At 45.3% G+C, this 144179-nt stretch overlaps 3 protein-coding genes across 14 annotated transcripts; 1 reads left to right on the forward strand and 2 right to left on the reverse strand.

The window, feature by feature from the left end:
- Window positions 1–5828: 5828 nt before the first annotated feature.
- pcbp3 (poly(rC) binding protein 3) lies at window positions 5829–56040 on the reverse strand. 10 transcript variants are annotated; one of them, XM_036540373.1, is made up of 17 exons: window positions 55760–56040; window positions 42933–42992; window positions 42547–42651; window positions 42299–42409; window positions 41784–41911; window positions 16122–16288; window positions 15702–15725; window positions 15516–15548; window positions 15309–15425; window positions 15005–15136; window positions 14503–14631; window positions 13675–13749; window positions 12135–12176; window positions 10742–10817; window positions 9491–9543; window positions 8809–8978; window positions 5829–6818 (listed from the first exon to the last, which is right to left on the reverse strand). In XM_036540373.1, the coding sequence occupies exons 6-17, from the start codon at window positions 16194–16196 to the stop codon at window positions 6782–6784; spliced, it is 963 nt and encodes a 320-aa protein (XP_036396266.1). In that variant the 5' UTR covers window positions 16197–16288; window positions 41784–41911; window positions 42299–42409; window positions 42547–42651; window positions 42933–42992; window positions 55760–56040; the 3' UTR covers window positions 5829–6781. The 10 variants fall into 10 exon arrangements, with proteins under 10 accessions (XP_036396266.1, XP_036396265.1, XP_036396261.1 ...); XM_036540372.1 differs by having other exon boundaries at window positions 10742–10820; XM_036540368.1 differs by having other exon boundaries at window positions 13606–13749.
- Window positions 56041–61828: 5788 nt separating this feature from the next.
- slc19a1 (solute carrier family 19 member 1) lies at window positions 61829–74606 on the forward strand. Of its 3 annotated transcripts, none has more exons than XM_036540975.1 (6): window positions 61829–61950; window positions 63788–64451; window positions 66685–67456; window positions 69788–69980; window positions 70913–71054; window positions 71888–74606. In XM_036540975.1, the coding sequence occupies exons 2-6, from the start codon at window positions 64215–64217 to the stop codon at window positions 72083–72085; spliced, it is 1542 nt and encodes a 513-aa protein (XP_036396868.1). In that variant the 5' UTR covers window positions 61829–61950; window positions 63788–64214; the 3' UTR covers window positions 72086–74606. The 3 variants fall into 3 exon arrangements, with proteins under 3 accessions (XP_036396868.1, XP_036396869.1, XP_036396870.1); XM_036540976.1 differs by lacking the exon at window positions 61829–61950 and adding an exon at window positions 61980–62607; XM_036540977.1 differs by lacking the exon at window positions 61829–61950 and adding an exon at window positions 61980–62166.
- Window positions 74607–75652: 1046 nt separating this feature from the next.
- On the reverse strand, window positions 75653–111865 carry LOC118785742 (collagen alpha-1(XVIII) chain-like). The gene is made up of 41 exons (XM_036540650.1): window positions 110647–111865; window positions 99282–99823; window positions 96493–96576; window positions 95063–95113; window positions 92643–92718; window positions 92061–92117; window positions 91568–91695; window positions 91225–91251; window positions 90775–90981; window positions 88794–88820; window positions 88423–88485; window positions 88195–88278; window positions 87921–87971; window positions 86323–86457; window positions 86135–86197; window positions 85698–85742; window positions 84626–84757; window positions 84351–84422; window positions 84232–84258; window positions 84005–84103; window positions 83542–83577; window positions 83311–83400; window positions 83151–83183; window positions 82880–82915; window positions 82705–82764; window positions 82454–82531; window positions 82309–82344; window positions 81754–81879; window positions 81583–81648; window positions 80937–80967; window positions 80524–80577; window positions 80347–80381; window positions 80123–80254; window positions 79831–79999; window positions 79612–79676; window positions 79278–79406; window positions 79130–79162; window positions 78799–78975; window positions 77254–77451; window positions 77022–77137; window positions 75653–76204 (listed from the first exon to the last, which is right to left on the reverse strand). The coding sequence occupies exons 1-41, from the start codon at window positions 111788–111790 to the stop codon at window positions 75991–75993; spliced, it is 5028 nt and encodes a 1675-aa protein (XP_036396543.1). The 5' UTR covers window positions 111791–111865; the 3' UTR covers window positions 75653–75990.
- Between the last annotated feature and the right edge of the window lie 32314 nt (window positions 111866–144179).

Here is a 144179-nt window from a genome sequence, read left to right on the forward strand (position 1 = left end):
AGGGTCGGGCAGCTGGAGGGAGGAGGCCAGCCACAGAAACAGATAACGTCTGCAGCGCTTTCTCAGAGGGGTCCGGCCGAGCGGCGGCCTGGCGGGGCTGATTGAGGGCTGAATCACTTCCTGAGCAGGACTGATCTCTCGGGGCGGACGGGTCTGCGGAGACGTGCTTCTCCCAATGCCACATCGTTTGTCACGGGCGGACGCAGCCTGTGCTCCCACCCCCACGCTGGGAGACCGCGGTGTCAATCCTGCTGCCATTGCAGCAGCCACAGGGGCCCCCTCCTCCCCCACCCTCTCAGCACCCCCCCCCCCCCCCCCCCCCCCAAAACCTCTCCCCAACCCCCCTCTCCCCACCCTCACCCTGCCACTGCATGCTGAAAAATAAGCAACCGCTCCACATACACGGCCCGCAGAAAGGGGAGGGGCCAAAGGGGCTGTGCAGGGGCTTTAAACCATAATAAACAATAAATACGCAATAAGCACTTAACCGTAACCTTTAAAATCCTTTGCAAGATTTGAAAATGCTGACCCTCTTGAGACGGATGTAAAGATGCCCTTGACTTTCATGTCGTTTGGTGTCTGTTTGTGCTTGAACCCGTCTCTGACATCAGATGGATTAGCACTGGCGACTGCCAGTGATAACACCTCTGCCTCGATATTACAGATTGCTGGCTGTTCTTTTTTTTTTTTTGTTCCTTGGAAAGAACACGCTCACAGACTGAGTCTGGCAAAACAGAAACTCAACTAGAGCGTTCTGTCCAAGTCTATAGTACTGCTGTACACTCAGGCAGCTGAGTTTATATTAGTTTAGATATGCGAACGCCTGAAGTCCTGGTTCTCTTTAAGGGTAGAAAGCTGAAATGGTGTATGTTTTGGGACTTTGGGAAGCTAATCAGAAGATACTCTTATATAAGACTACTGTAGTGTTGGTAAGGTCTTAATGAGCTCCTTGATGGTTCTGTTCATTTGGAAGCAGGATGAGCCGACTCTTGTTCCCTCTTGCCTACCCTCCAGTGATACAGGCAGGGGTGACTTGATGAAAAAAAAACTTTGCCCATCCCATTTAATTACGAAACCATTTTTAAACAATGGGACACTATAAATAGACACAAATGGGTTCTAACTTCATTATTGTAGCCAGTGCTTTTCAAAGCTTGTAATCATGATCTCAGATCTCTGCTTGTGTTGGACTGGGTGTTGACTGCAGCCCCTGCCTGCCACCCATGGCCTGACGGTCCCTGGTGGGGTGGGGGCTGTCTGTGGGTATTAATGGCCGAGATGTAACCTTGCCTTTGGCAACAAGTCCGGTCACAACCCATCGCGGTCGCTGCACCCCGGGCTGAGAGTCTGCCTGCTAATGGCTCTCTGTGGGGAACTCTGACGCAACGCAACCTTTGGCAGGCTTGACTCCAGGCAAGCAAATTAAGGTCATCGCTAGGAAACACAGCGGACAACAACATTATTTTATCCACATTTTGTGTTGCCCGGCAGATTTCTTCCTACTGTTGCTTGTGTTGTGTATGCTTTTTCTTCAGAGGCGTGTTTGTGCATTTATGAGTGCTTTGTTGATATATATTAAAACCGTATTAGCACATGCTGTAGTTGATGCTGTCAGGGCACAGGCCAAGTTCCAAGATGCTTCATTGGAAGGGGAGATCGCAGGGCAGGTACGTACGGCAGAACAGGCAGGGTCAAAAACCAGGAAGGCAGTCCGAGGCAGAATAAACAAGAAGCAGGGGTCAAAAATAGGAACAGGCTGGGTCAAACCGGGCAGGCAGGCAGGCAGAACAGGCAACCAAGGCAGGGCAGCAGGTAGGGACAAAGTCGAACATCAGGCGAAAGTCAGCACAGGACCAACACAAGGAGTAATCACGCGGGTACGCAACAGACAAAAACTGAGACGAACTGGCAACAAGACAGAGACGAGCAGGGTATATAAAGGGCTGGGCTAACGAGGAGATGGAATGCAGGTGGGCAGGCAGGCAGGTGGAGACGGTCAGGAAAGGTGGGCGGGGACAGGGCGGAGAGCGGGGCAGGGCTGGAACACATGGGATCTGTAAACAAAAGCACATGGACGACACTGACAGACAGGGAGATACACAAAAACAACAGCTAGGAAGCCAAAGTACTGACAGATGCTTATAAAACACTCGGATCAATGACAGGGTCCTTTGCTAGCTCTGTGAGCCCTCTAGTGGCACAGAGTATGCACGTCAGGACAGGTAATACCTCACACCTATAAACCTGGAGGACAGTCATATATATTTATGAACAGTCATATATATTTAAAACAAATAAAATTATGTTCAGTCGCTACACACCAGATACATGTATGAGAGTACATATTTTCAAACTAATATTAACTTATGTTGCAAAGTTTAGAGAAAATGATTATATTGTATATGTAAGTACAATTATATAGCATGTACAATTGTGAAAAAAATAATGTCAGTGTGGGGGCACTGAACACATAGTCAGAAATTTACTTCCAAAAATGACAAGAGTCTAGTCAAGGGAAAAAAGAAACTTTATTTTTTTTTTCCTTTTTACAAAACATTTCAAAGGTAACCTAATCTCAATAATTTAAATCTAATATACATCTGCAAGCAGCGAATCATCCAACATTAAATAAAACCCAAACTCTTTTGCTACAGTTTCAAACAGCAGAATATACAGAAGCACAGACAGAAAGAGGGGTCCTGTTTCTCTTTTTTTTGCTGCTCTAGTACAGGAGAAATAAAAGACGAGTGATCATGGCGAAGAAAACGAGGAGAACACCTGGAATGATCTTATTCTGCGTCTCATGCATCAAAGACGTTCGGAATGATTCTTGTTTTCAGCGCACAATTGAAGTGCTTTTGTTGGCTTGCCTTCGTCAGTTCGGATGGTTGGAATGAATGTGAGATTATGTGATGTTATGAGTCTGGTCACCAGATGAGAAAAAAAAACAACAGAGAAGCATTAGGTTGTTTTAAGAGGGTTTAGAATAGTTAAAGTAAGTGTATATCTGTGTTTCCCATGTACTGCCTTCTTTAAAACTTAGAGCTACTTAGAAATCTGATGCCAAGCTTCCTCGCAATTGTAATGACTCCAGCCAATCAATGCTTGGTAAAATTACCTTGATATTCTGCCCCATAAATAATTACCTGCTGCAATATCAATAACACAATACTCCCTCTAAGAATAACACACATACAACATACAAATGCACAAAATAGCAGTCAGTAGCAGTAGAAGAAGTAATAATAGTAATAATAATAGTAATAATAATAGTAATAATAATAAATCCCCATGTTAGAGAGTCGTTGCATTATTTGCTTGGGTCTGAAAGAAGTCACTTCAAGACAGAAGTTTGGAGACCAAAATCAACAAGTCAAAAGATTTCACTTTGATTGAGACCAAGTTTTGTGTGTGTGAAGTGAAACTAATATAATAAGTAAGATAACATATTAAATGCTACAATAAAAAGCACATTGTGTGTGCTTTTTTGACAGTGATTTACTGAATGAATATATTGAAAATATTTTGTATCGAAGAAACAACATTCCGTACAAGCTTATTCAATTACAATCTAACTAAATTCTCAAAAACTAAACTAAAAAATAAACCATTTAAATCTGTTTAAACCAAAATTCAAAATTTCAAAGCTGTGCAAAATATCAAACATAAGAACTATTGCAGAAGAAGAACTGTTTCAGTTATATGCATTGTCATAATCATCAGCAGAAAATAAGCCATCTAAAAGCAACAAGATGACATCATTTGGGCCTATGTACATTTCAGTCTTACCATAAACACTGTCATGAAAGGGCTATTATAATGTCATCTTTTAAGTGATGTCATAACATAAAGCAATACATAACAAATTTTATCTTACAGCTGCCAATCATATAATCTACAGTAACATTTAGCAATCTCAGTGTTTGTACCAACTAAATGTACAAGACATACAAATGGTAACGTTCACCTATAAGCAGGTTTAGAATTTTCATTATCCTATAAATTTCCTGTTAATCAATTCAAGAGTTTAGTTATACTTATGATGAAGCTAATTCATTATCCATCGAAGCGTAACGGTAATGGAGAGGAGACAGGTTCATAGTGGCATAGGTCCACACTTATTCCCATCTACATGATTGCTCAGCAGCTGTCCACCTTAAATCAGGCTGCTTTTGGCTTGGTGTATGACAGCTCTGATGCATGACACAAACCTACCCAAATGAAAGGATGGAAAGAATCCTTGAATATTTAAGGTGGACCGGAGTGACAGGGGTTATTAATAAGCACACTTATAAAAGATGCCATTTCTCAAAGTCTGCTTTTAAAAAAAAAAAAAAAGACTGAATCGCTTAATCTGTGGTGTTGAAAGAATTACATTCAACTTCAGTTTCAGTACCAAACCGTGTCTGACTAAAATGCAGTTGAGGCCTAGATACATAACATATTGGATCTCTAAACATTACAATCTCGGGAAGCATTGTAACTGCATGGGAGACCTATGAATGGAACGCCGTTTTCAGGAATGATAAAACCGAGTTCATGGCTCAGCCCAAAGGGCTACTACAACAGCAACAACAGCAACGCTCACAGCAACAAATCTGAACAAGACGAGAAAAAAAAATAACCTAAAAGAGCGGACAGCGGGACTGTGGTGAGAACGAGGTTCGTTTATGTGATTATAAACAATCTCTCCTTCTTGTATTCCCAGCTGTGTATGAGACACAGCTGTGTGTTTGCGGGACACATTCTGAAATGAAGATAGAGATGAGGTGCCATCCTTTCTGCTGTGTGGACAGAATTAGACTGGCTAATGTTGCAGTGAAGTGAACGGGTGTCACTCACACATAGCATAGACAGCACTAGTGAGAGCATTAGAAAGAGTAATAACTCTGGGGTCAAAGCTAAGGAACATCAATCAACTCAATTGATTTAATTATTATCGCAAAGAAGCATATAGCAGCAGTTGGTGTTTTTGTTACAGTTATTGCTTGTTGCAGTTTCAAACTGAAAAGTATTCTTTGTTTGGAAATAAAATATACATACATGAACAATTTAGTGCTTACAGTTAGTGCTAAGTTTTAATATGACAATTACAAACGTTTGGATGGTGGACCACAGGGAATTTCTTTTGGAGTTAATTTGCAAAAACAATCTGTGAAGTTGTATTCTGCATTGATAAAACTGAGTTGGACAAGTCTTGGATGCATTTCCCAACAACAGTTAGTGAGCTAATGTGACTTCACTGAAAGATTACTAATAACAGGAGACAGAAAATCTAACAACAGACACTGATCAGAAATCCATTAGCTGCATAAGTTGTTTATAATCACATAAACTGACCCAAAGGGCAAAAGCTAACCTGTTTTTTTCAATTGCTAAAAATCCCCTAATTTTAGAAGTAGCTAGGGTTTTATTTGTTAAAGCAGACATGGTGACCGTAAGAAAAGAAAACAAAAAAGACAGAAACAATCATGTTTAAGAGGAAGGCAGACTTGGTTCTGGAGTCTGCCTCCGCCCCCTGGGTTCTGGCCTGAACCCTTGAACATTCCATGGCCCTAAAACATTTGGTTCAGTCCAAACACAAATTCTACACTCAGGCTAATTTTCAATCATGCTGATTGCGTCTGAAGTGGTCCGGAGGCTATCGATAGCGTAAAGTAATCTTGTCTATCTCGTGAGCGAAAGCAGGCGAAAGTGCGAACATGTACATCGTTATAACAGGGGCATTTAAAAGTCTTTTTGAGTTTTCACACATGAATGCGTGCAGACAGCAGATTCCAGCCTTCGAGTTTCCGGAGCAGGAAAACGCAGAAGGCGGGAATTCTGTGACTCGTGTCCTGGAGAGCAGTATGACAGACGCAGCCGTATGCACAGCACACTTGCACGCATACAGCCATTAACGGTGAATGGGGTGTAAACAGACGGGCATAGATTTCATTATTGGCAAGCTGGTATTCACTTTCAAGAGAAGCAATTTTTAGATTCAGCATTTTCATAACACTATTCTCGCAGACTTCACCTACAGCACCTATATGCACATGTAAAAAGAATATTGAATAATATGTTTTTTTTTCTCTACATCAGTTGTAGTATTACTGTTTTAATAACTAAAATTGCATTTCATGTAATGCCACTCTTTTCTGTTGAGTGTCCATACAATTTGTTGGGGCGTGTCTTTGAATAGCTTGTAAGCTGAATACCAACGCAGGCCTGATAATGTATCTGCAGAGAGGTCCCTCCTGCTGCCTCTACACCCATGCAGATGCACTGGGAGGGGGGGGGGGGGGGGTGCATCTCTCTGAGAGCCATGTGTGAGAGGCGCGGGCACGAGGAACCCTGCTGCACATGGTTTACAGCATCCATAAACCATCTGAAATATTCATTTTACAAGCGTGCATTTCCATGCCGCTGCAAAGACTGTTTGAGAATAGGCTTTCAGAGGCCCACAGTGCATAACATACAGGAAGAAAAAAAAAATCACAGTGAAGGTTATGCTTATGCAGAGCGCCCGTTTGAAGCATGTACGGTACTAGAGTGTCAAAAAAGCACATTGTCAGTTGAAGCAGTGGGGAACAGGACTGGAGCATCAAGTCAACAACGCGGGTATGGAAGGAGGAACATTAAACTGGAATATTTAAATGAGTATACATTATAGTATATAAATAAGTTATAATCACTTAAAATGCAGGATAGCCAAATACAGAGAGAGAGAAAACAAACTAGGTGCAATGCCATTGGCTCAAGAGGGTCATGTGATGCAGTGAAGGATGATGGGTAGAATTTAGAGTGTGCCCATTCCAGTGACCTCAGACGTCAGCCTAGAACAGTCAGGGAGGGGGAGGGAAAGGAGGGGGTCGGGGAGGGGGGTAGAAAAAATAGAGAAAAATAAAACAACTTTGAAATCATTTGACACTTCCGTACAACACAAAAAGCTCTGCAGTTCTTCACTAGTGAGCTCTCCGTGCGTTTCTCTGTGCTGCATATAGGTAATGCATACAGATTTTTCACTGCATTCGGGCTGAAAACCATAAAAACTCCCAAACGATTTCCAACACATATATATATATTTTTTTCCGAGAGAAGCATTTACTAAAGCGAGTCTCCTGACCCAAACGAAAGTCAAACAAACGAAGGTAATATTTGAATCAACATTTCAAAGTTTAACAACCATAATGAAACAAATAAAAATCCACCTTGGTTTATGTATGTAACTCCTTTCAGGATAGAGACTATTTCCTCCTTGCCTTCCTCTGTTAAATCTATTGCCTCTATCTGTAAAGGAATACTACGACAACATCCCAACATAGGCGCATCACATCACTCCTGTCTCCTAGCCAACAGCATTGCCTAGTAGCAATCAGATGCAATTACATTTTTTGTATGTTTTTTATAAATTTTACATTTTTTGTACATTTTTTTTTGTTTATTTTCCTGACAAGGGATTTGCAAGACTGAATCAACAACCCTACTCAGCAATACAAGCAAACGGGAGAGAGAGAGAATAGCACAGCCGGGTCCTAAGCATTCTGCATGCTGAAATACTTAACTAAAGCACTACAAGAACAAAACCAAACTACATCATTAACGTCTCCTTTTTTAGCAGTAGCATCCTCGTTCAAGGAGGGTGCCTGCTGGAGGCTGATTGTCAGGTAGACAGGTAAGTGGGTGCTAGTCGGGGCTAAAGGGGGGTGTACATCAGGTTTAGAGGGAGATGGCTGCTGTAAGCTTCTGATTATGGGGCTGGTTTAGGGCTTCAGGATGTAGACATGGATGAGGGGTCATTCCACATGGCCGCCACGTCTCTGAACCTGCCAGTGGAACCGTGGGAAAGCAACAGCCATTAGTTTCTCCCGCTACTCTACAGCTCCCGATTTGAACAGAACAAATTCATTACAGTTTTTATTTTTCCTGATAACCACAGACTAAAATCTAAACATGCTGACCCACCTATCTGTAGTACTTCTGAAGTTGCCCCCCCCCCACCTCCCCCCCACGGCCGCTGCGTTAGATGACTCTAACAACAACAGTCTAGCAATAACTCTATCAAGCATAAGAAAAACGCTACCAGTAACAACAGTCAAAGACTTCAGCTGCAGTATAATGGGCAAGGCTGAGAGCCTGGAGGCCTCCCTGCATAGCCTGCAGCACAGCGTACAGGATGTATCTCCACAGCACGTTGTCTGAGGTGGCAAAGAGGGATAAAGGCCAGGTGAGAAAGGCCTGCAAGTGGAGAGATGGGGCAGAGAGCCACCCTTAAGAGGTGTGAATGAGAAACAGTGAGTCTAATGAAACACGTCCACCACTGCAGCCAAAGATACTGCCTCGGGCCGTGGGGGCAACAAACCTCTCACCAGGTGTGTGCATGAAGGTGAGGGTGCTGACTGGGTCTTCCAGGTGTTAATTATCAGTTACAGCAGAACTCGTATATCGTCTCAAAGCAGGCTTTTCTGAGAGATTTTATTAGTAGCAGAGTGTATGGATGCAGGCAGTGTTTTGTGTAAGAAGGGGCTAAGATGGTAATACTCCTTTCAGCATCTGTTCAAACAACATGTGAGACCTGTGGTCATAGATTTTAATCAATATCTTTCAGCATTTATCTGATAACACTGTGGTTTTCACACTGGAGTGCATCTGCCCTGGAAGCACACGGGAACGCATGTGATTGGCAGTCAGCCCCAGAGGCCTTTTTGATTGGTTGTGCTGTGTGTGACTGTCTGAGCCAATGGGGCAGGGCTGTGTGAGGGCAGTTTTGGCTACCTTGCGTTGGTGAGGTACTGGGCAGGGCTGTGTGAGGGTAGTTTTGGCTACCTTGCGTTGATGAGGTACTGAGCGAGGCTGATGTTGGCGGGGGTTCCAGTGATGGTGATCTGGCGCTCTGAAGACCCTTCCATGGCGTTAGCGATTTTGATCTGCGCCCCAGACATCTGTCGAATCTCGTTGATTTTGGTTCCCTGGCGCCCGATTATGCAGCCTATTAGCTGGGAAGAAATTGCAGAGGTTCTTAAAAGGAATATCAGGGCCCAAAATCCCATCTCAGCTTTCATAGCATGTATCTTACTTTGCGATTTCTCTTCATAAATATGTATGGATGTAATGTAAAGATATGCTATGATACAATCTGTTTGACTTGCGGGGAAATCGCTACAACAAGCCTTCCCGAGCAGAGTAGTTTTTTCTTTACTCAAGGGTTCATGAGTCATTCTTATGAAAAAAATAGGTCCTTAACAAGGGTATAGTTAAGTAAGTAAGTAAACTTAAATAAATTTAAGGAAAAGTAAGCTATATACCATTTATCTACCTGATGTGTATACAGTAAGCTCAACTGAACTCTTCCCATCGTTGAATTTTCCAACACTTATTTTTTCCCAAAAGGCTCAAAATGAATTTCAGTTCAGATGTTGACGGATGATTGATGGTTGATGTGGAGAGTGCATGATGGGATTGATATTGTATGCATCAGTGAGGGTCCTTGCTACAGCCCCATACTCACATCATTGGGAATGGTGAGTTCATGAGTACTGGCCGGGGGACTGGCATCCAAACCTGGAGCGGGGGCAGGGGGGGAGAGAGAGGAGGGCATAAATAGCATTTCAAACGCAGGGGTTGTGTCCGTGATGGGAGAGCTCCACGGCAGCCCCTCCGCCCTGAGAGAGCTGGTCTCCTGCGGCCATCCCAGCAGTCTGCTGCCCTGACAAGCTCACACCTGCGCTGGGCCTCGCTGCAGAAAACAGGAAGTTACATGCTGGATCCTCTGAGTTTCCGTGGCAATGGGAGGAAATTCGTTTTTAGAAAACCCTGATTCTGATGGACCTTCGTGTTCTGTCACCGTTTGTAGGTAAAGTTGATTTTGATGAAATGGATTACCTATCAATACTGTAGATTTAAAAATAAGATTGAATTTTTTTAATTTCGTAATAGACTCTGCCTGTACAAAATTGTGTACAGAGCATTTCCTGGAATATTCTGGAGCATACATCAATACACTAATAAATACACATATTAATTTCTGTAATCTGTTTTATATGAATGCGGCAGAATTTGTTTTGAGGTGCACAAAGAACAAATGACATCCACTGTACTGTATGCACAAGTGGTGCACTGTTTCTGGAACGGCCTGTAAACAAGTTATTTTAATCAAGTTATTTTACGTCACATATAAGATAGCGATGCTTGAGTCATCTGTAGATGATACTAATGCAGAACGAATCAAATCTAGCCGTCTTTATTCAAGAGGCCTTGTATTTATCGGCTGAAGGTTGCTTTTTAGAAGTCAGAATTGAATGGAGATGATGGAGTACTGTATAAAGCATATAGGTGTACTGTCTGTGGTCTGTTATTCAGGGTGATTATTACACTGATGTGTCTCTTCACGCTGTTTGGTGCCGTGTAAGATGACACCTCTAAGGCTTAAGTGCAGGAAGCTGGCCTTTTGTTAGGTTGCCTGGGGAGATGTCCACTCCAGCCAGGGAGTGAACCCTCTCCAACCTTCATGTGCGATAAAAACCTCAGGGCCCTACAATGGAGCACAAAGTGAGATGAAATGCACAAAAAAGTGAATAAATAAATAAAACAAAGCCAAAATAAAAAGGAAGATTGCCACGTAAACGTGGAGAGCAACCACCAGGGGGCACTGTGAAGCGCAACACGGAAGAGATAAAGTGAATGAGAAAGAAGAAGGAGACAGAGAGAGCTTCTACAGGTAAAAGAGAAGGACATTTGAATAGGGCTGTTGGGTACGTACCAGGGAAAGCAGGGGTGGTCTGTCCGAGGGGAGTAAAGGGGGTTTGCTGCATAGCCAACTGGTGGAGCTTGGTCAACTGCTGACGGGGTGGGAGGGACAGTAGAACTAAGAGGTTATTTTTATAACACAGGTCACACCAAGAAATCAAGAACTAAACTAGAATAAAGAAACAACAAGGAAAGGCTGTGACACATCACGGTGGAAGAAGAGAAAGAGAGAAGGAGAGAGAAAGAGAGCGAGAGACTCGAGTAGGACTTGGCCTGAATTTGTCACTGAATGCGGTGTGCCGTGATTCTCCTGTTTGATTTTGGAGTGCTGGTGGAGTGACTGAGAGGCCAATAGGATGAACGGAAGCAGCGGCGTTATTTCACTGTATGTACTGTGCTCCTGCATCGTCCAGACATGTGCACGTGTGCAGGTAGCAGGTGAGGTTTTTCACCTTTTCTGAAGACACAGCAGCATCATAGCATTCAGCAAATACTTACGCTCAGTTGCTCTGTCTGCTTATGGAGCAATGCATCACCCTTGTGAACCCCAGATTCCTCACCCACATACATACCTGACCCCTGCCTACACCCAAGGCGTTATTTACAAGTCTGCGGGGGAGTGGGGGGAGGGGTGAAACCTCGTTAAGACTCGCGGACGCATGACCTTCACACGTTTTACCTGCGTTTACACTCTTTCCGTTACATTTCTGAAGGTAACTGCTGTCCCTCATTGCACCCTGTTGATGTGGGGAGCGGATGGAACATATACTGAGAAATGTGTTCACCCTTTAGCAGGAGTTTTAATGAGGTGAGGAGAACGTTGGGCCCAGGCTTGACTGATTGTAACGTCAAGCAATGTCTCCTTGGGCATCAATCACCGTTTCCCCCCAAATTAAAGGAGTTGACACGCGGTATCTTTCTGGATGTTCTTTACCGCAGTGACTGATGATGTCACATTATTAACGGAGACAACATGGCCTTCTGGGACCAGGGAGGTGTGGGCAGCGCGGCCGGCGCCTTTTTATCGCATCATCATCTGTGGCAACTCTACTACAAAGCGGTTTTTGTGATGCAAGCAGTCAGATCCCGTGGGGAGATGGTTATGATAGAATCGATATTCCTGCACCTTTTGAATCTCCCAGAAATGGAAAGCGTAGCGCTTCTCCCGACAAAATGACAAATGCCTCAGCTGTCTCTTTCCCTTCCACAGGCCAAGTCCTAAATAGTTTGGTTCACACTTCGGAAGGCACAGGTTGAGAGCAATTTCAGATTGTAATATGACACAAATTACATATCAGAAATGTCGTATTAATATTATTAGGTAATATTAATATAAGTCGGCTTTAAATAAAGAAGCATGCAGGCTGATGACATAGTATGGAGGGAAGAGGAGATTGGGAACTCACATCTGGGTGTGGAATGGCATACTGTCCCTGAATAGTGTAGGCCTGTATGGGGGGGAGAGACAAAAGGAGAGACATGTTAGAATCTCCATGTTAGTGCCGGGAAACTCAAGCCCTGCTCACTGTACTGTTATAGGTTATATTATCCAACACATTTCGCTGGTAACTTATCAGTTAAAAAGCCTTGACTGAAATTAAACTTTATTTTCCTCTAGAATAGTTTAAATGATCTGAAATATACCCTTTTCTTTCTCTAAAAATGACTACACATATACATTTTCACTACATTTTCTGCAACACAAAAACATGATGTATTCTAAAAAAAAAAAAAGTCTATGAAATGGCAAACTTCTTCTAATAAATACGTTCCAAATTACCCAGCCAGACATCTGACCCCATTTAAATACGAGGCATTTCCATTTAGTGTATTGCCCTTACGGTGTGTTTCCACTTTCTCCCAGATTTAACAATTTAAGTTACTGTGGCCTTGAGTAGCTCCGCGGTTGATAGACTGCTCACAGTCTATGCTCTTCCTGCAGCTGGTATATTAAGCCGCAGGACTGGAGGGAAGAGTCAGAGGTCTGGCTGGGCAGAATGGATGCTACCATTCCTCACTCAGCTGATGTATGAAATATTAACACACTGAATCACTTCAATCACTCATTTTCTCTTTGCTGGAAGAAATGAACTGGAATGACACTGAAAAACTTGTTGATACAATATCCCTTTAATATTGCCAGAATGTCCACGAAACCGGACTTCGTTTTGCAAGCGAAAACTTTACAAATGAGAGAGTGTTTTTAGGAACAATTCAATAACTGTTCAAAAGGGTGGCTGCCAAAACAGTGATGTAAGATGTTCGATTTAAGTAAGGCTGTGGAAGGCAGACTCAATATTAAAAGGATAAAGTTATCTTTTCCAAAGGGGGGGAGACACAGTGCTGGGAGCCTGCACAGGAGCGGAGTTCGGACTGTGTTACAGCACACAGACACATTATTGCTTATTTCAGCAAGTATCTGAGCATCAAGCATTAACTAGTTACCAAAGCTTGAACTCAGAGGCATGGCAACTGCATGGTATTTTGGAAAACCCCATCTTCAGTTAGGACGCCCTGTGACTGCAGAACATTACACAGGGCAATGTCACTTGATTTTGCATTACATTAATTTAGCAGATGCTCTTATCCAGAGCAACTTCCAGCACAAGAGCGACTGTCTGTACACCCCCCCCCCCCTCCCATGACACAAACTCACAAGGACATCCAGCTCCACACACAATGCTGCCATGCCATTTGGGTTAGGTTCTGGTTAAGAGCTGGTCCTCTACCCCGGGGGAACAGTCGCCCTAAAGGCCCCCCCCACACATGCTGTGGCCCTCTGAAGGCTCCCCTCCTCCTCCCCCCCCCAAGCTTTTCCCTGGCTGACTCGGGCGGCGGCATGCGAGTGAGAAGGTGAGAAAACCTGAGCGCACTAACAGGCAGTGGCTGGTGCTGCAGTAAAAGGCTGAGGTTGGCTGCGGACGCCGCCAGCGGCTCGGCTCTTACCTGGCCACCTGAAAAAATGACGGGGGTGGAGGCGGGCTTTGGGCGGTAGGGAATGGTGGCACCTTTCGGTGGGGACTAGGAGAGCGGAAGAGGGAGAGGCAGAGACAGAGTTAGAGCAGGAGAGAAGAGAGCAAAGAGCAGGAGAGGTTGACCCTGGACCCGCACCACGCTCCCGACGCCTCACGTTCCTCACCTTACCTGTGCGCAGGTGCTCTCTCTCAAGCCGAGAGAGCTGAAATTCTCCCGAAAAATAACTACAAACAGCAGTGTGTTGTGCTGGCCTTGCAGGGAGGGCGGCCAAGGCTGCCGCTTCAGGGAGGCGCGGAAGCCGCTTGTTTCAATTATGCATGTCTGTCTTTGAAAGCATCCCTGCACGCATGGCGGGGTGTTATTGATTTATGTGGCAGCGTTACAACCTGCAGTATGTGAGTGTTGTGTGAAATGCTGTACACCGAGCGCATGACACCATGTGCTTCTCGGATTAGATGGTCTGAGGGATTCGCCTAGTGTTGCTTGTCAGCTTAGCTATCAGGCAGAAATAACACGTATGCCAATAAACGTCATCCAGAGACACCCAACATAATACCTATCAATCAAGGTTTCCCGACTAAGGTACCAAAGGTCTGACATCCAGCTGGTTAAGGAGAGAATACATGATCTTTTTTATTGCTAAAAATCGCTGCTCAAACTCCCAAAACATAGGACTGGGGGATTCAGAAGGATTGGGTCAGTGTTAGTGTGGCAACAGCTGGCTGTCCAGGCTGGGTTCTGTCTGAGCTCTGTCGGGGTGCGCGGAGTGACCCCAGCCTGAGTCCTGGCATACTGTACCTCTAGCATGACCACACATATTTGTTTGACACACTGGATGATGGCTTCTGGGGTCCCGGAGATAGTCACGGCACGTTCTGTGGAGTTGGGCAGCATGTCTCCGGCCACCTGCACCTGGGCCCCTGTGGACTGGAGGCACAGTGATGTCACAGCGATGTCACAATGGGCCAAAACACTAAAAGGGGCGGGACATTGCAGCTAACAGTGGACAGTCAGTTACATCACGTTACATTATCATCACTTAGCAGATGCTCTTATCTAGAGTGACTGACATACATTAAAATTTTACATGGTATCCATTTAGACAGCTGGATATTTCCCGAGGCAATTCTGAGTTAAGTACTTTGCCAAAGGGTGCAGCAGCAGTGCCCCAGCAGGGAATCAAACCAGCAACCTCTGGGTTACAAGCCCTGCTCCTTACCACTGTGCCACACCGCTGCCCGGTTGTTTGGCTATGAAAGGGTTCTACCAAAGGGCTGAGTAACACAGCTGAGCTCCTTACCTCTCTCATCTCCTTGATCTTGGAGCCTCCCTTTCCGATGAGGGATCCGCACTGGCTGGCTGGGACCACCAGACGCAGGGTCACTGGAGGTTTGCTGGTGGCTGGACTGTTGCTCATGGAGTTGATTATATCCTGAAAAGCCACCAGACCCCATTAGACATCATCTGCTGTCTGGGCAGCTTCCCTTTCAGACATGCAAAGTCTGCGCTGGGAGGGAAATCTGCTCCTCAGAACCAGAGTCACAAAGACTCGCATCAGAGAGCGAGGGGCTGGGAGAGTTTGCACAGAGGAGCTACAGTGATACCTCTTCGAATTTGTAGGCGATCATGGCGAAGGCCTTGAAAATGGCGTCTGTGGGGCCTGTGATGGTGACGATCCTCTCCGGACAGTTTCCCTCTGAGATGTTGATGCGGGCGCCGCTCTGGGGAGCAGAGAGGTCAAAGGTCAGCACAGCCTGCACCTCGAGTGGAGGGGAACACTCCCGTTACTTGCTGTAAGACTGAGGACCTACCTCCTCCCGCATTTTCTTTACCGTTTCCCCTTTCTGAAAGGAAGAGGTAAAAATCAGGGATGATGTTTATTAAAGGAACAATTTTTTTCAGATTAATTTAACATAAAGAACAATACGCACACTTTACAATACAATGAATACAGAAATAATAACATCACCCATTTTACCATACTGCATAACACATACCTTGCCAATAATACTTCCGACCTCCTGTAAGGGGAGAAAAATCAGTTATATTTAAATATTTTCAACAGTTATGGTTCATATTTTTCCGTCTTCATTACTGAGACGATCAAATTTCTGGGAGATGACAATTCAATCAAGATGAGCTGAAAGTGTAAACAATTCAGATGCTAAGTTCGCTGCAGTTGAGCAGGTAGACATGCGCTGACTGAGAGGTCAGTCTGTGGTGTTTCAGTTTTACAGCTGCAGGGATTGTTAGATGTGCAGTTTGAAGTGGATAGGGGAGACAGGGGAGTGAGGGACTCTTTCACCAATCAGCAACGAGTCAGACAGACACACAGGACTTGAACTCGCTGTAGTGTTTTATTGGCCCTCTTGTCCTCTCCTCACTTCCTGTACCCACAATTCCCCACGTTTGCTTACTTTGCCGTGCATGAGGAGCCGGATGGTGAGGGTGACATTCAGCCCGCCTTCTGACTGGACTTTGGTGGGTTCCATGCTGGGAGTGGAGGTGAAGCAGGAGTGTGGTCACGTGCCAGGAGTCCCCCAGGGGCAGGAAGAGTGTGATGGTACAGCAGCCAACCAATCACCTGCAAGGGGCGGGGACAGAGGCACACCCACTATGGTTAGAAAGAGGACTCGGAACACGGAGACTTAAAAAATCTTTAAAAGATTAATTCTGAGAATGTGTAAAATGACAGCTCGTCTGGTTCCATTAAGGCTTAGATGAAATTATGTTCCTTTCTGAATTAATTGTCATGTATTTATGCTTATGTCTAACACAAGAGGGAGCACTTTTCAAAATATTCGTTCAGGGATTTGGTGGAATAAACAGAATAAATTAATGCCAATATAAATATGTTGATAGATGTGGAATAATATTCAACATTTATTTCCACTGCATTTTTACAGTGTCAACATACATATAGCAGTAGGACCAAAAATATTCAGTTTGCATTTCTTCTTGTATGGACTGCATGTTTCTACATTTTTGCCTTTGCCTCTTTCCTGCTTTTGGGACTCCACCCATATGAATCACTTTGAAGCGTTTTCTAGCAGAAAAGAGAGAAGGCCAGATTTCTGTATACCTACGCAGGAAAGTGATGTAAATCTCCTATAAATAAATGAGGTCAGCAGCTCTAGACGACCATAAAAATATTTCACACACCACTGTACTGCAGCTCAAATTGGATTGTGACAGCAAATACATTCTGACCGTGCGAGACTTTGTAACTCTGGTATCCGACATTGAACCAGCACAGACGCAATAATTCTGGGACGCCAGAGAGAGAGGTACAGTCCGCTCGAGAGCTAAACCCAGCCAAACATTTCTCTCACCCCATAAATTAGCCAGCGTGTTACGGATTTAGACTGTTTCTATCGGGAGTTAAACGTACAGTCACAGTTTGTGTTTTGCAGAAATGTCAGAGCCTGCAATACTCACCACACCTTGTGGTGTTACACCACACATACAGAATATAAGGAGGTGTGTTACAATGAAAAGCAGTATCACAAACTCAAAATCCCAACTTTATAAGCACCTACACACACACACACACACACACAAATGCTGGCACACATACACAAGGTGTTTTTATTCAGATGCATTTCCGTCCTGCTGCAGTATAGGTAGACAGGATTTTTCTTTAATTATTCATGACCATTATGGGATGCATGGAAAGAGGATAAATTCTAGGTGCCCGTGTTTTTAAATAGATTTACCTGGGCTGTGGTCCTGTCTGTAGTGATGGGGAGCACCATGACAGGCTTACTTTACATAAAGTCACATGGGGCTCGGCTCAGAAGCCGAGAATGAGATTGAAACACAGGGCTTAAGCATGCTTTAGCATCGCCGGGCTAAGAGGAGTACAGGACAGGGTGATGGGAAAGGAGAGGATGAGAGAGGGTACAAGAGATGAAGAGATGACAGAGAGAGGAGAGAGAAGAGAGAGGAGGATTAGACGGTGGAGAGAGTGATGAGAGAGAGAGGGAGACAGGAGAAAGGGAGAGAAGGGTTGGACAGAAAAAAAAGAGGAAGAGTATAAAGAGGGAGAAAGATGAAGGTGGTGTGCGTGTGCGTGTGTGAGTGTGTGTGTGTGTGTGTTGGGGGGTGGTCATGAGACAAGCGCACATAAAGAGGAAGGCTGAGGATGGAGAGCCAGCTGTCCTCCAATCTCCCAGCCGAGCTCAGATTACATAAAGGCTATAATCCTGGGCTAACACCGGGGGTGCTGGGCACTGCAGCCAGTGGTCAGAAATAAACCCACTGTGGCCAGCACTGATGAATCTGGCTGCAGCTTGCCCTGTGGGGGGGCCGAGCCGGTGAGATTTTCAGCGTTGTGTGCACCGAATCTCAGCGAAATGAATACAGCACACAGAAGGAGGTAGAGGGCCCTCATCGTGATCAAAATGGTTAACATGGCATCTTTGAATGCCATGTTTGAGTGAAGGGTGATAGTTCTATGCAATAAAATGTCAAAGATGGATGTGAATCTAAGTATTAGGGAGTGGTTTATGTTTTTATTCAATAAACCTCAGCTGTCATATATGATGGCAATTTGGAATCTTCTGTTTGACAAAATGAGTATGCAGTGAGAATTGGTTTGGCCCTCGCAAATGTCACCTCTGGGACAAAGTCTTCAAACGAGTTTTGTAAGAAGAGATCTGAAAACTGTGAACCCATTCGTATCTCTCGTCTACTTCTGAGAACACAGGCATAAACAGCGAAATACAATCAAATGTCAAACATGAATCTCAGCCGCTAGCCTTAAAACAGAACGACATTAAAATTCCAAATCCTGCTTTATCTCTGTGCTAGCTGCTCTGATTGACAGCACTCTTTTGGAAAAACCAAAATCTTCTTGTCATTCATTGATCATTAACGTCAGAATTTAAACGTGAATCTTGATGAAATAATCCTTTCTTTTAATAGCTTTTTAATCACACATCATCAGCAATAGACTAGTAAGATGTGCCCTGCATACATATACGCAGTATGTAGGTGGAATATCCAAGCCATCTGTTCAAACAAAATGGCTGTATGTTTGAACAATTCTGACCTCGATAGCCATGTTAATGTTTGCTTTTATCCATGGGAATCTTCATCAGTGCCATGTTGGCTGGCGACCGGTGTTTGAACAAAATGCAGCGTATAATGAATTTACATGAACAACGGTTATTTTTACGTTGATATGTACATGTAAATTTCATGTTAATTTTTACTGAGAGCCGCCCAGTCGTTATTAAGAGCAGTATTTCTCATGACATCTGATGTAGAAAGTGGGTCAAGCCTTCCGCTAAAGAGCTTCTGGCCCCATCCTCTGTGGTAGCTATTGAATTAATCACGCTTTACGCATGGTTTAGCAGCGTTCCCAAAATGCTCCTTTTTTCCTGCTCTTGCTTTGTGTTTCGTACAGAAATGATTTGAATTACATTCACAGAGATACTGCACTTCTGTGTTGTCTACCTTTCACTGCTCTTTTTTGCCTCTTAATGCATCTTCTCTGAAAGGCTACTGAACTGTAAATAAATAAGAAAAATAATTACATAAATATGAAAAAATATACTGGAAATGATATTACCATACATGGATGGAGGTCTGTTTGAAAATGTTGCCATTTCTTTATGCAACATAAAAACAAGTCTTGTCACAGCCTTCCTCACACTGACCAATCAAAGCCCTCAATGACACTGCTGTATAGCACTGTGGGTATCATCATATATGAGGTGGGCAGAAGAAAGGGCCAGGGAGAAATCTGATGGAGCAGCCCAGTGAGGAACACGCATCTGACTCTGCTTTCATTTTCTATACTAAAAGAAAAATGGGGTGGCAGTATAGCGTAACGCTAAGGAGCGGAAAGGTTGCAGGTTCGATTCTGCTGTATCCTTGGGCAAGGTACTTAACCCAGAATTGCCTCAGTAAATATCCAGCTGTCTAAATGGGTAACATGTAAAAACTGTAACCTGTGTAAGTCGCTCTGGATAGGAGCACTTGCTAAATGACAATAATGTAATGTAATGTAATAGCATTGATATAGTCTGCCTCAGTGTGAAACAAACTAACAGACAGAAAGGGGGCCAGTCACAGCATCATGGCGGAGCGTCTTTTGCATGTAGATGCTGCATCTTCCCTCTCTTCATGTCTGCGTTTGGAGGAAGAGTTTGCAGGATGTGCCGTGAGAGGCTGGTGTGAACCAGCTGAGCGGCCGAGCCTGAGCCAGGACACATGTGCCATTTTCTGAGAGCCGCTCAGATCCCTGCCTCACGTGACTCTGTGGGACCGATCTGCGGAGAAGCAAATGTCTGCCCCTGCTTCGCTCTGCCGTCACACTCTGCCTCAGGACGCCCACACACACCCACACACCCCCCACCCCCACACACACCCACACACCCCCCACCCCCACACACCCCCACACACACCCACACACACCCCCCATCCCCACACACCCCCAAGTGCCTGGACGTCGTCTGCTTCACCATGTGAACCTGGCTCTGGAATATCTGCTTGTGTGGTCCCCCACAACACATCTGATTCCTCTGTAGGGTCACCGTCCTCTCCTCCCCTATCGTTTCGGCAGAGGCAGAGAATGACACAGTCTGAGACGGCTCTGTGAAGCTCGGCAGACTCCAGCTTTTCCCTAGCATGGTAATCCTGCATTACAGAGAAGGAGCCGCAAACCATAGACCATCAATTTCCAGCCCAGACAAAACCCGAGGCCATCATCTCTCATGTCTTACATAAAAACAGCCTCCCCATCACAAGGGGAGAGACCAGCCTGGGATAAGTGCTCTTTGGGATGAAGTTATATCAAAACACATTTGGACTACAGGCACTTTTTATAATTATTTTGAAAGGAGAAAATAAAATGGATTTTCTTTTCATTGAATTCTATTGAAATACTTTTTTACTAGAAAAAACTTTTAGAGCCAGTATAGATGATAGGGCTGTAATTACAAGTTATTACAAAATAATAATAATAATTTATTATTATCATTATTGTTATTATCATTATTAGTACTGATATTATTATGAAAAGAAGAGATTTCATTTCTGCAGCATTGTTCCATATTTATGAGGAACAGACACAGAAATAAGTGTGTATAATAAAACATTAAAATATGCCTCTACAGTGAAGATCAATCACAATATAATATAATAAAAAAACATGGAAAACTAAAACAGTTAAAGCTAAAATGTGAAAATGTTTTTAAATTAAAGTTAAAACACATTTAACCAAATATACAATCAAGGTTTGTATAAAGTTAAAGAAGGGAGAAGTACAAACTGACGTTGTTTCAAAATGTGCAGGGGAAGGCATTCCACAATCATATGGGTTACTGTCTCTGCCCTCATTTTGGCAATCAGGGGTAATGCCATGCCGAGCCTTGTTTATGAGTAAAAGGATTTTACTCTCAGCCTGTAAATAATATTCCTGTATGTCCTGACTGAGCTCTGCAGGGGGGCAGCGCTGCTGTATCTGTTCTGTTTACGCACGTTTACAGAGTTCTAGTCTGCTTTCACGACTTGACAGGAAAGTTAGCACACACTCAGCAGTCGTGAGCGTAGGCAGGAATTCTTCAATGTCTGTGAAGGATGAAAAGGACAAAACTCTCTTCCTCTTTAGATGAAAGAAGACGACTTTAGTCACATCTATGATGTGAGCTTCACAGACCAAGGCTATATCTAAATTCAGCCGTAGATACTTCTCTGCAGGTCATGGACTGAAATTAGCTCCACTTCTGCTCAGGTAAAAATGCCTGGCCTTATCTTTTGTGAAACTGGCGCCAATTAGTAGCTTTATCACAAAAAAGCTTGAGAAAATGTTCATTCAGAGCTTCACAACCATAAAACAGAGAAAAGATACTGAATATATTTCAGTGGTGGCTTAAAAAAAACGATAAAGATAGCAAAAACCCTGGGTAATGAATAATCTCTCCAAGAGGGTGTATGCAAACAGCGAATAAATTAGTTCCAAGGACAGAACCTTGTGGAACCCCCTAGATAAAAGTGTCAGACAATTAAAAATGAGTGCTGATGACATAGTCAGAATGTGACACAAATATGTCCAGACTAAAATGGTTTCAGAAGCTCAATTCACACTAAATAATTGTTTACGTGTTAGACTCGAGTCAGGACAAAAACTACTGATGAGCAATTTTAAGTCACAAAAATTTAGTTTAATAAGCTATATACTAATAATCTTCTCAGGTATTGATCTAGAAAATAATGATAATATTCTGACCACTTGATTGAGACCAGATGTTTAAGCACCTTGGTTAAGAAAGGGGAAATTAAAGATTATTCTAAAGCTATTAGGTGTATCAGGGTACAAACTTGATTTTTTAGAGAAAAGATGTAACAGCTACATCTTCCAGGACTTTGGCCACAGCCTCACATCTCACTGGATTTATTAATAATGCAATAATGGTGGAAAGACACACCGCAATGAACCATGCAAGGATTTCAGCAACATTACAAGAGTCAAAGTGCAAAACTGCATAGACTGTTTAAAAGACTGGATTAGGTGTAGACTGTTCATCAGTCAATTTTGTCCTGAGAGACGGTTGTAAATATCACATAGGCCAGTAAAGATAGTTAATCTGCGACTGCTATATTAAAATATATTAATATCAGAATAAGCCACTTGCTGATTTAATTGCCCGACTATAAGCAGGTTGATGTAACTAAGTCTATGAATGCACAGTAAGTAATGACTTCTTCCATTGGAGAACACCTAGTTTTCAGAGAACGCTGTGTGTTCTGCAGTGTGAAAAGGAGAGGATTTAATGACAGAGATCATGCAGATTAGGACAGGCAAGGTCGCCCAGTACGGACGTCCTGTTACTGTGTAATGAGTAGCTGTTTTCTCTGGTTTATGAGCTGAAGTGGGCCGAAGCACTGAGTGTTTAAGCACCTCAGGTAAGCAATGAAGATTAACAGACTGGATACTGTGGAAGGTAGCAGGATGCCTCCCCACCCAGTACAGAGCTAAAAACAGTCATATCAGGTATAACTGCCCTCTTATGCTGAAAAGTATATAGTTCCCAGTTGACTCCACAACTTGAAGAGGCACACAAGAGTCGATAATTTCTATACACCTGCCGACATTAAAACCTGACATGAGCACCCCAGCATTAAAATCAGCGATGATGTTGGTGCATGCAAAGAAAAATTTGTGATTTAATCAGAGCTCGGATTCCACACGGGCATTGGAATCAGACACCCTCGCATCTCCAAAGCGGAGGCCACACCTCCTGAACGGCCAGGCCCCAGTGAAAAACAGGAGGGCGGGTTTACTTCCCCTTCCCGGTGTCCGATTACACTGAGACAGATTGAATCTCTTAATTAAAGCACTCCTGATTGTGCCGATGGCACTTAATGGAAGTGGACTCCTTCTGCCAATTGGATTAGGGCTCATAACTCATTCTGAACAGGAGAGAAGCACCCCAGCATGCAGGGAGGAAGCAGCCCGATAATTTACTGCAGCTCCTACTGCTGCAACTCCTACCATCCTAAACATGATCCAGCACACGGCCAGGACACAATCAGGATATTAAGTTATTATGTGTTGTTCATTTATTTAAAGCTCAGTGTAAATAAATCATTGCAATTTAGAGAAAATCAAGCATAGTAATGCAAACTGAGACTACATGCATCTTATGACTGTTCTCATTTTTAAATTCATCATTACTGATTCAGGCATTGATATATGATAAAGGAGACAGTATGTTGGCATTGGGAGGATTACGCTTATCGTGTTTAAACTGAGTTTGTGTGTCATGGTGACCACGCAGAAACACCCTAAGTGAAGCCCTTTGCAGGCTGTCAGCACCCTGTTAGCAGCCCTGAAACAAACGCTGCTTCCCTGTGCATCGTCCCCCAAAAAAATCGGACAGCCCCACCCTGGGCTCCAGAGCTGTGGGTGAAAATGGAGGCCATCTGAAAGTAAAACTTGTCTGGGCTTTGAGCTGTAGGAGACTTGGCAGAGGGACCAGGGCGGGAAGAGCACGATGATTTATCGTATTAAATAGATCAGTAGTCCTGTCACTGGATCAAGGGCCCGTGGATAACAGGAAGTGACAGTGTTTATTAGAGACACTGTGGCTCATGCAAGATTTCAGGGCAAATTACGGCCTGCGGGCATGTGCCTTTTTCCCGCTCCTTTCAGAAAGCTCGCACCACAGCCCAGGACCCACTCAGCACAGGGATGCAAAAGGGCCATTAGAGAGGGGCTGAGGGGTAGGGGAGCGTCGCACCAAGCCGGCTGCTTTCGGTTCGGGGAAAGAGGGCGATGGCGGTGTTCTTTCCTTTCTCCGGCTGAATACAAATAAAGGCAAAATCATGTAGCGAATACAAAACTGGCCTCTTTCTCCCGCACCCTTTGACCCTCCAGCGACTGGCTCAGACGTGCAGAATCTCGGACAGGCTCTTCCTGTCTGACTTATGCAAATGGTTCCGCCTGGGAGATGCAGCTCCATCAGCAAACACATTGAATATACATACTTATTCAGACTTATTCAAAAGTATGCATACTTATCTTAAGGTGGCATGTGGCACACTTCAAAAATGAAATACACTACCTAGCATGTTGTGCCACTAAATAATCAGGTTGTGCCAAGGGTTTAGGATTATTGATTAGTTTCTCTGAGCAACACCTCTGTGTCAGAAGATTTTAACACCTGCCAGAGTGATGTGTTAAATTAAGGCTTTCCCTTGGTCCCTGGAGAACTGAAGAAAAAATTGAGAAAATATGATCTCAAATTAAATATAAAAATCATATTTTAGGATGTGACCCATGACCATCCAGCTAAAGGTCTTGTCCCACGTGAAACAGAAGGAGTTTTCAGTAGAAACATCTCAACCCCAGGCACGCCACACTCGGAAAGCGTGGCCGCTTGAGAGAGCACTCTCCACATGGCTGACCTTGCCTCCACTACTCTAAAGTCTGTCACCACAAGGCCAGCGTCGGGTCAGGCGTGCCCAGCCTCCTGAAGCAGAGAGCGTCCTCTCACTTCCGGGTACCCAGTCGTGTGTGTGACACCCCCGTCCTGCGCACACACCTCTCTGACTCACTCCCGCTGCCTGCTCAGTCCTGCTCACCTGTCCTTTCAGATCCCCGAATCCTCCCAGAAAGCGGAACCGTCCGGGTGAAATGCAAGTGCATGAAACTGCAGGCCCCGCTGGGCTCTAAAAGTAAAAATCTTAAGGGTGATAATGAAGACATTCTGGACAGGGTAGAAAAAGTGCCATCATGCAGCACAGTCGGTGGTGACAGACCACTGCTCAATGGACTACTGAAAGACCGGGAAAAGTGAGCCTTAAGGTTTCAGGGTGGTCTCTTTGGATAAATGATCCCTATTTCAGTATTTGCACGGTGAAAGGAACATAACTGAGGCAGCGGTGTGTAATGTCCAGCACTGAACAGCACTTTATATGGAGGGGTGGCACAACAAAGACAAGGATTAGACCCTGTCATCAACCGCCATTAAAAACACAAACATGAAGCCTGATTACTGTACATTTCACCGTCAACTGCTATCTTTTACGGTTAGAAAAACCGAGAGCTGTAAAAATAGGGATGGAGAAAAATGCAATATAATCTGACTGGATCCCCCATCATCTGTTCTGCCCTAATCCTCCCAGGCAGAGACGTGTTATTATTACATTTTAATATTAACCATCCATAAACATCCACAGTAAGCCAAAGGCACAGAGCAGAGAGCACATCTGAAATAACCGGAAGAACGAACTGGGGTACTGAGACAATGGCTTTTTATTACGAACATGTCACACACACACACATACGCACACACACACACACACACACACACACACAAACACACACATACACAGACACACACACACACACACATACACAGACACACACACACACAGACACACACACACATACGCACACACACGCACATGTTTTTTCCTACAGCTTTGTGTGAGTTTTCTTTAGAGGGACAGGTTTACAGAGCTTGGTCTCATTTCTCCTCAAGCACTGCAAGAATACAGGAAGCCATTTGCCACAGACAGACATCATAACCACATTCTCTCTCCAAAGAGTATGTACTGCAATGACAATGAAACAACTGAAACATGATTACATGGGGAATCTGGAGAGCTCCACTGATTTGTTAAATGTGAGTCGTCATAATTACAAAACCCACTTATAATTATTTTAATCACTGATAAAACACAAAAGAATGAGACAATCATACAATGATATCAAAAACGACTGTAGTCAACCAGGATATTATCGTTATTAAAATGGATATTGTCCTAAAAAAAAAGCAAATTATTTCAGTGCCTAAAGACAAGTTTGTCGGTTTGTGCTAGTGACACAAATGTCACTGTCTGATGACATGACATGGAGCAGTGACCCTGTGAGTGAATCAGCACTGCTGTGTGGCCACATACATGCACTGCCAGAGGACTCTGCTAGTGCAAAATTCTTCTTTAAAACTGAAGTTGAACAATTTTAGAATTTCATTTTTTGCCTGGGAGTCAAAAGGTGAAATATTGATGAAGAATTATCACTACTGAAAATCCAAGAATAAGAGCTACGCTTGAGAAGGAAGGATCTGGTGAAGGGTAAGAGAGAGAGAAACAGAGAGGGAGACAGAGAAAGAGAGAGAGGGAGAGGGAGAGAGAGAGAGGGAGAGAGAGAGAGGGAGACAGAGAGAGAGACAGAGAGGGAGACAGAGAGAGAGAGGTAGAGGGAGAAAGAGAGGGAGAGAGAGAGAGAGAGAAAGAGAGAAAAGGGGAGAGGGAGGGAGAGGGACACAGAGAGAGAGAGAAAGAGAGAGAGAGAGGGGGAGAGGGAGAGAGGATGACACACGGAGATGAGCTGCCTTTGACTTCAGGGGAAATTCTGTGGAATTCCACATACAATGCACTGAGCTCCCCATATAGATGGGTCTGCCAGGCAGCAGTTCCAGATGTTACAGCTTAATCAGAACATCCATGGACGAGCATCATAATTAACCAGATTAGGCACACAGGAATCAATGTGATGGAAAATTATCAAGTACATATTTATGTAAATTAATCTGAAGAAATCCAAATATGCATTACCAATACAGGGTTAACTGTTATTCAGGCAGCTAACATGCATAATCATTTTTGATACATTGTAACATAGTTAGGTCACATGGGTTATAAAATGAAAAAATGTCTCTGCTCTGGAAAAATGTCTACTATAAGAAGTTTAAAACTCACAGCTCTCTACATACCACCCAACAGAAGGTGTGGGTTGGTGCAGTGGATGTCTTTTCTCTTTGGTATATATACGGAGTACAATAAATATCTTGGAAGCCACAGTATATCAGAACTAACCTCTGGACTGCCTTTAAGGGCTTTACAATAAATACTGAAATACCCAATATATCTTAAAATGTGACATAATAATGATAAAATATTGAGCATTTTTATGTTGAGCTACATACAGAACCGTTATCACAATGTGAAAGTCCTTGCAACCTCAAAGAGATTTTCCTTGTTGAATTAGACACGGTCATTGGCCTTTTCCATTATAATATGACCGATATGTAACTAACTCCCTCTGAGCACCGCTGTAGGATAGCCAGTGATTGATTAAATGACTGGACCCTGAACCACAGGGTGTAAATATTGAGTTCTGCTGGTATCAGATCTGCAGAACAAGGCACGGTCAGCCCCTCCTAACATCTAATCCTCCATGATTCCCACAATGCACTGCAGTCATCCACCGCTTTACATACTGAGTAACACACTCAGCTAAAGAGGATCATTTTGGCCCAGCATGTTACCCTCCTCCTGTGTGCAGTCTTCCCAGATGGCTCTGTCCGATCCAATGTGTTTAAAAGATGGTTTTTATATGCACTGGTACACTCAGACATGTTGAAAGACAAGGGAAGGCGGCCATGCAGTCAGTATCCAGGGGCAACCTGAGTCAACTGTCTCCGAGCGAGGTGTAGACACATGCGATGTGAAGGAGCACAGTGCTGAAGATGGAGGAGAGATTTCTGACCTGAAGCAGCACCTCACTCGCGTGCAGAGCCCCTGTCTCCACGGTGCGAGGCTGAGATTTAGCGTGATGTCCCTTCCTGCAGTATCACGGCCGGCTCCGGGCACTGACCCGTTTGGCTGAGGGCCTCGGGGCCGTGGGGCTGTGGGGGGGGGCGGGGGGAGGCGCGGGGCGGAGCGTCTGGGGAGGCGCGGACGCGGAGCTGTGAAGCGCTCCCGAGGACCCTTTTGTTGCTGTGCGCGCATCTGTGGAGCGCCCTCCCTACACGGCCTGACAGCAGGTTCTAAAACTGTCAGCCCCGATCAGTCGTCCTCACTGAGATCTCAGCCCAAATTACAGTCAAGCGGCGGCCGCCTCTCCGAGCAGTGCGCACTCGCGGGGCGGGGGGGGGGGGGGGGGATGGCGCCAACGCCAGCCCGGCGAAAACACAGCCCCTCTCTGTCCGCCCCGGCCATGGGCAAGCGGCGTGCCAAAATAAAGGGAGAACGTGGAGAACCGCAGAGAACCACGCAGAACCGCTGATGCCGAGACCGCAGCTGCCCGGCGGCCGAAGGCGCGATGTGGGCAAACGGGAGCGCGAGGGGGGAGGGGCTCGGCTGCAGCGCTGGCGAGAACAATGCGCACGGCGCGGGCGCGGGGTGTGTGCCATGTTACGCCTCCCGCGGAGACACACATCGCATCACGCCCCACTGCAGCCTGCACAACATGGAGCCCCGCTCCCCGGGTCCCCGCATGCGCCGCGTACAGAACTGCGTACAGCACTGCGTAGAGAGCTGCCAATCCAGCGCCGTACATCCAGCCCAAAGCCAGGAGCCCAGCGCATTTCCTGCATATCTACCCCCATCAACCCAGCGCCACTGCCGCCGCATAGACCGATCCGAGCACGGAACGCTGCTGCAGCTGGGTACGCACACCGCACCGGAGATCAGTCACAAAGCCCCGCGTCAGCCACAACAGCCACATCAAACAAGACTCCAGTTCCACCCAATATGTCAATGATATCGTCATAAATATCCCAACAGGCTCGTTTCATTTCTGACTGAGGGAATTAAAATAAACTACATTTCAGAAAATTAAATAAATAAATGTGCCCTCATAAATCATTCCCACATATATAGATTAATGAATATTGCTCATTTCACTTTAAATGCAGGTCTTTCAAATTTCGGCTCTTCGTATAACTTTATGCAAGGCCAGCTAGGTCTTTCAAAAGAAGATTTTGTAGCAGTTTGCTGTGTAGATGTCTGTTCGGTTCATAGTTTGTGCACATTAAGGCTGTTGTTGGCTTCACATCACTCCTTTTCTTTAGACCAAACACTATTCGATCCGTAATGGCAGATAACAAAAGAATGACATTAATTGGAATAACGATGATACCACTCCACTGACGGGCATGGTAGGGATGTAGGTTTTGTGATGTTTCAAAAGCTTATCAAGGTCAGTAATGAGACTGAAGTCGGCACCAGAAACATAAACTGCGCTGTACATTATGAAAATACTAAATATGTAACCGCGTCAGCAACGCAACACGCAGTATGGCTGCAAAACACAATAAAACTACTTCTCTCCATAAATATATTCACATGTAATAAAAATTACAGAGCAGAACTACCGATCCAAACCCGTATTCTCAAGGGAGTACAGACAGACTTACACAGGGCTCATCTGGATGGTATTTCACTGATGAAGGAATTTGAGTATTGGACCGAGATGGAATAATCCATTCAGCAATTAATCAAATTCAGTTGTTTTCAACCAGTTTTAGTTTACCTTCACAATGCTGTTAGCAAAAAATCATAAAAAATTGAATTCTGGGTTCAAATCACACCATTCGCCGTGTATCTCCCATTATGATACACAGATACCCAAAAGGCACTGGTACAGTGTTTTGGGTCCACACCGCATACCCATGAGAAAGCATATATGATAATCGTCCACATCAACTCACTCAACACTGACCAACGTGATGTGACTTTTCATGATCAGACAAGAGCTTCCTCATTGAGCTTCTTATAAAAGTCATAACCTCTTATGACACCTGAATAGAAATTAATAATAGCAGTAATTAAATATTCATCATCTCCCCTCACCGACACCCTAAGGTGTTTGATATTTTACATGATAAAATCTACATCTGACCATCACAACAAGCACAGTATACCAGAAAAGCAGATTTGATTGATTTAAAATAGGCTTTACCTTTGTGCAGCTTCAACCAGATGGCCACCACTTTCGACGTTTGCTAAAGATTAAAAAAACGCAGAAGGAAAATTATTTTTTTCCCTCTCCTTTCACTCAGCCCAGACAGAACGCTGACACCTGATTGGCTCCGAGACCCGGTCATGTGGACAATGCATAAGAACATGTGACCCCCCTCACAGAATGAAGAGGGGGGGAAAAAACAGAAATCCCCTAAATCCGAATTTTGTTTGCGGTGGGCTGCCTTGATGTGGATGTTTTTGTCATCTCTTTAAAAAGTGGGTCGTATTATCATGGGGCGAAGAATGTCCCGGCGCTCAGATCGGCCGGCCCCCGGGGGCAGGAACACTGGCATCCCGGGCTCTTCCGCCGGGCGACACGTCAGCACGGCCGCGGCCCCCCGTCCCCCGCGCCGACCGGATCGCCCCCCATGGGGGTCGCCTCTCTCCCAATCCCACGTTCACCCCCGCCCTCCCCGGTCCCAGGCACATCCCGATGTGACACGTTGACATGATGCACCACAGCCACCCATGCCCGCCTGACCCCCCCCCCCCCCCCCTCTCAGGCTGTAGGACCTACAGCTCAGATGTGACCGCGAGCAGGGGGTTGGGGTGGGGGGGTGTTGGGGTGGCTGCGCTGATTTTGGGGGGCACTTCGCATCAGAGCCACGACGGCTACGCACCAACACACTCCCTGCCAGCCCCTTAATCTCACGGTGTGGGGAATTACCAGGAGCCGCACTGACATCCTACCGGGATTATCAGGCTCCGAGCAAATCCAGCAGAATGTCAGATGGGGGGCTGAAAAGGGAATTAATCGAGAGCCTTTGTGGCTGAACAACTGCAGGACAATGGTGCGTATGCTGGACACGGGGGTGGGGGGGGGTTACCTTATGGTCAATACAGTTGCTCTGACTCATTTTAATAATTAGAAAAAAAGTTAGTGGAGTATTTATTGCAGAAAAATATTTCCTCTCAGAATGGCCCTGCACATCTTAGTTAGTAACTTGTTTAGTAAATTAGTTACTAAATGTCTCTCTTTGAGGTTCCTTTCACATTATATATCTTTACCATGACTAGTTTCTCCCAAAAAACCAGACTGACAAACTCTCATATCCATCAAATTCCCCGTGGCTATATAAGAGAAACGGAGCATTAAATTTCACCACATTAAACAGAAAAGCAGAGCCTCAGGGGGTTCGGCAGACAGAAACACACTGCCCCTTCCTCTCAAACCAGAATTTTTGACCATCTTCAGATGCAAAATGGTAGCTGCCAAAGAGAAATGAACTTGAACTTTGCAAGGCATCTGCAAATGAATATGCAGTTCTCCTTTACCCAAGGCAGTTCTAGGCCTCTCCCTCTCTCTCTCTCTCTCTCTCTCTCTCACACACACACGCAGCCACCCACGCGTTCTGAAATGCGCGTGCATCACTGCAAATAGGAATCACACAATGCGACAAATTCCACTTTTCCAGTGAGAAACAGATTCAAAAACCAAGCAAAGCCCCACAAGAACACGCAAAAGGCCGACGAAAGAGGGCCAGCTCTCTCTCCAAACGCTCACACTGGCCGCGGTTCTCATGAACGCGAAAGCGTCTGTGCAGCTGTTCCCTGCCAGCGTAAAGCAAAATAATGTCCATGCCATCAGCAGGAGACAGTCTTACCCGTCAGAGGGAAAGTTCCTGAGGTTCAGGTAGGAGCAAATAAAGATGGAAGAGTATGGGCACACTGAGGGGCAGAGAGAGCGGCCTGGTCCTATATGTAAACTAGCTCATTGCCCCCAGCAAGGTGACCATGCTCTCCGCTGCGGGAGGGAGGGGCAGAGGGCACCGGAGGTTGGGGGGGGGGGGGGGGGGGGGTGGTGAGGCAAAGCCACATCATCCTCTCATCACCCTCACAACCTAATTGGTCCAGAAGGGCGTGAAGGAGAGAAAGATCAGAGGGTGGTCGAACGTACTGATTTTGGGGGGAACGTGGGAGAGCGTGTGGTGGTGGGCGGGACAGATGGTGTGAAGGCCTAAGCCAGGCCACAGAGGGAGGGGCCTCGGGGGGGCTGGGGGGGGTGATCTGGCATGGGGGGGAGGGGGAGTTATCATTGCTTTAGTGATGTTTACCAAAAATAAAGCACTTCCTGAATCAATGAATTTAACTTTGTCTGTCACCCTCAGCCTCCAATTGAGCAGAAGGGGCCAGTGGGAACATGGGTAATTAAATATCTCTTTATTGATCGCTCGCCTGGGATGTTACATGTGGCCGGATGGAAAAAAACACGGCATTGTTCGCAACACATGTCATAAGATTGAAAACAAAAGAGGCAGTTCAGATTCTTGTTTTTTTTTCCTGTCCATTTATGGCTGCATTTGTGTGTCACATACACAGTGTCTCCACCTGCAAATGGGTGCACAGGCAGACCTCTTTCTCTTCATACCACTTAAACTCCACCAAATGCCCTGAATTGCTCAGGATGGTCTTCTTTGCTCTTTAGAGAGGCTCCCCTTATAGTTTCACAGCGTCGGCTTTTCAGCCACACTGTCATTCCTCACAATGAGGAGTGCTTTGCAACAGCACTCCAAAACGCAGCCTGGCTTTACCCTCAGGTCAGATTGCGCCTCCCGGCGCAGAGAGGGAAGTGGCCATAAAGCGCTCCCTTACGCAGACTGCACATTTTTTTGTGTCGTCCTTTGGTCGTCGCTGCGCAGAGAGAGTGCGTGTGTGAGCCCAAGCAGTGAATTTTGTGGCTTTGAGGCGAAGCACATTGTTTCAGGAAATAAAGGCCTCTGCTTACTGAAAGCCTCCCGACCGCATCGCCGGCCAAACAATCTCTCTAATGGAAAATTTCGCCTGACCCTCTTTTTCGGTCGCAGTCAATGCTTTCAATAATGGACTCCCTCGCAGCTAAAACCAATAAATAATGACATCAGTTTGAAAGTGAACTTTTAATGCATCCCTGTCACCTCCTCCATCCCTGCTCCACAGCTTCTGCCCGTCGTAGAGAAGGATGATGTGGTCATGCGCGGGATTAAATTTGGAGCTGCTCCATAGCGCGCCGATAATACAGAGAAATATACAGGACGAGCTTTTAAGTATCAATTCACTGTCAATGTTTTCCGCCTCTCCTTTATGCTTATAAGCTAGAGGTTGCTAACTAAGGTTTATGAAGGCAACAACATTTCATAGGCGGAACAAGAACACTGCAATTCAAACCATTAAATATGTATTTGTACATTCTGAATACTTGAGTAATCAATAAAGTAAAAAATGTTCAAGTCACACACCCACTATACCTCTGATATACAGTGAGTAGGCTCATAAGAGTATAGCTTTGCATTATGATACAATATAATTTGCAAAATTGCGCAGACGTTGCAGCTACCTCAGTGCTAATGCCTACATTGAACGTTGTCATTTTGCAAACATTCTTATCCAGATCAACTCACAAAAAAAGAGCACAACATGTGTGAAAGGCACTGTGTGACATTCAGGGAGACTGAGACGAATAACAGATCCACACCTCAGATACGCAAGGTTTTCTGTGTGCATACTTTTCTTTTTTTTGATAAAATCTGCCTCCATGCACCGCAGTTGATAAATGCTGCCTGGTTCTCTCCCTCTCAGTCCTGAATCTCCTCTCAGCCACAGCCTCCGCTGTGACCACATTAACACTCCCTCCCAGCCGCACGGGTCTGTTCATTCGGCAATCTACAAGCAGACTGCTAACTCTCGCTCCACAAAGTTCACAAAGTTTGGAAAGTTTTGGTTTGTATATATCAAGATATATAAAAAAAGTGTTTATGTAGGACTGTCATTTTAAAATTGCATCCTTTAATATCCATTACAAATTAGCAGAGCGTAGAGAAAGACATGTATATGCTGATGCTTCTAAAACAGTAAAAATGGTTTATATCCAGTTGCTTTCCTAATACACATCCTGGTTCAGACAGACACTGTAAGAAGTTCATATTTTAGCCCTTTTTCCATATTTCACAAACCAAATATTGTTACAGATACAAATGTTTTGTTTGGAATTAATAACCTCCATTAGGACATTCCTCATTTCAACCCATACTTTCTACTGCTCCAAAAAATTTGATATTATTAAGTTTATCATAATTACAGCTGTAGTTCAGAAGACTCTCTAACCATACCCAGTATGATAGCATATTACATCAATAAATAATAATACAAACATAGATAAGCCAATATGAAAACCAGCAGTGATTCATCTAAAACCAAAACAGTTCTGACATAATTAGAGCTCCATTGCAATATAAAACGTTTCAACTTCATAAAAATATACTAAAAATGTGCACCATCCTTAACTGCATGAACAACCCACGCCTTTTCATCTGGCAGTGCTCTGTAACTGAGATCTTAACCACCAGGAACTGACAAAGGGTGAAAGACCTAATGTCTGAACGATACAAAGCTGATCTCCAGTTTGTTGATTCTGTAATTCAGGTACTTAGGTGCTCTTGTAAGGCTACATGCAGAGGACTGGTGATGGTCACAGCCATACCTCTACCTACCTACCACTGCTACCAAGACTGAAACAGGAATATGTGTACCATTAGACAGAACAGGATGTGAACTGCGGAGCTACTTCACTCCTGTTAGTGTTTAGATATTGCTCTGCTGTAGCCGGTGACATGGCTCTGGTTTTGTTTTTCACCCTCTGTTAGGCTGAGATATTGCTGAAATTCTGTTTCATTTTGTTCCTCACCCTGAAGCACCTATCCTCTCTGTCTCCATCTCAAAGCACAATTTTCCAAGGAACAAGAGTGCTTTTGTTTGTGTGTTATCTGAGATTCAGTTTTGAATATCTGGACAATGCTATGTAATATTTTCTTTGTCAAGTAAATGCACATTTATTCTGTCATGAATATATATACTGAGTATGTACTGTGTTAATTCAACGAAATTATCAATACATGCAAACACGTTTGAAAAAATGTTGCTCCGCTTTCATTTTAATGGTCTTTGAAACCTTTTAATCTTTGAAATATGATGCTGTTATCTGGAAATCGGGTGAGACTGGGTCAGCTGGGTGCTGTGTAGGACGCTGGGAAAATGGCGTGCCTCTTTTCCATGAAATATTAAAAAAAAAAAAAAAAAAAACTGACTGGCCCAGTGGGTACATTTTCAGGCAAAATACTGGAGCTGTGTGTTCTGATCTCTGATCTCTGCTCCCGCTGCATCTCTTTCCACTTTCAAAGAAGTGGGGGAGGGAAGCAAAACTTCCCTAGCAGCACTATTTTGAGAGAATCTGGATGAGATCATGGGCTGAAAAACACCAGAGAGATTAGAGAACAACACCCAACCCTGTGTCTATGACCTGCCTGTACACATCCTTTAAGTGCTGGCTGCCTCTCTGTCCAGCAGTGTGATTAAAATAATCAGGAGATGACTGCTGTGCCCCCCTGGAGACAGTGAAGAGGTGTGAAAAGTGTGTTCTGGAGCAATCAGACTGTCAGTGTCCCCTGAGTCTTACGCACATGTACAACACCGAGGGGAAAGGTCAGATCTGAAGTGTAGGGGCGCGGGCCTGGGGTTTAATGCTCTGATTCTGGGAACACACTGTTCACACAGCCTGTGTACAATCCCTAAATGTATTAAAACATATACTAACAATTAATAAGTCTGAAAGGGTGAATACATAAATAACATTCTTAGAATACATTTAAAATATCAATAGGACTATGATTATGGTTAGGTAAGTAAAATCACTTTTAAATAATTCCAATCATAATATAAAGACTTGGCATCCTCTTAGGGTAGGTTATATGAATATATTAAGAATATTGTCTGAAATATTATAATATTCATAAAATAGAAGTTGTATAAATGGTTAAAGGAATACAGTTGATTTTACTATCTATAGACAACATGTTTCATCCAGGGCTTGTGTAAAGGGTCATTTTAAGTGGTTTAGCATTTATTCACTTCCAGTCCCATTTAAAATTCTCTGTTAAAGAAATATGTTTCCATGTCAAAATGTGTTTCTAATCATACCTTATACCACTGATCACCCTGACACCAAAGTCATTGGCTACATGCACTACACAGCTATCGGATAGCACTACATGGCAGTAGTAGCTACATGTTACACAAACATTAAAGTGTTTGTGTTGTATGACACATGTTAAAGGTGAAAAGGTGGTAAAGGAGTAAAGGTGTAAAATTATTAATTGATTTTATATTGATCTATGCTTTTTATTTAAAAATGATAAAGATTTTATTTTATTTATTTTTTAAAGATTTTAAATTGGTTAGTGGTGGTTAGTGGTGTCCTGTTTGTGCAACTTTTCAGTCTTATTCAGACTGACTTACACAGTGTCAGCTACGTGACAATAATATATACATCACTCACTGACGTGTATCACCGTAGCTGCTCAGAGGAGACATGTGAAGCCAAGCTTCACCAAGCCTTATTAATTCATTTATATTAACTAACAATAATTTTTAACCTTTCACCATTTTTCTTTTACAAAATAAAAATACATAAATATAAAGCAGCATTGCTTGCACATACAGATGTTGTTTTGACCTAAAATATTTAGCAAAGTAATCAATATTTAGTAAAATAACAAACATCTGAAAATCCCCTTTCAAACCAGTTCGTTGTGTCCAGTTTGCTACTTTCTAACATCTAAACGGGCTCATTAGCTAGCTTTTAAGACATCTTTGTTTTTTTCATAAATTAACCTTGCACAGCAGACAAGGTATATTGGTGACAAATAGATATTGTAAATATTGTGACAAACAGAATGCAAACTGACCACTAGGAACAATGGATCATATTATACGATTAATAAATAATAAATTAAATAAATAAATAAAATTTTGCCACAGCACTGCTGAGGATGAATGGACAGAATCAGTAAAGCAAGTATAAGTTTACTAAGATATATTAAATAGAAAAGAAGTAAATTGCATTCTTGCCAGTTTTAATCTGAGTCACGTGGTAATTTGATTTTGAACTGTGCTCTCAGGGCCACAAAACATGCAGCCATATGCCGATTTCATGAAATTTGAAATAACGATCATCAAAAAAATGACCCCTCACACAAAATAAAGACAACAACGCGTACGTAAAACAGGAGAGCGACACACGTGATGCGCTGTGAAGCCGCTCTGTAACGGCGTGTGCGAGGCCGTCCTCCCGGAACGGTCTCTGCGAATCGGCTCGCCCTCGCTGGGGCTGACGGAGACTCCCCCTGGGGGAGGCTGAGGGAAGTGGAGCCGTGATTCAGTCTGAAACTCAGGCCTGCAAGGCTTCCCATCTGCTCCACCCCTCCCTCCATCTTCACCGGCTTGTTCTTTCAAAGCTCCCCTTCCCCTGCCTCACAAGCTTGTTCTATTAAAGTGAAATAATTTTTTTAAAAAAAGCATTCACGCTTGTCTCTTCTCTCTAATTGCACAGCTATTTAGCCGGCTTAACTTTAGCTAGCGGGCGCAAAAGCACAAAGGCAGAGAATGTTACAGACTTTGTACTGGATGTCTTTACTAAAGAAAACCCAGAAGCCCTTAGCAGTTTTCTCTGTGCTGTGGGTGTTGATCTACCCGAGACGAAATTTTAGACTGTTGCACATACTAATACATCAATCACTCCAACAAAGAGTGGCCTCTTGGAGGAACCGCCCCCTGTTAATGGTGGCAAAGAAGAGAAACACAGGCTGGTCACTGGTGGAAGGGCGACTATGAGAAAGGAAGCGAGGAGGGACGGAGACTTTTCGGAGCTACTGGGCCCACCTCCATCAGACAGGCACAGCACAGACACCTCAGAAAGAGCACATTAGCATGGGGGACAGTGGGCAGCGCTGTGTGTCGAGGCTCTGGAGTGGAATGAGAAAGTGAAGTTTGCGTGTGTGTGTGTGTGTGTTTTATAAAGACAGAGGCAATGTTTAATGCCCTTCCTAAGAGAGAGTCAGACTGAATAAGCTTCAAAGTGGATCATTAGCTGTGTACTGTAGGAAGTGGTCCCCAGCAAGGCCAGCCAAAAAAAAAAAAAAAAAAACGCCCCTTATTAAATGTGAGTCTACTCTTTATCAGGCACTCCCATCCCAAACGTGCCGCTGTCCAATCTTATCTTCATTCCAGAGGAGCATCTTCACTTTACTCATACAGAGTGACAAGCTCTACCTGCTATCATTGTGTCAAAAAAACAATTTCCTCATTCAGATTGATGATATTTACAGTCAACTAATGTAGACCAACAGCTTGAAAAATCAAAGGCACAGCATTGCCAGAGGCTTATGTATATTTATGTTCAGGTTTTAAATTAATGAAAAACATATGACTGAATGTAATTGCATTGCAACTATCATGAGAGAAAGAGAGAGTCAGATACAGACAGACAGAGAGAGAGAGAGAGAGAGAGAGAGAGAGAGACAGAGAGGGAAGGAGGGAGAAAGAGAGAGAGAGAGAGAGAGGGGTTGATTTTTTTATGCACATGCCCTAAAATGCTTTGGCAACACTGAATACGTCCTGTCCTTCTAATAAACCCATTCTGAACTGCTGAGGGAGAAAGAGAGACAGGGAGAGGGAGGGAGCGAAAGGGGGAGAGAGGGAGGGAGACTGCAACTCCAAGTGGTCGGGACAGAGCTGCATCTCCTACCCAAATCAAAAAATATACTAAAATTTGTGTTTATCAATTAGTATATATCTACTAAAAGTATTTATCTATTATTATTCTATACATCTATTATTATTTTCATAAAACCTCCAATCGTCCTGAGAGAGGAGAGAAAGCTGGCCCTGTGCTGTGTCCCACAGTCTGAGGGATAGTTAGTGACACTGCAGGAAACGCCTTAGTTTCTTTTCTTTCATTTGTAAAAACAGTGTGTATGTAGGCATGGCGTGTTGCTTTTCCTGTGCTTTGCTGCCGATATATTATCGCTTGTGTTGAATATGCTTCGGCAGTGCAGGTGCAAGCAGTCAGCATGCCCTCGGCCCCCCGCCCCCCGACTCCTGGCAGCTCTGGTGTTCAGTTCGGCCTTCATTGGTGCAGGTTTTCCCGGGCTTCGCGTACCTGTGGTCACAGGTGCACAGACACATGAGCGTCACCACGGTTACGTCTACGTTTGCCAAACCATTCCACCGTGTGCACAGTGTGCCCCAAATACACAAGCGGCCCAGATTTCCAGATTCGGTTACGGTAACTGACGGTTGGAAAGGGAAAACATTTTTCATCTATAAACTGCGAGTATATATGGCTGGGAAAATACCAGAGCCAAAGTCATTTGCTGATTTTTAAATTTTTCAGTATGAAATGACTATGGTGTGCTGAACATGGCAGAAGGGGCCCCGGTGTAGTCTGGTAAGGATTTGGCACAATCTGCAGCTGTGTGAGCAACACAGCAGAAACCTCTGAGAGAAAACTCCTACCAGGTGATCAGCTTCCCAGTACATGCTCACTGAGTATATGATTCTGTTCTCTCTGACACTCAGTGCTGTTATGGCAAGATAATTATGAATACCAGACTGCTGCAAACAATGTCCCCTTTTCTGGAAAATAATGCAATACTTCATGCTATTTTATAATACTTTCTGACTGTTCATAACACAGTTTCTTTATTTATCCTCATGGCATGAAATAGTAGAATTCTAATTGTTGGATGTTTTGTAATTAAACAATTTGAACGATTTGAGTACGGCCTTTTTGCAGCCTTAATGTAAACTGTGGTAAATGTAATAGTCTGGCTAAGGCCACACTAATGAAATGCAAGTAAATATTAACAATGAGATTACAAAAGAAATTATTTTCAAATAGTAGCTTCGTCCTCTCTTACATTTTATCCAGCTTAAATAAAACTGGTCTATATTATTATATATTATATTATTACTGATCTATTACATGGGTCAGTATGGAGTGAGTTCCCTTCAACTCTGCGTATTCAGTCTTTGTTCAGTTTTACCAAGCCTTTTACAAGCTCGCTGTAATTCATCTGAGTTTGCTGGAAATGATAAAACCCTTCATAAAACCATCTACAAACAAGTATTGATGAATAATTTCCCTAAAGAAGATTCGACTTTGGACACAGTGCACGTGTGCACTTTGGCGTGTGTATGTGCATGTGTGTGTGTGTGTGTGTGTGTGTGTGTGTGTGTGTTTTGACTGTGTGTTCATTTGTTTGTGCACTCTGAGAAATCATGTCCTTGCTGAATGGTTAAGAAACATTTGAGAGGGCTGATCTGAAAGGTGACTTTAGGCCCAGAATAGGTGATGATGGCCACGCCGGGACATTAATGAGAGTGATATCCACACACAGTCCTCACTCATCTCCTCCCCGCAGATGGGCCGGCCGTCAGTGTTCGGTCCTCTGACAAAAGCATCACTCAAGCCAGAGTGCCAAAGCAGCGGAAATCACGGTCTCTCCGCAGCCGTGACAGAGCATTCCCTCCCGCATGCTAACTATCCGCAGTCATCATAAATTTCCCGACACGTGCAGTGTTTTTATATTACCTCCCCTGCCAGCCTTTTCAGGCTTACAACACGGCACTAATGAAAGCGGGGTAACACTGATAGGAAACCGATCAGCATTCATTCAGTGCCGATAACACGGTGTGCATTACATTCACAGGAGAGTTTCATGACATCGTAATTAAATTAATGTCTTAATGTCTGGACCTGAGAGGAAAGAGAAAAAAAAACAAGACAAATGTACACAGATGCCCGATAAGCCTGAGCAGGTCAGAGTGTGGGTGTAAAGCTCTTCTCCAGCCAGGAGACAGATAAGATGGCTCAGTCATGTCGACTGTGCTTGGCTCCGGTTTCTTGTTAACGCAGTTGTAGCTTCCCCCTGCCTGTGTTGTAAGAGCGGCTCTGCTGTAGGAGCAGACAGCGCCCTGCTCCCGCCCAGGCCTCCCTCTCTCTGGTGACATACTCCATTCTTTACAGCCTCAAGTCTGGCTCAAGCACTTTGGTCTCAAAGAGTTATTTTTAATCCTGACTGTGCAGCTCCTGTACTGATTGCCTTTGAGCAAAAGCTGCCAGTGTGGCAAAACTAGTTCTGATGACAAAGGACAAAAGTTCCCTTGGGAATCGACCTCATACAGTCCGAAAGCCCAGGCCTTTGGAGGGAAAACAGTCTGATCCAACTGGGAAGAGTGGAGCACTGGTTAGAAGCATGCAGCACAGGGAAGCGCATTTGAGCCGCCTTACTAAGGGATCCCTTCTCCAAAAATATATATTAAGGAGTTCCATTGTCATGACTGTGGTCCAGTGTCAAGGTTTTACTTCAAACCTGTTAAGCCCAAGTTCACAAATGCAATGGTAGTGACATCACAAAGGGACAGGTGTACCAAAGCAACACTATTGTCTGTGGTAACAAACACAGTGCCCTGCGTGATTGGGAAGACAGGCACATAAAAATGACTGAGCTATCAAGTTACAATTTATTATGGAAGCATATGTATGACAGGAAGAAATTACAGGTGAAAGAAGAGGCGGATGATTATATGCAGCAAGCAGAATCGGCACCGTAGTTTCCTTTGTCTGTTTTTGAACGAACAGACATATCAGATGGTGCAGTGTGCTCTGAATCAAAATATAAGCATTCTGAATGAATCCTTTTCAAATTTTAATCAAAGAAAGGGCCAAGCTCTACAGATTGTGTCTTGACTCTCATTCACAAAACAAAACAAACACACTCCAATCAAACCTTTCACCTGAGATTTCTTGTGTTCTGTTTTTTTTGGTATGTATTTTTTTTCTTTCTAAAATAAGCACCCTATCATGGATCTACCACCATTGGGGTAAAGCCCCAAGAACATCTATGTCCAAATCACCGGACTGCTTCTGGACAACCAAGTTCGACCGAGGTGCGCAGAAGAGGGAAGAGAGGAGAGGGCAGAGAAGAGGAGAGGGAACTTACCAGAGTTGCACTGAGTTGCAGAGCTCAGGACATAAATGGAGGGAGTGAGGGAAGGAACGTGGCTGTGGCACACTGCGGATCAGTTCATCAGCCTTTACACTTCTTTCCAGGTTGATTACCGGCCCATTCTGGAGAGAGAGGAGAGTGAGGAGAGCAGCACACACCCCAACGCCGCGCCGACGCGCCGAGTCCCCAGCCAAACGCACTCACTGCGCGCTACACCTCGTTCACGCCGGGGCCTCATCGAAGCCAAACGGGACTCACCCCCACAGCAGGGACACAAACACACGCACCATATGTGGACTAATTCCCTTACCACACGCCTTACTGACTTCCCTCAGCAAGGAAAAAATCCTGTTTTGGAAAGGGGGCGAGGGGGGTGGGGTGGGGGTGGGGGGTGTTATTTGTAAACTACTATAATTCTGTGTTATTCCCCTGGATCAGGATGCTGCGTCTCAAGTTTCCTGTTCTTGGGGTTAACATCCAGTGACATTCAGCGGCACGTTGAGTCTAACCAAAGAGGGATCCCAGAAGTCTCTCGGGTTTTCTCTTCCAGGTCATGTGACCTTGTGCTGTCACACCTCCAGAAGACTGTGTGGAAATCTGTCTATCCAGCGCGTTTCCACCTGGAACGAGAGCAGGAGGTTCGGCAGCCATGTTCAGATCAGTTGTGAAGAGACTGATCGCCATGTTGTGCGTAATCAGGATGATACTGAAAGCTCTGACACATCGCTGTGAGAACTGATATTGAAGTCATAATTACCTGAACAATTTTACGTCACTTATCGCATCCAAAGGGGTGTAAATATGCTTCAGCTTCTCTTATTCACTCCCTTATGTTCGTCCTTTCTTCCTTGAAACAGCCAATCTGTTAAAAAAGGGAATGGATTTACTGTTTTGCACCATTTGCACTTAAACAGTCAACTAACAGTAGACAGAAATTAAACTGAGTTAAATACGAGTGTGAGCTAGAATTGCTTTACCTTTGATTTTTACGGCACAGAATATATCAACTATTACCATAATGATCATATACAATAACCACTGTGTAGAGAACAGACTGTACACACGTTCAAGCAGTGGCAAATTCAAAAGCAGCTGTTTCTGTCAGGTAAGGCGAAGCACTGATCAGCCGCAGTGATTGCTTACATTGAGTTAAGATGTTGGCCGCTGTTTCATGTACAAGGTCCGAGTCCAAACAGACGTATCCTTAAACAAAGAGAGAAAATGTGGATTGATAATTTCAGTACTGGTCTTCTACATGAAAAACATAACTACCATGCTAACTATTAAGCATTGTTTATGGCCACTTGGAAAATTGCATCATTTTTATGGCTTTTATCAGTGTGATTATAGCGCCCTCTGTTGGTACAATGAGCAGGGAAGGCCTTCCACATAGAAACCTCTTTTTAAGAAAATATTCAGACTATACCTTAGGAAAATCCCAGTGCTAAACCGTAACTGTCCACTGAAAAGAAGGTGTGGCGGTGGGGAGTAGATGGGGTTGCACCAGGTGTAAAGTTTGCTGTTACATTTTTTTTTCTTATACTTTAGAATTTTCCTTGTGTAAGCATCCTAAAACTAAACTGTCCACATTAGTCAATAATTTTTTTTTTTTTTTTAATCACTGCAGTTATACACTGCATCATTATTATGCATAAATTACAGTCATCAGTCACCTGTGAGATGTGACTGTGAGCTTTGCACACAGTGAACTGAGCACTGAAGTTAATCATATCTTGCGTGTTTCTAAAGGAAATGACGATCTGATCTTGCAGTCGAGCAAATCCCAATCGAAAGCCTCCCAGAGGTGACATTCTATTACAACGCAGCGTTAAATTCAGCAAAGACTGAGCAGATGAATCAGACTGTATTAATGTTTAATGCTTTCTAAAAGCTAATATGCTCCCCCCTCCCTCTCCTTCTGTCAGCACCTCCCCACACACCCTCACCTTCACAGATTACTGCCTGACCCCCGCTGAAGGACTAACCTGCAGAAACCCGGGAAACGCGTCTGTCAGATTAAGCAGAGCTGTCGAGCTGGAGGAGGCGGGGCTTCACTGGGATTTAAGACTCCCCAATAGAAGTGCAGGGCCTTTCGCCCCATCAGGACTGGGGAGCAGAAGCTCCCTCCTCTTTGTCCTGATGTAGTTAATATGAAATAAGATGAAACTGCACATCAGGTCTTTTTGGGGAGAAGGCAACAGTCGTATAGGAGGGTAAATGGCTGATGGGCTGGGTCTGAACTGAATTTATTCACATTTTTTTGCAGATATGTGATAGGTCTAGTTTGTCCTGAAATTACTGAGGTGTAGTGTACTGTACCAATCACTGCATTGCAAACTTTAACTGTAAACTGATACAAAGCAAAGCAACACAGCCAGCACTGTTCACAAACGAAATGGGGAAAAATTCTGCTCCACCAGGGAAAGAGAAGTGCAGAAATCCTGATATATTTTCCACAGCAATAATGTGATTTGTCTTTTTTTTTCACATAATACTCAGTGTTTACCATTTCTCAGATCGCTGTCACTCAAATGATTTGCCATACGTATCATGAAATATTTATAAGAACTTAGCTATTTATATTGTGAGTATCAATAATGGATTACAGGCCTTTTAACTGCTTGCTTCAAAACACAAGTCAAAGCTGAGAGAGAAAGTAGATGCCCCTCAGTTTCCATTTTGCCAAAGGGGGGAAATGAAATGGCTTCATGCTTCAGTAAATGAGGAAAACAGTTGTTTATTAATCAAGCAACAATTTCAGAGGATGTATAGGGTAACAAAAAGGAGCAAAACAGATCAAAAAAGGAGATTGTTTACAGAAATGCCCCGAGTAAATTGTTAATGTCCCTTACAAGTGAAACAATTTAGCGGTGTTTTGCATGGTTGGAGTGAAGAACACTCAGACACCGCCTCTCTCTACTTAATTTAAACGACTTCACTTAAACCCACAGGTTTCTAAAAAAGATCTATTAATGGATAAATGGATTTTGACCTGAAGAAGGCTATTAGACAGTCACATGCAACACTTATGGAAAATGTGAATTCTTTCCTCACAGCATGCATTTTCATTACAGTGATTACTGAGGAGTGATCAGCTCAGGAATACTTCTCTCCCAGAAACACAAAAGCAAGCTTGAGGACAGAAGCCAGGAGGTAGCAGGGACAGCTGATCAGTGCTTCACCTTATGTGACAGAGAGGGAAGAGCTACTGCTTTTGATATTTGCCCCTACTTGAACAGCCAGGGGTGGTGTGATACCTGAAGCACACCATCTCTGCAAGGCTGTCCAACATTGCAGCTGACCTCGAACCCGGACACAACGGAGGATGAAAACATCCCCCTGCTGCTAAACTGTAAATCGTGGCTGAATCATACAGAACCCCAAACCGTTCTTCTGCAATGATGTGTGAGCCTTCAGTTTACTTAACCATTCGGAAGTTTGCACCGCCAGCATAACGGCTACAAAGCCTGGGACCTCAATTTTCAGTATTTCGTTGAGGCTACTGCCATTATGAATCAGCAAAAATGCCCTCAAGGTGCAGCCATCAGCACAGGTATGGGTGCTGAAACAGGTGAAGCAGACCTGATTACATCTTGAACAGTGCACACTGCTACTTCACACTCAATCACTTTCATCCAGCTAAATCAAAAAAAAAAAAAGGTGAAAAAAGCTTACATGAACTGAATGCTTTTCTCTCCCTTCCCACTACATAGCTGTAGGGTTTCTGTAAATCACTGTAAACCACCCCAAGATAACAGTGAAAGAACTTGCTTTACTTACAGGACAGAATAGGTTTGTACTGGCCCAGTCTGTCTGTCACATCTAAAAATCTGCAGACTTTAAAATATGAACTGCCCTCTATGGGAGATTTCCCTGTAATGAGAGGAGGTTGTGGTTTTTAAGGTCAGCTGTGACACTTTGAAACACTCCATTTACACTTAACTTTCAAGTTCAAATTAAACATGTTAAATGACACTAGTCAGGTCATCAAAATACCAATAATGATCTCAAGAACAATCACATATTTACTTAAAATCCATGAGTAGACAGTGAAAATATTCCTGACGTGAGAGTGGCAGGGAAACAGTGAGCAAGACTGCAGAAAATATGGAGACGTGTCACTGAAGTTGTTGTTCAACCAACAGAAAAATGATGAAAATGATGATTGAAAATAAAAATAATGATAGTGAAAGAAATAAAAGCAGTTTTAGACTAATTTTATTCTGTGAATAATTTGCAAGGCCGTTCGGGAGAGATTAATCTTTGACCAGAGTAACTGCTATGAGCAGATATATAAACACAGAAGATTGATTCAAGTATTGATCATCTTGTTGGCTAATGTATTTAGCAATCTCAGACAGAAAAAACTTGGCATTTTTTGCCAGGAGCAATTAAAGGCAAAGTCATATCATTAGTAGGCTGAACACAATAATCAATATAATTTTGATTTGAAGCTGACTGTGTTTTGTTTTTAATCTTTTCAAGCAAACCCTGGTATTTATTTGGCCTGAAGGAACCACTGTACTGTAATCACTGAAATTAGTATGGAAAAGAATGACAACAGATCACTTATGCATCACCTGTATGTCTGAACTACCTGATATCATCCCACTTATAATCAAAGGTATGTGATGCAGTTTTTGAAATATGAGAGCTAATCCTTGAAGAGCCATAAAATTAAAACTGTAATATCTGGTTAATGACCTCAGCTTACTGTCCTTAATAAACACACACATCATCAGGTCCTATGGCACCTTTTCCACCTCCATGTTTTCCAGCACTAATGAGCCACTGGTTCCCTTTCATCAGCCTGCTCTTGCCCGGCACTGACAGAACATACGCAGAACACTGATAGGTCAGTGTGTGTCACATGACTCTTATCTTAATTGGGGGGTATCTGTTATTTGTAAACACCCGTCCTTTAACCCCGGCAGAGTGTCTCAGTGCCATGCTGTGAGTGCAGGGATGTATCCACGCCTGGCTATCTCCTCCCCCACCATGTGACGGCAAACGGATGCTTATTTATTGCCTGAGGAACCCGGCTTTTTCGCCAGCTCATCAATGCCCCTGCTCTCTGCGTACATCTGCAATGTGAGAGGAGCCAGCCTGCTAACTCTCAGTCAGAGTTTAGAAAGAAGGAAGCCCTACACAGGAGAGGGGAGGAGAAGCGTGTGTGTGTGTGTGTGTGTGTGTGTGAGTGCGTGTGTGTGTGTGTGTGTGAGTGTGTGTGAGTGTGTGTGAGTGTGAGTGTGCGTGTGTGTGTGTGTGTGCATGTGTTTGCATCTGTATGTGTGTGTGTGCTCCTGGGCCCAGTGTATAGCTGCACCACTACAAAAGGTCATACATTAATCTGCAATGTACACAGTAGGCTAATCAAGTCAGCAGTGGAAAAACAAAAAACTCAGTTGTGACAGTTGATCAAAAACAGGGGGTTATAATCTCATATCAGACATTCATGATAGCAGATTAAAAATAGAGTGAAGCAGTGAAGAACAGTAAGTCTGAGTTTGAAATACCACATTCATTGCAAAATATGATACAATAGACAAGCAAAGCTGAGGATCAACAGAATGGTTTTATATTTCTACATACATCTATATATAATATACGCATATATATACATACAACTCTATGAAAAGACTTTGATTTGTGGCACCAAGAACCTGGAGTTCCTGATTGTAATGATTTCTTAATTTTTTTTCATGGAAATATGTTGTCTGAGTACATTTCTATCATAATCGCAAATCATTTTAGCATGTGGTCTCCCACACACCCCTTTTTCCTAAATAAACACCAGTTTTAATGTGATTACTTGCATGCTCCTTCGATAGATTATGTACCTGGCAACGTTGCTTATTCCCTTATGACTCCATGTACTTTTTTCGTCCAAAGCGAAAAAGAATAATCCAATTAAACTTAAAAGTGAGATAACTGATTGCAGTGGACATGGGGCACCAGCACCAGTAGGCATCTACCAGCAGGGCCTCAGGCCACCCTGCCAGGTGCTGAATAAGGAATTCACAGCAACTGCAAACTGTAGCTACACTGCATTCATATAATACACCCTTCCAGTTACTACGCAGCAATCCAGCCACTGTCATTGATTTAAGACTGTAAATATTGTAAACTTTAATTTGCCAAACACCAAAAATAGTTACAGATTTTCCTGTTAGTTTTGTTTGTCATGAGTACCTTACCACCTTTTCTTGGATATTTCCTAATTTTCTGATGCAAAAAGGTTTTTTATTTTTTTTTATTCAGAATTGTAACAGCAATGTATTGGGATTGGAGAAATGAGACTGAATTTGCACAGAATTTGTTTGCAAAACCACCTCCTCTCGTAAATGAAATGTTTCACATTTCACATTAGTCTTGGTATCTGCATTCTGAGTGCAAACCAATGAATATTCAAATGCTATTTTTTCATTTATCCTCGTTATGACTTTTTAGTTACCAACAATGGAAATATATTCAACAGCAGGTCACAAATGAGAGACAAATGGTGTTCAAAAATGTGAATAAACTTTTCAAGGCTTGAAATGAAATGATTTTGCATGCTAATAAATGATTTAATTCATGGGTAAATACAACAGCTACACTTTGGTGCAAACAGGCTAGTGCAAGTCACCTCGAAACCAAAACAGACAAAAGAGTTTGCATTTTGAGAGCATGGCAAAAACAACTATCTGGCAGATAACTAAGAGGAGCCAAACAAACAAATCACAGCAGCTATTTAAAGTACCAGTTACATGCAGTTACTTTATTTAATCGTTCCCTCAGTCTGTTGGTCCCTGTCCAGCATTCTCACTCACTGTCAACAATTCAGCGTAATAACAGAAAAAAACTCAGCATCCACAAAGTGGGAATGCATTTGTTGTAGAGTAATCCATTACATTATATAATATTATTATAACCACAGTGATTGACATAGCTTACAATTTTTATATGTTACCCTTTCATACCCTTTGCTGAGGCAATTCCAGGTAAAGTACCTTGCCCAAGGATACAGCAGCAGTGTCTCAACAAGGAATCAAACCAGCAACCTTCTGGTTATGAGCCCTGCTTCTTACCACCGTGCTAGACTGCCGCCCCAACAGATAATAGGGGTGTAAAAGTATATGGGTGTATTTTTAAAAATCACTTTTAAAAAAATCACTCTAATATTACTACTACTGCTACCAACCTGTGATACTCTATGATCCCTTTTGTGAGAATCCGTAAGCAAAGCAACTGTCTTTCAGTTCACTAACACTCACTAATTTACACACATTCAGCTGCCTCAGGGCAGTCCGACATTTTGAGTTTTACCTGGCTGTGCATGGTATATTCCCTACAACATACAGACAGAATGATGAAATGGTAACTTTAATACTGCAGTCACTTAGTCATTCTCAGTTGTGTTAAGTTGTACTGGCCATAAATTGAGTTAAAGAAAAAGACTATTATAAGACTCATAATGTGATTGAAGATAGTTAAACAATCACATACACATTCACAAGCAATATCAAAAGCAAGTGCAGACACAAAATCAGAGCCTACTTCTGCTCCTAAAATCTGGGCTTTAAAAGGGGGAACTGAAACATGATTAGCCAAATAGCTCCTTTTAAAAGTAACAGCATCTGCTACTCTCTCTCTCTCTCACACACACACACAGAGGTAGACAGTAATAATTCATAGGATGTGTAGAACTAAAATGTTGCTTTAAGAACCATTTACATCTTGTGTCAGAGCCCTGTGGTGCTTTGAAGAACTATAGGGTGCTGACATGCTACTTTAAATGTTTAAACCCCACAAGTAATACTAAAGTTGTCAGAGGAAGCGCTGATGGACCAGTTTCTTAGCGTCTGAGCGTGTAAAGCTAAAATGGAGCTGAAATCTTGGCAGAGTGGAAATAAAGCAGAGCTTTACCCGCTGCAGCTGACTCTCTCCTTATTGGTGTATTTTCTATAGAATAAACTGTTCCCAGGCAAGGCCAATGACCCAGCAAATTTCTATGGTTTGGCGGAAGCCTTTGAACCTGTATATTTTTAAACAGAATGGATCTCCCCAAATATCCCCTCCATGCTGCGGTTTAGCACCGTTGTTACTTCTGCTGGAAACGCAGTATTAGGAAATTAACTGGTGGCTCACCCGCATGCAGTGCAGAGGGAGGGGGGCAGTGTAGCACAGTGGTTAAGGAGCAGGACTCGTAACCAAAAGGTCGCTGGTTCTATTCCCTGCTAGGGCACTGCTGTTGTACCCTTGGACAAGGTACTTAACCCTGAATTGCCTCAATAAACATCCAACTGTATAAATGGGTAACCTGTAAAAACTGTACACTACGTAGCTTGCTTTAGATAAGAGCATCTACTAAATGTCAATAATGTAATACAATGTGCATGCGCTCACACCCACCCCGCACGCTCTCTGTGTTATTACTGATGTAGGAAAAGGCTTGAGAGGCACTGTAATATAATAAATGCAATGTGCAATAATATTTTCTGTAATATTTTCATATTAATATCATATGTTCAGTGTTGCATCACAGACAAGCTATAGCATATGACTTGAACTAAATAAGACTTCCTGATCCTTTGTGACTTTAGTGTACAATATCTGAACACTGAAAACACACTAACAATAGCTGAAAAACACTGCATCCACACCATGTCTGCCTGTGCGTTCTCAGGGAGGGTGTCTACGCTTCGCTCCTGTTTGAATTCATTTTAATGTGTAGGTTAACACTCCAGAAGGTTATTTAAATTTGCCTTTTAAATGAATACGGAGAATGAGATACGCGCGCCTCCTTTAGCTCCACCGCTGACACCCCAATAACTCGCACAGCACTTCCTCTCCTCGTGAAGCAGTGACATTAAAACACTTTGAAGATTTGAAGTCCTTAAAGTCTTAATGTGGGATTAGGCCTTTCGGAATTTGAATACTACCCCCATTTCAGAGGAAGAAGAATGGATATCTCCTCCGCTGCATTACCTTTCCACCGCGGCTTCAGAACAATGTAGGAGGTGTCACGGCTTCATCGGCTGCCAGTCTCACTGAGAAACCGAGAGCTGGAGTGAGCCAACAGATCAAGCTCAACCTCGCGGGAGAAAACCTAGCATGCTAGACAATGTGACTTAGATTTGCTATAGGGGAGCAGCCCATGCCCATGCTGCTTAAATGTCAATACGACGTCACATACAGACCACAGATAGAATGAAAGCCATAGCTGTGCTTTCAAGCGCTCAAATGGGTCCATTCTTCAACTGAATGCATAGTGTTACACAAATGCTAGTGCATGTATAATGTGTTATTATCGGCATGTGCTAGTACCACTACATAATAGTTTTTGTAAACAATGAACAGAATCTTATATTCTTTCAAAATATATCTAAGGCCTCTCTCTTCAAAGGCCTTTCATTCATGTATTAATTTAACTGGACTTTAACGCACAGTATGCATTGGTATTAATCTCCAGTACAATATGCAAAGGTAAAGAACTACGCTTGGTGTAAATACATTCACCCATTTCTGAATATGGAGCAGGGAGAGAATAAATATCACGGATATCACCTATATATCGACTCTGGATTGCTAGGTTATTATTATTATTATTTTTTTTTTTTGGGAACGTGAATAATAAAAAGAACTGGGTGTTTAGGTGTCATGCTTTGGGTCTCCTCGGCGATATCACTCCGCAAAGCCACAGGCACAAATAAAGAGCTGAAAGGGAGAGTTTGGAGTGTTTTCCCCCACCCTGCTCTGCATGTGCCTCTGAACACCACGGTTCCTGCTGACTGGGCTGAACAGACGCTTTGGAAAACAGAATACGAATAGCTGCAGAAAGTGTGTCAGGCAAGCATATTTGCCAAAGAAAGGGCACATCTAGGAGTCTTTTGAAATGGGAGAGAGGCGGCTAAGGCAAAACCAGTCATAAATACCTGAAAAGCGACTGTATTCAAAGTTCAGACTCCAGTTCATAGAGACAAACGGTATAACCTTCTTTTGGCTGACAAGGAAGCATGTGAGCATTTAGCAACAGATCATAATATTTATTTTTTTTCTCAGACAGGGGAGGAAATTCTATCCTATCTCCTGCTGAAGATATTCTTTTTGATAACTGAGGCAGAAAGCAACACCGTTTAATATCCTCTAAGGAGTGAGAGAGAATGTAGAGAAAGGCAGCAGGCAAAACAAAATATGTAAAATCCCTGCAAATAAACAAAACAAACACAAACAAACAAAAAAAAAGAACAAAATGCTGTGTTAGTTTCTGAAGCAAAAAAAGAGTGGCGTCACTGTGACACTGCATCCCGGCTTTGTTTGGTGATCGAAACAGAGCAGTTCAGTGAGAGCAGGAAAACAGCACCAGGGACAATCTGTGTTCTCCCACGCTCCTGGGCCGCCTCTCGGTTGGTGCGTTTCCACTTGTTATGCCATGTGACCTGATGACACACTCCCTCGACACAGAAGGCAGAAGCTGGCACAATAGGGTAGCCTGACCAAGGCGTACGCGGCTATGACACTCAGTGGATTATATCTAAATAAAGCCTCCACACCACATGAATCACACTGCTACTGATCTGGGAACTGGGGAGCCAACAGGTTTCAGTATCTCTGCTGCCTCTGCCTGCCTGTCTCATTTCTTACTGAATGAAGAGAGAGAGAGAGAAGGAGAGAGAGAGAGAGAGAGAGAGAGAGAGAGAGAAAGAGAGAGGAGTCGTCGTCGTTCATCATTCAAATGCTCCAGCTTACCCTAAGAGGCTTGAATAATCAGTAGTTAAGCTGTCAGGCCTGCTACAGCACCTACCGCGCAAAACAAACCCTTGTACGCTTTTAATCAACTAAAAACGCTGAGATCCAAAGACTGCCAAGTGCTGCCTGAGAGAGGGAGAGGTTTAGAGCTCTCCTCAGCTCAACCCTGGTGACAACAGCATGCACAAGCACAAGGCCAACCTCTGAGGTCTTACTGTGGTCCGTACTCCACTCAAACTCAAAGACCGATTAAGCAAGACTAGCAGCATCTTAACACCTAGGTGACTCTCCTAATTAAATGACCAATAAGGTTAATAAGTCATTTGTCTGCCGTTGTAATTGCGTACCTTTGCTATCCTTCTGTGTGGATGAGAACTGCTGGAGTGTAAGCTGACACAAGGTTTTTTTGATGTTTTTATAACACTGTTCTAACATGATCACGTGGATTGAATGTCAGAGGAAAGTCCTGAGAACATTACACGTTAACCCGCATAAAATAACTGGCTCTGATGCACGGCCTTGGGGGGCATGACGTCGGCCTCTAATTTATGACAGTGACAAAGTGCCGCTGACACCCTCACAAAACCGGGAGAAGCGAGCTCCCAACCCACCCATCCCTCCGGTCCCCCATATATGGACTGATATCGCGGCCCATCGGCGGGTTGAGTTACAGCACGGTCGTGTGGGTTTGTAGGGAGACAAAAGGGACCCAGAATTCACAGGGACATAATTCCCTGCGACCTCAACTCTGAAAAAGCAAAGCGTTGGGTTTCAGCCCCTAAGACCGCTTTGCGTTCGCGTATGAATTACGACGTGGGCGGAGGGCTTTTAGGTTACGAGGCAGCGTGGAGGGAGACATGCTGTCCAATCAGGACAGAGCGAGGGCGAGAATCAATAATCAGCGCTACAGTATCTGCAGTATGAAGAGAGACGTTCACCAGGAGAACGCCCTGTCACGCAGGGGGGAGACGATGGAAAGGGAGCTGGGCGCGGGCCCTCTGACAGACAGAACAGGCCAGCGTCGCTCCGGACGTCACCAGCGTCCTTTCACATCAAAACAAAAGTGATGAGGAAATCTGAGAGCCAGGACAGCGTGAGATCCCGGAAACGCAAAACGCAAAAGCACAAAACGAGCAGCTGCTCGGAGCGCAAGGTCGTCAGCAGAAAAGAACGCAGTAAATGGCTTGTTAGAGGCAACATAATTGAACTCATGTGGCAAGTAATAGCTTTTCCTCAACATTTTATGCACCCGTTTGGAGCCGATGAAAATATACAGCAGCGGGGAAATGCCACCACATTAATCTGGAGTGGTTCTGCAGATTTAAGTCTCCGTCATAGACATTTCTAATTTAGCAACTCTATTTTTGCACAGGCAAACACAAGATCCTGCCTATAATGTCAAACATGCCCAATTGCTATGATAATCCATATTAGTTTTATTTTTTACATTTGATGCACATAGTATTGCTGTGGATGGTAATGGAAAAGACCTAATATAATTTTAATTTATCGCAAATATTGACAAATACATTCTTTATTATGTGGTTTGCATATGTATGGTTTGGTTAAGCGTTTTGGTCATTCGGGGCATTTTACATTAACTGTGTGTGCACTGTATCCACATGTATGTTTTATCCATTTTTTCGTTCCTTGGGACAACTCCAAATGGCTGTCTGCTGTTCTTGCCCTCTGAGAACCTTAAGCTGCTTACATTATTAATTAACACATGTGATGGAAAAAAGTTCAGTGCAGATTTTTTTTTAATCATACTTGTCTCATTTAAGATGGGGAGCATATACATGAGTTTGAGTGAAATCCCCAAGGGGGCTGAGATGTATGTTAAATATATCCACGCTGAAAGGTAATGAGTGTGTCTGTGCAATGCCAGAGAACAGCTGCAAGAATATATACCAATTAGCACCTTCTGGAGAGGAAACACAGAGGCTGTGTACCTGCCAGTGCTGGGGATTACTGCTGCTCATGCCCATGCCTCTAACTTATGTCTGATGGAACACAAAATGAAATTGTCTTTTTCATGTGATCACATGTTCATAACACAAACAAAATGGCTGAACAAGGAAGTCACTTATTTACTTTGATCAAAACAGTGATCTCTGTGATCAGTAACTGTAAAATCTTCCAGTAGTACAGAATACAGAAAATATCCTACTGTTGTTAGCCAGGGCCTCACAACCACATCATCACAACAGTGGTCAACGGCAAAAACAACAAGAGCAACACAGCAAAACATATTCTTCCATGCTAACCCAAGGTCCCAAAAGCCAAAACACAGATGTGTTATGATACAGTAAGATATAAATCATGACTGAAAGTAGAGTACAACAACACTACATTAAACTCCAGAATTGCGTTTACCAATAATACAGCCCCTAAAATGTCTACATTGCTCGCACTGGAAGTTGATGTTTGCACAGACCTCAGAAAAGTATTGATATCTAAATGACTCCAAGCCTATGTAGTCTCCATTGCTGGCTGAGTCCGCTACAGGATGTCCGGATGGAGAGATAAGCAGATTTCCTTCATTTTTTTCACTGCTGCCCGGAAAGGTTTATGGGCCACGTTAATGTTTGAATTATGCAGCAGAAAACCCAGCTTGAATCTGTCAGGCGAGTAGCTACAATGTAAAGTAATTACCCTTTGTGCAATGTCATGCCATTTGTTTTCTGGTGATCTTGCACTGGAACTAGTGCATGCTGACGAGACAGATCTATAAATAGTTTTGCAACAACAGAAAACAAACTGAATCAATCAAAAAGGCACCAGCAATTACAAAAAAAAAAAAGCACAGCTCGCAGTCGTGGACGCAAAATCTACCACCAGTACAATTCTGAAATGTAGACTTAATCCGCCTCATTACATCTCACATTGTTTACAGCATAAAGTGAGATTGTAAGTGAGGGGAAGACAAATACAGTTAGACTTTGCAGAGAAACTTAGAGAGGAAGATAGACTGTGAACACTGTGTGTGAACTGAGTTTGTGAGAGAAAACCATGACCCCCCTGATTCTAATCCCCCACTTCCCCAACAAACCCTCCCTCCGAGAGGAGCTGCTGGAGGGAAGACTTGAAAGGAAGGGAGCCGAGCGCTTTCACACAGGAAAGAGAAGACCGAGCGAGAGGGAGAGAGAGAGGGAGGGAGGTAGAGAGAGAGGCAGAGCGCTTCCAAACACTTTTGCTTTCTCTCAGTGATGCAGCCTGTTTTGCAGGAAAAGTCTTACCTGCTCAGTGGACGAGATGGGACGGAGAGGTGAGGAGAGTCAAAAGGGCTGTGGGTGGAGGGTCCAGGGTTGGTCCATTTGGAGACGGGTGGTCTGGGAGGGGAAGAGGAAGGAGTAGCAGGGAGCAGGGAGATGGGGAAGCCAGAGGGGGGAGATGAGACGCCTCTCGCCTCTCTCTTTCTCTCTCTCTCTCTCTCACACACACACGCGCGCTCACATGCAGACACCAATACCTGCAGTCACTCAAATAATAGCAGAGAAAGAGCACTCACATCCACACACGCTCCAATACAGGGAGGATAGGAAGAACTCCCCTCCCCCTGCCTCCCAGGAGCCAATAGTAGGCAGCCAAACTGTATCACTGGCAACGAATCAGGGGCTAGGCAGCCGGTGCCATGCCTCAGCCAATAAGTGCAATTGCTCATATCCAATCGGAATAATTACCCAGGGAGCAGCATGGAGCTTCCTTTTGAAGGACAGACAAACCGGTGCACTTAGCCAATAAATGTGATTTAAGACCGCAACAGACATTAGAGTAATTAGATTTCGAAGCACTTAACCCAGCACAATAACACTGCATGCTCCACTGCAGAACTGGCATAGCCTAGCTGCAGAGGGTTTCAGTAAAGAGTTTAGCAGTCACTTGCACACATTGCACATATAAATATCACACAAATGAAAAACACAGCTAAATGTGTCAATTTATTTTACGAAGATATACATTTACAACTATACTGCCTCTATATTAGAATGCTTTATTTTCATAATGGAATGATCTGTAGATTATGAAGCTCACTGGCATCCCTTTTCTGTTTCCCAGCTCAATACCTCTGCTGGGGTCTCAGTTTGATAAAAGATCAATAGTAAACTGTCAAAATGAGAAATGAAATGTTCATCATGTAAGCCTTTTTCTCTGCCTGAATGAGCGCTCAGTAACCGAAGCAATAAAAACATAAAAGGCATGCATAAACGGCTAATCACACAATGTTATTAATTGATGTTTTCAGTGTGCGCTGAAAGTAAACTTTCTGTCTGAAATCTTCTCAGGAGAATGAAGCTGTTTGTTCTTCAGAGAAAGGGGGAAATGACCTCTGGGCTGTTTTCTGTTTCCCAACAGAGGAACGATCTCCAGCTACTCTGCTTCTACTAAACACCGATTTTAGAGTCCCATACCAGGTGCTCATTACTGCATGGCATTACTTCAGAAACTAGGCAACCGTAATGGCCAAACAAAACTCAGCCAACCGGTTCTGGAGCATGTGACATCCATTACAAAAAAAAAAAAATTAACACAAGCAGTGTGGACTGATGTTAACTGTCCTGAGAAACAATCTGTTGGTCTTTAGAAGCTAGAGACCACAGGTTCTAACAGCACTTAGCGTCCACATCCCTGTGTAAAATACTGCCGCCATGCTGTAGATTGCTTTCTTCGCGTGAGCTGGATGAGAGAGGCCCATGAAAAATATATGGGACATGGGAAGATATGTCAGACTGAATATGTTCTGAGCAGGGGAGCAATCCAGGCGTGGTTATAAGCTACAGTTTTCCAAGGAAATGTCAACCTGAACCTGAACCAGAACATGGAGAAACACCGTCACTGACATGAAGAAGCCCGACTGCTGCACTTCTCAGGTAGAGTTCCCTGTTACCTGTGTGGTGTTACGCAACAGGCGACAGAGATTCAGGGAACACAACCAGACCACACCAAAGGTAACGACATTAGTTATTACATGCAACATGTGTAATACTGAATATACCACATCTGCTCAATTTTACAGGCAACAATTACAATTGCAGAAGTGTAATTCTACAGTATGATGCTACTGCAGACACATGGCTTGGCACAGGTTCATTGCTGGGAATAATGACATATTCTGGTGAAAACACAGATGATTGCTAATGAATCATTATTCTTAATGTTACACTTACTCATTTTGCAGCTCATGATAGCATTTTTAAAGCGGGTAGGATTCGGAATTTGATTCTGTATTTGGCCCAATTTTCATTGCCCGATTCTCTATTCAGTCACATCCTGAAAATATGGATCCCATGCATCTCTAATGATGATCAAATGTAATCATATGGGCCTGTCTACTTTCTACTGTAAACATCAAGGGCATCAGGCATCACAGGACCTCTAAATCACATAGAACAAAACACTGTAACATTGATAAGGGAAAAACAGCACACACTCCAGAACTGGGGTGATGTTTTGTATAATGTGTGAGAAGCTTCAATCTGTGGCTCTAATTAGGATCAATGCTGCAGTAAGGATTATGTGATAATAACCACCTTTGCTGTATTATAGATACCTGATTCAATCAAGAACAGCAAATAAATGAACCTCCAACCCCTGCATCAGCGCAAAAACCCTGGTGAAACAGGCGGCTTCTGATATTATGTGGAGGCAGAGGGCTGGCTGTGATACACCAGTGAGAGCTACTGAAGATCATCTCCTCCTCATCAAATATTTAACCACAAGAGGTAGGACTTAAATGTCAAAAGGCTTGCAGTGGGGCCAGGAGATGGGACAGAAAGGAAAAATTTTACAGTATGAATTAGAAATAGAACTAGAAGTACACTGTTATTTCAGATTAATGTCAGGGGAAATTTGGGTAAGTTGAACAGTATTACAGCAATCCCATAGATTTGTAAAGGAATTTAGTGAAAACAGATGACAGACAGGCCAATCACATCACCTGGTTAATGACTGTTAAATGTAAATGACTAATTGTTAAGCACTATTTAATAGTTCATGTTAATGTTAACATAACTGACAAAACAATTGTCAGGAACAGGATCAGTATGAAATTAATCATGTTTTTCTGCATTTTTTTCTGTCTTACGTTGGGAAGCATAAACTATGCAAATAGAGGCTATGTGATCAAATTAGGAAACTATCAGCAGCTCTTCCAAGAGTGCACTGTCTACCGCTATTTCAGACACCACACACTCCCAGTAACAGCACTTTACTGTACCCTGCCCTACCCTGTCACCTTATTTTAAATCATCTACCTTTAATGTATTTCTGTGAGGCACCATGTGGTGCATAATTCAAACTTTACCTTGAGCACACACATATAAAACCCTCACACATTCATATGAAAAGTTCATGCACACATATGAAACTCTTGCACATATATCCATTACATGCTTATCCATAATATTGATTTGTGTGTGTGTGTGTGTGTGTGTATCTGTATATATGGATATACACAGATATATACATATGTGAAACTTAACTTGCACAGCGGGAGTCTTTCAGAACTGCTCCATCTATACGAGGAGAACCTTAGAAGTGAGAGCACAACACATGTGTGTTTGATTCACAAAAAGCATACAGAAATTTAACTGAGACCTAAAGTGAGACCACAGTCATCATACATGTTGATTTTTCAGAATCTTGGATGTGCAAATATGCCATTTTGCCCAGAATTTGCCACAGCTGAATCTTCATACTGGAATGTATTACACCAAGGATGAAAAGGCAGCATTTTGGAGTTTCAGAGTCTAAAAGACAAGATGCTGCAGCAATCTGGACACACATGGAGCCAGTCCTAAAAGATATTCGACAAAATTTCCATCGGTTACCACTGTGCGCTTTTGGTCAGATGGTCCCAGTAAGCAGTACAAGAACAGGAAGAACTTCTTCCTCCTTTCTGAGGTACCACCCACACTGGGCTTCAACAGAACCACATGGAATTATTTCCCAACATCCCTCGGCAAGGGTGCCCCAGATGGCATTGGGGGAACAGAACCGCATACAAACTGGTTCTGCGAGGAAATGATGTGACCGATGGAAAAGAGTTCTTCAAAGATCTCACACGGTCTGAATGGTGTTCTGCTGCATTGAGGAAGAAGACATGGACATGACACACTTCTCATACAACAACTCAAACAGGTTCCATCGACAAGAAAAATACACCAGGTCATCCACATCAAAACAGTGTCCGCCACAGACAGCTATCGTACTTTTGCAGTGAGCTATTGAATTGCCAAGTAGAAGGCTAGCTAGTTGATCCTAGAGTTGTTGCATCTTTATGGCGGTCAGTTGTCCGATAATAACATAACTAAGTAGGTCATCAAATTAACCATAAAGCAAGTTATTAAAATGAACGTCTGTAAGTTTAAAGATTATGCAACGTATCGGTGTAAATTCGCGAGCTAGCCGTTAGCTAGCTAATGCCACCGGGGTGTCTGTCTGGAGCTACGTTCAGGGCGGTCAGGGAAAAGACTGGGTAACGTTAGTTAATTGCTAACGGGAACCAACGACGAATTCGAGCTGAGACTGATGCTTTAACCACTTTCTGTTTTTCGATAATGTTAGGGAGATAAGTTTTTGTTTAAATGCCCAATAACGTAGAATACTAGCAATATAATTGTAAAGTACCTTTCAATTTAGACAATTTTGTAAGTAGGCGCTGCCTAGCTAAATTGGCTAACTAACTTCAACTGAAGCTAGCTACTTATACAAAACGACAGTCGCTGCCATCCAAACCGTTGAGTGAGCGTTACTTACTGAAATTGAGCTTGACAGGTCTCATTTCCAGGGAGGACTGAGAATTTGTGCGCATTTCTTCACCGCAAGTTTACCCTCCTTCATTTGATAAGAGCCACCAGGAGGAGTCGTGAAGTAGTGACTCCGGTGAGTCGAATTGGCGGGAGAATCCGTTGAGAGCGCCCGCATGTTTTAATAACAATATCGATATTGGCGCCAGTGTATTGTAGTACTGAAGTAATGCGATATATTCCCGTATCGACATTTTTCCCCACCCCTATTAAGCTAAGTGATTGTTAAAGTAGCCTATCTACCTTGGTAGTACTGCTTGTCTGTGAAAGAGCTTTAAGATCGTGGATATATCGCCGTGGAAAATGAACCTGGCTAGATTTAAGCTTGGTTTTGTGAAACTAAAATTCCAGTTTCTGCAGATATTTACATGGATTTAATGGATAACATGTAAAATTGTAACCTATGTAAGTCGATCTGGATAAGAGTGTCTCCTAAATAAAAATAATGTCATGTACCATCATAGAGACAGATAAGTCAGGACACTAGTCTCTAATTACTTGGTCCTACAACCTGAACACATATTTCTTTTCTGAGGCAGAAATCATATTCAGTGGTGAATAAATGGTTCTGATATTGTTTGAACTGAACTGCAGGTATTTTCATTCCAGGAGTGTTGTTGGTTAATGTTTTGCTAGATAACGTCATTTTTCATGATGTAATGCAGCTATAAAAATTAAGATGGAAAAGAAGAAGAAAAAGAAGATAAGGAAGAAAGTGAAAGTGGTCAAAGATAAGGCATTTAGTATGTTCCTATAGTTCTCCTATATCTACATTATATATGTCTGAAATGAATTACATCTCAGGGTGTGTAACTTGGTGGATGGTATACCTGACAAAAATGAATCACCCCAAATTTTAAAAATATTGCACTCTTTTACAGCAAATCACTTTACATAAAGCTAGCAAGAACCCATTTCTGAGAGAAATGTATTTGTAACACAAGTGTCTTCCTATGAAACATCACAGCTGGGTTTGTACACTTAAACATATTACACCTCCATTTCACATGTGCTTCTTCTTTTTAAATTGTGTATTGTTTAATGTTTTCTGAGTGTTGTGCAAATGATATTCCACTTTTGCTGATGGTATGCCAACACCCTGATACTGATGTCACTTTTGCAGGCGGGCATCGCTCAGGTCTGTTGTAATATAGGCTCCTCCAGGAAGACAGAGTATTAGCATATTTACAGGTATCAGTTTCGAGGAGGTTCAGCACGTTGTAATCGGTGCTACACACGTTCAACACAGATTCACAGCTCTAGTACAGCAACATAAAACTTGAAAATCACCTTCATTACTAAATAGCAAATGAGGAGCTATCCACCATATAGATGTGGGTATATCTTTCTATCTTTATCCAGATCGATTGGTTTGTGCAGAAAAAGAAATTCAGCGCACCTAGAGGAGTTGAGTTCTCGGTTGGAAGAATTATAGTATTCGGAATGCATTGGGCTTAATTCTAGAACACATGGTTTCATATCGGACACTGATTGGTCGCCTCGCCCATTCGAAAGCTGTCAATCATCGCTCAGCTATTGACTGCACGCGTCTGGATCCCGGGCGCTTTTATACGAGCACGAGCAGCAGCAGAGCCGCGTGGGGACACATGCATGCAACCCAGGTAACGCCAGTACCTTAGATATAGCGAGGCACGTGTTCTGAGTGTGTAATGGTTAACCCGGTCTTAGTGGGAATGTCCTGAACCGGTTTTTAAACAAATAAATACATAAATCAAATTAAAATATCATAGGGGATACTGTCTCTATTATCTAGTGTGTATATAGGTAGCCAACTGGCTGTGTGAACTTCGTCCAGGTGAAAATCCCAAAACAGTCAGGTAGGCAGACCGATGCCTAGACAGCCCGCTGCACCGTGGCGAGCAAAGCCGCCGATTACACTTTTTTGTCCGTGATCTTTAGCCTTGTTAGCCACGCGGCTAACGGGGCCCTACAGCTTGGGATGGACGCATCGCTCTCCTTCCTGCGTAGTTAGCTGGCTAAAATCTGCGCTCTTATGCGAATGTGAGTTTGCAGGGAGTTTGAGCACATGCGTTCACTGGTAGCCTGCTAGCCAGCTATCTTAGCTGTATGAAGGAATGTCACCGCTAGCTGGCTAGGCTAACTAACAACTGGGGCGATCTTTCCGGTTTTGCTGTTTCCTCTTAAACTTACACCAAACCCATGAAAGAGGGGATCGGCCTCTTTGCAGTATAGCAAAGTAACTCACACACCTAACACATGAACGCCAAGCTGTACGCTGCAGATCTGACAACGTTTTGGTGAGTTTGCTAATGCTGGCTAGCGCGCTAATTACATTTTTGCGCTACAAACATAAATTGAGTATTTCATCCTCCTCTAAATGTTATGTTCCTCCGCGTGGCCAGCCATCTGGTGTTGCCAAACGACGCAGTGGTTACCTATGCAATGTCTCGGCGCGCTTAGTTAGCGTCTTTGTTTTTGACATTCATGTAGTTAGGTGGTTGTTTAGCTAACAGGCTAGCTACATGGACGTTGTATGTCCAGAATTAAAAGTTGGCAGTGTCATAGCTAGCTTTGTGAATAGCCGGATTTTGATACTTAGCTAAGTTGCAGTGTCGGACGCTGATGGATTTCTGAAAAATAAACGTTAGCGTTAGAAAGCTATGAAATATTACCTACCCAATTTTAATATTTGCTTTTCAGCGAAGTAGCTGCAGAGCACAGCATAATTGTCGGTTTTGAAAATTTGCGTAACTCGCTGTTACATGAGTGAGTGTTATGTATCCCTTTTCGATCGTAATTCAAGGTTGTTGGAAACCTCCTGTGTTGGACTGCACGGTGATGCATGTAAACTGCCCTCCCCTGTTACACAAATAAAACATCAAACAAGCTTTTGCCATCTGTAACTTAAGTAAACGCGCTGGACGCATTAGCTTGAAAAAAGTGGGCAGCTTTATAGATTGACAACAGCGGTAGGTCAAAAAGACTTTGATGCAACCAAGAGCCGTAATAATTGGCCGAAAACGCAAACAAAACTCAACCCTTAGACACTTAGGTCCTGCAGCGTACTGGCACCAGCGACTTTTATGCAGCCTACATTTATATTTATGACTAGTTTTCACCAAAAATAGGATTCCGACCGGAGGATTTGGGTTGCCACATTTTAGCAGCCGGTTGAACATCGCATGCCTTTTGTCCTTTTCCCATATTTAGAAAACACTCATAGACTTTCCTCTGGCTGAAGTCTTGAGGAATTAGGAACAGCATGTAGTGTTTATTTTTTTAAGTGGAACAAAGTAAAAAAAGTCTGCAGTTAGTTAACTGGACTGGCTGTGAGCTTGCACATCTGTTGGATGGTTAGAAACAGTGAAAACAAAACTATGGGATGGAGCAGGGATCAGTGTGGAGCGACTTCAGCATGTTAATGTAGTCGCAGTTTTATGAGGGTAACCTGACTGCTTTTTGACGTTTTTCCCTCAGGTGCAAAAATGACGAATGACAATGCTGTCAACTGGGACCAGTGTTCAATCATTTCCAAGTACTGAGAATGAACAAAGGTTAACATTTTCTCTCAGATGTCCACCCACAATGACAGCTTGTAGCATTTTAACTAACTTTTCAGTTCTGCGTGATGCCTCTTTTACAGTGCCTTTTGTTCATTCTTAACGCTGTGACTGTTGGGCGTAAAACCTGAACACCGAAGAAGGAATGTTCTGTCCAGCAGCAGAGTGACTTCAGTCTTCAGTTTGCGTGGTCTTTATAAGGTTGTCGTATTTCTGATGACTTTGTAAAGTTGTGTTGTTGGTGAAATACGTCGCCGCTGCAGTAACTGCCGTGTGCTTCACGCTTTGTGAAAGTGAGTAAACCGCACCGGGCAGATTAACGCTTCAGAGGACACTGCAGAGACATGGTGGACACGATGGCAGCAGGAGATGATGTCAAACAGGACAAGGAGGCGCTGAAGGAGGCCGGGAAGCCCGAGGACACGGAGAAGGCCGCTGCGGCCGCCGGGGGCAAGGAGCCCGGCGCCTGGCAGTGGTCCATCATCCTGCTCTGTTTCTACGGCTTCGTGGTGCAGCTGAAACCAGGGGAGCCCTTCATCACCCCGTTTCTGCTGAGCTCGAAGAACTTCACCAGGACCCAGGTCGGTCCCCCGCTCGCTCCGCCTACACGGCCTGGCAGGTGCTACGGCTTTCTGTGCAGTTGTATTTGTACATGCTCACACTTTTTCATTCATTCACAACCTGTGATTGTTTTAATAATCACCATGCATTCCGTAATTTAGTGTGAAAATGTGTTTGCTATCACTTGCAGGCTTTTTCTATATCAAACTAAAAGGACCTTTTGAGTACATAAATAGTTTTCCCCTATAACCACTATTACATTATAACTTTAGCAGTCACTGGTATCCAGGGCAACATGTATATTGTATCTTAAATTCCTTTTCTCCAGTACATACAGCTGGGCATGTAGTGGTGGAGTTCGTAGTAAGTACTTAAGGGTACCGCAGCATTTCCCCACTCGGTGAAAGGAGCTTTAGACCTTCTGGTTAAGGGCCCACTACATCACACTACAACCAAACATCTGTCACACATTGCACCGGACAGCACCTGTCTAAGGGACCTGCATGTCTGGAAGTAACAAGATTTCAGCTTTCAGCACCTGTCACCACAGAGATTTGTGTTCATTTGGCCTTTGCAAGGCCACACATCTGTATCCCTCTGAGAGGGCGATAAAGCCCTCGCTGGAGCAAGTGGCAGAACGGAGGCATAGCAATCTGCTCAGCCTGTGCTCAGGCATGATGCAAGAACCAACATGACCTCTCGCCTGATTTTTTTTTTTTTTTTACCTTGTGCATTAGATAACCTGCTGACTTCAGATCATGAGGCTGAAGTCAGCTTTCTCTGAGAACTCAAACCGGAGTACTAAACCTGTTCACTATTTAACTAAATGACTGAAACAGAATAGGAGTTGGACTGTAAGCACATTCAGTTGTAGACTATTACAGGTTGCAATAAAGTATGTTAGGGATAAAGATTCATCTTATCCATGTAGCAGAAGGGAACATATGCACATATAAAGGTATGAAGGGAGTTTTGCCATGTTCTGATGTCAGCTCAGGTGTATGGGATAGCACCACAGTATTCAGATGTTAGTCCCCAGCATAAGTGCACACAGTTTCCCATGCTTTGCAGGTATGTTACGGAAACTATTCTGAATGAGGTATTTAATAAACAAAATATGTAAAGCTCTGAACAGCCTTACAAGCCCAGTTTGGGATATTGAGGCCTGGCCAGTGTGTAGCTGATTAGTAAGTAACTGCTGTGAAAGCAGGGGTGCAGTGGCCTCTTTAACAATGCCGCGGCAGCGGGAGGGACTGCAGCCTGTTGAACGGGGTCAGAGTACACATTCTTCCTAAGTGGGTCAGCGCTTGGATAATCACGGCAGGCACCGCAGACGTGTCTGCCCAGGAAGGGGACGAACCTCAGCAGGACAGCCCTCTCTGTGTGCTTCATATTTGGAGGCATGGAAATGAGAGAACTTGAGCTGGAAACCATGAATGAAAACATGCGTAATTTTACACAACACTAGTTTTGCTCATTTCATGTTGTAAACCCCCTTTTGCATGTGTACATTTTTTAGAAAGTGCTTTTACTTTGAAAGAAAGATGCCTGAAAAAGCATAAAGCTGATGAGACTGACTTGCTTTTCCTGCTATCCTGTATTCCCATAAACACAACAGAGCAGCTTGATGATGATCTCAAGTCAAACAGCACAGCTTAGTGACTTTTCTCTTACATGCTGTCCTTTATTGCATGATCAGACTTGAGAAGGAAATATAAGACGATAGTATTGAAAAAGAGCGTACTCTTGTTTGTAGAGTTTTCAGTGGCTGTAAGAAAGGCATGCGTGGTAAATGCTCCCTGTGGGCTTGACCTTGATGGTGTAGTAGTGGCCGTGTGTCTGCCAATGGATTAAATAAAGCCTGCTGCTCCTGCCAGGACTTGCTGAACTCTTTATCCACTTTCCACTGTGTATTATTCACCTTTGCACACAAGCCACTTCCATCACAACCTTGCACAACTTACAGGAAACTGCTGAAACTCTTTCTGCTTGACAGTTATCTTTCATGGTTTGCTAGCAGTCTTTCACCGCAGTGAAGGCACGATTTCAGTGTTCGTAGTGAATTTTAACATGAGCCGTGGCAGACTCAGTACAGAGTTGTAATTGCAGTCAAAAGCACCAAATCGGGGTTGTGGGTGTTAGGTTTTAGTCATGCTGTTGTTCTGTGATTAGTATTAGATTAAGATTTAAGCATGTTTGTGGGATATGATGTAAGAACTTTGTGTCTCACGGCTTCTCACCTGTGCTCCGCAGGTGACCAACGAGGTCACGCCTGTGCTGTCGTACTCGCACATGGCGGTGCTGGTGCCGGTCTTCCTGCTGACGGACTTCCTGCGCTACAAGCCCATGCTGGTGCTGCAGAGCCTGAGCAACATGTCCATCTGGCTGCTGCTGCTGCTGGGCTCCACCCTGCTGGAGATGCAGTTTATGGAGTTCTTCTACGGCATCAGCATGGCCACACGGGTGGCCTACTCCTCCTACATCTTCTCGCTGGTGAAGCCGGAGCTGTACCAGCGCGTGGCCAGTTACTCACGCTCCGCCGTGCTGCTGGGAGTCTTCACCAGCTCCGTGCTGGGCCAGCTGCTCTTCTCGAAGGGCGGGCTGTCCTACGCCACGCTCAGCGCCATATCGCTGGGCCTGGTCAGCTTCGGCCTCCTGCTCTCCCTCTGCCTGCCCTGGCCCAAGCGCAGCATGTTCTTCAACCAGGAGGCGCGGGACAAGGCGCGGGAGGAGGCCGCCACTGACGCCGAGCTGAGCAAGATGAAGGCGGACGGCACGCCGGCGCCCCCGGCGCCCCCGAAGCCTCGGTCCTCCTGGAGGAACTCTGTGTTTTTCCACATGCTGAAGGAGCTGAGGACCGTGCCACAGGTGCCCAGTCTGCGGCTCTGGAGCATGTGGTGGGTGTTCAACTCCACCTGCTACTACCTGGTGGTGTTCTACGTGCACATCCTGTGGGACAAGGTGTTCCCCGCGGTGGAGAACAAAGTCTACAATGGGGCCGTGGAAGCGGCGTCTACTCTGCTGGGTTGGTACATGGGTGTTTCCGTTTAAGAATGGGTCTGTTTGGGTTGACACTTAAGGGTTTTCATATGATGGTTTAAGAACAGGTCTGAGCTGAGAAAGATGAAGGTGGACGGCCCATGAGTGTTTTTATATAGTTGTGTAAGAACGGGTCTGTTTGGGTTTGCACATTAATGTTTTTTTGTAGCCATTTTAGGAACGTTCATTTGGGCATATTGTAGAATCCGGATACTCATTTGGGGGGTTTTTCCTTCTCCCTTCACACTGCCACTCATGGTCTAAAACGGCAGCTGTAACACATCCGTGACAACAGAACCGGCCTGGTGTGTGTTACAGTAAAGCCACTGCTCTTGGCTGCTTTGGTCTGCCTACATGCAAGAGAAAGTTTAAACAAAGAGAAGTATTAACAAACCGCACAGACTGAGAGGCTCTCCTGCCTTATCTCTTTCTGTACAGAGGCTCAGTGTGTGTGCTGGCACTGACAGGAGAGGTATTCATTATGAGCCAAGTCCCATTGTGCGCTGCCCCCAAGCTATGCCAATATAAAAACTTAAATTAGAAAAACACAAGGTCTAAATCATCATATTTCCCTGGACAATCCGGAGTGCTTTTCTCCCGTGTGTGTGTATGGTTAGCTAGGCCTGTACCACTGTAAGTAATAGTGAGTCACCCGGTGATCTGCTAGTTGAACCTGATTACATTACATACTTAGAAAAAGGTGCATATGGTTTTGGGTCACTGATTGCACTGCAGCAGATCAGATACAGATAATTTGGATGATTATTTTCTCCAGCTGATGTAACAGCAAAAAAACAGTAGAACACAGCACTTCATTTAGGACAGATATGTAAGAAAATAACTGTATTCAGACATTCGCTTACAATCCCAGAGTGTCATAAACCAAAATGCTGTTTGAATAAAGCTGGCACAAATACATAGTGAATAATAAGGTAACTCGGCAATAAGAGCACAGTTAAATAACATGTTGTGGGTAAGATTACAGATTTCAGACCAGACGGTCTGTGACCTCTGTGGTCAAAGAGATTGAGTAACTTTAAAACTCTCCATATTATGATGGATAGCGATTCTAGTGTCTTTGATATGTGTAGTGATACTCCTCTTCATACTTAAAATTCCTTTTAACTGTGGTATATGCATGCTTATAAAACTTAAAAACTGATTAGCAAGCAGGTCCTGAATTATCATTTTGTAAATGAGTTTATTGCGACTAATTATTAGTATCCACTTTTCCTTAAACCTTATTAAGCGCCCTACGAAAAAAGAAATTCCCTTTGTCCTACTACGGACAATTGGTGCACTTTATTTCATGCCATGAGAATGTGTTCTGTATCGTCATAACAACATAGAGGATGACAGGAATCCTCTCACTGTGGCCTGACAGCTGGATTCTCTGAATCCTGTGAAGTGATGTATAGCACTGTGCAGCAAAGGCGTGAAGTAATGACACTCAGAACTACCACACTGTTAAGAAACCAGGGCTGTCATGATTTAGGTAAACAAAAACAATGTGAATCAAAGATAAGAAACTGGCCCGAAATGAAGCCATAAAATTTATCTGAAGTTTGTGTGCTTAGCTCCATAATGAGCCTACGCACTATATCAAATTGGCACGCTAGCCAGCAACACACCGTAAGGCCTGGGCACAGGGGCTGAGAGAATATCAGCACATTAAATCCGAAAGCAATAAATTCACATTTTTGTATGTGCTTAAGTGGAATAATTGAGTTCATAAATAAAATCTGAGAAGAACATTTACAAAATCAGCTGTCCACAGGTGCTGGAAGTTATAATTTTAATTGTCTACAATCCAAATTACACACATGTATTAATATGAAACTAAAGGTTATGCCAGCAGACTGCATATTAAATGAAAACACTAGTTTGTAACATTTTGCAGTCTTGAAACTGCAATAACACAATACTCCACATGGTGTCAGCAAAAGTTGAATTTTTAGACCATGGACAGTTTCTACAATATTCACTATAAAATCTATTCCCCTGTTTCCAGAGTATAAGTGATGTAATTATCGAATGATGTATTGTGTTGGATTGACTGTGTGTCAGTGTAAATATATGTATGTGTAATCAGCTTTGTTTTACACTTACTAACATGATAGTAGTTTAAATGTGGGATGCATGGCAGATGTCTAAGAATTGTGGGATATTTACCCTTGTCAGGTACCAGTACATCTAATTAAACCATTTAATTCAATTATCTGGCAATCAGAGGCACAGGTGGGGATGAAAAGCAGGTGCTTCCAGTCCTCTGCAGGTGAACAGGTGTGTGACGGAATGGTGTTGTGGTTGTGCCCAGGTGCCTTCACGTCCTTCATTGCGGGGTTTGTGAAGATCCGGTGGAGCTTGTGGTCGGAGCTGGTGATCGGCGTGAACACAGCTCTGCAGGCCGGCCTGCTGTTGCTCATGGGAACCACTAGCAGCATCTGGGTCTGCTACGTGGCCTACTCCTTCTTCAGGGGCTTCTACCAGTTCCTGGTGCCCATCGCCACGTGAGTGCTAACGCCCAGCACAACTCAGAGCCCTTACGTTGGATTACATTACATTTAGCAGACCCTATTATCCAGAGCAACTAACATACAGTAGTTACAGTTTTCTCCATTTATACAGCTGGATATTTACTGAGGCAGTTCTGGGTTAAGTACCATGCCCAAGGGTACAGCAGCAGTGCCCCAGTGGGGAATCAAACCAGCAACCTTTTGGTTGGTCTGCTCTTTACCACTACACCACACTGCTGTCACCTTGCCCTGCAGGAATCCATAAATCATTTCCAGATGAGCTAATGCTGAGAGCGTTCAGATGGCTTTCTTTCCGCCAGTTAAGAGTCACGAGGGGGAAAGCTGGCAGGCAGTGAATGGTGCCTTAAAGACATAACAGTGCTCCTGTAATGACTCAACCAATAGGGAGGAGGCTTGGTGCCTGGCCGCCTCGTGAGGTGGTTCTCATGATTCTAGTGCAGTGTTGAGCCCCAGGTGATTTTGCCAGCTAAGGCCATATTGTGTTTCCTGTAGTACACTCGCACTGGAATATAAAGAAAACCTTTGCATTTCACTGCTGTGCAGTACTGAAATCCTCAGCCAGGCTTTTCTGCGAGGACCCAGTGACAAAAATTCCCTTTAAACATTGAATTGGTGTGAAATGAGTGCTGTTTTGGAGGGTGTTTATGACGGGCAAGTTATAAACGCAGCGTGTAACAGATGTTGTATGTGTAGATGCTGTGTGTCCCCTAATTGGCAAGAATGTGCCTCAGCAGAGACTGAAAGGAGATCATTGAACAGGGTTCATTTTAAAGATCGTTACGTTTATTATGTTAGCAGTGGATCAGTGTTCGGGTTGTCAGGTTTGACAGCACATAGAGGACTCCAGATACTACACCATGAGCTGGTGTCTGAAGGCTAACTGTATGTTCCCTACTGTTTTTCAGTTTCCAGATTGCCTCCTCTCTCTCTAAAGAAATGTGTGCCTTGGTGTTTGGGGTGAACACCTTCCTGGGAACCATCCTGAAGACCATCATCACTATCATTGTGGCAGACAAGAGGGGGCTGGCATTGTCTGTGCACGCTCAGGTAGGACTTACTCCTCACCAGGTCCAGCTGAGAAATGGAGTCATCGTTGTCGTCGTGTGGTTTTCACACCTCCAATTCGAGATCCTCAGTCCATCTCTTGAAAGGTTCACCACATTCATGTATGGTGTTATATCCGCCCGTCACATTGGTGACTGGGCACTCCGTTACTGGGTGGTAAGTGTTTTTTGCACGTCTGCTCCACAAGCTGAGCAGGGTGGTGACTAATGCAGCCCCCATCGGCACAGACTTAGGCCTGTCCTAGCCTGTTTGCACCTGAGTCTGTTTGCCATTACCCGTTGTCTGCGAGTTGCGTTACTGAAGCCCTGTAGTGGCTGAACGGAGCATACGCTCCCTCCTAGGCACACACCTCCAACACATGAGCCTTTGCCAGAAATTGAGTGCAAAGTAGCCTTGCTTCAATTGTAACCTGTCCATTTTACACTGCTGTTGTTAAAATAACTCTGGTGTATTTTTGAAAGCCCTGAAAACAGCTGCAGCCCAAACAGGCGGGGGTCGACCCAACATGACACCCTGAGGCTGTGAGAAACTGCAGGGAAGAGTTTGTGCTGTCTTGTGCCATATCCAGCCCACGTGTCTTTGATTACAGCGTGTTCAGTAATCTGGTTTGTGCTTGCAAACAAGCACAATAAACAGTGAGGTTTTAATCAGTCACCCTGCCTCTGCCACCACTGTGTCCTGTGAAGATGAATAAAATCAGTTTCTGCTGCTAAACGTTATGGAAATAAAACACCATATTCACAGAAACTGATCTTGTAAATGTAATTTTTGCACATGGTTGGCTCTGCTCTAATTGTGTTTTTGTCTGTTTGCAGTTTATGGTTTACTTTTTCCTCTTCACGCTGCTGACGGTTACTTACCTGGGCTGTGCGGCGTGGGTCATTGTCAGACACTACCGCAGCCGGGAAGGGGGCAGGGCTACAGAGGAAGCCACTCCCACTGAACTCAGCCCAATGGACAGAGACCCCTGCGAGACAGACAGTCTGGCCAATGGGATCAGTGTCAAAGCCTGAGTGGCACAAAGGTGGGTCAGGCTTTCTGAAAGAAGTATTATGTTTTTCGTGGTCTGTTGAGAAAAGCACAGTTTCCATTAGTAGAATTAAAATGGCAGGTTTAAAGAGATCAGGTGGAGGCCGCAGATGCTGATCTAGATTCAACGCTAGATTCTCCCTTTGACATGTTGCCTGATTAAAGGCATTTTGTGAAAGGATGAGAAGATGGAGGCAGGTCTGGCAACAGGCAAGATACAGAAAAGCTGAGAAGCCAGTCCTCTACTCGAGGCAGGGTATTAAACTGCAGTGCTGCTTTAGACATAAATGTTAAGTCTACCTACCACTCACCATTTAGCTGTAATGTTTTACACAAATTTTATTAATGAATCTTTTATACACGTTGAATCAAAAGAAATGAACAATGGTGGATGATGTTGTCTAGAGTATAGCAGATGTATCTTCACTTTATTCAAATTCGCTGAAATAGGTGTAATATGTTGCTGTTTACCTACAGTTTAGTTGGTATATGTACTCACATGCAAGGAACTTGTTTAAAATTGGAGAAATCTCTGATTGCACATTTATACCATTTTTAACATTTTCTAAAATTTTTGGCTGAGTTTGTTTCTGATGGGTATAAAAATGGGTACAAATTTAATAGCACATCACACAATAAGTTTTACCATGCATCCAGTATAAAATGGTTCACAGTGTGGAAGAAATGCAAAAAACATTTTTCCTCCTGTTATGGTGAAATTAGTGTGAAATGTGTTTAACACAGATAGGACATGCCAGCTTTGGATAAAGTGTCTTTAGTGAAACTAATGTCATAGAAAGTCTACTGTTACAGGTTTTATCTGAACAGTAAGTTGTTTTCATTTTGCCATGTAACCAACTATTAGTCATCCAGAACTTGAGGGGATTGATGTTCTTTTCAGCCAATCAATGTGACATCTGTACGGTCACATCGTATTGCTGTAGAATTAGGATATACAGTGGAAGTTCACCTGTAATCATAAATATAAGTGTTGGAACTTTCATTGAAACACTTGGAATTAGTTTCTGAAATTAGGAACAACCCCAGTGGAACTCTGTGAAACCATAGAAACCTTAATTTCCATAGAAGAAAAACGTTTAAAAAGTTGTTTTTGGACCATGTGCGTGAATGTCTAACCTGTAAATGCTGGATAATCAATCCAGGTGAGAATGTTTGGGTGAATGTGTATTGTTTTGCAATACTGCTTATGGGGTTTTTTTAATACATACGTTTTTTTAGAAGAGATTTTATTTTTAAGAATTTAAGAAGTCAACTGATTTTTTTTTCCAAGATTGTTCCGTAGAACATTGAGAACCAAACTTTATATTGGTTATACAGTATTTAGTTTTTTTTTTTTTCAATGAGGTGTGACAAATCTAATGATTAAGAAAGCTGACAAATGACAGCATAGGAGTTTCTTCAGCCTAACAGTGATGTGTCATAGCAGTCATAACAGTACTGCAAATGGTATAATTAGGAGAGAAATATATCTCATTTGTACTGCAATACAGTGTATTCTTCCGAAATATAATTGTTGATGTTGCTGTGACCTAATTTGAAATTTGACATTGGGTGGTTGTGGGAACATGGCAGGCTGATGGGTTCTTGCAGTATTCTCCCTGATTACTTACTGTTCCAGTGTCTGATGTATAAGCTACACTACACATGTGTCTGTCTAACATTTCAGAAGTGATGGAGTCCTACATCAAAAGGCAACTCTTCTGCTGCCTTCTCATTCACTTTTTCAGAGGTTTCTTCAAACACTGCAACCTATTCATGACTTTTAATTGAACTCTAGGGTGTGTGAATTTTTAATAATCTTATCTGAATATTACATGGCTCTTATGGTTATTCTAATAACCCCCCCCCCCAAGCACTGTATGAAACTCCAGTTTAAATTCCGGCTCACAGCATGAATGCTGATGGGGAAAAAAAAAAAAATTGTATTCCCTTATTTTTCTTCAACACATATTTCAGTACTGATAAAATAACTGATCACTAAGCCCATGATCACTGAGCTGATTGGATAATCAAATACTTGGTCTCAAACCTGGACTGAATCTGAGCCTTGCTTTGCTTCTCAGTACAGTGGGACTGTATGGCTTCTGAAATGTCAGTGTACAATGGCAAAATAGCTGGAAAACACCACTGGCACTTAAATAGTGAATATCATTGACTGCTGTATGAAAATTAGTTGTAAAAATGTGAAGTGTGTGATAATGGAAGAGGATATTTTTATTTATGCAATATTTTGTATTTCTCTGAGCATGATCCAAACCCCAGCTTACTGTAGCTAAGGGGCAGCGGGTGAGGTACGTGTATGAGTGTTTAATCAGTGGCTTCACTGGCCTCAGTCGGTGCAGAAAGTAAATTTTGTACTTGTTACTGCTGTAAAGAAATAACTGATTTACATTTGTACTGATTTACAAATAAAAATTTCATAAATGATTTTCTTTTCCCCAACCGGACAGTAAAAGAAATTAGACACTTGTCTGAAGATTGATACTGTCACCACACAGGCACACTGCTGGTAATCAATGCTGGAAAAATGCTGTCACAACTGAACTTAAAAAGAAATGGATGACGTGCCTTATTGTATTCCACAAAACCCATTTCAGAAAGTGTCATTAAAGACGGTTCATTTATTCAGTGCTTCACAGAAATTGTACAGCACATACTGGTTACAAAAAGAGTGGAGTTCCACAGGTTGATTCTGGTTCTGCCTGAATACATCAGTAGCACTACATAAGTTGGTCATAGTCAACAGAATGCAATCGGGGTCTAATGCGAAGTCTTCATTACGCAAATGTCTGGCTTCACCAACCTGTCTTCACAGCAGTGGATCTGACAGAAAGTAGCACTGGTTCAAATACGTTTCAGATGCTTCTAAAAGTGGCAGACTCAAACTTGTCAGACAAACCTTTGAATAGTAGCTAGAGTGACCCTTCCATCAAACGCTATTATGCGTATGTGTGTGTCCTTAGATGCGCCAAGACTTGCTAAAGGTGGAGTTTGGATTAGAAAAACAGCAAATATACTTCCTTATGAATTTTTAAACAAAAATCATTTATAATCACACATTTAAATGTCTGTGATCCCATACATACAATTGTAGCAATATTTTGCTGTCAAATTTTTTTGGGACAAAAATTGGCCTTTTTTTGAGATGGAAATACTTAAAGCTCAATTTCTCATCTGAATCTCTTCCCCCCCTGGTTTCACGTTCCTGATCATTCTCGTTATTTTCACTCTCAGCTCAGGTAATTGGCTGAAGCACATTGAGATTCTGAGAAAGTGTTTCTCTAAAATTTTTTTCAAATTGTACTTCCTGTTGTCTCGCATGATTTAAAAAATAAATATCTATTCCTTTTTAGTTAAAATATTCTTTGAAGGTTGCGCTGCCCCTCAGCATCCCACAGTCCTTGGATGAAAAAAATAAAACATAAAACCAAGCAAAAACAAAACAAAAAAAGGGAAATGTTATACAAAAAAATTATAGCTACAACTGGTTAAATATACCAATTAAAAGACATCTTAAAAAGTAACATCAATAACAAAAATAAAACAAACAACCATTTCATATACAAAATTTTTAACCGGATACAATTTAAAAACACCGCCAGGTTAGCTTTTCTTCTCTGGTTCAACCCCTTGAGAAATATGTGCCAACGCCCCAAGACAGAGCAAACGCCTTTTTGTTAGATCCATCTCTTTGGCATTACGGAGGGGGGAGAAGAGAAAAAAAAAAGGCAACTTCTCTGCGGGGCAGGAGCTGCAGAGCCAGGCCGAAAGGAGTGAGTGTGAGAGTGAGACGGTGGGCGGGGTTATGGAAGAGGAGCCCTGCTTGCACAGCTGTGATAGGCTCACAAAGAGGAGCGAGGGGTGTGGCTTATTTTTTGGACTGTGCGATGTAGCTGTTCTCAATGCACAGCACTATGTAGGAGCTGGAGCAGCTTCTGGGGGTCTGCTGGAGGAGCTGGCCGTCCTGCAGAGAGGACGCCATGCCGGTCAGCACCCGGTCGTCCATACGCCAGGTCTCGCAGTAGTTATCCGTCTGTCGGTGGCCCTTGGTGCTCGAGCCGTGCCACACCATCTTCTGCGGCCTTTCAAGACACAACAGGCAACACCAGCCACATGGTCACCAATGTCTTTCCACAGCCAGATATTTTTCTATCTTCTTATGTAAAACAACTCCACTTCACTGAATTCTATGAACAAGGTTCCTCTTCTGAATCAAAACAAGCCTCAGTTACACAGTTTCAGTATCACTGTAACATACAGCAAGCAGTACTGTGTAATGTCATTACGGAGGTTACATCAGGTAGAGGTCATTACAGTGGTTCTCAATTTAATGTCTTAGCATCTAAACTGAATATGCAAATAGATCACTCCACTTTTTTGGAGTCGCACCAGAGTTCTAGCTACATAGCATCTGCAAAATGCATGTGATGTACTTATTCAGAGCTACTTCCAGCACAAGAGAACTGAAGTATATCCACATGTGTTACATAAGCAACAGAGCCAGAGTTGGTCAACAACACTCCCAGACCAGCAAGTGCATGCACAGCACCATTCAAGCATCAACACAAGGTAACAGGACATGTCAAAATTCATCACATTCTGAATGTTGCATCCATGTTAGCCAATGGGAATTTTTTTGTAAAATCAGATCTCAAAAATATTGTTGGTGTTGACACAAAAAGCACAAGCAACACAATCCCATACTAGCTGAAGGTACTGGCTATGTTTTGTAAGTGTAGCTGAAGAGTCGTAGCACAGAAAGTACAGAAAATCAGATGGAGCAAGAAGAAATATTAAGAAGAACAATATTCAAGCTATTTATGACTCAAACGCTTCCAACATAAATAACGGGGGTCAGGCCAGCACAATAGCTGAGTTACATCTGTGCCAGTGTCTCACCATGTGCTGTCTCTGAGGACATCCCTGCCATCGAAAGAGTAGATGGGCGCGTTGTCCTTCATCTTGCCCTCAGAGTCGCTGAAGAGGGACTCCCAGCTGCTGAACAGCACTTGGTCCTGGGGAACAGAGAACACCAGGCTGTATGTCCATTTCACACTATCACCAGCTAATGCAATAAAACACGCGGCAGGCCCTTGAGAGAGCACCTGCGCTTGGCGTGAGTGCTACTCACTTTGAGGTTGACGATGGGCAGGCTGTCTCTGTCGGACCTGCGCACGATGCTGTACAGGTCCTGCAGCTTGGAGGACAGGAAGGCGCGGAAGGTGCCCTTGAGGCCCACAGCGCGGGCCTGCTGGAAGCACAGGTAATCCGCCCCCCTGATGCCGCGCATGTTGCCCACCTGCGGCGCGTTCAGGGCGATCAGGTGCAGCTAGGGAAAGAGCACAGAGCCCCACGTTACAGCCAGGTCACACCGCACAGTTTCAGAACACAGAGCCCCACGTTACAGCGAGGTCACACCGCGCAGTTTCAGAGCACAGAGCCCCACGTTACAGCCAGGTCACACCGCGCAGTTTCAGAGCACAGAGCCCCACGTTACAGCCAGGTCACACCGCACAGTTTCAGAACACAGAGCCCCACGTTACAGCGAGGTCACACCGCGCAGTTTCAGAGCACAGAGCCCCACGTTACAGCCAGGTCACACCGCGCAGTTTCAGAGCACAGAGCCCCACGTTACAGCCAGGTCACACCGCGCAGTTTCAGAGCACAGAGCCCCACGTTACAGGCAGGTCACACCGCACAGTTTCAGAGCACAGAGCCCCACGTTACAGCCAGGTCACACCGCACAGTTTCAGAGCACAGAGCCCCACATTACAGCGAGGTCACACCGCACAGTTTCAGAGCACAGAGCCCCACGTTACAGGCAGGTCACACCGCACAGTTTCAGAGCACAGAGCCCCACGTTACAGGCAGGTCACACCGCACTGAGGACATACATAAAACTGATGTGTTTGGTTTTGCAGCCAGGCTGCTTATAAGCCAAGGCTAAGCGCCTTTTCACTATTGATTTTGTTGTAAGGTATGTATAATATACATCCTTTTGTTTTATTGTAACTACCTCCCCCCTACCCCCCCAATAAATGACCAGGAGGGAAACTGATGAAAAAAAGGGTACATTTATGAACAAGGCGTTTATACTTGAAGCTATTACCGCACTATAAATTACATATATAGAACTGGAGTTCATGCATTAAAAGGCATTTTGAAATAAAATAAAACATAAATATCAGATGGCATCACCAGGAAGTAAACAGTATAAGATGAAGATGACAGATTCTGCCCACTAATTGTTAACAGGTGCCCTAGGTTTGCAGGGTTTTGATGCAGGCAGTTAGCCATTTGAGAAAGGCCACCAAAGGGCATTTGGGGTGCATGGTGTGTAAGAGGGGGTACTCACTCCTGGGGCTGACGTGTGTTCATGGCCCGAAGGCTGGGGTTCCGGTACATGCGGCCTGCGCTGGGGAGTTTGTGGGTTTCGGGTGTCTGGATTGACAGGGTAACGAGGGTCAGGCTGGACTGGATGCCTTCTGTCAGGCTCCACAGGCTGAGAGGGGTATCTGGGATCGGGCTGAGAGGGGTATCTGGGATCGGGTTGGGAGGGGTGTCTGTGATCAGGCTGGGCGGGGAATCTCTGATCAGGCAGAGTGGGGTATCTGGGGTCGGGTTGGGGAGGGTATCTGGGATCAGGCTGGGTGGGGTGTCTGTGTTCGGGCTGGACGGGGTTGGGGTTCTCCGGCCGCGGGGGCTCCCTCCGGGGGTTCTCCGGCTGAGGTGGTGGGGGCTCCAGGGGCTGGCTCACGTCGCCGCCCTGCGCGAGATGCTCTGCCCCATTGGAGGAGTGGTCCTGGGAGTAGTGAATGACTGGTGGAGGCTGGACCGCTGCCACTTCGTTCTCCTGCACATTGAGAGGATCATTTGGGTTTGAGTCTAACAGAGGAAGTGTTATATAGGTAGCACATCGACACCAGTCTGTACCCCTGCTGTTTTTATTGGTGACTGATCTGTTAATAGGTATGTAGTCTAGAAAGAGTAATGATATGAAAACTCACCAGATCTCTGGAGAGAGTCTTATAATCCCCAAGCTGGAATACAATGGAAAAAGGTATATTCCATGGTGAGTCAACATACATATGTCATCTAAATGCAAAAATTTTAAATTTACATGGACTGAAACCATGTTTAAGGACTGGACAGTACCAGGACTTGCCGGAAGCCGTCCCTGACTCTGATGTAGAGGTCTGCTTTGTCCACAACGAATATCAGGGTGCCTTCGGTCTGACGGCGTGCGGTGGCGAGCATGGTGTCATAGGACCTCAGCATCGTCACCTGCAAAGCCACAAAAAGGACCCTATGCAAACCTATATCCGCTCCAAAGGCCAAAACACTACAGACTTACAGATTCAAATAGCTCCATATGCTTATTTATAAGAGGATACAACAAAATGTGGCAGTAAAAAAGGTCAACTAATTCCGCTGTACATTTCCCATAATTCCATTCTCGTACAGATCTGAATGTCTTGAAAATGCTCACCCCAGAGGACTGTCCTGGAGCTCCAGGAGGGCCGGGAGGACCAGGTGGCCCTGGAATACTGACAGCTGAAACACAGAGGCATCAAATGTACCACTTTAGTCAACCGCAAAGCTGTATACACAGAAAGTGATGTAGTGATCCAAAACTCAACAATAGCTAATAAAATTGTACTGAGCACTATCAGGGACAGTCTCAGTGCAGTGTATGCATGTGACTCACGGTGGGTTGGTCTGTAGGCCCCAGGCAGTGAGGGGGATCCTGGTGGCCCTGGTGGGCCAGGGGGGCCAGGTTGGCCTGGACTTCCTGGGCGTCCATCATAACCAATCCCTGGGTTTCCTGGTGGGCCCTGGGGCCCTGGGGGTCCTCTAATAGAGTCTCCCTTTGGTCCCTTGGGAAAGAGGCAGGACATGATGGTATGAGGTCACAGTGAATCAGGAAGTGTCTGGCTTTTCTGAAGGCAGCAGGTCCTGGAGGGAATGTCCTCCATGATGCTTCTGTCTCCGGCTCTTACCGGCAGTCCTGGACTTCCCGGGGGTCCAGGGGGGCCCTGCACCCCACCGTAGCGGGGGTCGTAGTAGCCTCCGCTCGGCTCTCCTTTCTCCCCCTTCTGACCGGAGTCTCCGCGCTCCCCTTTCAGCTCATTCTGCACAAAAACACGCCACACTGTTCTGTGCTGCACCTCCTCCAGGACAAAGCTTAAAGTTACAGCAGAAGCCCAAATGCCGCTAAGCTTACCTTGAGTGTGTAAATGTCAAAGTTGGAGTTCAGACCTTAGGTGAGAAAAATGTCACCATTACCACAGGACTTTAATCATAGTTCATTAAAGACAATCATTGTTCTGGCACTTTCTAAACCCAGCTTTTCAATGTAAACAGTCCCAATTTTGACACTATTTACAATCTCACTATTTACCTGATGTTCCTGGAATGCCTGGTTCTCCACGATCACCTTTCTCTCCCTTTACGCCTGAAAGAAAACAAAAAACAACAAGTGTAGAAGTATATCTATTTCCTTACGTTATCATGAACTAACTCCCAGCCTTTGAGTGTAAGGTCAGAGACAGAATCAAAACACCGGTAAAAAAAAAATGCAAAATACTGGTATCTCTGTCATGCACAACAGCACTAGTCCACTTGCTAATGTAGCTCATTGTTGTATGACTTCATTTATCAGACACACAGAAGTATTTTCATTTGCATTTTAGGGCCATGTCCAGATGAGGCCTGCCAGGGCTGCAATGCCTCTGGTTCATGTGTGAACGTTAAATGTCAAAATTATTAGATATGTGGGATATCCAGCAGGACATGCAAAAAGTGTTGACTTACTTGGATAACCTCGTGAATTATCTTCATATCGCTGAAATAAAAAGATTTTGACAAAATAAATTAATGATGGTGAAGTTCTTTGAATTTCTTGTACAGTATTTGTCTGAACATTTATACATAGCATAAGCATAAAGCTAAATGGGAATACTATGCTATCTATAATTAGCCCTAATCCATAAGCTCAACATTATTTTGGCTAATGACTATGTCTAAATGCAAAAACCAAACTAACTAATTAATTACTTTAATTAACTAATGTTAATGAATTACTAATCAAATCAATTATTAATCTATAAAACTATGTATAAACAAAAATGAACACTTACAGTACTCCCACTTGTAAAGCCTAGGTACCTGGCTCAAACATTCACATTGCTTTACCACTCTGCCAGCTCAATTGACTTGTTAAATCTGTGCTATTTGTTGGCCTCATAACTCATGTTACCTTAGCTAGCTAACATCTGTGACCCCTCAAGTCACAAAATTGGATTTTCTTATACTTACTGATATACATATATGAATTGTGTCTAATATCAGAAAGGGTTTTACATCAGCATTGCATATAAAACAGATAAAACATAGACAATACAACAATAAAATGTATAATTAAAAATCTAAGCAAGACCTGAAAATCTGGGTTACTCACGTTGAACCTGTCCAGAGAGATGGCAGGACCAGGTGGCCCTGGTGGTCCAGGGGGTCCCGGGGGACCCTAAAATCAATAAATGTGTACCATTTAAATTAGCTAAATAAAACAGATCAAAATCAAAATATTGTTTCATAAATGTATTCAATCATGCATAAGTATCATACTTACGGGATAACCATAGCCAGAGCCTGTTCCTGGTTCTCCTTTCTCACCTTTGTACCCATTCACACCTGGACGACCTGGTCTGCCAGGTAAACCGATTTCACCCTTCAAACCAGCAGGACCATATGGTCCCTGCAGAAATATAAATATGAGTTATTTTGATGCTAATCAGATTATTATAAATGTCATTATTTTAAAGTATATGCCCGTCTGTACACAGGACTACAGAAAATCTTATCTACAATAATCAGCAAGCTAACTTTACAAGCCAGGTACACAGGAAAACTACAATAACACATTGTAACATTACATTGTAACTGTAGTTGATTTCTGCATTTGATTTCACTTATCCAAAAACATACTTCATTTGAATTATAACATTCATTTGAACTTTCTTCTCTTCTGCTTAGAGGGTAGATTTGTCCAAATGTATAGCCAGGGCAGCTACAGCAGGAGACATTTGGCTGCTAATATGTTACAGAATGTCATGATTTCACTTGGGGCTTCGCTTCACTTAGCCTTGCATGCTACGATAGCTGTGTGAAATTAATGGTAACTTACGGGAGGCCCGACGGGTCCAGGAGATCCCCTTTCACCCTAGAGCAAGAGAGGTCATAGGTCACAGTGAGCAGTGTGTTTGGCTAAACTGCCGCCCAGGCCTCTGGACCTGAACAAACATGGTGAATTGCAACACAGTGATTCTTACCTTTGGTCCTCCCAACCCACCAAGGTACAGAGGGTTTCCATCAGGCCCGATGATCATACCAGGCTCTCCCTTCTCCCCCTGGAGGAAGATGGAGGAAAAAACGTCAGAGTACACAATGAAAAATGAGGGGCAATTTCCTCAAGCAGTTTTAAATCTAAAGCTGTTGCAAGGACCTGAAGCATAAATTTCATAACATAAACATCAACTCGAAATTAACGACATCAACCCTTTTCTGAAGTCAAATCTCTAACCTTGATTGGATAGCCTGGTGGGCCTGGGTCTCCCCTGTCACCCTTTGGTCCCATAGGCCCCTGTTAGAGGAAACCAAACACATTTCAGACCCTAACGCAAAGCTCTGACATGCTTATCTCTAAGCTCCATGGGTGAGCTTTAATGCTTTTCTGGAAAAGGCGATCAAATACATACAGGGAATCCTGCTTGGCCAGGCCTACCAGGTCCACCCTAAAATAAAAGAAACCATCAAATGACAAAAATACATATTTCTGGCATGTCTTCCTCAAGAATTTTTATAACTACATATAATGTGTGGTAGGTTGCACGTCCAGTCTTTTATCAGATTTTATCAGCATTAGAATAAGTTCACAGAGGACTCTGCAAACTAATATTAATGTGATTACTAATTATTCGCCTTAGTCACACGGAGCAAACAGGATGGAGAAGAGTCTGGGGCTCTTACCTGAGGTCCTGGACTTCCTTGAGTGCCATCATACTGTGCAGGGATGAAAAAGCAGTAAAGCAGTGAGTCTAAGGCCAGCCAACTCTCTCTCTCACATCCGAGACTGTGAGCCAGAAAGTGCCATGTAATACAGATGGGCAGTGGGGGCTTGCACACTTACACTGCCTGAGGTTTGGTAGATGATCTGTCCTGGGGGCCCAGGTGGACCAGGGGGTCCTGGCAGCCCAACTCCATTTTGACCAGGCTCCCCCTAAAAAGAGAGAGACCCCAGTACCTCAGTCATAGCACGCCTGCTATCCTGTTATGCTGAACTGCAGTGAATTAGTCCTGGGAAATGATGGGCGAGGGGTTAAAGCTATAATAAACTGAGGTAAAAAAGAAAAACACTTACGCTCTCGCCTCTATCTCCTCTGTCACCCTTCACCCCCTGTGCCATGGGAGACGAACACAGAGCTGCACATCAAACCGTTTAAGCACCATACAGTAACGCTAGGAGCTAGTTTACTACTTTACTATTACTATTTATTTATGTTTAAGCACCATACAGTAACGCTAGGAGCTAGTTTACTACTTTACTATTACTATTTATTCATGTTTAAGCACCATACAGTAACGCCAGGAGCTAGTTTACTACTTTACTACTACTATTTATTTATATATGTTCCATACTACTCTTCATATTACACACATCACACATTTTGTATTTATTCTTGTTGTCTTTAATTCTTAATATATGTTGTCACAGCGTTGACAATGGGGAGCAACTGTAATTTCGTTGTCCTGAACAATGTCAATAAAGCTCTCTTTTGAAGGTAAAGCAGGTGCAGACAGACAGAAACAGAATGGTCACTCACCGGGGGTCCTGGAAAGCCATCTAATCCTGGTCTGCCATCCCTTCCCTGTGGCCCCTCGCTCCCCTTCTCTCCCGGTATCCCTGGGAAACCAGGTTTGCCCTTTGGGGTACAAAATTCCACCTCAAATTAGCCATTTACTTCCAAAATTGCCCATAATCAAAATGCTACCCTTAAAATGTTTATCCACTATATTTTATACAACTAAAGGAAAAAAGAGAAGTTCTCACAGGTAGTCCTGGAATGCCTGGAGGACCCTGAAAGTGAGAAATAAAAAAATATGAGTTGATGTGGTGGGGATTAGCAGGCACGGCTAACACTGGCAGGAGATGTGCAGGAGGACACCTACCTGCCGGCCCTCCGGTCCTCTCACCCCCGGAACACCATTGTACAGTCCCACTCCAGAGCCCTCCATGTCATCCTTCACACAGAGACAACCATCAGAAACACAAACCATACCTCAGGCTTCAAAAGGTGGCCTTTTCAGAGCAAGCAGAGTCTTCACTCCAAAACGCAGTCTCTATGTATGGTACTTAGCAAAGCTGTTTAACAGCAACCAAATTATATTTTTCACAACACCTGCAGCGAGAACAGCACTTTCCTGTCATATCTGACGCTACTTACAAAGCCAACACGGACGCCTGGTCCGGGGGGACCCGGTGGCCCTGGAGGCCCGACAGGCCCCATCGGTCCGGGAAGGCCGGCGAGTCCACTCTCTCCCGGGCGGCCCGGGGTGCCGGGGGGACCCTGAGAACCCTGGGAGGGAGCAGATGAGGGACAAAGCTGATTCGGCCACCTCAAAACACAGGACCCATCCCGAACACGTCCAACTTAAACAACTGCGTGTACCTCCCATCGTCCTCAAGGGAAGAGCAAAGTTCCTTCAGAGAAATACTAGGTGATCAGCACACACCTATCCCACAGAGAGAGGTCAATGGGGAGTGAGACACACTGACTGTATCCACACAACCTGCTCTGGATCCCCATGCGACAAAACTGCCTGAACATTCTGTTGTCACAACCACATGTTAAACAATTGAGTCACTTGTCGAACTGTTACTGAAGCAACATCACATGCCAGTGAGTAATGTTTCAACAAAAAATACAACAAATGCATGTCTTGGTGTTTTTAAGCCGTTTCAGTTAGACGAGGCATAAAAAAAAACTGACTTCCACATATTAATACTAAGGACTGGTTAGCGTTCTCCTCACGGCGCTTTACACCACAATACGGACACACTGATGCCATGCAGGAGACCTGGTACCTGCTGCCCAGCCATTTCTGAAGAGGAGGAGGAAGTATAGTAAGATATGAGATCTAAGAGATAGGAGGGGATGGGGAGGTAGGAGTCTCTCTAAAAGGAGAAAAGCAGAGAGCGGTCTGAGCCCCCACAGAATGTGGCAGTCCTTTTTAAGTCAGCTTTTTCTCCTCACTCTCAATATGGCCATCTCACAGTATGGTCTTAATATGGCCTCAAAATAATACACATAAATAACCATCCTTAGTTTAAATAATGGAGAGTTTGGAATTTCTGGCCATATCACAAGTCGGTAGATTGATAATGTGCAATGCAGCGTTAAAGTATTTAATAAAGTGTTTCCTTATGTGTCTTTGTTCCTCCCACAGGCAGTACAGGAGAGCAGCCGGGGGAGAACATGATGTAATGCATGCCACTGTACAGGACCCAGCACTCACCTTCTCTCCCACTGCTCCAGGAAGGCCCAGTTCACCTGGATCACCCTACCAGACAGAGAGAGAGAGAGACAGAGAGAGAGGGAGAGAGAGAGAGAGAGAGAGGGACAGAGGGAGAGAGAGAGAGACAGAGGGAGAGAGAGGGAGAGGGAGAGAGAGAGAGAGAGAGAGAGAGAGAGAGAGAGAGAGAGAGAGAGAGAGAGAGAGAGAGAGAGAGGGACAGAGAGGACTTTAAACCTCAGCTTGGGAGGCCTGATAAGATAGGATTCCTGGAAGCAGCAGATATCTGGCAGAACTAAGCAGGAGGGGCCTCTTCCATTAAAACATAAACATCATGATTAAACATCTGTGTACTGTGATGATGCATTTATAATGCAATATAAACTGGCCACAACATCGTAAAGCAGCCGATATTAAGATTGGATGCTACTGTTGCCTACCTTCTCTCCTATAGGTCCAGGGGGTCCTGGACGTCCAACAGGGCCAGGAACACCAGAGGGACCCTAAAACCGAGAAGCAAGAACAGGATTGGAGTAAAACACTTAACCCACTGGGGGACTGAAGGACTGTGAAACACACATTCAGAGACACACTTGCTTCTCCTGCCGTTCTACCCCCCCCTCCCTACCGGTCGGCCAGGAGCTCCGTCCTGCCCAGGGGGTCCAGGGGGCCCAAACGTAGCAGAGCCAACACGGCCCCCCACAGTGATGGGGGGTCCAGGGGGGCCGGGGGGGCCAGGAAGGCCAGGCAGACCTGGAGGACCCTAAACAAAGGAACACAGGCAGACGGTTACTGGCTTAAATGGTGCAGAAACATCGCTGAGACTGTGGCTACTGTTTTTTCACAATTTCTTTCCATTGTCTGGTGTAATAAACAGGTAGCATTTAGGAAAATGCCAGATGAAAGGGAAAAATTCACCAAAAATCTCAAATTTAGAATGTTTTGCCTTATCGTACCAGTTAGCAGGTGTGCATATTGGAATACAATAAACAGTTTTCACAGTGGATAAAAATCCATTTCCTTCCACATTCCTCCCAGATATGAGTGTGACATTTTCCCTCTAATGAGTCATGAGTGTACACTTGATTATAATTACCAGAAACCAGTGATTTTAATCCAATTTCCAATTCCCCCCTGAAACATTTGTCATTTTCTTTTTATTCATATATATATCATTGAACTGAGTGTAAAGCTATTCCTTGGCCCTGTTCCATGAGGTCATTTTACAATCAGGAAGTTTTTGCCATATATACAAACATATGACATGTAAACATGCATTCATTCATTCAGGACTTCAGAAAAAAACGCAGCACTTAGTGATATATCACAGGGAAATAACATTAAATACACATGTATTTACTGAGTCCATACTGAACACATTATATTTAAAAAGAGTTAAGAAACAAATTTCTTTCTGAGTGAGCACAGTAATTACCACTGTCTTAGCCCCATCTGTTAATGGCACTAGCATGCAGCATTACAGTTAAGTTTTTCCTGAATGATTTAATATGGATTTCATATGGATTAATATGGATAGCTGTGCTAAATCAATGGCTTCACTCCAATTCACTTCTCTGGAGAGACTGATATTAAACTGTATATTTCACATTTCATCTACGGCAGTAGCTGGACTCCATAGTTACCATATAAATATATATCATTACTTCTTTATAAAGGAGCTTCATTCTCAGAATTTTTCACTTCATTCTTGTATGCCCTATGCCAAAAAGGCAGTGCAATGCTGGTTAGGCCCCTACTGCCTGTCAGCACAGAGCTAGCACACTGCTAAAGTGGATGCACATCCACGACTACTACACTGGTAAAATAAATGCACTAATGAGTGTGTGAAGTTACCCCATAATACTGATACTCTGAATAGGTTTCAGTGCAAAGGGATGGTAGAGGAATATGTAACATGCAGCCTTTAGCCTTTAACATGCAGTTATGTAAATCAATACACTTTTGATATATTACTTTCCAAAAACTTCAGAGCAGTTGTATTATTATTTCTGGAGCAGCAGTCACTTTTTGACCTCTCTTTGAAGTAACTTTTTGTCAGATACATGCATACACATCTTCCCTGTCAGTATTATTTTAGGAAATTCACCCCTGAAACAGAACAAAAACACTTCAGCAGCTAACACAACTGCGGCCAAGAGATCTGAGGGCTTGTTAAAAAAATGCTATTTAAACATCCACATATAACAGAGATCAGAGAAAACCTACCCGCAAACTCTCTATGTCAGGAAAGCCTGATCCTTCCATGTCCACAAACGTCTGGAGACAGAGAATACAGAATTAAACAATGAGTTGCAAAATTATACAAGAGATTTAAATGTAAGAAAGTTATTTACTCTGTGTGCAGTGTTGATGCGTTGAATATAGTGTTATTCATAAGGGATTCATAAGGCCTGATAGATAATGCTATGGTGCATTATCAGGGCTGTAGCTATAGAGTGGTTCAGAGGTAAAATGGACATTTGACTAGTCAAAGACTCACCGGTCTGTCTGATCGAGAGGGCCCTGGGGGTCCAGGGGGCCCTGGAGGTCCTCTGGGGCCTGGCTGACCCACGCCACGGTCACCCTGCAGAACACACGGGCAGGAAAGAGAATGAGATATTGCACTCTGTCCACTGACAGGTCACAGAGGCAGCTGAGGCAGCAATGCACCCTGGGATTGCAGTCAGCAGAGCGTTCCAGCAGGTGCCCTGTGATCTCCGCTTCCTACCTTCTCTCCTTTGGAACCAGGATCTCCTGGGGTTCCTGGGAAGCCTGGAGGTCCAACAGCACCCTGTTGAGGGGGTACAGAGAACAGGTCAGGGCTCACAGCTGCACACGCAGACAGAGAGGAGCTGAACTGAGGAGAAGCAGGCTGGTCACTCTAGGTGCTCTATCCATTCAAAACACAGCTTTATCATCAAGAAAAAGTCACTCTAGGTGCTCTATCCATTCAAAACACAGCTTTATCATCAAGAAAAAGTCACTCTAGGTGCTCTATCCATTCAAAACACAGCTTTATCATCAAGAAAAAGTCACTCTAGGTGCTCTATCCACTCAAAACACAGCTTTATCATCAAGAAAAAAGCACAACAAACTCACAGCGACTCCATCCTCACCAGGATCACCCTGTAAAAGAGAAAACATTTCTGGCATAAGACATTAGAGCCACTGCTTACCAAAAGATATAAATAAAATCAAATACTGTCTCTTAAATAAATATTTCTTTTTCCATTTTCAAATTTAAGAGCAAAATACATAAATATCTAACAAAACTTTACTGCCATGCATCTGTTGACATATACAGACATCTTCATGGCACTGTGACTGAGTCTGCCTCACAGTGCGCAGGTAGAGTGGAGTGGAGTGGAGAGTGGAGTGTATGAAGTGGAGTGGAGTGTATGGAGCGTATGGAGTGGAGTGTATGGAGTGGAGTGGAGAGTGAAGCGTATGGAGTGGAGTGTATGGAGCGTATGGAGTGGAGTGGAGAGTGAAGCGTATGGAGTGGAGTGGAGAGGAGAGTGGAGCGTATGGAGTGGAGTGGAGTGGAGAGTGGAGCGTATGGAGTGGAGTGGAGTGGAGAGTGGAGCGTATGGAGTGGAGTGAAGTCGAGTGGGTGCCTTCTGGCATGACAGAGGGGTAGAGGCAAAAAGAACACTGATTGGCTACTGTAGCATTCTATTTTAGCTATTTCAACATGCATGTAAGCAGGTGAGGTCTTAATGATCAAAACATGTAAATGACACCATTACATGATACCCCTGCAGTGTCTCTCTGAATATTTAAAAAAAATTTCAAACAGTCACAGACTTTGTGTAATTATGGATTTTTTTTAACACTCATAAAACAGAGAGACAAAAGTTGTTTAGCACCTCAGGTGGACAGAATGGGGTAAAGCCACTTATATCACCTTAAATCATCCGTTCATGGACAGAAATACCTGTTAGGATATAATCGTGTGGTAGACCGTGTGGAATGTCTCTTTTGCTATACTTTGCTTTTAAAGATGGATTAACACAAATATTTAATTATGCAAAAGAGTTCACAACACAGCAAATCTACAGTAGCAGGTTTCCCTGTACAGACAGCAGCTGACGAAGGTTTAAACTGATGAGCAGAAGAGCTGCCAAGATTCAGCAGCTGAAAAAACGGAGCTGAAAGCAGAGGTCCGAGAGCCGGAGGTGGCAGGAGTTTACCACATCTCATACTCTATGTAAGGTATCATTCGGAAATTCTGTCTGCAGAGCAAACTCATCTGAGCATTTATGGCAAATCTGAGATGGCTACACCAGGGCAAAACTGATTTCACAGACAAAAGATAAAATCTTATATCCCGATATAGGTCATTTCATATCCCAACAACGATACATCACGATATAGCACATTTTCTGTAAATTCAATGAATAAATAGTTTATATTAAATGACCACATGGAAAGTCCTATTTCTTATTAAATTTTGAATTACACACTCGACAAATAAAAGGTACTTAATCATATTTGATTATTTTTCTCCTTTTATTTAGAACCTTTGTGCAAATTTTCAATTAACCCTTTTGCGCATACGGCCACTGGTGTGATTAGCCGCTTAGCGCGTATGCTAAAACCGGTGCGATTAAAACACTAGATTGGAAAAATTCTAGCTAATTTTAGCTTTGAGGAAACAGTGATTTAACATTAAAAAAATATAGCAAATGCTAACTGAAAACTATGAGAAGCTTAATAACACTTCTCATATCGTATTGCAATACATAGCATAAAAATAAGTTACATGCGAAAGGGTTAAGCATGTAACAAAATATAAAATATTAATATATAAAATATAAAAAGGTAAATAGAAAACACTTTTCAACTATAGTTCTGTCACGTCCAATTTCCTGCCTGCATCCATGCCATGTGGAAGAACGCAAAGCATCGTCCAAATGGCGAAAAATATTGCCATAAAAAGTGTGTGATTTGCGACACAACGAAATAAACCATAGAGCATAATATGAAACGATAGACGTTTTTCTATCGTCACACGACATATATCATCATATTGCACAGCCCTAGCGTGACCCACAGAAGAGTTTGGCGAGGTACTCACCGGCTCTCCGTCGGCCCCTGTGGGCCCCGCTGGGCCTGGTGACCCTGGTGGCCCAGGTGGCCCTCTGGGCCCCACCACCTGCTGCACCACTGACCCATCTCCACGCTTCACTACCTCGGCAGCAGGTCCAGGGGGACCGGGGGGACCAGGTGGCCCGGGGGGACCGGGGTCTCCCTTTGAGCCAGGATATCCAAAGCCAGCACTTCCCTTTGGAGATGAGCAGATATATGAGTTGGTGTACATAACCAGGTACTTTAGGTTTTTAGGGCCATGTCTGTGTGCTTTTATCAAGGATAAACAAGGCTGAATGTAGCAGAAAGGCTTGCTAAATATGTCTACCCTGTGTGAAAAGACACAAAAACAATTGGAAATTGTGGAACCAAATGCAAAACTACAATTTTAAAAACTAAACAAACTGCAAGGTCTCATAAATGAATCATCAGAGCATACCTTAATTCCTTTCTCCCCTGGGGCACCCTGAAAAACATGTCAAAGACACATTACTGCATTAGCCACGTTCATATTTACAGGCTAACATACAGCTAAACACATAAAGATGGACACTACAGACGGACACTACACAACGGCTTTCTGACAACAAGCCTAAATTCATTCAAATGACCATGTGATCCATCAACATAACTGTTCCAAACTGCATCCTGCCTGTATCAGCGCACTCAGACTTAAGCATTACAGAGGAATCCAAGGTAAAGGTTAGCTTATATTCTTTCTGTATTCTACCTCACAAGCAAAAATCAGCAGCTAAGTAAGGACACCACCCAATCATCAGTACCTTCTCCCCACGAGCGCTCCCTCGTGACGCAGTTCCGGAGACAGACCCAGAATCTCCCTTGGCCCCGGGAAGACCCCTCTCCCCCTGATTGCCCTTCTCTCCTCTGTCTCCTTTCTCTCCCTTGGTGCCTGGAATGAGAGCAACCCCACCATTATGACGTTTCCAGAGATCCAGATGCTCTTTGGTTCTCATCCTTTCCCCCACAGTAGACTTCTCCACATGGCATGCGCAGATCACGGTTTCCTTGGCTGCTGAAGCTGGGTCCTCTGCCGTACCCCCGGACAGGAAACAGACACGCCCCGTCCCACACACTGCACCTCAGCAAGCTCTCATGCACATCACACCGTTCCGTTCACCTGTGACCTGCGCACATCCCAGAGCGCACACCTGCATGCCAGAGCTACCTGCGGGATTTCAACACCAGCCAAAAGCAAACGAGACCCCCCCCCCCCAGCAGCAGGCAGAGTGGAACCTCTGTGCTGCTGTGTCCCACCTTGCTGTCCTGGTACCACAGGCCTGGACTCCACGAAGTACCGGCGAGAATCGTCAACTGCACACAGCGTGAGCAGAGAGGGTGAATACAACATTTACCTCCTCAGAAAAGTGGAGCGGTTACAATTGGTTCAAGTAACAAACCACCCCCGTAAATAACAATCCTGCCTGCAAAATCTGGTGTGCAACACCACCTCTTTCCACCAGAGGGAGTAAGTCACCTGCGTACTCGCTCATGCAAATACGGTAACTGCAGACTAGGACAAACCGCGAAGGAGCAAGCATGTGATATATTAGGTTTACTTTTACACACTCTCTTTTGTTAAACGTGGAACTTCAATGAGCCTGAAAAATGATCAGACTATTCCCTCAGCCAAGATGTGCATTTTGCCTCGGCTGCATTTTTGCATTTACCTTCTCTTACATGATAAAACCCTTGGATGTGAATACCTCTGCATTAATGTCCTTATATTTATATGGAATATTTATCTCACAGCCATGGCCATTCAGCCAGTGAGACGGCATCAGCTCTGTTGAACAGAGTAGTTGAGTCCCCAGGTACAACCCCACTGTGAGCACTCACCTGAGTCTCTGTGAGATGAGACGGGTTTTGTTGTCACAGGAGGCTGCTGGATTGGGCGCAGAGACGGTGGCGTTGTCTACAGGGAAAGAAGAGATTCTCTTTTCAACCGCTGAGAGTATGGGTGGAATGACACTGTGTTTGTGAATCTACAGCAAACCTATGTCTGTTCAGGTTTTAATAACAAAGTATGGAAACAAACACCCAGTGTTAACAAGATACAGAGCAATGGATCAGATCACAATTTCGGGTGTGGGACATGGGCGCGAGTGTGGAGACCCACGGGTCTGGCTTCCGCCTCTCTCTCCTTTGGCTGACACGCCCTGCTGAACCAGCAAACCGGCAGCCAAATGGCAAGCGTCAGGTTCAATTCCTGGAGATGCTCACATTTCAGGAGGCGTCGAGACAATACTGTCTATGCACCTCTTCACACCACGCACTGCTGCTGGCAACGGCTGTTCTGGGCGGGAGAGGCGCGTCCGGGGCAGGAATGTGACCCGCACCGGACGTCAGGTCTATAGATAGGGGCTGAAGGAGCTGCCAAAGATCTGCCATCACTGCTGAGTGGGGGTGAGGCGGCGCAGAGAGACCCCCCCCACCCGAGCTCTCACTGCTGAGCAGGGGTGAGACAGCACAGAGACCCCCCCCCCTCCCAGGCCGACAGCGCTGGGAACCCACACTCATTTCTCACAGATGTGAGGGAGCCTGGGATCAGTGCTGGAGGGGGAAATATGAGGAAGGCCTTTGCTGTAGGAAAATGAACTATAAGCCTCATCAGTTTCCTTCAGCTGCCAGGGAGGGTTCCCTGCATTACTCACAATCCTACGACGATAAGTATGTGAAATCCGCACAGGGATTCAACAGCACCGCGGTGATTCATGATTCACAATCACACACTGCATACATCACTCCACTGCATGGAGCGGGGGAGGCTCAAACGCAGCCGAGAGATACGAGAGCAGGCAGCACACCGACGGTCACGCACACTCGCTCTCTCAGGCCCGGTCTCAGAGCGAGCCGGAGAGGGTGTGCGTGAAACTTCCTGCAGGGGAAGCAAATCACATCTGCCAGCGGCAGCCACTGCGGCCTGTGCCACTCCGATGCCTTTACAGAGCAGCGGGGACCGGGGAGGGACAGGCAGCGGCATCGCAGAATCTCCGCTTTGCAGGCGGAATCTGTGATCTGGGGCCACAGAGGAAAAGTAACAAAGTCAGCGGGATGTTTACTTCACTGTCACGCGCTGCACTCCTCTCCATGAAGCACTTAAAATCTCAATATATTAGATTATATACAGTTTCTCCGTGAGGGCTGAATTGTGCTGAGGTGTTTACAAGTTCTTCCAAACCTCGCTTTGAAGATTTAGTCTAGTGACCCTTTTAAGTCATTTCAAAAAAATTTTAACGGTTTGATACACGGAGCTAAAAAGGAAAACAACCTGGACCAAGAGTCATGCTCTATTCCTGTCAGCAGTTATGACTTCACTCCACTTTAAAACAAAGGAAATTTTCCATCCTACAGCACCAGGTGAAAAAAATGTTTATCTCTAAACTTGTCATAGCTGGTCCGATGCACAGATGCAACGGTGAATAATAATTACCTTTAAAATCAGCCCACTTTGAGCGTAAAACACTGGCACTTACTCTCCTGTTGCCAGCTGTCGAATATCTTTGAAGCCCTTATAACATGATACCTGTAAATACATGGCGGTGGAAAATAAGCCCCTGCACGGTTTCCGTTGGCTAATGGAGAAACCAGTAAAAAATAACAAAACAAATGCGGCTCAAAGCGGCGTTCTGCGGGCCCGTTCCACACGGTGCCCCAGGGGGACATCTGGTTATCCTCTGCGCTGTGTAATTGGGCTGATCTGGGGAGGCGTGCAGAGACAGTGCTGCTGAGCAGCGGGCTAACGAGCCGGGAGGGGTGGCAGCCCAGGCCTGGCCCTGGCAGAGTGCTGTCTAAGAGGCTCAGAGGATGACCTGGTGGGGCGTTCTGTGGGATCAAAGGCCTGGCCCTATATAAGAGGCTCAGAGGATGACCCGCTGAGGTGCTCTGGAGGTGTGGGATCCAAGGCCAGCAATGTCCATCAGGATTACTATGCAGGGTAAGACTTGTGGGCATCAGTGTGTTGAGGTGGTAAAGGAGCAGAGCTTGTAACTGCTGGTTGCCCGCCCGGCACTGCTGCTGTACCCACAATTTCCTCAGTAAATATCCACCTGTGTAAATGAATTAAAATGTAATCTATGTAAGTTGCTCTGGATAAAACCATCTGCTGAATGACAAGAATGTATTGTGTAATGTCTAATGTAATGTCTAGGATGCCATGGTTTCAGATGACGAGCCGATTCCACCCAATTCCTGCACTGATGCAGTAGTTGTGTATGCATGGTATAGAATACAGACAGAGTGGTCAGTCAGGAAAATACCGTCTCTGTCCGTCTCCGGTCCTCATAGCCACTTCCATAGTCTCCAGAGGCCTGTGGGAGAGGAAACCATGAACAGTGATCACTGGCACAGTCAACTGACATGAGCTCTGAACTTTCTCTGAGCCATCACATCTTGGCCACTCTGTGATTTTGCATTATACAGTATGCATGGTATTCCATAGGACCTATTAATACTGAATTCCTGTTTAACAACCACAGGGATTTCTCTGGATCAGACCAACAGATAATTAGCTCTAAGTTATTTGGTCTCAAAATCAAGATTTTTAACAGTAAAGTTAAAAAAGACACAGAAAGTAAAGACACAGAAATGGTTATACACAATCTTTCCACAGTGATTTCCAGATTCTCTAAAGGTATTGTGTAAAATATTTACTCAACAGTCAAGAGGGGTTTGCACTAATGTATCACAAGTGTAGGGCCATGGGTCTGGTGCCACATATTAATAACTAATAATAATCATCCTTATGTTGTTCTGCAGTTAACACTGACCTGAAAGCAGCTGCTCAGGATGTAGTTTAAATGAAGTGATTTTTTTTGCATGTCCAGTTCTGGTGAAATTGTTCATGCAAACAGAGCCTCAGTTACATTGTGCCAGATAGAGCATCTCACTCTCTAGGCTATTCAGGTACAGCTCAATTAAAAATTTCACAGGCCCAAACACGGTTTCCCAAACCGAGTGTTTGTTCAGCCGCTTTTCGAAAGGGCAGCAGATGAAAGATGTGTTGAGTCATTGAATTCAGGCAGGTTTTTTCTTCCCTTCAGGAAAGAAAAGCCAAGGGCAAAGATCGTGACATATACAGCTCTGAACACTAACTTATGCGTGTGACCTTTGAGGCGAACTCTGGAAAACCCACACACAGTATGTATTGATATGTTAAACACCCGCAGTTATCCTTTGACTAAGTAATTCCACCAAAAGCCAAATGTCGTCCACTTTCCTGCACAGCTGCAGTTCTGATTGGCTGTCTCAGAGGCACCTCCACGGCCCAGAGCTCAGCGCTGGTGCATACCACTGTCACAGAGACAGCAATTAAGATCTATCTGCTGCACATGGGTACAGTATCTCCTTCACGTGCACATGTAAGCGTGTAAAAAAAAAAAAGTTTCTGTATACAGTTGTGAGTGTAAGATGTAGGAACGCAGGCTTGATGTGCAGGTTTGCCTGATGCGGGTCGATCCTGGCTGGTCCGCACTCCATCACACTTTTAGAAGCGTGACAGTCCTGACACGCCCTTAGCTTGCGTGAGGTCCGTCCGTGCCTTTCAAAGATGAGGTGATATACACGCACTTCGGCTGGCTTGTACAGCGCTCGTACAAACACGAGGCCCACGGCAGCCTTCACCTTACTGACGCACTGCCTCAGGAAGTGATGTCACACTCGTGTGTGTGTGTGAGGGGGTGCTACTCACTGCGTCCGAATCGTCCTCGTCCTCCTCACAGTGCCGCTCTGCTGCCCGTGGGTTTCCCACCACCTTCAGCTCTCCGATCACGCCCTGAAACACACACACACAGTCATAAACACACACGTCACAACGAGGCCTTCAGCCATGCCACACAGAACACTCTGTCCATTAGAGATGCATCTGAACACTTGAAAAATATGTCCCAGCAGTCAGCTGTAAACGGCCTTAATCTTGTAAAAACCTCGGCATGTCCGGGACTTCAAACGCACATTAACGATCTGTTTGTTACTGGATTCAGCCCATCTCAATTACTGTGGGTAATTAATGGGGTCGGTATTTGAAAGTTTTGGGATCAAACGACTCCACTGCCATTTGTGAGCTGAGACTGTGTCATCATCGGTGGCCACGCCCCTCCATTTAGTCAGACTAGAAAACCAAAGGCACGAAACAATGAGCTCTTTCAATAATCCGATAATTCAGATGAATTCCTTATGCACCCCAGACTCTGAAGGAATTCACTCTCTGTTAAAACAGACATGAACCCTCCTGCCAGTCTGGCTGCTATGGGCTGGGTTCACAAGCTTGGCCCCTGATGCCATCAAAGAGGCTTTATCACAGCTTAATTGAGCTTTTGTGTGCCCCCCCCCCCTTTGCTAAAAACCCACACACAGTCAGTCTCGCCATCCAACTCTAGATGAATGTCTCTGAGACCCCACTAAAATGCACTGCCCTGCGCAGATCATGACAGATAAGGACAAACCCTCTAACGAGCTTATACAACTCCAACACAGTTCAGCGGGATCATGGTGTTAAGATGTTTATAATTTTCTGCTAGCAGACAATATTGGGAATGGCTAATGGAAGTTGTGTGTTTAGACTGCACCACTTGTGTTGGTCTGGGACAGGCAGTGGTGATGACTGATCACTGTATATCCTGTAATCTCGAGCATGGCTGTCTTCTCTGGTATCAGTGGCCCAAGCGGTTGATCTAGCTGCAATAACCTGGACAGCAGCAGGTAATTAATGGAAATAACAGCAGTCTGCATGAGCCTTCTAAACAGCCATTCATCAAAGCACCGCTGTTGACAGATTTTGTCCGCATGATTTTTTTTTTTTTTGCGCAGCTGTCTAAGAGAATCTGCTTTCTTCCCTCCTGGTCCATTATCGCCGTTCTGGCCCACGCGGGACAGACCTCCCTCATCGTACAGACGATCGCATTCCCAAACCTCCACATCCAGACGGACACACTGCACCAAGTCTCCCCTGCACAGAGCCTACTTTCATGTCCGCTGCCTACGTTCGGACGCATTCTGGGCACACTCAGTCTCACTGTGCAATCAGACAATGGTCCACAACTGCAAAAAACAGAGGCACTGACATTTCCCATGAGTGAACGCTATTAATGTAGAAAACAGCGACAGCAAAAATACCCTGAACATTACAGAAAAAAGTTTTAAATTATGCAGCTTAAGCCTCCAACACAAAAATGTTCCCATGCCTGACAAATTGTAACCATCGTAACACAACCATTGTCCTTTGTGGAAAATCTGAAAGTACACACACCTTTTTTTTTTTTTTTTTAAACTGAAGCTAACTGAAGTTGACTGAGTGCCACTGGTCACTAAGAGACAGAAAGCGCTGGTGCTGGACTGCCACCCAGCTTGCCTGTGTTATGCAATTCCACATGACAAACGTCCAGCCCTGTCCATGCGGCTCTCAGCGGCTGCGGTTTATGTAAACAGCCAGCAGTTGTTTGAAGGGGCTCAAAGACCTACCCGGGAAGAAAAAAAACTCCCGTTTCATCACTACAAAGCTCAGCATGACCTTTGCGCCTCTGCAGCTGGTCAGATCCCTCAGTCTAAATCACTGCATTTGGGCTTGTCAAACCCAGGGCACAAAGTGAGGACGACAGACGGACCTTTTAAAGGAGAAGAGATGCCCGTTCGGGGGGGCCTGACTGGGTGTGTTTGAACACCGTGCCTGAAAGCGTGTCCCGAGAAAGCTGCAAGATCATATATTATGGGACTAGGTAACCGAGTTTGAGTAACAACATACCAGCTGGAATACACAATGAGGCTTCTGTGTATAGTTGTTATTTAGTGTGTATTTAAGCTGCTTAAATAGAGTTCTGTTTAAGACTAGACCTACATTTCAGACCAGTCTTATGATTTAGACTAGTCCTCTGTTTTAGACCAGTCTTATGATTTAGACTAGTCCTCTGTATTAGAGCAATTCTCTGTTTTATGGACTGTGTAAGTTGCTCTGGATAAGAGTGTCTGGTAAATGATATTAATGTAATGTAACATCTGAGAGTTGTTAGTTCCACATCATTTAGTCCAATATAAAATGATCCCACAGTCTCCAAAACCCTCCTTTCCAGGTCAAGGCCCATCTGTCTCTCAGAGGGGCCTGAGAGTGTCGGTCTGGCTGTGTTCACTGATCAGAGGAGAGGGTCAAACAGGTCAGAATAGGATTTACAAGACAGGGTCAGCAGGAGCTAATTACTCCCCTGCGGTTAACAAGAGCAATTAACTCCTGTGTTCCCATGAGGTGCTGATGGCTGCTTTATGGCCTGTGTGTGTTTTGATTTAAGGAAGCCAATTTGGGTAATTAGAAGGCAAATCACGCAGAAGCCCTCTGGCACAGCAAAGAGTCGTGCTACATCTTAACATGGATCATCTTTCTCAGCACCACGTACCCTCAGCGTGTCTGACAGTAAAAATACCAGCGGCACTCGTTAAACTCCAGACGACTCCCCTGGCATTATTTAGGTAAATGATAAAACAGGTGTGTACCAGGAATTTGTCCGGGTCTGCGCCTCCGGCCTGGCCCACAAAGACACCGGCACCGGCCTCCAGCTCCATCTCGTCAGGGGAGCGCTCGAATCGCACCACCTGGGGGTCGGAGTCGCAGTTGATGTAGAAGGTGACCTGGTCGTCCGCCACCGCGATGGAGAAGCGGGTCCAGGAGTTGACCAGCGAGGGGACACTGAAGCTGGCGGCCTCGTAGGAGGTCTGCGAGTCGGGCTCAGTGTAGTACAGGATGACCCTCTGCGTGCCGCCCTGCACAGCCGACAGCTTGACGCCCACGTACATGATCTGCTGGGAGGCGTCGGTGATGGAGAAGATGACGCCGGCCTTCGGGGAGGTCGGCTGCAGGTTGAAGAGCAGGGAGAAGTCTCGGTAGAAGGGGCTGGGCAGGTGGGCCCGGGCCAGCTGGCCCGTGTTGGCGTCCGGGCCGAACACATAGCCTGGGCTGTTGTCCGGGGCGTAGACCTTGGTGATCTCGTCCGGAGGCGGGTCCCCGATCAGCTGCAGGAGCGACACCCCGCTCTCATCTGCAGGGGAAAACAACAGGCTGTCAGTGCAGGCGCGGAATCGGACAGCAGACTGCGCAGCTGGGGCAGCAGCCAGTTAGAAAGCACCGTCTATTAGTCTGCTTTTCCACACAGAGAGCGCTTCAAGCTATGGGATGTACAGAAAGCACACACGATGCTGCCTCTTAGTGCTGTATGACCAAGCCTTTCATGTGCACAGTGTGTCAGTAAATAAAACACACGAGTATCAGTCCAAAACACAACTAACCAGATCCAGGGTCAGTAGTTTCATTGTCTGCCTGTGAGTCCAAAGCACAGCTAAACAGATACAGGTTCACTGTCTGACTGTACAAATAATGTCAATACTTTCAGATTTCACTGACCTCTGAGGATGTCTATATAAAAACTGTCATGGGAAACTGTGCTGGCCTCTAACACATCCAGCTCCTCAGGGATGGATCTTATCCTCGGTGCCAGGCCATTCAGAGCAGAATGGAATTAAACATTTAGACGCTGAGAACAAACACAAATCTAATGACTCGACCAAACAACGAAGCAACATGTGCTTTCTCATTCTCAAAACGTCACCGTCAGACCGAAAAAATGACCCGCCCTCATTTTTACACTGATTCTCACAGTAAATCTCGGCATACAGTGTCTCTGGGAGGTATAGAATATGACAACCCTGTTCCCACTGCTCAAAAATAACTGAATGGGTTATACAAACACAGAGTAGCTCTGACCCCACCAAAAAAAGCAGACAAAAAAGGATCTCAAGGGCCCAAAAACGGATCTATTCAACAGAAGCCGTTTTAATCTTTAACCCAAACCCTCCAGTGAATTATATAATTTGATGCAAGATTTATTTTTCTGCTTGCTTATTCCCGTATACACAAAAAGAGCTGATTTGTGCATATGCATCTGGTACGGACTGAAAAAGGCAGGATTCCTCACAAAACCACAGGTCATGCCTGTAAGGCCTTTTTCAAGAATTTGGAGCTGATAAATCATCGTCTTTGTCGAAGATAACGTCAAATCTGTGCAGTGTTGATAAAACGAGTCATGTTCTAGGTTGATATTTTATTACAGATAATGAAATACATAAATAAATGTAATCCCCTCTTTGTGCAGGCTAACCGGCTGCAGATCGGAATCTCGGTGTGGTAGGGGCCAAGTTACGACTGACAGTGTGTCCGATTGAGAGGACATCACCATCTGAAAGTCATGGGTTACCTCCACATTAGAGACAAATCTTCTCACCTCTTCAGTTTGTCTGGACAGGATCCAACCAGCAAAGTCAAGCAGGCAATCTATCTCCCATGCGCTGCTCAGCGTTTGAGTTCATTAGAGAGTGAGTCTGACCGGTGGTTGGATGGACCCCGGCCACCTCCTAACGCTTGTGGTGCAGTTAATCTTCACCCACGAGGCCGGCCCTTAGAGAGCGAATCCGCGCTGAGTTACTGCGCGCACGCACGCCTCCGTATCATTCATCATGGCCTGACGTCACGCCCTGATGCCGTCTAGAACATTGCCTTTGTCAAGTTAAGCAGAGACGAGGAAAAGGCGTGTGATTTACCCTCCCCACACATCTGCAGGCAGGAACCGCACAGAGCGACCAGAGGCACGAAGCTGTGGCGAAACGTCTGTACCGCTAACGCCCCCCCCCCCACCCCCCCCGCCCCCCCCCGCGCCCCCCCCCCCCCCCCCCCCCCCCCCCCCCCCCCGAGAGAGAGCGTGCCGGGTGGCGGCTCACTGCGTCCAGGGCCCACGAAACGAGGGGGGACAATGAGTGATGTGTCCTCTGAGTGCAGAGGCCTTCCACCCCTCCCGCCGGGAAGCTGTTCATTGCATGGATTGTAATCCTGTCTTACATCCTGTTGATCATCCTTCTGCTCACATAAACAAGTGGAGACCACATCCAAAATGCACACAGCCTACTGTACATGTTCTTACTGCGTACGGATAGACAGTTCCTAAAGAACAGCAGCAAAGCTGTTACAGGAAAGCTGTAACAGACAAGCTGTAACAGACAGGATAATGGAATGGCTGTTACATGAACAACTGCTTTTGTACATTTTTTTTTTTACAAAAATGAAATGACAACTGTGATGGCTTTTTCTTGTGATGGCTTTTTTGACCCTTAAACATAGGGTCAGTGTGAGGAGTGGAAAATGTATCTTGGTGACCTATGGAAATGAATTCTTATGTGTTTCAGAAATCACTAGAGCGGGGTCTTCACATCATTATGGTGCGCACATGGTGACCGTGTTGCACTAAGTGAAAACATATGAGATGTTCCGCTACACACAAGGGCTGTGACCTCCTCAATGGCACACGAATGGAAGCGCTGTACTGGGGCCGTAAATATACTGAAACACGCACACAGGCCTGAGAGAGACAGACGCGGGTCTCTTCCTGAGGGGGGATTACACCTCAAGCGTGGGTTAATTGCACAAGTCAATACCGGGACCAGATGAGATGTAGCTGTGAAGAGGAAACAATAACCCTCTCCGGAATAAATTAAGCAGCTGAGGGGCACCCCTGTTCTCGGACCGCATGGCCACCAGGGTGGTGTGCACCTCAAGCTTGGGCTAATTGTAAAAGTAAATACCGGGACTAAATGGGATGTAGCCAACAGGAGGAAACAACAACCCTCCGTGGAATAAATGAAACCGCTGAGGGCCACTCCTGTTCCTCAGCACAAGTCCACATTCCACGGTGTGCAAATCGATGCTTCACAGACTGGCTGAGCGCTCATTATGCCTGGCAGACTGGTACAGGACTCAGACAGCCCCAAGGCCGGCTGGGCCATTTGTCGGTGTTTGTCAGGCTTAAGTAAATCTCTCTTTGGAATCCGGAGCCTCTGCCTGGTGCTTCCGCCATGGCAGGTGATAAATCGCTGTTGCCGACTCCAGGTGTTTGTTTGGGGTGAAGAGCATCTCCGCACCCCCGAGGCAGAGTGCGCGCCTGCTTTCAGACCTGGCAGAATGGCATTAAAGACGGCCGCGCATATTTTCCAAACTCCATCACAGGTTTGCTGCGGAGACTCACTCGCTCGCGCACGATGCGGCCGGCAGCGAGGGGTAATTGATTCCCTGGCAGATTAGAGCTGAAATGGAGTAATGAGGGAGAATGTGGGAGCATCTCCGGGACACGCTGTGCTCTGACAGGATCCTGTTTCTGCAGATGGAGGCACTCCGCAGCTTTTCACACTTTAACGTGATTCCTCTACGATCAGATCATCTGATTTTCAAATGAATCTGCCAAAATTCAGCGCGTGTTTGCAGCCTGGCATCTGTGTGATCCGTGCTGTGTGTGTGCAGGCATCCTAACACAGCACTCGCTGGGACACACACACCACCTACTCCACGCAGCAGATGCCTGCGCTCTCCCACACCTCTGTGACTGCATCACTGCTGCGAGTGACAGCCACAGCACAGCACAGTCACTGTGGGTGAGGTGGCACTCCTCAGAAACAGATCCTCATCTCAGATGCCAGTAAAATGAGACACCCCTCAAGCCTTGTTAATAGCACACAGCCCCTTATAAAGTCATTCATAAAATATTGGAAGAATTCGTACATCAGTTAACCCATTCAGAGGCAGGAACTGGACAAAAGAAGTCTTCCAAAAGTCATCGAGCTTCACACACGAGTGGCTTTGAGTTCCCCCTGCAAACATCAGAGCATTACTAGGATGGCTGAATATGTCTATGCAGAACATTTTAACGTACAAAATCACCAGAGGCAACTGTGTTTTGACACAACAACAAATTTCCGTTTAATGTCACTGCTCTCAATCAACACCTCCTGTGCTTACAGGTTTTATTTCAGGAAACCTGCTATCAGTGCATTTCCTAAGAGGGGATTTCCTTAAATTGTCTCCACAGCTCTACCGCAGCGAGAGTGAAAGAAAGTCTGATGGCACTTACACTAACCACATCAATCCTGTGTTTGTGCAAGAGCGGGGTGTCGCTCTGTTTAATCAGTAAGGTTATTCTCCACCCTGGGGTTAAAAATTAGCCCGTTAATTGGAAAGTCTATTCAAGCATGAGACTCCTTCTCCTTCTGCTAACCTCTGGCAGCCAAAAAAGTCATCCAGCCAGCGCACCACAGAAAGAGGGGGTTTCTGAATGGCTTTGCAAGGGTTTATAGTTCTGGTCTGTGCTGTCAGTTTATTTCACAAGCTTGACCACAAAAGGAACTTCCATGCTCAAAAAAAGGATTCAATATATACATTTAGACACACGCTCAATAAAAACTGTGTACGTGAGAAAACATCTTCATGGTGTGCATTAACTCTGATCCGGTGAGACTCACAAACCCTTAAAGATTAGGGGGAAAAGTAAGAGAAATGACCAGTGGGAATCTGAGCACGGAACTCCCCGCTTCCAGTCTGACTTGTTCCACAGTTGTCCATGGGAAAATGGGAAACATCTGGAGGAATCCAAATCGCCATGGTGAACTCTGGTCCCCATGGCTACACTCGGTCACCAGTCAAAACATCTCCATGGGGCTCCTGACAATCGCCCCGATTCTTTCTCATACTGTAACAAGCTGCGTTGGTGACGAGCCCTCCAACCACAGGCAGGGGTTTATAGATGGACACAAGGCAGAAGACAGTGAGCTCTGTGTCTTAAACTGGAACCTGAAACTCATGCTAAATGTCACTAGTCTATAAACAGCCATAATTGTATTACTAGAAATTACATTATGAGTGTATCAGTGCAATATTTTATCCTGTAAGCTCATTTTATAAAATCAATTCTGATCCTGCAGTCATTTTTACGATGGAATTGACCTTAAATTCTACTGCAAATACAGATATTCAGTGTACCACGCTTTGCATGTCTTCATTTTAATCACTGTATTTAGGTTGCTTTTAAGTAGTTGGAATCTGTTTCTTTTAACTTCTAATTTTTATTTTGTGAGTTTGCAACATCTGTAAAAGACTTCTGTCTACGTAAAATAATAACACTAGTCTTCAAACATGTGTCTAGCTCATGCTTTTTGAAATGGTTTAAAGATGAAAAGCATTAAATTCTGACTGAGAAATAAACTGCAGTGCTATCATATGGATTTTTGGAATGGAGGATTTAATTTTTGACATAAAATCCCTCAGAGCTTTAATGAGCTCAGCATAACTGGGAGGTCACATTGTGTCAAATCTCTAAGGTTAAAGAGAAAAAAAACCCGGGCTGTTCTCTGTAGCACTTTACAGGACCTGAGAGCAGAATTCCCCTCTGTAAGTGCACCAAGCAAGAGCTTAACTAAACATCCAGCACAGACAGCTGCTTCAAAAGACAATAAATTAGTACAGTATGTGCTACTCTATGAATTTATGGAGAGACTGTATACATACAGTATCCAAGCGTTACTTAAAGATTCTCTGGTGGTAGCACTATGGTGAGCAATCAGAAATCATATTTTGAAACATCCATATAACACTTACAGCAGTTACATCTGTTTAACATTGCCTTAGTAATGGCATTCTAACTCTCTGCATCTGCGGCTAGTCCTAAATCTTAATCTGAGAAGGGAAACCACGCACAAGTGACCCCTGCAAAATATTATTTTAAAATAAATGAAGCTTATAAGAGAAGTCAAGCCATCCAATAGTGGCAGGAGAAAGGGTTGCCATAGTTTCCTAACACCTTTATAGAAGATAAAGCACATGGAATTTGTCTCTTGCCATGTCAATGACACCAGAAGACCAGAGCTGCCTCATTAGGCACAAGCTTTGTCAATCGGTCTGCCAATAAATCCAGAGAGACAATAACTGTGTTAACACCTCCCCCAGGACAGGGACAGACCCCCCCTAACAGCGCCTGACCGCAGTACAATGCAGCCATCCCTCTGGTCTGCCTGCACGCACCCCCCTATGCCCCCCCCCCCCCCCCCCCAGGCAATAAACACAGAGTCACTGGGGCAGGGGTCCCACCTACACTGACCGCTTCCTCCTCATGTCGGACCGCAGCGACACAGCTGCGCTGAACATGTGTTTTCTCTCCAATACAGAGCAGGTTTGAATTCAACCCCAGGGAGCAGCTGAGAGCTCTGAGATCTGATGATGTTAAAGATCCTTTTGCATCAAGCCGGTGAGACAAGACTCACTGAAAATGAGTATGAAGCAGCACCATTAAGGGATTTTCCTCAAACGTGACCACCATCAGCGTAAAAGCAATTTCTACGATGACTTCAAATGCAATGCTTGGAGTGTAGGAAATGGCCAGGGTGCTCTTTAATTAGAGAAACGTCTTTCCTGTAGCACTTCAGAAATCCAGTCCTGCACATCACGTGGATGTGTGTGCTATTCCACTCATGCACGTCCACAGCCCAGCTAAAAATACTCTATTACTTATTATTGAATTGGTCATACCTTACAACTGACATCAGAAAGTTATGTGTTTTTGGCAAGGGGTGTTTTTTTCTTGAAAAGATTTTGCCCATAATTAGACTGAAACTGCAGCTTTGCACCATTTTCAAGGGCAAATGCAGCAAATAGAGTAGCAAAGTGCCAGGCTTCCACCACTCTTATGCCGTATATAACCATTTAATTCTCATGCAGATTTACTGATGTCCTGCTCAGCATGAACCAGACTGCAGTATGAAATCAAATTAAAATGCACTTCAGAACAGCTTCAGCCTGCAATGTATGTATCAGTGGGGCACCCCACCACCCGCGCACACAGCGGGCTCCAAACCCAAAAACATGTAATGACCAGATGTGAACTGCTTCACCCTTCCAGACAGATCCTTTTAACACAGAGGGGTCTCCTTCGCCCCCTCTGTCCCCCCACTGAAAACCATGCAGTCACTTTCCGCTGGTGTAAAATGAAAGGGTAGTTATCTCCGCAGACATGGGGTAACGTTGTGTGCCCTCGCCTTTTGACCCTGAGCGAGTGTGATCTGCCATCCTGTCTGCTGGCAGTCAGAGGCGGCCTTGTTGTGCGAAGAACTGCTAATCCTGTCTACAATCCCCAGGGCACAGCGGACGCAGTCTTCCCACGACTGCCACTCCCCTTTCTCTCACACCCCAACATGGAAACCCAGCCATGATGTGCATGACTCCGTTGTCTATGGTGATCTGCCGCCTGGCGCCTGGTGATAGCAGCCATCCTCCCATCCAACCGCATACCCAAACTCAATGCAAAAACCATGAAAAGAGCCTACAAAAGATTCAGCCCCTAAAAATACACGCGATTAATGTTTTAATATAAAAGCACGCACAGAAAGCTTTAGAATGCTGATAGAGGTACATCGCCATCTCCCTCACCCACACCATGCGTCACATGGTCTGCAGCCACCGCAGGTGTGTGGTGTGCTACCCGTGGAAAACTATGCAAGGTTAAAGCAACAAGGCGGCCGGAGACTCCTGGCGAATATTTGAGCAGCAGCCTACAGCGCTGCGGAGTGTATTGATTTACACTGAGGAAACAGCGGCAGGTTGCAGCACTTCAGCCTGATCGCCTCCACCGAGGCCTCAGAGGACTGGGAGGTGAGGGGAAGCAGCTGTCCCACAGCAGACTAACACTGGCCGATTCTGCGGTTTTCAGAGCAAAACCTATGAACCCTGTCTTGTTCGCACATTGCATAACACCCCAAAGACAGCAAAGGAAAATGAGCACTTCATTACAGCAGGGTGTAGTGAAGCAGTTTCCAAAGTATTGGAGGCCTAAATCCTACAGAAGGACCTGTCAGAGATTGCTTAGCTGTAAACTGATTGGTTACTAAGATAACTCAGGCATTCTGATATACTGTGAACGGTCTGTGTGGCCTGTTAACTTTGTGGCTATTGGTTTTTGTAGGTACTACATTAGATTCGACAGCAGCAGTTGAAAAACAGTAGAGGGTATACAGCAGATGATAGCATTTCCTAACTTTGTCCGCTTATTATTAACAGGTTACTTGTGAATATTTGATCAATATTTTTGAACACATGGCCTTGCACTGCTACTAATGGGTTAATGAAGAAGCCATGTTATGCATTCCCAAAGTCTGCTTTATCACAAGGCACTCCTCTGAGCAACACTGAACAATGCTCATCGAACACGTCGAGCCATGAGTGACGGCAGCCGACAGCAGTCAATAAATGCTGAGAGACACGACATTCCAACCCCACGGTGGTGTTTGCTGTGGTTTGGGGGGGGGCTGGATCAGTGATAAAGCACCTTAAAGCTGTTAATTTCTATACTTTCCCTCTATTCACAGAAACTACAAAAACTTGGCAGGACCATTTAATTCTATGGATATGCAACCATGCTGTGTGATGATTAAAGAGTATCATATTTATTGTTATTTGTCTGGAAGATATTTGAGGCAAGCCTAATCAATTAAAGCCAATGCACCTGAAAGAGTAACCCGATAGGGTCATTTTGTCTTCAGCTACATGTTTAGCACACACTACAAAGAAACCCTACACCTGTTCAGCCACGGGCTTGGCTCTCACCCATCAGTCAATAGCTGGAGAATCTGTCTGTCAGAGGTACTTCTCACTGAGAAATCCCAGTTGGTGCTGCACAGTGTAGGTTTCTGCTGTTACAACCAGAGGGCCTGATATTGAAGGAGCTCAGGGTGTGCAGGACAAATGCCTTACAGCGGAAATGATCACAAGGTATTCAAACAATGCGCTCCAGTGAAGTCAGCTCACGAACATGACGCGAATGAGGCACACAAAGTAAGACACTGTTTAACTCACAAGGTTGTACAACTCACAGTGGAGCTCATCTCTCTTCTACAGTCCGTGAGATCCAGCTCAGTGTCAGACAAGTTATGTCCACTACATGATGTCAATACAGCAAGCCATTGGAAAGATAGAGAGCCCTGAAATAGCCCCACTGTATTTAAGGAATGCTGATATGACACATGACCTGTGGGCGCTATGTCTTTGTGCCACTGAGAAAGAACATTCATAAACCACACACTGCACATTGTGCCAAAAACACAACTATTTTACGAGACTGTAAAACTACTACCTACCTAAAAGCATGCTACGATGAAATGTACCGATAAGGTTCCCTGGAGGACTTCAGCTACATAAACTATGGTGTGAGTGAGGATATGCATGCATGTATGCAAGCTCTCTCTTAAATTAATAACCGATTACTTGAAATGATGTCAGCAAAACAAGAAACTGAATAAAAGCATACTGGTATTCTAGTCTTACCCAGCGAGAGGGAGATACTGCATATTGAACATATGGTCTAACATTCTGCCAAAACACACTTGTGCCAAACTCCAAATCCTGAGGCGCTCGACCACACTTCAGAGCAGAGAAAGAACAGTATGCAATCTCATGACACGGAGCAGTGTCCTTAAACGTAATTAACTTAACTACCCATCAATAATGCACTGCCCTTCACAACAATTAGCAAGAGCAGAACATTTGCAAGATCCATTTCAGCTCTGGGGCTTATTTTTTAAAGGAATTCTCTGCCTAAGAGATCTAGCAATGAATAAAAAAATAAAAAAACAGAATCACATGCACTGCGAGATGCATGCAAAACAAGTCTATCCCAAAGCCATGTCCCGGCTTCTATATTCACAATGAAAATGCTTTGTGTTCAACAGGAACTATTATCAGAAATTCAGCTTTAGTCAGCAGGCAAGTGACAATTTGGACTTTCAGAGTCTCAAAGTACCCTCAGTTTCCAACCAGGTAGTTACCCTGCAAGTTCCTGCAAGAAACCTTGCAATAACTATTTACTTTATTCTCATTAAATGCCTTCTTTATCATTAACAACTTGCAAGATTAACTGAACTGATAAACCTAAAAACAGTGCAGCTTCCCACGCACCAAGTGCTTAAATTGGATTATCAAGGTAATATATTTAGAAACAGAAAACGGTTTGTTTCTATGGAATTCTTCCGGCCAAGATGGAAAATACTGACAACCTTTTCCACTTCAAATCAGTCACCCATATATTGTGTTTGATGAAGGGATTTCCTTATTTTTTAGAAAGTTCATGTCAAGGATAAACTACAATTCAAGCCAAGGAAGCCTGTAAGGTGACACTTTAGCCCCTTAAAAAATACATGCCCACAGTGTATTACAGAATGAATTCCCATTTCCAGGTGCTTCCCTGCCCTCAGTCCACGCTGGTAACATGCTAATGTCAGAGGCTGCTCTCCTGCCTTCCTGCAGAGTGTGGTAAAGCAATTCACAGTAAAAAGTAAGACCGGTACACGGAAAACCCAGTGTGTTTTTGAGCCAAAAACAACTGAAGAGTCAGATCTATGCACGCTGCCTCCGAATGCAAAGCTATAAAAATAACCCCAGCGCAGTACTTTCCTCCCACTATACTTGCTTGATCCAAAACCCAAAAACATAACGCCACTAAGGAAAGGGTGCCCCCAGTTCACCTTGTGTTTTAACAAAGATAACCTTGAATAGATGATATGGGTAAAGCCAGTGTGATACATAAAAAAAAAAAAAAAGCAACATGTGCAACGCTTCTGGAGCTGCGGGTTATTGGTCGCATGCACTGCAGGGGACGTTAACACTGACACATCACATGCAAAAGTGGACACCTGGGTCCAAGCTGTTAAACGAGCTGCAAGGCTGTGCGTGCTTTAATTGAATTCATGCCCCTGTTTCTGCGCGGCAGCAGTGAGGAGGTGGGTGTGAGAGCGAGCTCTCCCCTCTCAGCTCCCCCCTCTCGCTGTGCGCTGTAAGCCGGCTTCTCTCAGCCCCGCCAAAGCGCTGCGGTCCACTCCGGCGCGGCTCGCAGATGGGAGTTTTAGTACAACGTGTCGTTGTTGTCATTAGACAGATGAGGCAGACAGACAGGTGGTGCTGGTTGAAAATGTATCCCCGGGGACGGGATACATTTTAACCCGCCTTTACCTTTCTGGTTACTAACTGAAATGCACCGATACCCATCATCCTCCTCCTCGGGCAGGGAGTGGCACGCCACAGGGAAGCGGCCCTCCTGGAGGAGCGTCCAGCAGCTGTCCACCAGGACCTCACAGGAGCTGCGGCAGGGCAGGGGTGGGGCCAGGCCCGGCGGGCCGCACCTGGGCGCCAGCAGCAGGCAGAGAAACCACTCCAGGCTGTGGTGGCAGCGGGAGTTCAGCAGCCACGCCCACTCCTGCAGGAGCGCCCGCACCTCCTCCACGCTGCTCTGATTGAGGAAATTGGGCACCGCGAAGCTCTCCAGGCCCAGAGCGGCGCAAAAGGGCAAATCGGAATCTAGGACCAGGCAGCGAGGGGCCTCCGGCACGGGCAGCCCCCCGGCTACCAGAGATCGGTCGCTTTTAGTAGAGGTTAGTAAATCACCTGAGACAGCGTATTCCTGCGAATACCCTGTCACCTCTTTATTAGTCGCATTCCAGCTAGAGCTACCGCTGTTACTCTGGGCTATCCCATCCTGTTTAGAGAGATTAAGGCTCTGGATTGACTTGCTGTCAGCACGGTTACCCTCGCGACTAGTAACATTCCCCTGTGCTGTCCCGTTAAGGCTGCCTGGAGCGTTTTGGGAAAGGTCCACCTTCGCCACGCCCACCTGCTTCCCATCATGCACACTGACATTATTTGCCCCTAGCCCTGTGACACTGGTGGAGGTCGTGCCCTCCTGGCTGTCCCCCACAGAGGACCCAGATCCACTCTCCTCCCCTGACCTCACGTTATCAGCTCCAGCTCCTGCACCCCGACCCCCAGGCGTGCCATTACCCGGTTTGGCTCCCCCTGTTTGGACCCCCTGCTGCCTCGTCACAGAGGTGGGTGGTGCAGCGGTCAGCGTGTTTGGGGTTTGGTCCCAGGTTTGCACAATCTTGCGAATCCCGCTGGCCACATCGATGATCTCAGCTCCCACGCCGGCCAGGTTCTCGTCCGGCTCCTCTCCGCTGGAGGGGGACGCACCGGAACCTTCTGGAAGCGTCGGGGGGGCTTCGGTCGTGGTGGAACCCCAGGACCAGAACCAGGCGTCCGAGCGGTCCGCGCACAGCGTCAACAAAAAGGAGAGGCCCAACCAGATCCCAATCTTAGCCATGGTGCTCAGAAGCAGTCAGTCATTCAGCAGCTTGCTCAGGGCCCCTCAGCTGAAACTGACATGCCCACTCCCTCCTCCTGCTCTCCGCAGAAACGCACCCAGCCGGAGAGCGAGAGGGAAAAAGTTAAAAGGGGGAGTGTCTTACCCGGAGGGAGCAGAGGTGGGGGGTGGGGTAAAAACTACAACCACCTCCTTATTGGTCAAATAGCAAGACCTTTCCTCCCTCAGCCGTGTGGCCCCTCCCACCCCAGAGTCACTGAGCTGAAATGTGTGCTTCCACAGACAGAAACCTTTGCAAAAAAAGGTCTGCACTCTAAGTTTGGGTCCCCCGACTTGTGTTGATATCTGTTGCAACTCTACAAAGTACTCTCAGAGGAGCTGAAGAGGAGATCGCAGGATGTACAGAGGAGTGAGAGGAGAATAAAATGCGAAAGCCGAATGTTTCGCATTATGTTTCCCTTGTGCACATCTGTTGTCTGGTTCCTAAACCACCGATGAGGCCGATGAATTATAACCTAAAACTGAAATGTAATTACCAAGGACATCACATGCGAGCCATCACGCTCAAAATCAGACATTTCTTGTGGGATGGGGGTGGGGGGGGGGAGTGTGAGCCAACCTCACACTTGATCATTCCAAATGAATGAATATTTGGAAAATGTTCAGACAGAAATTCACAAGTAGACTTGCTTGCTCAAGCAAACCCCACAGGATGCGTTGTCTGAAGAGCGGAGCTCGTTTTCCTGCGCTTCCGTAATCACAAAAGTACAGAGTGACGTGCGATATGACTTTTAGCGAGCTTTATTAAGTGTGGAAGTGTGTCCCCTACAGCGCACTCATTCACAGAACTGACTGATATGAATCTGATAAATCATAGCTGGAGCGCTGTACAGTAAAAAAAACCCTGGAGCTATTCTCCTAGCCCGTGTTTGAGGCCCTTCCCTGAAACGCCGGTCCATGTGGCTGGAAGGAGATGAGAACAGAATTCCTCAGTAATTCTTCTGCCTCGTGGACGTACCTCCTTCCCCGCCGTCGTAAATCTCTGTCTCGAGTGCTATCCTTACAATTAATTTTCCACTTGCTCTGGGCTCCTCTGCTGTGTTTTGGGGATGGCATAAAGCTGTCTTTCTCCTGTTCTGACCAGTGCAGACATGTCTGGGGAGGCTGGCGGAGGGGACCCTCAACATGTCAAAATGGAAGCTGAGCCTCAGAGATTAGCATGAAAGGCAGATGAGTGTGCTCTTCTCTAATACAGGAGGCTTTAAAAGAAATGTGTATTTTGATCCCGAGGGGCCTGTATACCTTCAGCTTGCTGACAGAGGGAGAAAAACACACCACCTACGGCGCAATGTGGGGGAGTTCCTGGAAGCTTTTCAGCTCATGTTATGCCTTCCAAACACAGACCACATCAATCTACCTGTGAATCAATGATCTGTGTTTTATTCAGTACAGTTCACTCTTCAATTAGCTGATCGTGGAGCACGCGACAAAACTCAGCACTACTCAACAGACAGCCATGAACAGCCGTAGGAATACATGAATGTAACACTCAATAGATCCTTTGTCACCTTTTTATTGTAACAAACACCTACAAACATCAGCACGAAAAGCCTTTTACCTCACTCACTGAAATTAAAATATCCATAAGAGAAACACAACAGTGTCACTGAGTGGAGTTGAGTCTAAGCGCTGGAGATATGTGCTAAAGCTAATGGGACGAGAAGAACTGCTGGCAAATCATTTTTCGAAATTTAGCAACACGTTGTAGACAACTGTCAATCAGTTCCCATATCCTGTTTTCTGTTGTGTTAAAGCCTGTCTCGCCCCTTTAATCGCACCAAAGTCTCTAAAGAAGTCAGTCATTTAGATTCCTTAAGCAGAAATTGCTTTGTGCAAATAGGTAGACAGCACAACAGTTCCTGTTGGCAACTGTCTGCACTTTTGAAAAATCCAGTCTCCGTGAAAACAATGAAGTCTTGTGTGTATTGTTCCTGTTCCAACCAAGCCCACCGCGTTGGAGCAACAGCAACGCATGCAGTACTGAAGAGAATTACACACAACACGACTGACACATGAGCTCAAATCAAAAAGAAAAGGAAAAAGCTGAGGGAAGAGTGAAACCCCTGTCTCTCAGCCCTGAGGCGAATGACCCCTATACCCCATACCCTATACTCACCCTGTCCCAAAAGGGCTGCCAGTTGGAGCTTAAAGGAATGCTGATTGATGTGGGAGCCAACCCCCCCAGGAGGACTGTCCCATCCTCATTCCGCTGGGGGGGGGGTTGACAGAGTGGGGGGACAGTGAGTGATGACCCCACCCCCCACCCCCCACCACCACAAACACTCATCCACACAGTGTGACGCTCAGTTAGCGATAACATGACATCACTCATCGCAGAACAGTACCGTCAAGTGAGATTGAGGCCCTTCCCTTGATAAGTGGCTTGGGAAGAGACTTCTGGCCACTTGAGGAAAGCCAGATACAGTACAATTTCACCTATTTACTTTAAGACCCCTACATAATACTGTAGGCCTGTTAATTACTGTAATATATTCTGGAGCTAACTTTTCAACCATTCAGGACAAGATGTTAAAATTCTCTGGCAGTGATCCATGTAGATCTGTGACCACAAAGGCCTTTGGTTTCTATCTAATTACATTTCTGATATTTCCTGACCTTCATTTAATCCTTGCAGCAGTTCTGTATGACATATTCAAAAAAGCAGGTATCCCTACAAGATTAAGGTAGTGCTTCTAATATCTTTACCCAAGGGCTATCATCCCTTAAAGTTATACTGCACACTCATAATTGCCTTTCAGGTTTCAAATGTATTTAAACTGTAAATGTTTTGTCTCTATTCCTAGAGACAAAGTTATTAGACTACTATGAATGCAACAAAGTGCTTATAAGCTCGCTAACAAGCAAACAGAAACTGCATGTTTAAACTCATCTGCCCACTTTTGCACTATAGCACAAATCGAAGAGCAACTACTGCCACTGATATGTTATATATCATCAATCACTTAATGAAAAGTATTTGTTACAGCACTTTTTACAACACCACCACCAGTGCACTACACTGAAGTGCAGCAGCCACAGAGTTAATATCTGAAAATGCTCTCCATCTGAAAAAAGTCTGCTGCTTCTAACACGAGTTCATATCTGAGCAGGAAGTGTTTTTTCCCCATTTTGTGGATTAGCTGGCCTATTGCTTTACAGAGGAAACCAGGGTTAATGGGCTTCTGTTTCTTTTCCCTTGGTGGGGAGACTATTGACACAAAGATTACAGCCTTGTTTTCCCATTAACCTCCAGCAGCACAGAAAAGCAGCAGCTAATAACATACAGTCTGTCTGTGTCAGGCATCACAAATGACAGCAGATAACTAAGTATGTCCTAACAAAGGACATGGTCATCAGAATCCTTTAAACTGACACAGTCTGTCCCTGTCCTGCTCCAATCACTCCCTCAAGGCTGATGCTATCAGATCTCCTCTACTGACTGACCACATTCTCTCCCCAACATCCCTCCCTTTATTTTTCATATGATTTCTAAGACAGAACACGCTTGGTGCCATTTTTCTCCTCAGAGCCGTGCTCCCCGCGCCTTCCCCGCGTGATTACACAGCTCTGGAGGTGAGGGTGATTACACAGCTCTGGAGGTGAGGGTGATCACACAGCTCTGGAGGTGAGGGTGATCACACAGCTCTGGAGGTGAGGGTGATCACACAGCTCTGGAGGTGAGGGTGATTACACAGCTCTGGAGGTGAGGGTGATCACACAGCTCTGGAGGTGAGGGTGATCACACAGCTCTGGAGGTGAGGGTGATCACACAGCTCTGGAGGTGAGGGTGATCACACAGCTCTGGAGGTGAGGGTGATTACACAGCTCTGGAGGTGAGGCCTCTCACATCCTGCACTGGGAGAGGTGGAAACGCAGTTTTAATGTCTTCAGGGAGGTGCATCCGGCCCGCGATCCCCCTTACCCAGTGCCAACCCCGTTCATTTGCAGACTGCACGACAAAAAGACCAGGTTACCATTCACACGCTGCCTGACGAACAAAACCCAGGTTTGCGTGTAGAGCTGGGGAGTGAATGAGACACCGGAGGCTTCTCCACGTGCACGGGGACGCTGCGCACAGACTGTGCAAGGTGTGCGGTTCATTACAGCAAAGCCGTCAAAAGCGGGCGGGACAAACACCAGGTCCGTCAGCTCAGCCCCAGAAGCAGGAAGCTGGCTAAACACCAGGTCCGTCAGCTCAGCCCCAGAAGCAGGAAGCTGGCTCACCCGTGATGCTCAGAGATAAGACGCGCATCGCACACACTGCATGCCCGCTGAGCTGACAGTCTCTGCCCAGCCCCGGGATAAAAGATTTTTTGGATGCTTTAAGTCAAAGAAGCACTGCTGAAACAACATCTGCGCTCTGGGCTCGGCAGGAAGGTGAATTCCACCGTTCTCCTCCATCTGTTCAACACTCACCCAAAGCTCCATAAACAACGAGCACCAAAAAAAGCACATCCACTAAGTGAAACAACACGAGATGTCCCCTGATATTTCCATTTCTGCAGTTAAGCTAATAATAGTGGCGCTTCTCTATTAAAAGCTGATAAGTACATGTCCAACAGCACAACCTGCAATTTAGGCGAAGAGAAAGCAGAGAATTCACAATGTAAGGTACACAGACAGCTGTATAGCTCTCATTACTTTAATTCTCCAGGCTCAGTGCATTCCAACACCCTTCATTCTTAGCCTGAAGTTCTGTAGCCTTTCTGGGCACAGGGCACAGGGTATTTTCAGTCCATGAGATAAGTTTGTGAGGAGTCTGGTTACAAGACACAGTAAAACGTAATTATGGGCCCATTCTCTTATCAGTATCATCTTAACTTACAATTCTGCGTCATATCAGTGCCAACTGATGCTTTCATGAGGAGAAATTCAAATAAATTCCAAAGGAATTCAACTTTTATGGCTTTGACTGCCCCTTAAGAAAAATATCCGGATGAAATTCCTCATAAATCTGGCCCCAATACTTGTCCTGGGAAGAAAAAAAGTTCTAAATAATAATTAAAGGTCCACAACTATGTTCTTCATTTAAAGAGTTCACAAAGGATCAAAGAGTTGTAAATACTACCCTCTGAGTAAACCTAACACATGTAAATCATGAATTCACACAAGATCCAATTTTCCATTGTCTCACAGTTTCATGTTTTGTAACCGGGGAACATTCCGAATTCCAGACAGACAGACATTCACATGAAACTGTCCGTCACAGAGCGTGCAGAGCACTGCAAATACAGAGGTCTGCAACCCACAGACCCTCTGAGATCCCATTAATGCAATCCTTTCAATGCCGTTTCAACAGGGAACTCAATAAACTGCCAAGGGGATTTTACACTGTGGTTACTGCATTCTGCAGGTTTTTATTTGGTTTCTGTGAACTCCTTTTCAATGTGCCGTACAGATTGAATCTGAAAAGCTTGTTACTTTTGATGAATATGTCTTACTTCGAAACCACGAAGCCTGTTTCCCTGACACTCAAGTCTGTCTGTCAGCAAGCTCACAGGTCACCACACAATTCCCCCAAACCCGACAGGAATGGTCATATTTACACAGAAAACTTTGTTCAACCCACACAACTTCTCAGTGAGAATAAACTGCCACCTATTCAAAGCCAGGAAGTGAAACAGTTCCCCCCGCCAGCCAGCTGAGAACCACCAGCGATCCGCAAAGTGGCACGTTTTAGATCTTTTGTATTTCGTTTTCCTTCGGAGTTCCCCGAATACTGTCTGTAGACGCGTCCTGCTTGGTAGTTTTCTAGGGGTGAGCAAACCCTGAGTCAGTGCGTTTATAAACCCCCTGGAGGGGGAGCACGTTTATCGCGCTGGGTTTGAGAATACCTGCAGCAGGACGCATAGGTGTGCCTTCACTCTATTGTCCTGTTCCCATGCATCAGCCTGCACTGAGCCCGCAGGGAACCTTCCTCTGCAGCCGGAGTCTCTGCCTGTCACAGCCTGCACCACTGCTCAGGGAAAACTGACAACAATGACGTTCATCCAGCAGTGTCTCCCAAGCCTGCCCAGGGCGTCCCCCTTTCTGGGCCTTTTTCTCCACGCAGGAGGCGTAACCTGGTGACCATCAATTTGGTTAATTCACAAGCCATCATGCAGAGAATCAGAGGTTTCAGCAGAGTGACAATTAGGATAACACTGGGATCAAACTGTAACTTCTTTCATGAAATTTACTTTATAATGGCTATACCTTACATGGTGAAGACAAGAGGACAAATGATTCTACTACTACTACCCAATAACTCAAATGTATAAGTCTTTCTAAAGGCCAAAATCAGGTCAGCTGGTACAATAACATCTGAAGCCAACATAGAGAGCAGCTGGAAGGAGAAGTAGCAGCAAATTTAATTTGAGCGATTTCACGCCTGTCGCCCCCCTGGCGCCCCACTGCCCCGTTGGAGGAAACCCCAGCCCTCCACAGGTGGCTCTGTGTTCCCACACTTCCACCCGCAGGGGATTTTAAAGTGCCGCCTTTGCCAACCCCTCCTCATTCCGTTCCCAGTCTCTGGCTGGCCCGTCCAGCTGCTCGCATTTGCACAGACCTCCCACCCCCCTGGCACTGACCAGCCTGCCTCCCGGCACGCTGCCCCCGTCTCTCCCTTTGTCCCTGTTCATGAACCTCCACCTGGTCACATGCCCCAAGCGACATGCTAACCGCAGTCTGTTAAAACACATTCTCCCATAAAAAGTCCAGCAGGATGCTCTCCAAACAGCCCTTTATGGAGCTGTAAGATTCAGGATTTGAAAAAGCTAAGCTTTACTGGAGGTTTGGAATAGGGCAAAGTTAGAAGAGAGGAAAGCAAGGGCCAGAGATTAAATCACACGCAGGGTCAGGCTGGTCTGTGGCAGCAGAAACCGCTATGTTTGAAAAGGCATCTCCTTTTATCAACCTCTTCAGCTTGTTACACACAACCCTGCCATGAGTCAGACCGCTCTGCACAGCAGGAGAGGAGCCAAACCCCAGCCTCAGTCACCCTCTCAGCCCGGGAGAGCTGCCCGTGTAACACAAACCACATGTCTGCAGTCATCAATGGAGGTATTAATACCTCCCTAATTAAAACACCATTGAGAACAGATAACTGTAACCCAATAGGTCCTCATCTCATCCATGGATCTTTCAGTGCATTTCGGTGTCCTCTGTAGCTACTGTCACATATCACGTCTTGTATAGCGTAGTTCACATAAAGTATTTACAACTGCCAAAGAGTGCTCCTGCAACATTATACCCCCTATTCAAGGGGGCCTGATTAGGTGCTGGCATGAGCAAGCCACACTGCCAAAAACTGGTCAGTGAGCATGTGTGTTTGTGGCTATGTGTGCGAGCTCTCGTATTCAAATGGCCTTGAAGAGTACATCAAGAAACAATGTTCTCCTTCCATTTCAAATTCCCTCCTTATGAAATTATAGTTATTTATGTAGGCTGCAGCTCTCTGGACGCATACTGTTCCCCACGCAGCTGTCTGATACAGTACGTTCTGACACTTTCACCCCACTGCTCACATACTTCTGCTCCAATTTTACAGTTTATTGCTCTAATCCGGGGACTCGTGCGCGTAAACGTGAGTGTGGACATCTGCCGACAAAACAAACAAAACGTGGAAATTTTTACTGCGAGACACGAGTCAATAATAAAGTCAAAATAAGCAGGGCTCTTCCGAGACCCCCGGGGCCCCAGAGAAACACTTGTCTGAGCCCCCCGATATTATTTCAGACGGCCTGAGCCTGCGACCTCTGCCCCGGTCACAGTAAAACAAGGTTCGCCCTGTGCAAACAGTCCCGGGAACAGTGCGGGTCACATGACGGGCCCCGCAACTCGCCACAAGCGCTTCTCGAATGACAGTCCCCCCGCAGCTGGGTCAGAGCCCCTGGCCCCCCCCTGCAGCCACGCAGCACCTCACAGAGAGCTCTGTCTGCGAGCACCACCGCGTGACCATGGAGGATAAACAAATACCGTGCGGAACATCCTCACAATGGGGCGGGGGGGCGGGGGGTTGTCGTTCCTCAGCTGCCACTGGTCCCCCCCTGAAGCAGGAAAGCAGGGGACCTGGGCTGCAGGTCGCCCTCTGACAGGTCAGGCTGACATCACAAACACCTGGGCCAATCAGCTTTCGCACTGCACTTTGTACTTCAAAGGGGCATGGAGTCATCGTGAGTAAAGCAAGAAGGGGGGGGGGGCTGCTCGCTGGGGCTGCCCTGCAGTTCCCACAGTCCCTGTGAAGCACACGAATCTGGCTGACTGTGATTGGTCAGCTCTGAGGGGCTGAGCCCCCCGGCCAGAGGAGGGTGGTCCAGGTGATGTATGTCTGAGGGGCTCTGACAGCCCCTCCAATCTCTGCCTGCCTGTCCGCTGCTGACAGCTTTAACCCTCTCCCTTCCAGAGCGGCTCTACGGTTTCTCACACAGATTTGAAATGTGTGCAAACATCGGGTTTGTTCTTGCAAAACAAACAGGGCACGTATTCTGCAAAGCTTCCGTGACTGTCACATGATAGCTCTGGAGTCAGGCACTGGCTGCTCTTTCAGCAGATGTGCCCATCTTTCTTTTTTTTCCAGAGCTTAATCCTAACCATGTAAAGCAGTGAAAAAAAAGCAAAATCAATCAAGCACAGGAAGCCTTCGCAGTAATTCCAAAACCCAATCCCCAAATCAAAACGCAAAAAAAAATCCCCAGCCGCCTCACCCCTCTGGGGACAGATAGCTGAGTGATGAGGTAGGATGGTGGGAGATTTAGAATATGGCGGGTCTCTCCCTCTTAACTGCCAGCAGCTGCCCGCTGGACCGCTGCCAGCGCTCCCACACAACGCCCGTCCCAGCTGCCCGGGGGAAACACTGCCCCCCTGCACTGGGTGGAAGTCAATCATTACATTTCAGAGAGTAACCAGCAGGTCAAATTCATAAACATCGTCGGACTGGCGTTTTTACAGACCCGTTCACACGGAGTGAGAGCCAGCACCTCTCCCCTCTCACAACCAGGGCACATGATGCAATTCTGGCGTAAACCTGCCGAAAACTAAATGGCAGCCCAGGACCATAATTGGCTTAATCCCCCTTCGCATATCAAAGTGACACTGGCAAAGCAGAGTTACCACACTGCCATTTTGGAGAAGAGCTGTGCAAAGCGAATGGAGCTTTGGTTTCATGCAGCATGAGAGACAGGACTCGCAGTAATGAACCTTGAACATGGTGGCTCTGTCACTCCGAGGTCATTAACCCTATGCTTCCAGCAGGGGGCAGCGCTCTGACAGACAGCACCCTGTCTCTGCTGTCATCACATCCCAGAGTGATCAGAATCAGGATGTCTTTTCAAACTAATCCCGTCCGCTCCTCATCTTCTGTAAACCTGGCTGTGCATGTCTGGGCTGGTGCCAGCGTTAGCGACACATCCGGCTCTCCTCACAGCCTGCTGAGAGTCCCAGTCAGGCTGAGAGAGAGCCCCAGTCAGGCTGAGAGAGCCCCAGTCAGGCTGAGAGAGCCCCAGTCAGGCTGAGAGAGAGCCCCAGTCAGGCTGAGAGAGAGCCCCAGTCAGGCTGAGAGAGAGCCCCAGTCAGGCTGAGAGAGAGCCCCAGTCAGGCTGAGAGAGCCCCAGTCAGGCTGAGAGAGAGCCCCAGTCAGGCTGAGAGAGAGCCCCAGTCAGGCTGAGAGAGAGTCCCAGTCAGACTGCTGAGAGCCCCAGTCAGGCTGAGAGAGCCCCAGTCAGACTGAGAGAGTCCCAGTCAGGCTGAGAGAGTCCCAGTCAGTCTGCTGAGAGTCCCAGTCAGACTGCTGAGAGCCCCAGTCAGGCTGAGAGAGTCCCAGTCAGACTGAGAGAGTCCCAGTCAGACTGAGAGAGAGCCCCGGCCAGGCTGAGAGAGCCCCAGTCAGACTGAGAGAGTCCCAGTCAGGCTGAGAGAGAGCCCCGGCCAGGCTGAGAGAGAGCCCCAGTCAGGCTGAGAGAGCCCCAGTCAGACTGCTGAGAGCCCCAGTCAGGCTGAGAGAGTCCCAGTCAGACTGAGATCCCAGTCAGTCAGGGGTGCTGCCATCCTGTCAGGGCACAATCATGTGGGATGAGGGAGGAAGCGGCTGACACCCATCTCTCAGAGCCCCTCCGCGCCCCTCCCCACAGACACAAACACACATACACACACACACACGCACACACACACAGAAGAGAGTGGCCCCAGCCCCGGGCCCAGGGGGTCCTACAGCATTACACAGGCAAGCAGGAACAGCTCCCCCTCAACAATAAATTCCTTTTCCAGAGGAGCCAAATGGCAGCTGCAAACACCACATGAGGCTTTGCATAAGAATACACTCTACCTGACAACTCACACTCTCAAACTGCCATAGCAAATTATGCACTGTGGTTCCCTGCATTAACATGAAGTTGCTGCCTGGGTGATTTTCAGAGTAATCATTGCAAATCCAGCATTGATGTGATTCTTTCAGTAATATCTGAATGTGTGAAGAAGATGCAAGTGTGTGTGTGTGTGTGTGTGTGTGTGTGTGTGTGTGTGTATATATATGAGTGTGTGCGCACACATATACTTAAGTCATAGTCCATGGAACAGGGACCATTCTGAGTATTAAACAGCATCTCTGTGTGAAGGCACCACATAAGCATTTACATTATCTGCTGAGCTTGCTTTGTCAGTGCCTTCAGGACAAGCTTATAACACGTCACACCACTGATAAATGGCTTTAATTCCAAAGCATGTACAGCACTGTCCAGCACAACCACACTTTACATCTTCATTAACAAGCTAACTTTCACACAAACGCCCTCTGCTGGCCAGTAAATGATCTGCCACAGCTTGCTTCCCAGCCACGATACTGCACGGCACCGACAGAGCCAGGCACAGCACGTTTCTGAAAGAACTCTTACCTTCAGGGGATAAATGGACAACTCTTCAGAAACATGGCATACATTATTAACATTGCCATAAAATAACACCAATAATACCAAGCATAATACTAATACTTCTAGTTTGTGTGTATATTGTGAATATTGCAGAAATCCCCCTCAGTACTCATAATAGTTGTAGATTAGACAATTGAGGGATGAGGTGTAGTGTAACTTGTATGATCTTGGCAGACAGCCCACGTCACCAGAAGCTGTGCTGTTGCAAGCGTAGTACTACATAAACGTTTAATGCCCTTCCTGAATCTCAGGATGTTCAGACGGTATCATGTCACTCCTTATCGATGATAACAGGCACATATATCACTGCTAATAACAACACATTGAGGGCATATCTGAGACATACAGCACAGTGCATAAATCAGCCAAATGATCTTGGCATTCCATTAAGTCTCCTGCAGTGATAAACCACACCTGGAAAAGCAGGCGTGGCTCTCGCCCTGGGTCAGACTCCTCCAATGCAGGCTGAGGTATTCGCCTCCGTATTATCTGCAGTTTCCACAAACAATCAGTCTCTGCCTTCCACACACAAGCACTGGCTGAAGGTGACCAGTGACACACCGACTGCACTGCAGAGAGGCCCTGTGGCGACCCATCCTGTTTGAATTTGGGAACGTGTCGTGTATGCGCTCTCCCCTTGGAGAGAAATCCTATCTAAGAGCAAAAGCAGAATGAATGACAGTCGATGTTACTGATCTGGGAGGGTTTTTATGTCTTCCTCTCCAGGGTGAAATCAACTGTACACTGATTACATGTATATTTGTATTACCAATACATGACTCCAGAGAGTAGGCATCTTCAGAATGAGTACAGTATTACAAAAATAGGATCACTTTACAGTACACAGTAGCATAACTCAATATTGCTCAAGGAGGCAATATACTACTTTGAAACTCAACTATAATGCTCTCCCAATCTTACTTAGTGAACTCCAAAAGAAACATATGAAAATATTGAATTAAGAGGGAATACACCTGTGTATGTTCATCAAAGAGTCAATACCACTGACTCAACATCTGCCATTATGTTTCAGCACACTACACCTCTACATTTAGATACTACAGCGTATAAAAGCATCACCGCTGCCCCTGTTCGGGCGGATATGGAGCTGGGGACGTTTGTTATTACATGTTTGCATTCTTATTTCATCAAGCATAGAAGGGAAGAAGGCAAACAGGAAAGACTGGACCCCGTCCCAACAAAGGACCAGCTGTGTAAACACGCACGTGTACCGCGGCCGATAAGAGGGGCTGTCAGCGGCGGAGACGGCGGGAGGGGACGCGTCTTTCAGACAGCGCGTGCGGTCGTGCAGCGGGAGAGTGGGCGCGGCGTGGCGGAAAACAGGTGTCCGCACGGCACGGCACGCGTGCCTCTCTCCCCCCACCGAGACCCAGTGACAGAGATTCTGCCCCTCTAATGTACACACACAGCAGCAGCAACTGGAGCAGCCACACTGACAGAGCAGTTAAGGTAACACATATGCCAATATACTCTTACTACTAACTGCATACACACACACACACGCACGCACGCACGCACGCACACATATATAAGAACTGTGCAATAAATAAGGGTTGCTCACTTGGATAGAATAAAATAACCCTGTCAGCAGTGCAGTACGCTCCACTGCCAAAAGGGGGAGACACAGGACAGCAAAACACAGAGAAGGTCTCGGGTGACATGAGAGGCGAGCCAGAGAATTTGACCTCATCTGGAGGGTGACCATTAACGGGGCTTAAAGGCAGTGTGCGGAAGGACAGGGCAAGGACACAGCACAGGGCTTAAGGAGGGGCTCAGAGGAGAGAATTAGCCTCGTCTTGCCCTTGTCTCGAACGCAACTGAGCCCAGGAGGAAAACAACTGCATGAAAAGATAATGATTAACCTGCCCGCAGACCTCTTCCCCCCAGCCCACCAGGTTACAGACACAGGTGTGTCAAGGACTGGGTGTGTCAGGAGACAAGTGAGAGAAAGGAACCGATAGGCTCACGCAAGCCACATTCTCCAAAAGCAAACTCACAGGAGCCCCCAGCAACTGGAAGCAAATATCCTGTTTACTTTGTGACTGTGGGTAAGAAAGAAACCAAGAAAAAGACCATCCCAAAAACCTGATGCTTGAAACTCTTCAAGAAACCCAGTAAAAGTGCAATCAGATCGCGCAAAAAGCCTCTTCCTCATTAACACAGACAGGCTGGTCCCAGACACCTGACCCTTCCCTCCACGCCCAGGACAGAGTGGGGGGGGGGTTGCATTATTGAGCGATGAGGTGAGAGTCAGACATTCCTGGACAACCCAAAACGCCAGCAAACTCCATTGTTTTGCAGGATGAAGACTAATGTCACACTGACCTCAGACAAACGGTCCGAACAGCCACTCTCTGACTGCACACGGTCTGGCAGTAAAACATCGATCTCCCCGCTGGAAGGCAGCGGCTCCAGCGTTCACCTCTATTGAAAGGGTAGCAGACAAACAGTCAGCAGCTGCTTTTTTGAGAACGGCGTTGGGGGGGGTCCCCCCCTGTCAGGATTGGGATGCTGATGCTTTGAACAGAGCAGCTGTGCTACAGGAGTGGGAATGTGGTACGAGGGCTCCCTAGGCCTGGGGGCGCACCCCGCCCTACCTGATCAAAGACTCACTTAGCTGCAGACATGATGACACTGATTAAACCCCAGCCAGAGCCATGTGTTTGGGCACTGCCCAGTACACTGCACTACAAGTGACATAAAACCACTCCCTCAGAATTTCTTTTAAGGGACAGTTTTATTAGACTGCCGAGAACAGAGCCCGTGTTTATCACAAATAAGTTAGCCTAATTAAAAAAAAACAAACTTGTTATGTCACGTTTATTCCGGGCTGCAGTCTGAAAAAAAGGTATCACTGTGCAAATGTCACAGGCCAGCCTCCTCACTCTCCACCCACACAGGAGTGAGGCATCAGAGCTGCGGAGTTCTGGGACTAACCTCAGGATCTGAGGAGAGGAGGAGTGTCAGTCCTCAGGTGGCCTGGGCAGAGGCAGGAGCTACATCTGGGAAGCAATGACCCCAAGCACAATCCCCATTTCAGGCCTTCATTTTTTTCCCCATGCAGTCAGATGACTGATGGCACTGTACTACATATGACTTCTGACTACAGCTCTGTGTCCATGAGGCACTTTGCAACACATTTACAATAAATAAAATAAAATTTAAATAATAAAACATATAACAGAAGTGCCCTTTAATGACATTGTTTATTAAACACTACATTAAAACTACTGTTGTAGCATGCTACAGTAGCATCCCAGATTACTCTCTCACCGCTGTTCTGAGGACAGGCAAAGGGTGTGAGGATGCTAGGAGCCTGTGATTTCACTAACATTTAAAAAGAAGAGGTGGGGGCTGACCAGTCCCTCTGGCAACATCATTGGGTTGCGGAAACAAAGGCCATTGAAAAAAGGCCCCATCAGAATGATGAAGAGGTGGAAAACGCTGCCTGCCAGGCAGAGAATAGCTGGCCCCTCTGTGCCCTCCCAAATCCGCAGCGGTCACTCGGGGGGAGATCCTTTCAGACAGCACTCGCTTACCACGCATCTCTCTCTCTCTCTCTCTCCCCTCCTCTCTCACTCTCTCTGTCTCTCTGTTGCTCTCTCTCTCTCCCCCTCTCTCACTCACTCTCTCTCTCTCTCCCTTTTCTCGTCTCTCTCTCTCTTTCCTCGTCTCTCTGTCTCCCTCTCTCTCTCTCTCTCTCTCTCTCTCTCTCTCTCATACCAACCTTTACTTGGATGTAAAGGTCTCTTTTTTATGGAGGCAGCCAATGCTTTTACATGTCTTTAACTTGAGCGTGTAATGTAATATTTCTGCCTGCCCTTGTGTTGTTGTGTCAGCCCCCATAACTGAGGCTAATTTTTGTCTTGTGCTTGGACAAGGAGCCCGGTGCGCTAATCTGGACACAGTTTTTGATGTCATGAGCTACAACCGCTGCCTAATAAAGGGTTCAGCTTCATAAGGACCTTGCTTTGCAATTGAGAAAAAAGTTATTTTGCGGCAGAGAAACTGCTGGCGAAGCAGTTGATGTGTTGAGACGTGTACGCACCTGAGGTGCATCACTGACTTTTTAAAAATTGTTAGTTAATGCTGGCAAAGTTACTCAACTTTTCTATGGGCAATTAATTTTGTCTCGTGGTCTGTATATGTTTCCATGACTCATTAAAAGGGCTGTCTATCTTTGTGTGCTCATTTGTCCTTGGTTGGGTTATCAAGCTGTAAAATGCACTGCTGTTTCCAGCTTCTCATTATTACAAAGCCCTAAAGCTGCATTTCTGTGTGAGGAAATAAATAAATATACATATTGATACTTTTCAAATCACATCCAAGCCTCCAACTGGGACCTGACAGCATCATTCTACTTTCTGTTAAGATGTATTTCTGATAGCTGGATTGAGAGCTGTTCCAAACATTGCGTTACTTAAATGGAAGTTTCCATAAACAGCTGAAAGTACACAAACTTGTCATAACGAAAGAAAAGTGATGAAACGGCACACAGTCAGAGGTTTCCTTAAAAACTCCCAAAACATCCAACTACCCGTCCTCTTCAGCACAGGGAGTGCTGAACTGAGGAGCCTAAACCAAAAAGAGCCAAGTGAAGACACAGCCTGGAGCCCAAATTACCGCCAGATTGTATGAATCACACGTCTCACTTTCCCCCTGAGAATCAGACAGTATAATGGCCTCCAGAGGGATGGGTGTGGGTGCATTCAGCCATGCTGGCAACCACAGCAGTAAGTCAACGGCAACATCTTCATTATAAACACGCACACCTGATCCAGACAATCAACACTCAGAAACTTCTGCACGGTTCACTGTGCTGACAAAATGAAAGCAGAGTCTCAAATGCACTTATAAGAGCAAGTCTTCAGAGCACCTTTTGTCTCCCGTCTAAAAACGTCAGCGCACAAAGCTCTCTCCTAATCTCCGTGCAATTTCATCTGAGTGCAGAGATCATAACCCCCCTCCCCTAAAATGGAAAGGCTGTTGCTTAGGGCCGCGATCTCCTTGCACCTTCCGCTTCCCGCTGTTGGTGATTTCACAAAGTGAAGCATCAGGTCAGCACAGCGCCTGCACAGTGCTCTCATGTTGCCCTTAATCCTGCAACGAGACTCAAAAGTCACCTGGTTTTAACATCAAATGCCTCCTCCAGCCACACTGCAAAAGCACATTCTTCTGCACCCTCGCAAATGAAAGGAAGCCGCCTGCAGAAGCTTTACAGCTCTCTTTGGTGATAAATAGCTTCTATTCGTCTGCCAGGCAAGCTTCGACTTGGCTTCTTTACTGACGCTGTGCACCGCGTCTAACAACTCGGATCCTGGTTAAGCGTGGGCACTCTCAGGGCCACAGTCATCCGAGGCTTCAGACAGAGATCAGCGTGATGAAGTCCTGATATTATGAACAAGATGAAGTCGTGATATTATCAACATTTCTGTGCAAGTGTAACTACAGCAGCTTCACCCACTGAGGGACCGAGGAAGAGGAGGTTAGGCTGGACTCAAAGCTGAGACAGTGATTCATCAGGACAGCTGGCCCACGCTGGCTTCACCTGACCCCGCTGTTAAGACGTCCGCTGCTCCTCCAGTGAGTCACTTTCCCGGGGGAAACATCCTGAAGCAGGATAAACCGGGAGAGGAAAGAAAAAATCCCACCAAACCACCGAATCCCCCCAAATCCTCCGTTCTCTTCCCACTCTGTGACTTCTGAAGACATTTTCCCACACCAGGGGGAATACAATGTTTCAGAATGGCTGGTGTTTAAAGGGAAGAAAAAAGAACATGTTGTCGTTTTGATGTTAATAAAAAACTCTTGACATAGCCAGTGCCCCCCCCCCCCCCACCCACCTCCCTCTTACAAAGAGAAGGCCATCCTGTTTGTTTATGGAATCTTGCTTACTAAAGTGAGGCTGACGAGTAAGAGTGGGGTCGAGGGTAAGAGTGACGCCTCAGGGCACCAATGTCCTGGTGAGTCAGACTAAGGAGGCAAACAGCTGTGAGAATCATGAAAAGCACCAGAGGAGAGTCTAGATCAGGAGACAAAGGAGGAAAACCACAACCTTCCGGCGTGCAGCGGGGATTTCTGATGCCAGCAGACACCGCTGGGAGAACGTCACGCGTGTTCTCGGAGAGGGGGGCTCAGACACTGGACACCCCCCCCCCCCCCCCCCCCCCGCCCTCAGACTCCGCCCTCACCCCTCCGCCCTCAGACTCCCCGTGTCTCTCCTCCTGCAGTCATCCTCTCCCAGTGCCCCCCTGCAGGGCATACATTCCAACTTAATTATCTTGCAGGAACAAAAGGACCTCTCCTCAAAAAAAAAAAAATTCCAATCATGTCTATTCAGGCTTGGTGTCACCTCAGAAGAGCATGTGAAATGCTGATCATGGCCAGGCGTGGTGCGATGCCTTCCGGACCAAACGGCACTGCCTGCTGGTGGTGGTCAGGATAAACACCTCGGTTTCCGACAGCCAGCTCCCAGAGTTCTCCTCTCGTTTTCCTTCGAGGGCTCATGGCCAAATTAAAATTGCTTCATTGAATCCACTGGCTGAGAGTTTTTTGTACAAACGCAATTTGGTAAGGTCATGATAGTGACTCTTTTTTCACCAAGCCTCTGTGTACTTCAGCCTCTACAAAGAAACTAAGCTTTCGTTATTAACACATAGAGCAGCTCCCTTCTGCAGAGGGGGAGAGGCCGGTTGACCAGACCGCGTTCACTCCCTACAAACCTCACATTGGGCAACAAATCAGGAAAATCGTTCAGAGCAGAGCTCGTACACCCACGATACCCGACACAGTGTGCAGGGGGGAGGAGTATGGTAGTAACAGCACTATGCTTTCCCATTTCAGATGTGCTTCTCCATGTTGGTGAGCTTTACGCAGCTAATACAGTTCAAAGCCAGGAATACGTTTCAGATTGGCTCATGTGATATTCACATTATTAACTCTAAGTTTGAAATTAAAACAAATATGGTGAGACAAGATCAACATACTCAAGACTTCACACACTATGAAAACATTCACATCTTCCTGTGTGAAGGTTAATGAGAAGTTTGCCAAATTGTTTGGCTTGGCTTCCATTTGAAACGTTTCTCAGAATGAATATTTTTCCTTATCCGTACCATCAGACCTCCGATATTAAAACCAAATCTAAAGAAACTTGTGATAAAATTGGAGTAAGCCTGTGACTCTGAAAAAGCAGTTTCCCACGTCATGAAGGAGAGGTCTCTGGCTTGCATCTGTGTCCAATGAAGGTTTCCTAAAGGTTGTGAGCATGACAAGAAACTGAACATTTTAACAAGCCTTCCACTGCAGATAAACACTATTCTGGTCAGGATAAGAGGTTAAAAGGACAAAAATAAATTTTATGGAACAGACTGCAAGGTGCCATAAGGACAAACACAACATCAGCTTCTCAAGTATTTCCTCCCTGCACACCTTGCATCTGCAACAGTTCACTTTCACACAGTTTCCATTGCATGGGTTGATAGGACTTCTTCTCTTTATATTGTAACATAATCTGGCTTCCTGGCTTACTGTAATGTAAGACGGCAATGCAGAGTTCAAAGGGCACTTAATTGGAACTAGCTGTAGAAATAAAGTGCTTTTATTCTCTCAAAAATAGCTTTAGCGCGACTGAGTTTTGGGGAGAGGCCTTTTATCCCGAACTTGGCGGATCTAACCTCTGCACCAGGCTCACACAAAGCCCCACAAATACATCAGCTCCGAGCCACAGATGAGAGCAATCCCGATGCTGAACTCTGAGTTTAGCGCTTTTAATCTCCGCAAAGCGACTGGCTCCCATTCTTCCGCCTCTGCAGCCGACGCAGAGGTGAGAGAGGGGCCTATTGTCACCGCATGCATTCCTCACACAATCAGCTCCTCACTAAGGAGACCCTGCTGGATCTGCAGGCCTTTCCGAATGACCCCTGCTTGGATTTCAGCCACTGCGCTAACGGCCATTTAAAACCAGCGGAGAGAGTCGAAATGAATCAGCGCAGAAATAAAGGGCCTTGTCCTAAATGACTCCGGCACTGTGGTAGAAATCAATGTCCCAAAAGCAGCCCCATCCGCTACTTTCTACTGGCAAGAGCAGGGGAGAAAAATGCTGGAAAAGGAGGGAAATTCCCCCCCCCCCCCCCTCCATGAGAAAGCACCATTCATCAGGGAATAATTAGGATAAAACAATAGGCAGTGAAGACACAGCAGGGGAATTTCTAAGATAATTTGAGGCACAGTGGGACTGAGAAATACTCTGTCCCTTATTGAGCATAACCAATCTTTTTATTACCGGAACCTGAGTCCTCATAAAGCCTTGGATGAAGAAAACCTATACGCAGGCTCCACAGAGCGCAAAAATAAAAGTGTGGCAAAGAAACCGGATTTATATTACACACAGGACTGTGAGGACAGACAAGGAAAACAAACACCCCAAAGCAGGAAAAACAACAGTTCCAGCATCGATTGTTGGTGTAATCTAAAACTAATTATGAAAAATATCTTCCACTAAGCAGAGTCTGAAAGGCACTATGTGAGTGATCTCTGTAAGGATATCGTCTGACCAGTGAAAAAAGCTTACAATCAGGGGGCTGTATTGTGCTGTGTGAGACTGCTGAGGACTGATCTCCACACTTCCATTCTTCTGACTGCTGGCTTGCTGCCCGTCACAGCCTGTGTGATGTCCCTGCTTCCAGCAAGGGCGGCCTCTGAAGAACAAAGCCACTTCCAGCCCCCTTTACATCCACAGATAACACTCTACATCATAGAGGCTGCAGCAGACTAAACACCAGGGTCCTTCTCATTACGCCTCCCTCTCTGCAATGCGCTGCTTCCACGCGCTCTGCCTGACGTCCCGGAGATGCACCAGCTGCACGGCTCCTTCCTCCCGCTGCAGGTAGACAACATCAATCCAGACACCTTTCCACCCCTGCGTGGTGGGACAGCGGGCGCAAGCTTGTCTGCCCTAAGCAGGAAGCCCAGTCTCGAAACCTTAAACCCCAGAATGACTGCATTGTAAACACTCTCCGCTTTGAAATGGCAGGCTTTGAGAGGAACTTCAAAAGGGCACATGTAAACCGCCTGTCACGGCTCCTTCTCATGTCATAACTCTGGATTTATTACTAACAAGTCAGCGTGTGTGGTGTGGAGGCTGGGTTCCTGGCACTCTGCACCGCTGTCAGAGAGAAGGGTCATAAATGAGAGAGGACCCTGTTTAAGGGCTGCTTAATGCCTTCATTTTGGGTTAATACCCTCAGGCACAAATGCACTTGAGAGTGAATTCTGGTATGCAGGGCTGGTACAGCTTGTGTATAAATCTGAATTGTTGGATAACAGCGCACAGAGGATGGTACTAAAAACTTACTGCCAACAGCTTGCCTGTCAGAACGCACTGATTCTGCTCAGCAGATGATACACTAACGAATGCACCGGCAGGCCCTGCAGCTCAGATGAGGCGTATTAAGTGTCGTCCTGTAACTGGATAGCCCCGCCGCAGAGGGCCGAGGGCAGTCAGAATGCGTGGCAGGAATGTGGGCGAAGAGGGAGGGGCGGGGCCAGGCACACCTTACGGGACGAGCAGGCATTTTCCTGGAGGGTCTGATCTTCCACTCAACCCTGCCGAAACTCTCCACTGACTTTGATCAGAGAAGCGTTTCAGACGCAGAACTGGCAGCAGGAAAACTAACTATGACAATGGAGACTCTCTTAGTGAGGTGTTGCCACTTGTCGTTTCCCAGTTTGTGGCCTCTCTCCGATAACCTGTGTTTGGATGTAATGTCCTTCCTGGTTAAAAGGTGCCGTTAAACTATGAGAATCCCTGACAGGAATTCTGATCCAGCCTCTACCGTACAGGTGGCATGAGGGTGTTTGCCTCGTGACTAGCAGGGCATTTTGGTTCTTCTCTCTGCTTTTCTTTCCTGATTTTCAGCTGATTCAATCACATCATTACCAGCTTTCTGACGACAAGGTGCAAATCATTTGATAACTTCAACTTCCAAAATCTACATATTTTATTTTCTACAAACATGCATGAATGAGCAGAAAGACGGGTTTGATTCACAGTGTGTCAGATCCCTGGAGCTCCTCTGCATGTCCAGAGAGCTCTACATTCCCTCAGTGTGTGACCTGAGCACCACGGACTCGGGCCACACCTCAGCCAGGCACCAGGGACTCTGGCCACACCTCAGCCAGGCCCCACGGACTCAGGCCACACCTCAGCCAGCCCCACGGACTCGGGCCACACCTCAGCCAGGCACCAGGGACTCTGGCCACACCTCAGCCAGGCCCCACGGACTCGGGCCACACCTCAGCCAGGCCCCACGGACTCGGGCCACACCTCAGCCAGGCACCAGGGACTCTGGCCACACCTCAGCCAGGCCCCACGGACTCAGGCCACACCTCAGCCAGCCCCACGGACTCGGGCCACACCTCAGCCAGGCACCAGGGACTCTGGCCACACCTCAGCCAGGCCCCACGGACTCGGGCCACACCTCAGCCAGGCCCCACGGACTCGGGCCACACCTCAGCCAGGCCCCACGGACTTGGGCCACACCTCAGCCAGGCCCGCAGTGGCGGAAAACAGAGGCTGCGACAGTACCCTCAGGGCATGCATTCCTGTTTGCAATATGCTGCCAAAAAAGAAAAGTGCACTTCGACAAGATTTTGTCAAACGGCGTATCAGATCAGATAAGCTGACACATGGTGGCTTACCTTCACTAAGCATAATTTAAAATAAAAACAAATTACAAGCGTTTAAGTCACACTCACCTTCTGTAATTTTGGTTTTGAAGAGAATTATTGTTTGTGAGCTGAACCAGCGGGAACTGGCATAAACGACTATTTGACTGGATGCCAGAGCAAAGCGGTTCTCTCAGGGATTTAACCTGAAACACTGCTGTCTTCACGGGGCCCTGACCACTACCCCCCAGTTTTACACAGTATTACTCATTTAGGTTAATAGGTTAATCATTTGTGCTTTGAGTTAATCACGCATTCTTAATCAGAAGGTATGAATGGTCACCAGATTGCTACATACGTAAAGCCTTTACGTAATGTGTTCTGAATACAATGCCCAGTTCCACTGACGTCTACCAGTAACAACGGGAGTCTCTGCAAGCTCTCAGGGACACGGGCACCCCATGCCTCTCCCCACACTCCCATCCCCTGTGACGCTCGTTACGCAACACGATTTCCTCCCAGTCGCCTCAAAGCCCCTCACCGGCTGGATGGAGGAGCTGTTCAATAAGGAGCTCAGTTAATTACTGAAAGCTGCTGCCGATAGCCCTGCTGCTGACAGTGCGATCCCCAGCCCCGGTTCGCCAGTGTTAACATCACCATGCTCTGGTAGATCCCACCCGCAAACCCTTTCAGAGGCGGACGGACAGCTCAGCGGAGGCTTCAAAACCCTCCCTGCTGTTGAGAGACCAGTCCACATGCGTCACTGTCTGAGAACTGAGAGACAGCAGGCACATGAAGCACCCAGTCTGTTGCATCCCATCTCCACAAGGCCCCTTCCTCACTCTACTAGGAGGTGTGACCACTCTGTGACTCACTTTTAAAATGGTGCAGGGGGGTGAGGTCTAATTCAACAGATTTTACCAAACCCATTAAAAACACACACTGCCATTCAATGTGCTGCCAGATTTCTGCTTACAGAAACATCGTTCTGATATAATGTGTCTGTTCGTGCTCAGCCCTGGATCCCCCTTCAGGCCTGCCCCATCCACTCAAGTTACATCCGATGAAATCACACCAAGTAATCAGAACACAAAAGGAAATTCTTACTAAATCAATATTAGTTCTGAAACAATAACCATAGCTAAAGGTAAAATTACATTAAAGTAGGGCTGAGGGAATGTGTTCTGTGCCAAAAAGCACTGAAACACCTGGCTGGATAACTGGATTAAGCCGCACAGTTGACACGCTGGTCTTTTTGACTTTGTGGCAATCTGACTTTACGGTATGCTGAAGATTGTTGGTGGGACATCCTGGATCCTCTGTTCTCCCCAAATGCCTTGTTAGGAGACCAGGGCGCTGCAAAAGGCCGAGACAAAGGCGGGCTTTCAGCGACAATACCAGCACAGAGAGCCAGACTCTCTCCTGCTGATTTACTGGACCATGGACTGTGAGCGTGGGGGGGCGGAGGGGACAGAGGCTCTCTCAGGTCCTCTGCTCCACTTGACCCACTTTAGCATGTCACCGTGTCGCTCCGCCTGCTCACCCAGGAGCCACTCGGACAGGGAGAGAGGGAGAACCAGCCCCAGCCCACACCTCGCTAAACAAAGAGACCGAGAATATGCTCACAAAGGGAGAGTTTCACGCAGCAAGCCAAAATCGACTTCAGGTCTGCCAAGGAAACCAGGACTGGGTAGCGGTAACGGGCTTTCCATTTTGTGAAAATCTAAAAATTAAACATTAGGACTTATTTTTTAATCATTTGAATGAATACAAACTTATCTTTGCCTAATGACTGAAAACTGCTATTAGCTGCAAAACAAATCTGCTCATACATCCCTGCTGGGTTACCAATCAAAGAAAGTGCAACGGCAAAATGAAATGAGCTCATTTAGAAACACTAGACGAAGAACAAAGCAGCTCATTTAAGACCAGGTATGCTGAGATCGGCCCCTTCCACAGGTCATCTTCTTTGAAAGCCTCAGGCAGAATTAAAACACTGTACAGTTGTGAGCGGTGGTGAGGTAGGGGGGGCGAGGGGGGTGGGGGCAGAGAAAAGCTACACTTCCAGATGAATGGAGCTCAGCTGATCTCATAAGCAGATAGCGCTGGGAACAGGCCCAGCCATTGTCACTTTCAGACGAGCGTACTAATTACAGCCATAATCCCTGCCACCTGACAAGGTGAGGCAGCTTCCCAACGAGGCCTCGGCATTCCAGGGCAGGGCAACGGAAAGGGTTCCGGGGGTTTGTCTCAATGATGTGATGAATGTCAATGAGGACCTGAGGGGGTGGGGGGGGGGGGGTGAGTTAAGAGAAACAGCATGAAAGACTTAATTATAATATAAAGAAAAGAATCCATTTTAAAGACACTGTGAAAAGAAGTATTTCAAAGGCAGTAAGAATTACAGACACCCATAAAGAAGGAGGGTTCCTCTTGCTTTAAGAGTTGAAAACTGGCAAATGATAGGCAGTACCATTTAGTTAGACCTTCTTTTATGGATAGCAGAGGGGCCGGAGTCAATGGTGTCATTTTCAAGGAATGTTCCTCATCTTCCTCAAACAAGACCCTCTATTGAAAGTCTGAGATACAAAAATGCAAACACACATAAACAAACTTAGACTAAAGTTAGACATAGACTAAACTATTCCTTAATGAAATGCATCTAATATCATACTGTCCAAACAATCTATCGGTTGTTTTGCATGACAGTGACAGTGTTATTGTATTTCCATGCCGCTCATAGCGAACAGAACCCAGTCACATTCCTCTATATGTTCATATCTAATGAAACACGGGGCCCCCGCTTAGCTGTGCCTTGAAAGTCCACTAATAAGCTAACCAGGACACTGGAAAATCACATTCTTAGCATTCTCCTGTCAATCACTCAGTGAAATTCATTTGACAACCTACCTACACCATTTACAAATAAGGTTTAATGGTGTGATAATTGTTGTTCTTGCCAATTATCCCCCTTTTTGTCAGTTTATGGTTAATTATGACCCCTTCACATTCATAAACCTGCAGTCTGAGACATCATTTTGCCTGCATCATTTTCCCAGTTTCCCTGGATTAACTCCAAGGTTTGAAATTAGTGAAATCTGCAAAGAAAGCCTTCATTGTTGTCTAAGTTGATTAGAACCAATATTTTCAAAGCTTCAGAACAGACTTTGCATGACGATAACAGAAATCTAAAGGTCTAAAATCATTTGGTGATAAATTCCTTTAGGAATTTCCAGCTCTGCTTTGGTCACCAGCATTTCCCACAGTAAAAGGTACTGGCACGTCCTCTAACAGCAGGTAGTATGTAAAGGTATGTGTTCCAGCAACACTGTGGCCTTGCCAGCTAATTATATCTCTCATTTTCAGGCAAAAATATATACATTTTTGCAAATCCGGACAGCATTCACAACACGTCTTTGTTGTTGTTTATTTTAAACGGTAATTGGGTGATCTAAAGGGCTGTGTTAAAATGCAGGAGAGGTGGTGGGTGGGATTACGGCGCAGATTATAGCGTTTAGACCTGAACCATCTGTAATTTCCCGCTCTTCTAATTACGGTCTGAGATTAGAACCCTCTCTCTGCGTAGCCTCGGCCCCTTTACTTACCTGAAACTCAGCAGCTTCATCTGAATCTGCCTTCAGATCCTAACACTCCAGAGCAATTTCCCTTAAATGGCTGGTAGGAAGATGCAAGAGGGTCCCCACACCATGTGGTTTTAAGTTCCAGCTAAAAGCACTTCAAACATTTCATAGGTGAACAAACACACAGAATGCAAGACTAAAGAGGGGGTTTGGGGGGGGATAAAGTACCCCCCTCACCCTTCACCTGCTTTGCAATTATCACACAGCGTTGTACGAAGCAGGGGTCTGAATGGAGAGATCTGCTAAATTTTCATGTGCTTATAATGTGCTTGTCTGAGCAGGTCCAGCATTCACTGAGTGGATAACAAGAGCTGGCAAAAAGATACACCCAAGCCTGCCAATTTTCCACAGCCATACAGACAAATTGCCTATACTTGTTGGTGCTTTTGAGTGGAAGAGTAAATAAGATCCTCCAACAGAGAGCTGGGAACAATCCCCAGGAAAGAATGCTTGGTTCCCACCCTATCAGGGCGATAGATTTCCATGAGAACGCAGTACACTGAGCTTCCTTTTGTCAAAGTTCGTAAGAAAGTCAAGCACCGGATTTTCACTTTGTATTTTTCAGCTTGAATACTGCATTAAATCTCCATTAAACACAGATTGGTTGAACAGTGTGACAGCAGTCACAGGAAGAATGCGCTAAACGGGAGACAACAATGCCTCTCGCAAACACTTGACGTTTCTGTTGACTCTACTTGAAGCCGAGCTGGTCCGGTTTCAGCGCTTTATGAGAGGCCCAGAACTCAGTGAACTCTGCTTTCAGGCATAAACTGTGCAAACACGGCCCACTGAGTCCACGCATTCATTTTCTGATGTTTGAATAGAAATGCCATTCACTGCTTGTCCTCTCATCATTCGGAGGGAAAATACATTTAAGAGGACAAGGACCATTAAACTCAAATATAAAAGTCCATAAACCTGAGGTTCAAAGCTGGCATCAAATTCCACGGCACAGTGAAGGCCACAGGCCATTATTCTGTGTTAATCCTTGTTGCCTGGTTACTGGCTGTCAAAAGAATCCATTTCTTCAGGATTAGTAAGTAGACTGTGACCTTTTCTCTGATTTTCAAGAAATACTATTTGAAGTCGCACATAGCTCCGTAAGTGCTGACAGAAGATAGCCTGTGGCTAGTGAGTTCACCTTTGTGCGTGCGCGCGCACACACACACACACACACACATACACTACCTTAAAATAAATGGCATTTTAATCTCTGGCAAGGAGGAGAGAGATGACTGGAGGGGTGATATTTGGCCTGCAGCCGCACCAGAGGCCTGGGATTCACCAGGACCACAGGGCCAGACAAAGAAGCCTTTCATCAGAAGACAATGTCAGCTCTTCAATTAGCAAGGCAGAGGCTGAAAAGAGACTGCTAGCTCCATTGTTGCCTGCTGGGCAGCCACTTCTTAAAGTAACCCCTTAATTTCCCCTGACCTGAACGACAGCTAAAACCAGGAAAAAAGCATGTTCATCCATGTGTGGGCCATTCAGTTGTTTTTTTTTTCTTTTTATTTTGGAGTTTGTTTTCATATCTCCATTTGAATGGAGTAGCTTTGATTTTCTAATATGACGTGGAGAAGAAAGCACCAAGGAGAGGAAAAGTCATCATGAGTTTGTACTGCAAAGAAATGAAACATTAGAAGATTACAAGCACAGTGGTTCTACCAGAAGAGGAGAGAGAGAGGGAGGGGGAGGGAGGGAGAGAGAGAGGGAGAGAGTCAGATTCTGACAAAATCAGGGCGCAGCCTTCAGATATGTATTTGATTGAGAGCTGGAGACACCAGCTGTCAGGGGCACTGAGGCAGACGTTCAGCTTTTCCTCTGGCGTTGGCATCCAGGAGCAGCACCTACAACGCGCTCCTCAGGGCATGAATGAGGTGTCGCCTTACAGCACCTCGCTTCAGGAGAGGAGAGGAGCGCAGACAGGAATCATCTCTCCGCTTTGGCTATCTGCTCCGCTAACTGAAGCGGCTCGAGGCAGAAAATTCCAGCGTGCCCTAGAAAGTAAAGCCAGAGGCGTGTAACCCAATCGGGAGGGTGGGAGCCCAAACGCACAGTTGGCCCATTGGACGGGCTAATCAGTGCGGCTGGCACGGCACTCGCGCCCACAGAACAGCGTTTCGCATTCACAGATGCGCAGGCTGAAACCTTAGCCTGTCAGGCACTGCACAGAGGAGGTCACCACCTCCCCCAGAGCGAGGCCGCTTCACTCCATTCCAGTCACCTCAGACGACTTCTCACTTTAGGCTGGTTCTGTGAAGTGACTCATGAGCGAAAAATTCCAAAAAAAAACGTCATTTGATTGCTTTGCTGTTGTTGCTTTGACTCATAGCTGTGGTCATCTCTGTCACGGCATCATTACAGATGGCATTCGAGTGGGAATCGGTTTAAAAGAACACCCAGCTAAAGTCATGATGCCATGTACGCGTAATAAATAAACTTCATCAATCAGACGGCGGAAGCAGCGACAGGCTCTTCCCTCCAGTTGCTTATTCAGATGGACACAGTATGCAGCAGTGCTGCCAGTATGAGTCAGCTGACCCTCAGAGGAGGAGCTACGGCGGACCGGCTCTGAATAAACGCCGTCTCCCCGCCCGCCGCACAGTCGATGCCACTCCTCTCCTGAAAACAGACCAGCAAATCTGTCACTGCTCTCTAAACGTTTTAATGACCCACGGTTGGCTAAGGTTCCTCGGTGCGGCACCCTGCCATCTGGCCTCACAGAGGGATGAATAGAGCGTGTCCTTCGCTGTCCCCCTCCCATCGCAGGAACAAGACATTAGCAGCTTCTGACCAGGCCTTCGCGTTGTTTTATTTCACATTAAATGCCAAAACAAACGGAGAGCAGAAAAAAAATCAGACTATCACTGAGCTCAGCTCGCAGACAGACCAGCCCACAGAAATGCATCCACTGCACGTTCGGGTTAAACGGCTTTTTAATCCTCCAACATCCCAGCGCCTCCTGAATGTCATGTCTTGCCTTGAAAAGCAGCTTCCTACATGTATAAAACACACCGTGGTTAAACCACAGATGGCAGCTTCGCTTACCACACACTAGATTTTACACGAGTAGCCTGCAGACTGTGGCCTCTCTGGAGGACAAACGGCCAGTGTCATATTTTCTCCCTGCGCCTCAGAAAGGAAATACACTAGCCCTAAAATCCTGGAAGACCGCATACAAGACTGGTAATGTGGATTACCATTACAAACACACAGTCATGATTAAAGAAGGATACACAATGTGGCACTGAGCAGTTAGAACCAACAGCCACTCGGCATTCTCCCGCCAGTTTGTGACCACCCTTCCCAGACGCCTCCTAACACACAGGACATGCGAGAGGGACAGCAGATCCATCTGTCTTTGTGCTTGCTGCACTCACTGTTAAACTTTCCCATCAGATGAAGCAGCATCCCTCACACCCGTACGACATGCAGTTTACAGATTTAAGAGGGCCAGCTATTGTCTAAAATGTCAGCGGTGAAGGAGCAACGTGTGGGAAGAGTTCAGTGATCTCTGAAAGAGCTGTGCGCCTTGAAAAGCGATCAGGGAAGAGGAGGTGTAAGAGGAGGAGGATGATGAGCGTGAAATAAAATACATCCATGAAATTATGTGTGCTCCCCCTCTTATGGAATTACCAAACAAGGGGATCTGCTGGGCTTTCCGAGCATGTCTGGAGGGGTTTTTATTGGAATGAGAGCTCCTCTTAATGAAAACAGCATCCACAAAGCTACCCACACAAGTGCACATTAGATAGGTGATCCCGTGGGCTGCAAGGCTTGGAGCCTGAATTGAGTTTCATTCATCTTCAGCAATGCAGCTGCTGCTGTTGTAAGGAGCAACATCTGCAAATTTCTGCATCAATTTTTAAATCCAGTCAGGAGATCAGTTTACAGGTCTCTGCCTTGGAGTATAAAATGACCTAACATGGTGTCTGCTCAAATTTCATCTTCATTCATGGAGGCTGCAGATTGTGGTGTCCTTTTCCAATGGCCATCTCCTGTTTCTCTCTCTGCTGTGTTCGGAAGACTGCTACCTTGGTCAGGTAAACACTCTTTAAACTGTAGGGAGGGAAAAAGTGCCAGTCTGGGAGGATCATATTTCTCACATAAAGGTGAAACAAAGCTTTGTGTCTGACAAATCTGCACCTGGTGACCATGGAAACCATTATTTGGCCACCTTTCAGCAGAGTTTGCCCTTCAATGCTGACAGATCACAAGTCGGGAGAAGTGGCCTAAATTGGACACCTCTTGCTTCAAAAAAAAAAAGTGTTGAAAAATGACCTGACGCTCAGATGAAAATGTTTTTGAGCCACAGTTCATTCAGAGTTTCAGAGCACAAACACACAATAATAATCTTTAAAGCAACATCCATTACATCCGTTTTCAGGTGGGCTGTTCTCTGGGAATTCTATTCTTCATTTGGGTAGCTCAGGAAAAATGCAAGTTTCAATCATTATACAAACAATTCCTCACACGAGCTTGACAAATAATGAGGACGGCAGCTCTGAATACTAACAATACGAATTTCAGCAACAAATGATTATTAAATGTCACAAACAATTACTCCCAACTCCACAATCACTGCTTGTCTGAGTTTGTATTGTGGATGCTTACCTGATCAGTGTTTCCACCAAAGGCTGATAATGCACAAGAATGCAATATTTTCTGCCGCTGTAATCTTTTTGCTTTACCACCTTCAGGGTTGAGCATCTGCACACAATATCGGCAGAGACTATCACTATACTGCACTCTATGCTCTAAGCCAGTTCTAGACCTTTGGACCCTCTGAAGGCCAATTCCTTACTCATAAACAGATAGTGAGCAAGTAGAAGATTTCAGTCTGGCCTTCCTCTCTTGTCTTCAAAACATTCCTTACTATAAAGCATCCCTTTTATTGCTCCAGGGTTTCCCAGTTTAAATAAGCAGATTTTCAGTAAAAAATCAGACTGGAAACTGTAAACTGTTTAACAGAGTTTTACATTTGTAAAGCACAGGCTGCTATACATCGGCTCCAAAAAGTTTTAACAGGGAGCTGTCCATGTAGGTTTCTGAAGACTGTAGGCGCTAAACATGCATAAAAATTCATTAGGCGAGCAGAAACAAAAATCTTTAATTACAGTTTTGGAATCCAGGCCCAACCCAGGCGTGAGGGGCTGGGGACCTGTGGTATAAACAGGTCGTCTGTGTGCAGAGCAGGAACTCCACTGTTTAGCGAATGCTATTCAACTCATCCCTGACAGAAAGCAGCCCTGAAGCACCATGCCTCACAAATCTACACAAAAGAGCGAAGGCTCCCGACATGTTGGGTCTGTCCTCTTTCGCTGCGGGGAGACGGACCTCCCATGAAGCCCCAGAACTGGCACCAAGCTGGCACGGAGCTGGCACGGAGCTGGCGCGGGCGTCGGGCGGCCTGCACCGCCCTGCACCAGCACGTCTGAATGAGATCAGCCCACTGAATTAACCAGGCTGGCTTTTTTCAAAAGGACACCGGGTCATTCCATGCCAGGTGTGCCGGTCTCGGAACATGTCCCTCTCAGGTTTTGCCAGGGGATATTACCCAGAGGTCTCTGGGGCAATGTAGATGAAATATGTTGTATCCTTAGAAACAAACACTCACTAAAAATATAACAAAACTCAGCAGATACTTTCTGTGTTTGATTTTCATAATGCACTACTGAATTCGCCCGAAGCTTTTTTTTTTTTTTTTTACATTTTCGTGTGTGTCACAATTTCCTGTTTTAGATGGGGTTAATTATCGGTGGAGTGCATTCAGTGGGCCTGTCACTAAGGCATCCGTGATGAAGATGGATGCAGCAGTAAAACCTGTAGCAGCCAAGGAGCTGCGTGCCACAGAGACATGAGGTTCGCACCCTGATAACACACAGCCAGCTCCGTCTCAGTCGTTCCCTGCCACGCACAGCAGAGGGGCATCATTCCTGTGTCAGAACTTTCTCTCTACCTTTCAGCTTTTGTTTCCGTTGTTTGAATTAATTGTCACTTACATTTGTTTTCGTGGTGGGAGTGCATTACAAGATGTCTACAGTGCATAAAAAAGGAGATCTGTTATTTGATAAATAGATCTACACAATTATGTCACCTGTTTAGACTGCAGATGAAAAAAGGCAGAAGGTAAGTAAGGCTTTAATGTTTGGAAAGAGGGGATTCCTGAATGTTAAAAGGACACTCAGTGCGCCATTAGCACCAGTGATGGTTAGGTTAGCACACGACAATGGGATTTACAAAACCTTCTTTCACGAAGCAGGTGCTAATTATGGTTTTCTGTGGGTTCTGGCAATGTGAGGTATGCATTTTAACTGCGGGGCCACATAAGAGCACACACCAGGAGATGAGAGCAGACACCTCAAAAAAAAACAAAAAAAAAAAACACAAACAACAGCTGTATGATCAACTCGTAAAGATATGAGCCACTCCCAAAAATGGAAGAGGGCCGATAATGCCAACAGAACAAAGAGGGGAGAATCCGTCGGCAGACATGCGGCACCTAGAGAGCAGGCCTGAGACGACAGATCTGCTGTCAGACACTGTTCAATAACACCATCATGATGCAAAAGCCCTAACAGTAACCCCAGAGAGACTCCGCCTCTCAAAGTGTGACCACACAGCAGAGGATCTGTATGCCACAGGCAAAGGTGTGCAGGCCAGAGTGAAGCACCAGAGTGAAGCATTGCCAGGACTGTGGGGCTTTGGGAAACCCACAATGGGTGAAATTATTATCTGCCATCAATGACTCACTCATGTTAACCAACATTCTGATGTTATCATGATGTTAATCAACATCAGTGGTTGGTTAACGGCACAATAGCTCATTACAGGGTTCATGAAGCCTGGCTCTCCCCTAACCAGGGTAAAGCACCGGTGTGCCATCTGGGATTGGAATCCATAGGCTACCTGCTCCAAGCCCAAGGTTGCCCCCACCGCTGATTACAGCAGACTGGCATTCACTCAAAGCCAGCATTCCCTGGCGCATTTTAAGACATGCCCACGGTGCAAAGCACCCAGACTTTGCAGACTATCTGCAGCAATCAGAAACCACCAGGATGCAAAGTGACATGGAGGCTAAATATGTGGGCGGATTTT

This window comes from Megalops cyprinoides, chromosome 11 (genome assembly GCF_013368585.1).
Source record: "Megalops cyprinoides isolate fMegCyp1 chromosome 11, fMegCyp1.pri, whole genome shotgun sequence".
Taxonomy (NCBI): domain Eukaryota; kingdom Metazoa; phylum Chordata; class Actinopteri; order Elopiformes; family Megalopidae; genus Megalops; species Megalops cyprinoides.

Excerpts from the sequence above, each read along its gene's own strand:
- pcbp3 (XM_036540365.1), bottom strand. The coding sequence starts at position 16,196 with ATGGAACCCACCAAAGTCCAGTCAGAAGGCGGGCTGAATGTCACCCTC. Across the intron at positions 12,177-13,605 it reads TGCAGCACCAGCCACTGCCT|GCCTACACTATTCAGGGACA; the intron begins GTTAGTGCGCTC and ends CCCCCCATACAG. Across the intron at positions 10,821-12,134 it reads ATGCCATTCCACACCCAGAT|CAGTTGACCAAGCTCCACCA; the intron begins GTGAGTTCCCAA and ends CCACCCCGTCAG.
- slc19a1 (XM_036540975.1), top strand. The coding sequence starts at position 64,215 with ATGGTGGACACGATGGCAGCAGGAGATGATGTCAAACAGGACAAGGAG. Across the intron at positions 64,452-66,684 it reads AGAACTTCACCAGGACCCAG|GTGACCAACGAGGTCACGCC; the intron begins GTCGGTCCCCCG and ends TGTGCTCCGCAG. Across the intron at positions 71,055-71,887 it reads CATTGTCTGTGCACGCTCAG|TTTATGGTTTACTTTTTCCT; the intron begins GTAGGACTTACT and ends GTCTGTTTGCAG.
- LOC118785742 (XM_036540650.1), bottom strand. The coding sequence starts at position 111,790 with ATGGCTAAGATTGGGATCTGGTTGGGCCTCTCCTTTTTGTTGACGCTG. Across the intron at positions 83,578-84,004 it reads ATGGCTTTCCAGGACCCCCG|GGGGTGAAGGGTGACAGAGG; the intron begins GTGAGTGACCAT and ends CCCATGGCACAG. Across the intron at positions 78,976-79,129 it reads AGACTCTCTCCAGAGATCTG|GAGAACGAAGTGGCAGCGGT; the intron begins GTGAGTTTTCAT and ends CTCAATGTGCAG.